Source organism: Lampetra fluviatilis, chromosome 39 (genome assembly GCF_964198595.1).
Source record: "Lampetra fluviatilis chromosome 39, kcLamFluv1.1, whole genome shotgun sequence".
NCBI lineage: Eukaryota > Metazoa > Chordata > Hyperoartia > Petromyzontiformes > Petromyzontidae > Lampetra > Lampetra fluviatilis.
Window position 1 is genome coordinate 6,595,901 of NC_136313.1, and position 106,036 is coordinate 6,701,936.

General features: G+C 50.0%; 1 protein-coding gene and 2 long non-coding RNA genes across 5 annotated transcripts; all 3 read left to right on the top strand.

Annotated features, from left to right (window-relative positions):
* Window positions 1-39,340: 39,340 nt before the first annotated feature.
* On the top strand, window positions 39,341-84,613 carry LOC144945921 (cartilage oligomeric matrix protein-like). 3 transcript variants are annotated; one of them, XM_078874563.1, is made up of 24 exons: window positions 39,341-39,814; window positions 47,797-48,000; window positions 49,571-49,827; window positions 53,671-53,700; window positions 54,428-54,533; window positions 55,312-55,335; window positions 56,427-56,509; window positions 57,824-57,875; window positions 58,600-58,763; window positions 60,062-60,202; window positions 61,051-61,128; window positions 61,678-61,830; window positions 62,727-62,831; window positions 63,235-63,342; window positions 63,915-64,074; window positions 64,975-65,093; window positions 65,953-66,005; window positions 70,405-70,598; window positions 73,511-73,689; window positions 76,593-76,641; window positions 79,191-79,387; window positions 81,024-81,196; window positions 82,055-82,194; window positions 83,017-84,613. In XM_078874563.1, exons 1-24 carry the CDS (start codon window positions 39,736-39,738, stop codon window positions 83,073-83,075), a joined length of 2,907 nt encoding a protein of 968 aa, XP_078730689.1. In that variant the 5' UTR covers window positions 39,341-39,735; the 3' UTR covers window positions 83,076-84,613. The 3 variants fall into 3 exon arrangements, with proteins under 3 accessions (XP_078730689.1, XP_078730690.1, XP_078730691.1); XM_078874564.1 differs by lacking the exon at window positions 53,671-53,700; XM_078874565.1 differs by lacking the exon at window positions 53,671-53,700 and having other exon boundaries at window positions 54,431-54,533.
* Window positions 84,614-90,066: 5,453 nt separating this feature from the next.
* Window positions 90,067-98,690, top strand: LOC144946042 (uncharacterized). Its single transcript, XR_013639745.1, has 3 exons — window positions 90,067-90,101; window positions 93,533-93,719; window positions 98,665-98,690. It is a non-coding gene; the product is annotated as an uncharacterized LOC144946042 (long non-coding RNA).
* Window positions 98,691-98,722: 32 nt separating this feature from the next.
* LOC144946041 (uncharacterized) lies at window positions 98,723-105,597 on the top strand. Its single transcript, XR_013639744.1, has 4 exons — window positions 98,723-98,741; window positions 102,710-102,749; window positions 104,424-104,479; window positions 105,394-105,597. It is a non-coding gene; the product is annotated as an uncharacterized LOC144946041 (long non-coding RNA).
* Window positions 105,598-106,036: the final 439 nt, after the last annotated feature.

A 106,036-nucleotide genomic window follows, 5' to 3' on the forward strand; every position in this document is an offset into this window, starting at 1 on the left:
TCGCGCCTCCCCCTTTAATGCGGCGGCCATGCAATTCTGCCAATGCTGGCCAAATAAGCTTGGAGGCCCATTGGTGTCCGTTCCATCGGGGCATGGGCCCTGAAGCAAGGGAATTGACGCTCCCCCCCCGTGCTCCCCCAGCTCTCCCCCCAGTACCCCCCCCCCCCCCCCCCCCCCCGCTAGTCCAAAGCCTGGCACCTGGGCCTCTCTGGACCGTGGGCCCCTGGTGCAAGCGCACCACCTGCACACCCGATTAGCTCATGCCACTTCGCCCAAGCGACCGGCGTCAAACCCCGTCCGTGCGAGCTGACACACACACGCGATCGGGGGTGGCCTGTTCGTTTTCATGCTCAGGGACAGCCTTGGGAGATAGCCGCGGTCTTTGTGCAGCGGCGGCGAGTTTGGTGTCGTTCCGATCGATGGAGGGTCATTGCTCGCTCCCCGAGTGTCGCGATTGTGAATTGTTTTGGTGGTGTCGGTGTGCGGTAGTGGCGGAGCTGTCGAGTGTTCCAGGTGGTGCTGCTGGTGGTGATGGTGGTGGTGATGTTGGCACAGTAGGGGGCACAGGTGGTGCATCAGCCAGTCATCTCGGTCATCTCAGTCAGTCGACCCGTGGCAGCTGGGTCTGCCCCGTGACCTCCTGCCAGCGGGCGTTCGACACTTCACGTGGCCTCAAGGTGCACATGGCCTGGCACAAGCGTCGTGGTGACGTCACCGCCACTTAGTGGCGAATGGCGGTTGTTGTTGTTGTTGATGGTGGTGATGGTGGTGTCCGTGGGTTGGAGGGTGCCCAGGCTCCGGATTGCGAAGAGAGGGGTGGGAGATTGGAGAGGGAGAGAGCCCCCCCCCCGCTCCATCCACCCCCCTCCTATTTCATTCCTTGCACCACCCAGGGACCCGGCCAAAGTGGACCGCTGCCACCCGTGTGGCCGCTTTGCAGATTTGCGCAGCGGCTCACCGTGCGAAGTTGTCCCGCCAGGCTTGGCACCGAGGGAGTCGCTTGGTTTTTGATTTGCATTCGCCGATGGAAATTTTACGAATTTTTTTTTCCCTCTCGTTTGTTTTGCGTCCATTTAAACCTTTGAGCCTTTACCAATAAAACTGTTTGATGCAGATTAACGGTCCCGTTGTTGCTGCTGCTGTTCTGTTGCATTCAAGTTAAGAGAACGCTCCTTTGCATTTCATCATTTATCGTTTCCTGTTGTTAATAAAAAAAAAACTCAAACGATTGACTCATTCATGATGATGTATTCTTTTTTTATTTCGTGAAATGAAGTCTCAATCCGGAACATTCGCGGAGCAGTAACGGAGCACTGAGCTCACCGAGTGGACAGAAACCAGATGAGCCCACACACACACGCGCACGATACTTGCTTGTAATACGTGGCAGGTTACAAACAATGACCACATGGGGCAAGATTTAGATATGAGCTCATCAGGGACGTGCAGTTGCGCTTGCGTGCGCGTTTAGGTTAAGCTTGTAACGAGTGTGGATCCTGTATGGATGTAGTTACAAAACCATATATATCCGCGATCCGCGATACCAGTGCATCTTGTTCAATATCAAAACTCACACAGCACCTATTCTCTGGATTATACGATGCACTTCGTCTCCCCTCCCCTGTGCTTTAAAGCAAAATGTTGTGGTTCTTAATCTTGATTTGAAGCTTTCGTGACTGCAGGAATCCATACTCTTTGGTTCTTTCGGTAAAATCACATGGGAAGAAAGAAAAAAAAAACTACGTGACTTTACCGAAAGAACCAAAGAGTTGTGGGTCTTATAATCAGGCAAGATGCGTGCGTGCGCGCGTGTCTCCTGATGTGCAATAACTCCTATTGGCACCGGGCACGAGTTCATGGGTGCCGTCCTGCTTTCCCCGAGTGTCTCGTGATGACGGAGAGTTGCGGTAACCGCGCACGCCGAGAACGAGCAATTGTAAGCAATTTGTCGCGACGGTCATTGGCGACGCAGAAGGCAAAGCACGCAGAGCGCATCACGCATGGAATAGGTCCCTCTCATCCTCACGTGCTCTTCTCAGCGGATACATCCCCCCCCCCCCGTGTAATTAGCATTCCTTTGCAACATCATCAACAGCAGCAGCCGTGATCGATCCACTGCTGGATGAAGGCCTCCCCAAGCCGACGCAGTTTTCTCCGCGAATCTCTGCGATGGATGAGAAGAGGTTATTCCACTTTTTTTCTGGCAACAAAACAGTTATGTTAAGATGTTAAAACACCAAACTGAAACCTTTTACAAGGAATCATGTCTGCATTGACCACAATGCTTGTGGTTAAAATGCAAACAAAAAACATCCTCTGATAATATATAATGGCATTGTCCTTGAAACTGATTGGTCCACACCAGAGACAGCTTTCTTTTGAGCCTCGTCTCAAACGGTGTTAGACCAGAGGACGCCAAAAGGCGAACAGCACAAAGACAATGCCACTATCAGAGTAATGAGTTTCAAAGACAATGCATATATTATCAGGGTATGTTTATTATTTGCATTCTGACCACAAGTATTGTAGTTAATGCAGACATGATTCCTTGCAAAAGGTTTCAGTTTGCTGTTTTAACATCTTAACACAGCTGTTTTGTTGCCAGAAAAAAGGGGAAAACCTATTCCCATATTTTGGCACTGGCAAAGGAGGTCCCATGACCTCTACAATGTCATCGCGCCGCCTCCGTCACCACACTCTTGACCATGGGCCCAAATCTCCCCCCATTGTGGATTACAAAGCCAAAACCACGTCGTCAGCAGCATCGGTAACGGCAGCCGTGTTCTCTCCACTGCTGGATGAAGGCCACCTTCCTCCCGCTAAGTGTGTCGTTGCCCGCCGAACCACGAAGCCATCGCCTTCAGGGGTCGAACAACAAACAACAACAACGTACCACCATTGGTGAGAGTAGTGGCGGGGCAGCGTGGCGAGATACAATCCAACCGTTGGGACATTTGCTATTGGCACCGTTCCTGTCTGGCTAGGCGAGGGGGTCGGCAACGTTCTGGCTCTGGAGCCGCACACGGTGGCTCTCTCACGCTCACGGACCGCTTGGCGATGTGTCGCTGTGCGTATTTGGCGCGTGGTTGTGGCTCTTGAAATATCGAGTTTTGTGCCGAATTCGAACGTCAACAACAACATCAACAAATGTCTCCCTCCTGTTAATGTGGCCTTCACGATGCCGCCACTTGTCGCGCTGAAGGACACGTGTTTCGAAAGCGAGTCTGCTGGTGAGATCCTGAATGTTAAAACCGGTCCACAGATTGAGCTTCTATTACACCAAAGCTACTAAAAAAAAAAGCACTCCCGTATGGATCACGGGATGTGTCAAGAATAACTTTAATTTTGGTTTTATGTGGTGACAGAATATGGGAAGGAGTCAAATTGTCTGCTTATTTATTTTGTTATTGAAAACGGCTAACGCGAGTGGTTTGGCTCTTTTCGTCTTGTGAGCGGACCCCAATTTCAAAAATAATTAATGGAAAAAATGCACTTCATATGAAGGGAAGAAGGTTCTGAGATCGTTCTGAATTAAACCCTTCCAAAAATAATAATCATCACGGGTTTGGAGGAGTACAACAGCGCATTTATTATATAATCATTTTGTATATTGCAGTCTGTGACCTGATCATTTGGGACTGCCTTCGGATCTTGTCAAAAGCCAAGCAGAATTTCCCATGGTGAATGCTCGGATGGGTGACCGCCATGCACAGCAGCAGGGCTATTATATGCGGCTGTGGGCCTACGTGGCCTGGCAGCAGCGGGCGATGGGAAAGCGTTGCCCTTTACAGTTCTGTGTGGACCAGAGGGTCACTTGAAGGCATCTCGGAGGTAGCTCTGTGGTGTCCGCTTCCACGGGCGGCCTGAGTGCACGCGGTGTACTTCCAACCTGCCAATGGAAACGCTGTTGGCAGACACAGCCTAGCTGGCTCAGCGGCATAGCGAGCGGCTCGCAATGGGAAGGTTGAGAGTTCAGCTCCTCCTGAGGGGGGGGGGGGGGGGTGACTCTGCCCATCTTCCCTCTGGGGCCGATAAAAAAATAAAGACCACATCGTGGCGAAGTCAGCAGTGGTTGTCTTATGCATAGGCTCTTGCCCATGCCATGGAGATGTGGAATTCCCACTGCTGTCTCAGGGATGCAAACGGGAGATGAGCACCGCCTCAATGCTCAGCTGAGCATAAAATCACTTTGACTTTTGACTTTGAGCAGAGCGATGTGGGGCGGGGGGTGCGTGTGGCTCAACTCTCCTACTCTCTGGAAAACATTACACGCGCTGCGCCGACCGGCACGCTATGGAAATGGGCACCCGCTTACTGCCAGCTTGACTTAGAGGTCAGCGTATTGACGCTCGTCGATTGCTGTGGCCGCACCCTAAAAAACGTCCTGGCAAGTTTCAGTTCCATTTGTTAGGTGTAGCCCTGTGAGCCATGCGGCTCCTGACTCGGGTGCAACCGCAACAAATAAAAACATGAACAGGGAACATCTTAAAGTGACTACGCGCAACAGAAAAATTCAGGAAAAAACAGCAACGTCTTCCAGAAAAAAAACACCGTATATCAATGCTGTGTGCAAAAATCCCAGTGGGATGCAAGTCAAACAATAACAACCATAAGATAATTTATATTTAAGTTATCAGTCCAACTCTGTACTTCAACAACCAAAAATGGCTAAACCAAAACTTTTCTAAATCACCAAAATCTAACCTATATAATTCATTTTTTGTCTGTCTGTCTGTCTGTCTATCTGTCTGTCTGTCTGTCCGTCCGTCTGCGTACGCTCCCTTGCGGGGGATGTAGCTCTCGGACCGTGGGGTTCGCCGAGATTAAATTTTGCAGGTGGGCACGCCCCCGGCCCCGCGGTAAACTTAGGCATTTCCGATTTTTCGTCTCTAAACTTTAAATCGGACCGATTATCGATTTAGTGGGATTTCTCTTTAGTTATTTATTGAATTCTTTATTTATTTATTTACTATTGCCGACCGGCGCGGACCACGGCGGTTGCCCCTGGCAACGGGTAGCAACGCCTTCGCTGCGGGGTGGACGCCATTTTTAATTCCCGTTAAAAATATACGCACGCATTAATACGCGACTCTGAGGTAAATTCATCAAAGTTTCACGTCCTCTTCACTCCCCCCCCACCCCAATGTGTGCAATTACTATTATAGGGTCGGTAGATAATAAAATTATAGCGATTAGACAGTATTATTGTAGCGCGGGGGGGGGGGGGGGTAACGGCCCCAGTACCCAGCCTCAGCCGAGGGGCAATCTAGGCGAGGCCGGAGGCTCTGCACGGTACTAGGCCTCGACACCCCACACGTCTGAGGCGACGACTTTGTGGTATAAACTCGATATACCCAGCGTTGCCCGGGGGGAAAATACATTTAAAATCTTCTGAAAACTTTAAAACATTACATACCAATGAAAATACAACTGTGTAATTAATTTTAAACCCGACGCGCCAAGAATCGATTCTCTGAATCGCGCAAAGGAATCGAAGGTTGTAGATTCCTTTAGAATCGGACGATTCCCGTTTACTATAAGTTGGTTATAGTCGATATAAACTGCTACGAACGGGAAATATCCGGCGTTGACCGAGGCAAAAATGTAATTAAAAACTCCTGAAAACATTAAAACATAACATACCAATGAAAATTAAACTCTGTCATTCAAAATGTAAACCCCCAACATGCCAGGAATTGATTCTTTGAATCGCGCAAAGGACTAATCGAAGGTTGTAGATTACTTTAGGATCGCCCTTAACATTTCCGACACACACGTTCACACATTTAGCTTTTACATTTAACATACAAAACGTCAGCATGTACTGCTGTCATCAGTGGTAAGAGTGAGTGGTGAGGGTGAATGACGGTTGTGAGGTGATTAGTGAGTGGTGAGGGTGAGTGGTGAGGGTTAGTGGTGAGCATGAGTGGTGAGGGTGAGTGTTGAGCGTGAGTGGTGAGGGTGAGTGGTGATTGTTGAGGGTGTGATTGGTGAGGATGAGTGGTGAGTGGTCAGGGTGAGTGGTGAGGGTGAGTGGTGAGCGGTGAGGGTGAGTGTTGAGGGTGAGTGGTGAGTAGTGAGGGTGAGTGGTGAGCGTGACTGGTGAGTGGTGAGGGTGAGTGGTGAGGGAGAGTGGGGAGGGTGAGTGGCAGTTGTGAGTGGTGATTAGTGAGGGGTGAGTGGTGAGGGTGAGCGTGAGTGGTGAGGGTGAGGTTGAGTGGTGAGCGGTGAGGGTGAGCAGTGAGGGTGAGTGGTGATTGGTGAGGGTGTGATTGGTGAGGATGAGTGGTGAGGGTGAGTAGTGAGGGTCAGTGGTTGTTGTGAGGGTGAGTGGTGAGGGTGAGTGGTGAGTAGTGAGGGTGAGTGGTGAGCGTGACTGGTGAGTGGTGAGGGTGAGTGGTGAGGGTGAGTGGTGATTGGTGAGGGTGAGTGGCGAGGGTGAGTGGGGAGGGTGAGCAGTGAGGGTGAGCAGTGAGGGTGAGTGGTTGTTGTGAGGGTGAGTGGTTGTTGTGAGGGTGAGTGGTGAGGGTGAGTGGTAAGAGTGAGTGGTGAGGGTGAGTGACGGTTGTGAGAGGTGATTAGTGAGTGGTGAGGGTGAGTGACGGTTGTGAGAGGTGATTAGTGAGTGGTGAGGGTGAGTGTTGAGCGTGAGTGGTGATTGTTGAGGGTGTGATTGGTGAGGATGAGTGGTGAGTGGTCAGGGTGAGTGGTGAGGGTGAGTGGTGAGCGGTGAGGGTGAGTGTTGAGGGTGAGTGGTGAGTAGTGAGGGTGAGTGGTGAGCGTGACTGGTGAGAGGTGAGGGTGAGTGGTGAGGGAGAGTGGTGAGGGAAAGTGGTGAGGGAGAGTGGTGAGGGAGAGTGGTGAGGGTGAATGGTGAGGGTGAGTGGTAAGGGTGAGTAGTGAGGGTGAGGGTGAGTGGTGATTGGTGAGCGTGAGTGGTGAGGGTGAGTGGGGAGGGTGAGTGGCAGTTGTGAGTGGTGATTAGTGACGGGTGAGTGGTGAGGGTGAGCGTGAGTGGTGAGGGTGAGGTTGAGTGGTGAGGGTGAGCAGTGAGGGTGAGTGGTGATTGGTGAGGGTGTGATTGGTGAGGATGAGTGGTGAGGGTGAGTAGTGAGGGTCAGTGGTTGTTGTGAGGGTGAGTGGTGAGGGTGAGTGATGAGGGTGAGTGGTAAGAGTGAGTGGTGAGGGTGAGTGACGGTTGTGAGAGGTGATTAGTGAGTGGTGAGGGTGAGTGGTGAGGGTTATTGGTGAGCATGAGTGGTGAGGGTGAGTGTTGAGCGTGAGTGGTGAGGGTGAGTGGTGATTGTTGAGGGTGTGATGGGTGAGGATGAGTGGTGAGGGTGAGTGGTGAGTGGTGAGGGTGAGTGGCGGTTGTGAGTGGTGATTAGTGAGGGGTGAGGGGTGAGTGGTGAGGGTGAGCGTGAGTGGTGATGGTGAGTGGTGAGGGTGAGCAGTGAGGGTGAACTTTGAGGGTGAGTGGTTGTTGTGAGGGTGAGTGGTTGTTGTGAGGGTGAGTGGTGAGGGTGAGTGGTAAGAGTGAGTGGTGAGGGTGAGTGACGGTTGTGAGAGGTGATTAGTGAGTGGTGAGGGTGAGTGTTGAGCGTGAGTGGTGATTGTTGAGGGTGTGATTGGTGAGGATGAGTGGTGAGTGGTCAGGGTGAGTGGTGAGCGTGACTGGTGAGAGGTGAGGTTGAGTGGTGAGGGAGAGTGGTGAGGGAGAGTGGTGAGGGAGAGTGGTGAGGGTGAATGGTGAGGGTGAGTGGTAAGGGTGAGTAGTGAGGGTGAGTGGTGAGGGTGAGTGGTGATTGGTGAGCGTGAGTGGTGAGGGTGAGTGGGGAGGGTGAGTGGCAGTTGTGAGTGGTGATTAGTGAGGGGTGAGTGGTGAGGGTGAGCGTGAGTGGTGAGGGTGAGGTTGAGTGGTGAGCGGTGAGGGTGAGCAGTGAGGGTGAGTGGTGATTGGTGAGGGTGTGATTGGTGAGGATGAGTGGTGAGGGTGAGTAATGAGGGTCAGTGGTTGTTGTGAGGGTGAGTGGTGAGGGTGAGTGATGAGGGTGAGTGGTAAGAGTGAGTGGTGAGGGTGAGTGACGGTTGTGAGAGGTGATTAGTGAGTGGTGAGGGTGAGTGGTGAGGGTTAGTGGTGAGCGTGAGTGGTGAGGGTGAGTGGTGATTGTTGAGGGTGTGATTCTGTGAGGATGAGTGGTGAGGGTGAGTGGTGAGTGGTGAGGGTGAGTGGCGGTTGTGAGTGGTGATTAGTGAGGGGTGAGTGGTGAGGGTGAGCGTGAGTGGTGAGGGTGAGTGGTGAGGGTGAGCAGTGAGGGTGAACTTTGAGGGTGAGTGGTTGTTGTGAGGGTGAGTGGTTGTTGTGAGGGTGAGTGGTGAGGGTGAGTGGTAAGAGTGAGTGGTGAGGGTGAGTGACGGTTGTGAGAGGTGATTAGTGAGTGGTGAGGGTGAGTGGTGAGGGTTAGTGGTGAGCATGAGTGGTGAGGGTGAGTGTTGAGCGTGAGTGGTGAGGGTGAGTGGTGATTGTTGAGGGTGTGATTGGTGAGGATGAGTGGTGAGTGGTCAGGGTGAGTGGTGAGTGGTGAGCGGTGAGGGTGAGTGTTGAGGGCGAGTGGTGAGTAGTGAGGGTGAGTGGTGAGCGTGACTGGTGAGGGTGAGTGGTGAGGGAGAGTGGTGAGGGAGAATGGTGAGGGAGAGTGGTGAGGGAGAGTGGTGAGGGTGAATGGTGAGGGTGAGTGGTGAGGGTGAATGGTGAGGGTGAGTGGTTAGGGTGAGTAGTGAGTGGTGAGGGTGAGTGGTGAGTGGTGATTGGTGAGGGTGCGTGGTGAGGGTGAGTGGGGAGGGTGAGTGGCAGTTGTGAGTGGTGATTAGTGAGGGGTGAGTGGTGAGGGTGAGCGTGAGTGGTGAGGGTAAGGTTGAGTGGTGAGCGGTGAGGGTGAGCAGTGAGGGTGAGTGGTGATTGGTGAGGGTGTGATTGGTGAGGATGAGTGGTGAGGGTGAGTAGTGAGGGTCAGTGGTTGTTGTGAGGGTGAGTAGTGAGGGTGAGTGATGAGGGTGAGTGGTAAGAGTGAGTGGTGAGGGTGAGTGACGGTTGTGAGAGGTGATTAGTGAGTGGTGAGGGTGAGTGGTGAGGGTTAGTGGTGAGCATGAGTGGTGAGGGTGAGTGTTGAGCGTGAGTGGTAAGGGTGAGTGGTGATTGTTGAGGGTGTGATTGGTGAGGATGAGTAGTGAGGGTGAGTGGTGAGGGTGAGTGGTGAGGGTGAGTGGCGGTTGTGAGTGGTGATTAGTGAGGGGTGAGTGGTGAGGGTGAGCGTGAGTGGTGAGGTTGAGGGTGAGTGGTGAGGGTGAGCAGTGAGGGTGAGCATTGAGGGTGAGTGGTGATTGGTGAGGGTGTGATTGGTGAGGATGAGTGGTGAGTGGTGAGTAGTGAGGGTGAGTGGTTGTTGTGAGGGTGAGTGGTTGTTGTGAGGGTGAGTGGTGAGTGGTGAGAGTGAGTGGTGAGGGTGAGTGGTGAGGGTGAGTGGTGAGTGGTGAGGGTGAGCAGTGCGGGTGAGTGGTGATTGGTGATTGGTGAGGGTGTGATTGGTGAGGATGAGTGGTGAGTGGTCAGGGTGAGTGGTGAGGGTGAGTGGTGAGCGGTGAGGGTGAGTGGTTGTTGTGAGGGTGAGTGGTGAGGATGAGTGGTGAGGGTGAGTGGCGGTTGTGAGTGGTGATGGGTGAGTGGTGAGCGGTGAGGGGTGAGTGGTGAGCGTGAGTGGTGAGGGTGAGTGGTGAGGGTGAGTGGTGAGGGTGAGTGCTGAGTGGTGAGGGTGAGTGGTGAGAGAGTGGTTAGTTTTGAGGGTGAGTGGTGAGGTTGAGTGGTGAGGGTTAGTGGAGAGTGGTGAGTGGTGATTGGTCAGTGGTGATTGGTGAGGATGAATGGTGAGTAGTGAGGGTGAGGTTGAGTGGTGAGGGTGAGTGGTGGTTGTGACGGTGAGTGGTGAGGGTGAGTGGTGAGGGTGAGTGGTGAGGCTGAATGGTGAGGGTGAATGGTGAGAGTGAGTGGTGAGGGAGAGTGGTGAGGGAGAGTGGTGAGGGAGAGTGGTGAGGGAGTTAGTGGTGAGAGTTAGTGGTGAGGGTGAGTGGTGAGGGTTAGTGGTGATTGGTGAGTGGTGAGGGTTAGTGGTGAGGGTGAGTGGTGAGGGTGAGTGGTGAGGGAGATTGGTGAGGGAGATTGGTGAGTGGTGAGTTGTGAGGGTGAATGGTGAATAGTGAGTGGTGAGTGGTGAGGATGAGTGGTAAGGGTGAATTGTGAGTGGTGAATGGTGAGGGTGAATGATGAGTACAGTCAATATGCACTGTTGTAATCATAGCAGGTACCACCACCACAGTATGTACTGCTCTCATCAGAGCAGGTACCACCACCACCACAGTATGTACTGCTGTCATCATAGCAGGTACCACCACAGTATGTACTGCTGTCGTCATAGCAGGTGCCACCACACTCGGTATGTACTGCTGTTATACCAGGTACCACCACCACAATATGTACTCCTCTCATCATAGCAGATACCACCACAGCAGTATGCACTGCTGTAATCATAGCAGGTTCCACCACAATATGCACTGCTGTCATCATAACAGGTACCAACACAGCAGTATGCACTGCTGTAATCATAGCAGGTACCACCAGTCACTATGCACTGCTGTAGTGATAGCAGGTACGACCTCAGTCGGTATACACTGCTGTAGTGATAGTAGATACTGCTATCGAGTTGGTAGATACCGCTATAGTAAATACTAAAACAGTCAGTATATACCACTACAGTCAGTCAATACTGCTACAGTCAGTATATACTACTATACAGTCAGTACATACTACCACGGTGAGTAGCTACTAGAGTCAGTAGATACTATTATAGAGTGAGTAGATACTGCTATAGATTTTATAGTTACTACTATAGTCAGTGGATACAACTATAGAGTCAGCAGATACTATACAGTTAGTCGTTACGAGTATATAGTCGGTAGATACTACTGTAGGCCCAGTAAATACTACTATGGTCAGTAGTTATTACAGTCACTAAATACTACTACACCGTCAGTAGCTACTACTGGCTCAGTAGATACTACGGTACAGTCAGTAGATACTACTACAGAGTCAATAGATACCACTTCCTGTGTTGTATGCAAGGTGTTGTTAGTATATATACCTACGAGGGGTAAAGATATGTTTTGAGGGGGGGGGGGAGACCACAATTTTCGGAAACCTTTTGACATCAACTTTTTACCCCACACTTTCTACAACTTTTTGTACTTGTGAAAGCCTCTTATATATTTGTTGGTGGAGAAATGTACAAACAGCCAACCGGGCTTTGACAATACCTTAGTATCTGTGTATATATATGTAAGGTTTTTAATATATTTTTCACCCGGGCAAAGCCGGGTACTTCCGCTAGTAAAGCTTTAAAACAATATAACAGTGATCATAGGAACTGTGATTCAAATTTAACAATAAACGATATACATAACATGTACGACCAAACCTTGCAGCCATAGCTGGCAGCATGAGTCACTCCATAACAGCAGGAGTATCAGTAGGAGTATCAACATTTTTCAATGCACCTTTAAAGATCAGCACACTATAATCAAAACTCAAGATCATACTTTGCCGCGGTCATCCGGAGCGATACATTTGATTTCAGACCACTGAATAGCAGTGGCAGCTAGGGGTGTACAACTCCTCTAGAGCAGTTTTCAGTGAAGATCTCACAAGTTGCAGTTTATTGAGGGACACAAATTAAAAGTCCTTGCAGACTTCCAGGAGTCCGTGGGTTCGATTCCGACCCTGACGCCTGCTGTATATTTGGAGTTTGCATGGTGGCGAGATGTTAGCTACCTCGCCTGATATACGGGAGGTCGTGGGATCAATCCTGACCCTGACGCCTGCTGTATATTTGGAGTTTGCATGGTGGCGAGATGTTAACTACCTCGCCTGATATACGGGAGGTCGTGGGATCAATCCTGACCCTGACGCCTGCTGTATATTTGGAGTTTGCATGGTGGCGAGATGTTAGCTACCTCGCCTGATATACGGGAGGTCGTAGGATCAATCCAGACCCTGACGCCTGCTGTATATTTGGAGTTTGCATGGTGGCGAGATGTTAGCTACCTCGCCTGATATACGGGAGGTCGTGGGATCAATCCTGACCCTGACGCCTGCTGTATATTTGGAGTTTGCATGGTGGCGAGATGTTAACTACCTCGCCAGATATACGGGAGGTCGTGGGATCAATCCTGACCCTGACGCCTGCTGTATATTTGCAGTTTTCATGTCTCTCTCTCCCCATGGTTGCGTGGATTTTTCTCCGGGCCCTCCGGGTTTCCCCTCCTCATTGAAAATCAACGTGCCTTTGGAGTATATGGCTGCTGCTATACATTTCCAAGTTGTTTGAGCTTTCATTTGTGGCCAGGTCGCCTCTGAAAATTAGCTATATAGCTGAATGGGCCTTACTTTGTAAAATAAAAAAAATAGTTTGAGAGTTTATAGACTTGTGAAATGTTCAGTGGAACGGCCATCCGTTCGAAACTTGCCGGCAGTCTGCATTGATGTGGATGGTGATGAGGGTGGCAATGGTGAGGATAATGGTAAATATAGTGAGTTGTGCATGTGATTGCATGTATATGTGTAATAAGTGTGAATGTGTGTATAAATTAGCGTGGTCTATATGTCTAATAGGTGTGTGTGTGTATATGGTTGTGTGTGTGTGTAAGAGTGTTGGCATTGTGAGGAGCACAGATAGTGCATCTGCCAATCATCTCAGTCAACCCCATAACACCTGGATCTGCCTCGTGACTTCCCGCCAGCGTGCCTTTGACATTTCCTTTGGCCTCAAAGTGCACCTAGCCTGGCACAAGCTTCGTGGTGAAGTCACCACCACTTGGTGGTGTATGACTACTATTTTGTGTGGGTGGGTGTGTATGTCTGTAGGCACTCCCTACAGACATACACACACACCGACACGAAACAGTTGTCTGTAGTGAGCGGTGGTGTAGGGGTTAGCGCGCTGCACTACGAACCTGGGGTTCGATTCCCGCTCATGCCCAACACCAGTGACGATTATCTGAACCGGTCCTGGGCCTCCCTTAGGTCGAGTCAGCCTCAAATGAGTACCTGGTGCAATGTGTAAACATTGCCACTAGGGAGACAAAGGCGGCCGGGCGTGGTGTTGGCTACCCACCCCCTCGTGTGCCGTGCCGGCCTTAATAGGTGCTCGCTAACAGCACTTACCCCTACAGTCTTTTACAAGCTATACGGGGGATCTTTGTCTCTGTATGTGTAGTGTCAACGATTCAGAGACAGAACTTATAGGAGGCACCTTCTTTATTAACAACTTCCACGGTCTCGTCCACACACTCTCCACAGTAGCTCAGCCCAGCCTGTACACAACACGAACCGTCGAACACTGACGGCGCTGACTGAGATAACCAACTACTCTCCTTCGTAGCGCGATATCTAGCAGCGACGGCGACGAGACGACAGCGACGACGGGACGAGTCCACTCCCTGAACCGGCAGCCTCGAGCCCCTCGCTCTCGGCTCCTTTTATGCTCCCAGCGCGGCCTGGCTCCGCCCTGGCCGCACCTCCCTTCTCGAACCCACCGGCAGGTTCCATGGGCCTCCAGATGGAGTCCTCCGTGACCCTTGCGCCAGTTCCTCTGCCTTGCCAACACACACCGTGCACACCCTCACCGGCGTGTGTGCTGCTGTCTGTCCATCACAGTTGCTGCTGCTGTCCACCAGCCGGCGCTATTACACTACACTTGTGTGTTCATCTTCTTGGTTATTTCGGTAAAGTCACGTAGAAGGGAAATAATAAAATAAAAATAAAACGTAATATAATAATTATTTAAACAATTAAATACTTATTTTATTATGTTTTTTTTATTATTTCCCTTCTATGTGACTTTACCGAAAGAACCAAGAAGATGAATCCCTGCAGTCACGAAAGCTTTAAATCGAAATTTACACTTGTGTGCTCGCTTACAGGACTTGCCCCAAGAGCCTTTTTCAGACCATACGGGCAATCTTTGTTTTTGTGCACACATTGCTGAGCCACTGGTGATCCGAGTGAGCTCCAGGTGTTCATGCTTCCCCAGTTCAGGACACACATTTACATCTTCTCATGTAAGCGGCAGTGACTTTGGAAACAACAACAAACAAACAAATGGCTTCAGAGACACATTTTTCCGAACAAATCAGCTGTGCGATTTATTTATTTGTGTCCGGTCACCAGCTTTGGCACGATCAACGCGAACGGTATTTATCGATAGCCGCTCACTTATCCAACCACCGCTGCGGCGGGGCCTATTTAGAAAACTTCATCCATCCCATTGACCCGGTGACCTCTGGATTGCCAAGTCCAGTGTGTGATCGACCATCAACACCCTCGGCTATCTCCCCAACGCTCCCTCGCCATTGACGTTATCTATATCCCCACCCGCTTTTGTGGTCGCTCGCCTCCCTTCATCTCGCCGGACAAATCGAGTTTCCTCGCCAAACCTCTGCCACACGAAGCACCTCGCCCTCATTCTCCCATCAGCGCAGTTGGCGTTCGCAAGGGGCGAATATGGCCAATACCGTCCGGGTCGCCTTTGTCTCCCTCATGCTGCTGTTTACACGCTGCACCAGGTGCCAATTTAAGGCTGAGTGTGGCACGTGACAAATGCGTACATTCGCAATTCCGTCCCACTGGCTCTCTGGAACTCATTACACGCCATCTGACTGCAATTTGTCGTTGTATTTAAGATCATGTCAGCGAGCCCTATTGCTCTCGGATATCCGCCACCGCTGCTCGCTGTCGGTTCGCCTCGCGGCACGTCTAGACGATTTGTCAACAACTCTGGAGAAATCATGAAATTACTGCCGGTGGGATGGAAAATTAAAACAAGCAGCCCACGTGTGTATGGCTCGGGCATCTATGTGGGAGGTGGGTGGTAGTGGTGATGGTGATGGAGGTGGGTGGTGGTGGGTGGGTGGGTGGTCGTAGTGGTGGTGGTGGTAGAGGTGGTGGGTTGTGGTGGGCGGAGGTGGTGGGTGGTTGGTGGTGGTAAAGGTGATGAGTGGATGGTGGTGGAGGTGGTGGGTGGTGGTGGTTGGTGGGGGTGGAGGTGGTGGTGGAGGTGGTAGTTGGTGGTGGTAGAGGTGGTGGGTGGATGGTGGTTGTGGGGTGGTGGTGGGGGCGGTGGGGGGTGGTGGTGGTGGTGGCAGGTGGTGGAGGTGGTGGAAGTGGTGGGTGGGGGGTGAAGGTTGTGGGAGTTGGGTGGGGGGTGATGCTGGTTAGGTGGGGGGGTGGTAGTGGTGGAGGTGGGCGGTGGTGGATGTGGTGGGTGGTGGTGGGGGGGTGGTGCAGGTGGTGGTGGAAGTGGTGGTGCCTTCCCCAGCAGCCCCCACCCGCAGCCCCCGCCCGCAGCCCCTGCGCACAGGGGATCAATTGCTGTGACGATAGGAAATTGGCCGCACTCCCAAGGCCCCGTTGGTTGTGCACCGTGGCATCTGTACAGGACACACACAAACAGCTTCGGGTTGCACCGAGCAATCATCAACCCCCTGCCAGCAGACTGAATGCTCCCCCCCCTTGCAGGACCAGGGTAGCCGAGTCGTGTCCTTGTGCCACACGGGGACAGCTGCCACTCGTGGTGCGCCCGTGACAATGGGTTGAGGCAAGGCCGTAGCCATGGAGTCAACATTGGGGGGGACCATATCTTCCAGGGGGTCTGCGGGTCCGAAGCCAGAAAAAAATTCTAAATTAGAAAACTAATTTTCTGCCATTTCCTGCATAAAATATAAAAAAAATGAATTAACACAGGATGGAATTTTTATGTATTTTTTACAATAATGTCTAATAGTGTATTGTATTACATTACTCTGTTTTTTACCTTTAATTGTTTCTTTGTATGTAATGGCAGAGATTAGGGATTGATAAAATACAACCATAACTAGAATCATATAAACATAAATATATTTCATAGCAATATATTGGGGGAGACATTTTGAGCATATTTGAATATTGGGGGGGATGTGTCCCCCCCCACACTGCCCATAGGCTCAACACTGCCCATAGACTCAACAATGCCCATAGATTCAGCACTGCACATAGACTCAGCACTGCCCATAGACTCAGCACTGCCCATAAACTCAACACTGCTCATAGACTCAGCACTGCCCATAGACTCAACACTGCCCATAGACTCAACACTGCCCATAGACTCAGCACTGCCCATAGACTCAACACTGCCCATAGATTCAACACTGCACCATAGACTCAGCACTGCCGAGTCCCATACCTGGACTCGGCTTAGCACCCACTTTAGGATTGCGAGTGGCCGCGAAAGCCCACGTGCAAAGTTGACAACGCTTCGCGTTCATTCAAGTCCACGGTGGCTGGAGTCTGACGGCTCTGATTCGCGAGCTGCAGCTTCGGTTTTCGCGGGGGGTAATCTCAGGACACGCGGCGTGAATTGCAGGCCTGCGTCATGACCCCTGAGAGGCCATTGAATGGCTCATGGCAATTCGACGATGATATTTTAGTATTTAGAACCTTGCCTTGTTTGTCTTCTCCACGTGCAATTCCTATGTGTGTACATATACGTGCCAGTCATCTCAGTCACCCCATGGGTCAATTAATCAATCTTTATTTTACGTCCCAATACCGGCCCGCAATAAAGTAGGCATCAGTGCACGTCAGAACGGGAACGGTGCCGCGGACATTGAGCGACAGGAATGAATACAGAAACCCGTCACACTCTCAGCGGCTGTGACCCGAGACCTCCTGCCAGCGAGCCTTCGACACTTCCCGTGGCCTCGACGTGCACCTAGCCTGGCACAAGCGTCGTGTTGACGTCACCGCCACTTAGTGGTGAATGGCTTTTTTGTTGTTGTTGTTGTTGTTACGTATTTATATACTGTATATTCGTGCGCTACCATTTCAATGCCACTCGAGTGCCGTCGGTGCATACGAGACACTTTCACGGGGCCTCGTTGCTTCTCGCTGGGAACGTTTAGCCCGTGCGGGAGAGGCCCCCGGCGTTACGCAGGAGGCTTGACGCATTTGCAATTCATTCACTGGCTGCCAGCGAGCGATCGACCCACGTGAAGTCAACAGCTCGTACGGAATGCGCTGGCGGCGATGAGTGAGTGGTGAGTGAGTGAGTGGTGAGTAAGTGAGAGGGTGGTGAGTGAGTGGTGAGTGAGTGAGATGGCGAGCGAGTGAGTGAGTGGTGAGTGAGTGAGAGGGTGGTGAGTGAGTGGTGAGTGAGTGATATGGCGAGCGAGTGAGTGGTGAGTGAGTGAGTGGTGAGTGAGTGAGAGGGTGGTGAGTGAGTGGTGAGTGAGTGATATGGCGAGCGAGTGAGTGGTGAGTGAGTGAGTAGTGAGTGAGTGAGAGGGTGGTGAGTGAGTGAGTGAGATGGCGAGCGAGTGAGTGGTGAGTGAGTGAGAGGGTGGTGAGTGAGTAGTGAGTGAGTGAGTGATATGGCGAGTGAGTGAGTGGTGAGTAAGTGGTGAGTGAGTGAGAGGGTGGTGAGTGAGTGGTGAGTGAGTGAGTGAGATGGCGAGCGAGTGAGTGGTGAGTGAGTGAGTGATATGGCGAGTGAGTGAGTGGTGAGTGGCGAGTGAGTGAGCGGTGAGTGAGTGAGAGGGTGGCGAAGTGAGTGAGGCTTCGTGACAAAGAAGCTGTCCCACGTGTTTAAAGTGTGCCTTAGCCGTGCTTGGCTCGCATGGTGTTTGTTGCTTGTGGTTACTAATGCCCAAGTCATGTACCACACAGACATGCCAGCTCCTGGTTTGTGTGCACGCAGCCCTCCCAGGGCTGGGGTTTTTAATTTGTTTCATTTTCTTCCTCCGTGGGAGCAGCTCAAGAGAACGAAAACGCCGCGACGTTTTCTGGGCAGTTTCCGTCGAAGTCCTGCGCCGAGCCAACTCCGCGCTGGCTCTGCGCCGTTCCGTGGCTCTCGCTCCAGATGAAGTTGGCCCCGACGAGCGAATTGAAGCGACGTCTGCCGTCAAAAATGACTAAATTCTAGATGCGGAAGAAAGAGGATCGATTCCCTCCTGGTAAAACACAAAACGGCTTTTTAATTGTTATGACTAACTCGTAAAGACATATTTTCGGCAACCTGTCTCTCTCGTTCTCCCTGTGCCCAATCCTATTTTCGATATTTCTCCCTCCTTGCACCCCACCACTGGAATAAACTCCCCCTGTCCATTGAGCAGCACTGCCCATAGACTCAGCACTACCCATAGTCTCAGCACTGCCCATAGACTCAGCACTGCCCATATACTCAGAACTACCCATAGACTCAACACTGCCCATCGACTCATCACTGCCCATAGACTCAACACTGCCCATAGACTCAACACTGCCCATAGACTCAGCACTGCCCATAGACTCAACACTGCCCATAGACTCAACACTGCCCATAAACTCAACACTGCCCATAAGACCCAGCACTGCCCATAGACTCAGCACTGCCCATAGACTCAACACTGCACCATAGACTCAACACTGCCCATAGACTCGACACTGCACCATATACTCAACACTGCCCATAGATTCAACACTGCCCATAGACTCAGCACTGCTCATAGACTCAACACTGCCCATAGACTCAACACTGCCCATAGACTCAGCACTGCCCATAGACTCAACACTGCCCATAGACTCAACACTGCCCATAAACTCAACACTGCCGATAGACCCAGCACTGCCCATAGACTCAGCACTGCCCATAGACTCAACACTGCACCATAGACTCAACACTGCCCATAGACTCGACACTGCACCATATACTCAACACTGCCCATAGATTCAACACTGCCAAGGTGAGATGGGCCCATAAACAAATATAAAAAAATTAAAATGCCTCGCCGAAAGCCACTGAAAGCCAGCAGTGGCTGAGAACCTGGGTTCGAATCGGGGCAGCTGCCACTGGTTGAAATACGATGCTCGAGTATTGCCAGTTTGATGGTCATAGCTCGGTAACCGATGACAGCTAATGTAAGTTGTTGTAGCGTTGGCCAAGGTGGTTTTTGAGAAATCTATCCCCACTTACTATTGTGTGCATGGAGAAGCAAAGTAGCGTGGAGTGCTCAGATTGTAAATGTTGCGGATTTGCTGTCCAACACACCGGTGTGCTGTGCAAGTAACGACTTGGCACATTCTGTTTACGAGACAAACCTTACTAATTGGCTGTGTCGGGTGGTGGCAGATTTAACGAGACATTTATATTTATGTTTGTCTGGGTGTGTGTCTCGCTCGGTGTGTCTTTGTGTGTGTCTTTCTTTGCATGTATCTGCCTATGTTGTTTCCATGTCTGTGTTTTATTATTCATTCTTATCTGTTGATGGTTGCTTTTGTTGCAACCAAAACGTCGTATTCTATTATTATTTGATTTTCTACGTGACTTTGCCGAAATAACCAAAGAACAAAAAGAAAGCTTTCAGATGTGCTTCTGCGTCCGTCTGGAACGCTCTTCCTTCCCATATTAAGGAGCCACTGGAGCTACGCACTTTGAAATCATCATCATCTAGGTTGAAAAATAATTTATTTAGAACTTATTTTGTGTGGAGTTTATTATCCGTACCCCGCACCTCCCAAGAGAAGTTCAACACACACACACGTACATCGAGACCAATGTTGCCATCGTGAACTACTTCGATACGTCTCCAGTAAAACATAGATAGTACGCATTAAACACTTTGATGTCTACGAGGAAAAGAGAATGTGTGCCTAACCTCTCCAGCTCCCATAATTAGAGACATTCCTGCGACGCACCATCATAACCGGGCAGCCGTTCCCCCAGTTATTTGTATAATAAACGTTTAACCAGATGCTGTCATCGAGAACAAATGTAGTTCTATTACGTAGCTTCTGCCATTGAACTCTCGAGGCGGATTTAACAGAACTGACGACTTCGTCCAAAATAACATTTCTTCCCCGGATTTACTAAATGTAACAGGTAAAGGTGCAGCCCTGCAATCGCTCGCTCACGCCACTGCTTGCGGAAATGGGCCTTTTGTTGACGGGAGGGCTTCCCTCCAGGGCGGTGCTCTTCACTCGTTTTCAGAGCGGGGGACCACTAACGCCAGCCGATAAGACACCGGCAGTTTAACACGTGGCAGGCTTTCGCGACCAATATCATCAATATTGCAGGTTTTTGGGGTGAGATCGCGTAAATATATAAACGAAACAGGAGAATTTCTCCACAAATCTGTCTGTCGCCTGATGAAGCTAGTTGTTGTTAATGTTGTGGTTTTGCTCTCCAACACACCGGTGTGCTGTACTAGTGTAGTGAGTCACTTCGGAGACACTAGTTAAGAGCCAAAAACGTTTATTCTACACTATATAACACCAATCTTGATTTGATGCTTTCTTGACGCCAGGAATTCATACTCTTTGGTTCTTTCGGTAAAGTCACGTAGTTAGAAATAAAATAAAACAAAACAAATCACGACGTTTCGGTGATGACGACCACTTGTGTTGCGATCGAAACATCGCGATTTGTTTTTGTTTTATTTTATTTATAACTACGTGACTTTACCGAAAGAACCAAAGAGTACTATATAACACCGTTACACACGGGATAACTATAACGGGTCAGAGCAGCCAACATGCTGTTTGACCCACGACGTCTGAGACGGAGATGAAGACATAGCACCTCGGGTTCACGTCACCTGCAGACAGCCCCGATCTTTGATCGTGGCTTCCCTTTTATCTCTCTCGGCGCTGCCTAGCTCCGCCCTCGGCCGCACCCCCTTCTGGAATGTTCCCGAAGGTTCCAGGCTACCTTGCACGTGCTACCTGCCCGGCTCCGCCCTTAACCACGCCCCCTTCGGGAACTCTCTAGACCAGGGGTCCTCAAACTACGGCCCGCGGGCCACATGCGGCCCACCGAGGGCATTTATCCGGCCCATGGTCACTAATTGGGCTGCGCTTGTGAGCACTAATTGGGCTGCGCTGGTGAGCACTAATTGGGCTGCGCTGGTGAGCACTCATTGGGCTGCGATCTGTGAACAAAACTGCAGGTGTAATTAACTTTTTAATGGCACCCGCACCAGTGTGAGCCTGGGGTAAAAGCGGAGTTCCCCCAATCAGACTGCATTGATGGGCAGTGCAGTCTGTATGTCTCTGTGTGGGCAAAGTTATTGCTGGTATATTGTTTTTGTAGCGCTGTATATATATTGGTATTTTACTAATATCAATTTTGACTCCCTAGGAAACAATAATGTCAAGAAAGAGAAAAATTTACTCGGAGTGTAGGATATTCAAAAAACAGTGGACTTATGATTACTTTTTCATGCAGTACAAGGAAAGAGCTGTGTGTCTGATATGCCAGAATATAGTGTCTGTGTTCAAAGAATACAATTTACGTCGACACTATGAAACTCAACATAAAGATAAATGATTGTTTGGTCGGAGAAGTGAGAAAAGATAAAATATAAAAACTGAAAAATACATTAACAACTCAGCAAAATACTTTTGTGAAGCAGAAGCAGCTAAATATTTCATCACTGCGAGCAAGTTTTCAAGTTGCCAAGCTAATAGTGTGCACTGGCAGACCATTCGTTGAGGGAGAATTTGTTAAAGAATGCCTTTTTTCTGTTGTCAAAGAGATGTGTCCAGAGAAGGCCGATTTATTTAGTACAGTGAGTCTTTCAGGACCTACAATTACACGGAGGATTGAAGAAATGGGAGACAATTTCCATCAGCATTTGCAAAACTCCACAAAAAAACTTTCCTATTTTTCCTTGGCACTCGACGAAAGCAATGATGTTCGTGATTCTGCACAACTTCTAATTTTTATTCGTGGGACGAATGACTATTTCAAAGTCACAGAAGAGCTTGCTGCACTGCAAAGCATCAAAGGAACAACTACAGGAGAGGATATCTATGAAAAGGTTTGCCAATCTGTGAATGGTTTGGAGCTGAACTGGGCTCAACTAGCCAGTGTGACAACTGATGGTGCTCCTAGCATTGTGGGGTCTAAGAAAGGAGTAATTGCTCGCATTAACCAAGAGATGGACAAACATAACCATTCTCATCCAATAGCCATACACTGCCTCATCCACCAACAAGCGCTGTGTAGTAAATCACTGAAGTGGGACTCTGTTAACTTCATTAGAGCTCATGCACTAAACCACAGACAATTTCAGGAATTTCTGTCTGACCTAAATGTTGACTATGGAGATGTTCTGTACCACACAGAAGTCCGTTGGCTGAGTCGAGGGAGAGTTTTGAAACGTTTCTATGACTTACTTCCACAGATTACAGCTTTTCTGTTTTCAAAAAACAAAGAAGTACCAGAGCTCAATGATGCAGAATGGAAATGGCACCTTGCCTTTCTGACAAATGTAACAGAGCTACTCAACAGTTTCAATGTGCAACTTCAAGGAAAGGGGAAGCTCATCTGTGATATGCAATCACATGTCAAAGCATTTGAAGTAAAATTAAGCCTCCTCATCAAACAAGTGAAGGAGGAAAACTTATGCCATCTCCCCACAACTCAAAATCTGTTAGCGGAAAAACCATTGGTTGCATTCCCAAACAAAAGATGTGTGGATTCACTGGAAAAATTGCAAAAGGAGTTCCAATTTAGATTTAAAGAGCTTCATCTCCATAAACAGGACATACAGCTTTTCCGTAACCCATTTTCTATTGACATTGAAAATGTGGATACAATTTACCAAATGGAACTGGCTGAACTGCAGAATTGTGACTCTCTGAAAGACGCATTCAAGTCAAGCAGCCTTCATAATTTCTATGCATTTCTCTCCTCTAAGACATATCCTCATCTCAGGAACCATGCACTCAAAATGACAACCATCTTTGGCAGCGCTTATGTCTGTGAACAAACTTTTTCCAGAATGAAACATTTGAAATCTCCAACCAGATCTAGACTAACGGATGCGCACTTGCATCACTTGTTACGACTAGCAGTGACAAATATGGAACCGGACATTGACCATCTCATTAGCCAAAAGCAGGCCCATAGTTCCCATTGAAATACTGGCAAGTTTGATGATTTAACTTTACTTGTTCTTCATTTTAAATATTATATTTGTTCCCGTTTTGTTTCTTCACTTCAAAATAAGATATATGCAGTGTGCATAGGAATTTGTTCATAGTTTTTTTTAACTATAATCCGGCCCTCCAACGGTCTGAGGGACAGTGAACTGGCCCCCTGTTTAAAAAGTTTGAGGACCCCTGCTCTAGACGATTCCCGGCTACACTTCGCGTGTCCCCTCGGTGACCTTTGCCCCTCATTCCTCACCCCGGCCCATCACGTGCTTCACCCGAGGCCGGGGTGACTCGTCCTCATAGGCCCCCTTCTGCCAGCGGCCCGCACCACGCTCCCCAGTGGCCAATCACGTGGCGTTCACTCGCTGTGCTGGCGGAGTGGCTGCTATCCCCTACTCTGACGGTAGAACTCATCAGCCTCTCTCTGCGAGCACCGAGTACCACGCACCCTAGCGACGCACTGCATGGTGTGCTCGCCTCTACACCCATATTTCCTCATTCTACTGGACTGAGCGCTATGCTCCGTAGTAATCCATTCTATCACTACACTAGTATGTTCTGTTTACGTGACAAACCTTACTAACTAGCCTTTTGCCCGTCCAAGGACGGGTGTTTTGCAGTGAATCTGAAACTTGCAAGCGAAAAGCAGACCATGACGTGATATTCATTGCATCAATTCGTGTGCATTTTGTAAGGGCGCGGTGACACAGACCTATTTCATTTTAATGTTATAATCCCTTGTTCGTCGTGACGTCCTTTTTACTTTGATGTCTAAATAGCGGAGATCGCGTGACGTGAGGGTTCTGCCTGTGTAGTGAGGGTTGTAAGTTGACGCCGAGGAGGGGGGAGGAGGCGCCTCGACCCCCCATGTGGAGTGACGTCAGCCGCTAATTATTATGAATGGGGGGGGGTGTCCATTTGGAGGACGTCACCTGTTCATGATTATTAATGAGGGGGGGGGGGGTCCATGTGGAGGATGTCACCTGTTCATGATTATTAATGAGGGGGGCTGGTCGATGTGGAGTGACGTCACGAGCGTTAATGACAGACATTCCTGGGGTGATAATTAATTATAGTAGTTATTTGGCTGTGTCGGATGGTGGCGGGTTTAACGACACATTTATACATTTAGTGATCTAACCCAAAAAAAAAACTCTTATGGAAGACATGGTCAGTGTGGGGACCGCCACGCGTTTGAAACCATTGCTGGGTTTGACAGCAGCACGATGACGATGATGACGACGATGGGGGGACGACTTCACTCTGTGTGGACTGTCGGGGGCCAAACTGAAGGTCACCAGGGCCCACCCGTGACCCGCGGGGCCCGGCGATGAAGAACGCTGCCCTAGAGGGCACTTGGCCTTCTCTTCAACGCTGGCCAGGTCTTCTTGGTTCTTTCGGTTAAAGTCACGTAGAATGGAAATAATAAAAATAAAACATAATAAAATCATTCTCACGACGTTTCGGCCACAACGCAAGCAGCCGTCCTCAGGTGAAGAACAGGTCTGTCGAGAAGACAAGAGTCGACAGACCTGTTCTTCACCTGAGGACGGTTGCTTGCGTTGTGGCCGAAACGTCGTGAGAATTATTTTATTATGTTTTATTTTTATTATTTTATTATTTCCATTCTACGTGACTTTACCGAAAGAAGCAAGAAGATGAATCCCTGTAGTCACGAAAGCTTTAAATCGAAAAACGCTGGCCAGGTCGTCGTGGGCGACGTGGCAGTAACCACACTTTGCCCCGCCAAACGCGACCGGCCGAAACCGACTAACTGCGGGCGAACACGTTGACAATGCTTGGGCCCCACAGAGGTGGAGGGAATTCATTTATTTCGTATTTCGTTGCGCCTCCCAACTTGCGGTCGTACGTTCTCTTAACCCAATGCCTTCTTCTCTCCGTCACGCGGTGTATTTTCCGAGAATGGATCTACTCCCCCCCCCCACTTCCTACTCCTACGCACCCTTCATTTTTAGATCAAAATTTTTCTCATTCTCTCTCTCTCCTTGCGGTTGACGACGTCACGACGGTGAGCGTTCATTTGCAACAACAACAAAGAACAGCGTCGCGGCCGCGCTTGGCACGGCTCCCCGCGTTGTTTTTGAGACGTTTGGTGACTAAGGATGATGGTGGAGGCTCAAAAGTGGGGAGCCGTGGTGCAGCGGTTAACGCGCTGTGCTGCGAACCTGGCGACCCGGGATCCATTCCGGCTCACGACCAACACCGGTGACGATTATCTGAACCGGTCCTGGGCCTTCCCTAGGTCGACTCAGCCTGAAACGAGTACCTGGTGCGGTGTGTAAACATCGCCACTGGGGAGACAAAGGCGGCCGGGCGTGGTGTCGGCCACCCACCCCCTCGTGTGCCGTGCCGGACTTCATAGGTGCTCGCTAACAGCACTTGCCCCGACAGTCTGTTACAGGCTATACAGGGAATCTTTGTCTTTGTGAAGGCTCAGGAGCCAGATGGACGTCACCTCCCAGTGAGCAGCAGAAGCATTTAGCTGTGAAAGTTGCGGTAGCAGCGATATTCGGTTTATGGCCGTGCCCCGTGTGGTTAATGGGAGCCAGGCGGCGGATTTAGTTTTTTTTTGCGCCAGTCCCAGACCATGAAGTCAACAGTGGAAGCGAAGCAATTGGGCTGTCTGCGAACAACACCGAAAGCACACCTCGAACCTTTGGAATGGGAATTTTAAATGACGTATGTCAGCCCTCGTATTATTTTAGTCGTGCTTTAGGGGCATTTACGAGGAGCATTTGGTTCGTATTTGGGCATTTTTTTTGTTGTAAATTACATATTTTTCTCTCATCGGGGTTGTTTGACCATACTTCACCGCGTTGGTCAGTCGTGGATTTGTGAAGGTGGCGTGGGTTGGGTTGGCCACCTTTTTCCACTGCTGAACACATCCGGGACACATTTCCTTAGTCAGCACTCAGTCCATCGACACTGTGCTGTCAACACGGCAATTAGTGCTGCCAGAGTTCGGTAAGAAATCAATTCCTGCCGCCCAAACACAGATGCCAAAAACGTGGACAGGTGGCAAAAACCCCCAAGTTGTTGTTCAGCGGTTCATATATCACTCACCAATGGTCAGATGTTTCACCAATTAATTTACAACCATTTGTCAGTTACCGGATGAATGCCTCCAAATGTCACGTCAGCAATAGGGGGTTGTTTGACCATACTTCAACCAGCAGTTGGATGGATCATGGCCAAGAACGATGAAAGCGGATGGCTGGCTAGCAGTGTAATGCAGTGTCGCAGAGGTTGGGGTAGGTGGATCGAACAGCAGTCTTCACGTGCTGCGAGGCTTTCTGTGTGTGCTCCCGGCCTGCCTCTCCAGATCTTTAAACGTCATCACCTCGTGCGTTGTGTGTGTGTGCTTTCTCCGGGTACTCAAGCTTCCTCCTGCAACACGTGCAACGAGTTACACGCGTGTTTAACACGTGGTAGTAGTAGTAGTCGAGCTTTCGCGGCCAATTAATATCCAGAATAGAGGTTTTTTGGGTTAGATCGCGTAAATGTAAATGTGTCGTTAAACCCGCCACCACCCGACACAGTAAGGTTTGTTACGAAAACAGAATTTGCAGTTGGCTACTATTTCAGCACACTGCTGGGTTGGAGAGTGTAATTACTGGCCAAACGCCGTACTCGAATTGTAAATGTTGTTGTGAGTTTATTCTCCAACATACCGGCGTGCTGAACCAGTGCAGTGTTCTTCACGGAGACACACACTTGACTTGGAAGCAACACGTTTATTTAAACACCCCAACCGGGTAACTACATAAACGTACTAAATAACAACATAGGTGATAGCCACTTTGAGTGTTAACTAAGCCACCACGGGGCAACTACATAACCGGGTCAGTCAGTAACATTCTGACTGACCCACGATGCCGAGCAAAGACCGACGATCGGAGAGACATGGCACCGAGGGTTGATTCCAGAGAACAGCCCCGATCGGGTCTCGGGACTCCGCCTTTACCGGCCGCGGCGTTGCCGGGCTCTGCCCTTGGCCACGCCCCCCTTCCAGATCCTTCCCGAAGGCTCCGGCCCCTACATCACGTGTCCCTCTCTCGCCATTTTGGGCCCCCCCCCCCCTTGCCACCTCGTCCGGTCACGTGCCCTCTCGGGGTCACCCAGACTGTCATGTCCTCACTCGACCTCTCTCTCACCGTCACCATGACTATGTCCCCTAGGGCTCGCTTCCATGGCATACCCACTCTGGTGCCCGAGAGAGGCTCAAGACACACAGATCCACTCTTGTGACGGTAGCTGGCGCTAACCGCCATAGTGACCCCATTGATGTCACTATACTGATAACGAATTGGCATGTTTTATCTGGCACAACCTTACTAATTCGCTGTGTCGGGTGGTGGCGGGTTTAAAGACGTATTTATATTTACAACATCTCACCCCCCTCTCCCCCCAAAAAAAACGTCAGTTTAACGTTTAACACGTATTAAGTTACATGCCTGTTCGTGTGGATGTGCGTGTGTTTTTAGAAAAGTAAAAAAAAGGATTTTATACTCGGCAAGGTGTTTTTGGATTGTCAATTTGCGTTTGAACGGGGCACAGATTCACGCTTGGATAATCGCCGCTCATGCTCAACTCGTTCGCTCCAAATTGCGCTCCTTGCGAGGTTTCCATTCTTGAAGATCGACGCAAAGATGGGATGGGTGCACTTAAAACAAACAGAAACATTACATTGACTACTCAAACCCCCCCACACCCCCCGCTGTCCACCGTTATCCCATCTGCGGGATTAATGAATGCAATATCGTCACAAAGTATGTTTTTATTGAAGGGAGATTAAAGGGTTCAGTGGCAGCGTGTCCTGCCCTAGCCCGTTCTAAACCAAACTATAAATTCGTTTATACTCTTTGGTTCTTTCGGTAAAGTCACGTAGGTATAAAATAAAATAAATTAAATCACGACGTTTCGATTGCAACACAAGCAATCATCACCAGGTGGGAAAACCACAGCAAAAACAAATTATTGCCGTGGTTTTCCCACCTGATGATGAATGCTTGTGTTGCAATCGAAACGTCGTGATTTAATTTATTTTATTTTATACCTACGTGACTTTACCGAAAGAACCAAAGAGTATGGATCCCTGCAGTCACGAAAACTTCAAATCTAGATTATTAATTATTTTACCAAACAAGGCCCACTGAGTTGCGTAGCTCTTTTTAAGAAGCGACCTGACCTATCACGAGTGACGGCTCAACGAAGTGGGACTTGTCACGTGGCATTTTATAGCAGCCAAATCATCTAAGCACGGGGGGAGAGAGAGACACGCAACACCAAATATACAGCAGCAGCAGCAGGCGTCAGGGTCGGGATCGGGATCGAACCCACGACCTCCCGCATACCAAGCGAGGTAGTTAACATCTCGCCACCGTGCCAGCCTAAATGTATGCACGTAACAGCCTTGAAGATATCCCGAACTCCTCTTTCTATCCCTCGGCGTAAATTCCCAGCCACGTGCACCTGTCTAGCTCATGGGAACTGCGCTGCCATATGTTATAACAACGATTCACATTTTGCAAGGCGCATTTCATCCGTAGATTTCAATGGAGAAGAGAAACACGAAGAGCGAGAGACACAGAGGAAATCTGTCTGGGCTTTCCTAACATCTATTTCGCGAGAAAGTGTCATTTAATTGTTTTGGTGGTATGTTGTTTTTTATTATTATCGTAAACCTATTTTATGTATATTTCGAAGAGCAAGAGGTTCAAGATAACAGCGAACCGGAGTGCACGACACCCTGTCGGCTGACGTAAGCGTGTACAACAATAGGAGCCCCCATGGAGACAACAGGAGAGCATGAGAGAGAGTAAAGAGGAAGAGAGAGGAAGGATATCGGAAAAACAGACAAGATGAACAAAGGGCAAAATAAAAGTGACGGGTGGAATATACAGGATGTTTTTTTTTTTATAAACCCGTCTGGAACGCTCTTCTGTCCGATGGTAGGAAGCCATTGGAGCTATGCACCTTTAAATAACCTATATTGAAAACTCTTTTCTTTAAAACTGCTTTTTTGTGTTTAGTTTGTTGTCCTTCCGCGGCACCTCCAATTAGCACGGTTGGCTACGTACGGTGTGAAAGAAGTCCAACATACATTTAGAGAGTATATATAACATAGGATCACGACGCATAAGCGTAGCGTGCGCTCTTGTGCCCATACTACTGGTAGGTACCTCCTGGTTACGCCAGCCCACAGGGGATTATTGTTTCCGTCCGTCGTACAGGGAGGGGCTGGGTGGGGAGGGAGGGGCTGGGTGGGGAGGCGCTGGGTGGGGAGGGTGGGGCTGGGTGCGGACGAGAGGGTGGGGAGGGGCTTGGTGGGGAGGGGTTGGATGGGGAAGGTGGGGAGAGGCTGGGTGGGGAGGGGCTGGTCACCCCGTGGTGCCCTTATAAAACTCAACGTTTAACCTACTCACGCCGGCTTGTGCCCGCCCTCACAGTCGGGCATATTTGCGGAATACACCACGCCGCCGTTGACCCTGGCCATTGACCGAGCAACCCGAGCAACCCAACGTTGCTACCAGCTCCCTCCGCAGGAATGTGTTTCCTGCTCCAGACACATCCCACCGTCGACTCGGAAAGTAATGCAGTCGGAGAGGTGAGGCGCGCTCGGAGCTCAATCCAGCCACTCAATCCAGCCACGAGGCACAACGACGCCGGCTCGGTTTGGGGGGAGGGGGGACGCGTCAACAAACCTGTGCGAGGTCCGCCGTCTGGATGACTCGGAACGCGGGCAAAAGGGTCGCCCCCACCTTGGGATTGGCGTGAGTAGGCTTTGCGTTTGCGTGAAAGCGCGGGTTGATTGTTTAAAAAAAAAAATTGCACGTGCGATTTTCTCCTGGCAGTCCCGGGATGTTGAGTCTAAATCCTTGGGTTTTTTGTGGCCACGAGACCAAAAACAGCCCCTTGCCATTCTTTCAAACGTGTTGCTTTTTCCACGCTTCACACATTTCACGCTGAACACAATGTTCTATTTTGCTCCGCTGGCAATCTCGCCGGCTCCCGGGACTCTATTGCACAGGTGCTGCTGCTGCAGCCGCCTCCTCCTCCTCCACCTCTTCGTAGTCTTCTTTTAGTCCATTCATTGAAAAAGTTCCCGGACAGCTACGACACCAGGTAACCCGGTCGGAATTTCGTTTTCTTTACTGATCACGCCCTGCTGATGAGCCTTGTCAAAACGAACGCTGTGGGGAAAATGCTGATCCCCCAAAGGTACATTGGTCGAGGGATTCGGGTATTTAAATTGTGGTAACGACACGGAACTTGTTTTATTGTTCAACGTATGTGTTGACATTTGTAATTGGAAACGACACGTGCAATCTTTGCAGAGTAGTGCAAGTGGAAAATCACAGAAGCGTCCGGGAAAGGCGATCGTCAGAACACCAATCGGACCATCGGCTACACTGCAGCGGACCGCTGTGAACACGTGAGCGAGGCATTGACGCAATGCTCCAGTTCGTCGGTCTTTACGCTCTGTGTCGCACAGCCCTCCCATGCGGGTTTCGAGTTGTGGTTTTCGAGTTGTGCTTTTCGAGTTGTGGGTTTCGAGTTGTGGTTTTCGAGTTGTGGTTTTCGAGTTGTGGTTTTCGAGTTGTACCGTGCGCAGTGTTTTCTGAGAAGAGAAACAAATAAACTGGACTTTGACAAGATTGAAAAAGCGACAGACGTACCAGTGAGCCGAAAGAAGAAATATTTCCTCGACGCACGTGGCTGAAAAGTGCGCAAGGAAGCGTGGAGAGAGACGCAACGCTTGCGATTACAACCGAGAGACAAAAACGAAGAGCGCATGGACGAGAGACCACGCGCAAGTTGTGTTTATCGTGCTCGTGTCACCCCTGGCCAATGCAGCAGCATCACCAAATATAGTTTATTCCGTTTGACACATAGTAGGATTTCGCGACCAATTTTATTCATAATAAAGGGGGTTTTTGCTGGGTTAGATCTGGTAAAATTCTGGCAAAATCGCCCAATGATGCTGGATGTAATTACCGACGAAACGTCACGGTAATGAAATTATAAATGTTGTGGATTTACTCTCCAACACACCGGTGGGCTGAAGTAGTAACTAATTGGCACGTGTTGTTTCCGTGACAAACCTTACAATTTGGCTGTGTCGGGTGGTGGCGGGTTAACGACACATTTATACTCACGTGATCTAACCCAACAACAAAAAACCTTAATTATGAACATTTTATTTCTTAGGCAGAATCTCATCAGAGCATGAACTAGGTTCAAGCTCTGCTCCATTCAGGATGACCGTGTCACAGGTACAGCTAGCCCTTGTGCAACCAGTCATTGTTGATTGTTTCAAGTTGGTCTTGAAAAAGTAATTCACCATAGTGTAGGCAACGCATTCATGACTGATGACCACTTCACCAGCGATGTAACGTACTCGTTGGTTTTTATTCCCGTGTTACGCATTACCCAGGTAAGCCTCACTGAGTCTCAAGACTCTTTTTCAGGAGGGTCCTGCCAAGCGCTAATGCCCCTGCTCCCCTCCCCAGGCCCTTTTCCACACCCGAGGCTCGCAGAGGCAGATGGCAACAGTGACAATTGATGGCTGTGCTGTATTGATGAGGCCGAATAAGAATGAAACCGGTCAACAGTTGTGCCTTTGTCTCACTTCTGCCTGCTGTTTGGCCACATTTTCTCAATGTATCGATGGTGGCTCAAGACAAAAATGTTCTTCACGATGCAGTTCTTCTGAACTGGTGGTTTTGTATGTACATACGTTGGTTGGTCTTCTTTCGCATCGTACGTAGCCAACCGTGCTAATCCGAAGTGCGGCAAATCGTAGGTGCATAATGGTGCGAGGCTCAGAGATTTTGTGCACGCGATGCCCATCTCTGTGTGGCGTTAAATGCACCGCAGGTCACCTCACTTCGCATTCTGCTTCTTCGCTCGCACCGCCCCACTTTGGAACTCCCCCCCCCCCCATCGTGGCCCCGAGCTCTTACACAGCAAGTCACCTTGTTCGATCGATTCGAAAGGCGTAATTTATTTTATCAATCAGGACTTCGACTGGCGCCGTTAATTGCAAGCCGTTTGGCGTTTGGGCCTTTGGACCCGTGCTCACCAAACCGTGATTTGAAACAATATTAACTCCTCACTAAAACCGGGTCCTCCGCCTGTTATACACCTCCACATTTAGAAACATCCATTGAGATTATTGAGATCATTTTGCTGCTGTAAATGTCCACTCGAAAAGCCACTTGATTGAACTTTCATTTGTGGCCAGGTCGCTACTGAAAAAAAGTTAGTACTTCATTGGGCTTTACCTGGTAAGATAAAAAGTGTAGTTTAATTTGTATATTTTTAAGTGATTTGTTTACCTTTGCTATACTTTGCACTCCCATTGTGTTATTTGTTTTTGGCATCGTTTGTTGTTGTAACGTTCTGACCACCGTGCCCTTACTTACCGGACATCTGTGAGAGAGACAAAAAAGCGCTTTATAGCTCATCGGATTCCTCCTCCAGTTATAAATTTAAATATTCTGATTCTCAAGTCAACGCTCGAGATGGCTCCGCTGAGTCACGCGGCTCGCGGTTCCATCTCGCGACACGGCACATCTGCTCGTCTCATCTCACCCCAGAGGGCCTCGGACGCCGGAGATTGATGAGTTGCTTTCAGCCGCTGCCTGAACCTGTGACCAAACTCCAAGCGGGGACCCATCTGAGCCCTGGCACGCCTTGAAGCCTTTCACAGATGTCAGTGGAAGCCCCTGTCAACGACCTTTCCAGCTGTCCCGACAGTTCTCCGTTGTTAACTTAGGGCATTTCCTTTTAGGCGTTCTCATCCGCGGTATTTGAGACGCCGTTTTCGCATCCACGGTGGTGAATGTTGCTCGTAGTGGACATCGCTGTGAAGCGAAAGCACGTTTGGCCAAATGGTGGTTTTTGAATTGTCGAGTTTTTTGTTGTTGAAAAATGTCGCGAACAACTGTTTTAATTCCACGGTTGTAATCTTGTATGAATTGCTTTGTCGTCATTGTTGCAGCTACAGCTGCTGCAACAATCACCTTAAATAAGTTATCACCCGCGATCGATCCACTGCTGGATGATGGCCCCCGCCGAGTCGGCGGGCATTCCCTCGGGTTCCACGATGCCACAAATCCCATCCAACACTTTGCACACGGCACCGATTTCCTCGCTCCATCTCCATTGTTGGACGTTCCTTACTCCCCCTGTTAGTCTCAACTTGGGTTAAAACAATAAAATATATATATACATTACCGCTATCCATTATGATTAACAAAAAAACACGTTTAAGAAAAAATACCGTTTTTATCGGTTTGCAGCACATATAGAGCTGTCTCTAGCGATAAACATAAGGTTTTTTTAGCTTTAAACCGATCAACGAAGGGGGTCTGCAAGCAGAAAATGCGACGTTTGCTGGCACACTGGACCTGTAATCCACAGGACGCCGGTTTTGATTCCATCTCCCGGCTGCACCCCATGCCTCTTCGAGCGAATGGCGCTGAGTGGTGACCTCTTGTGCCACCGTGCTGTTTGTGCGACCACGTGACGCTCCAGTCGGCGCGTTCGGCACTGACACTTCACTCAGAACAACGACCGCTTTCCGGACTCTCGGGAAACCACTACATCGATTATGAAAACGGTTACCGGTTCAAGGGGGTTCGCCGTTGTCATTCAACGACCCTTTTCTCAACCACCGGACCTTAAATCTAGAACTGCTTGTTGTGGTGTTTAGTTTGTTGTCCTTCCCCGCACCTCCGATAAGCACGGTTTTCTACGTACGGTGCGAAAGAAGTTCAACATACATTTTCGAGACGTTCTCCAGTCCGCCGCGGCTTCGTCTCTCTGTCTCTCAGCGTAATTGCAATCTCACAATCATCTCCCACGCACTTTTCACTTTTACTCGTCACAGATTGTTTTTTTTCTGTCATCCGAACTTCTTACGCGTGAGGCCGTACCAGCGGAGCCGTTCCCCCTAAGGGGGTGGAACGGCAAATTTGGGGAGACCGGCCCCGGGCCCCGCACTTAGGGGGTCCCCCCCCCACGCTTCGACGTCACAGCGTCAGATGTAAAATTTCCGCTTCAGTTTGAAGGCGTTAGCGGAGCTGACGGGTTAGGGCTCACACCGTGGGGTTTGGCCCGAGACCCGCACCTTTCCCTATGAAGGGCCCTGGCTGTATGAATAGCGACGCTATAAGCCAATTTCCAGATTCGTTGAGCAGGAAATGGCTTCACTTTAATTTGGAGTGAATTACTTCGGTAGCTCTCTGTTGGTTTGCCCAAGTTCACAGTGGTTCGTGGAGAGGAGGCAGGGCGGTGACGCAGAGGTAAAGCTTGCGCCTCACAATATGAAGGAGCCTGGGTTCGATGCCCGACGCGGGTAACGCTCCTGTGTGGGGTTTGTATAATCTCTCCCCCTGTTCTGCACGGGTGTCCTCCAGGCTTTTCCCGTTTCCTCCCCTAGGTGACAATAAAAGACAACGTAACTGGTGTTGACCAAACATCCCAGTTCTGAACAATCACTTGAAAATTACTGAATTGGTGTGACTGCGTGTGGCAATACCACGTCTACTCCGAAAACTTTACAGGATCCTCATGAAAAAGAGTCTTGAGATTCGGTGAGGCTTTCCTGGGTAAACAAGTTTAATAAAAAAAAAATAATGATGCACGTTATAAGACGTGGTTTTCCCATGGCATTTTAAAGCAAAACTTGGGGGTGCATCTTATAATCCAGAAGGGGTGTGTGTGTGGTGGGTGTATGTATGCATGGGTGTGTGTGTGGTTGTATGTGTGTTTGGGTTGGAGTGGTAGGGGTTAACGCTCTGCACTACGAATCCGGCCACCCAAGTTCGATTCCCGCTCACGGACAACACCAGTGGCGATTATCTGAACCGATCTTGGGCCTCCCCTAGGTCGACTCAGCGTCAAATGAGTACCTGGTGCGTTGTGTAAACATCGTCACTAGGAAGACAAAGGCGACCGGGCGTGGTGCTGGTCATCCACCGCCTTGTGTGCCGTGCCGGCCTTCATAGGTACTCGTTGACAGCACTTGCCCGAACAGTCTGTTCGGGCTATACGGGGGATCTTTGTCTTTGTGGATGTAAGACCAGATTTAAATGGAGACTCATGGACTCTGAAACGGCGACAATGGACCCCAGTATGACCATTATACAACTCCTGAGCCTCACAACCTCCTCGACTTTCTATTTTATTTTTGCCCAGGTTTTGAACTCGGTGCTTAAAACTACACGGGGCAATGCCGCATATCCGACGTTGCATATCCGCCCCCCGATGACCAATTAACCGCCCTGTGAATGATGGTGCACATATCCGACCTTTGCACATATTCCCCGATACCTCAATACCTCCCCCCCTGCCCTTTAGCAAGTTGTACCGTAATTTGTATAACCTTTTCAAAGAAAAAAATTAAACAACCCAAAAACGCCGTGATTCGTTTTATTTTATTTCTAACTACGTGACTTTACCGAAAGAACCAAAGAGTATGGAACCCAAAAATGCTTTGTTCCACGTGCCGTATTTATTGATTCAAAGGTTGCTTCCACTTTGCGTGGGTGGTGCGTGGGTGGGCCCCCTTCTCCTCCGCAGTCAGGGTCGGTTGAGCGGCGGTCAGGAAGACGCGCGCTGTGGTGCCGGTGGTGGTGCCCACGTTTGACAATTATCGATAATTGAGGAATGCCTCGCCGCTTCGGTCATGGATCGCGCTCCAGAAATTGCACACACCTGCCCCGGCCACGCAGAGTGGGCACGTGGTTTAATGGGCGGCTGTAAAAGGGGGCCTCGGGGGAAAGTTTCAGGTTTATTTTTAGTTTAACCAGACGAGAACTCAAGAGGCCACGATATCGTCTCATTGGCAAAAGCGAACGAGGTCCCCAAACTGACGAAGGTAAAACAAATAAAATACAGCAATTAAAATAGAAAACAGCAAAAAACAAACGATATCACGTGAGTTATCGAAAATATTGCACAAACTAAAATCAGTGTTAAATAGTACATTACTTTTGGATTTACCATTGTACAATTACAGTTAATTTAACAAGAAAACGTAAGTTTAACACGTAGGCTTTCGCGACCAATATCATCCATAATAAAGGTTTTTTTGGGTTAGATCGCGTAAATATATAAATGTGTCGTTAAAACCCGCCACCACCCGACACAGCCAACTAGTAAGGGTTGTGACGTAAACAGAACGTGGCCAATTCGTCACTGGTACAGCAACACCGGTGTGTTGGAAAGCCAAGCCACAACACTTACAATCTGAGCACGACGTTTCGCCAGTAATTACAACTAGCTTCATCAGGCGACAGCCAGCAAATGTAAACAGATCGAGGGTGGCTACAGCGATGAGATGGCAATGCAAGAGGCAACGACCTCCTGGTGAGACTCGGACACATTCAGTGCAGGTCCTGTGGAGCCAGCATCTTTGAAGGCTGTAACGGCATACAAATGGGGTGAGCGATGTGTATTTTTAAATCCTTTATATTAAGTTCGCTTGCTTGCTTGCGTGCTTGCTTGCTTGCGTGCTTGCGTGTTTGCTTGCTTGCTTACGACCGTGCAAATCTTTCGGTCGTTTTTTAACCCACTTCCCGTGATCCAATCGAGCTGACATTTTCCACACAGACTCGTTGTGCGTGACAATTCATTTTCGTGAAAAAACTTTTTCAAAATTTTACACTGTTTAGGGAAAAAAATTTCAATATTTAATTACCAATTGATTAATGCTGGCAGACAATCATCTGACCCATAGGTTAATTTTTTACGAATTTAAAGACCATCTCGATGTCTGAAAAATGCAATCTCACAAATTGTGTCTTTGAGCGTTGCCGATTTTTTTTAAAGAGCGTTTATAGCCCTTGGCTCATGCTTCGTTCTCACATTTTTGACGAGTGCGATCACAGCATGCTCACACCCGGGTCGAGTGGGAAGTGAATGGGATTGGACCTCTGCTTCTCGCCCCTCTTGGCGTTCGACGCAGACGCCCTTTCAGCAGGCGTCTCTTCGTCAGTCTTTCATCGCCTGTCCTTTTTCCACCAGTCAACGTGGGATAATTGCTTACTTAGTATTTGTTTTTACTAGTGGGCAGGTTGGCGGGATGTGGAGTTTGCGGTAGTCAGACAGGAGCGCTTGACTCATCGTTCTGAAGTTGCGAATTCAAACGCCCGGTCAGGGAGTGTAATGCGTCTGTTTATGATTTTTTTTTATTGCGGCTGCATACCTCTATGATTTATGCTCCTGATTAAGCTCCTGCCGCGTAGGGCGAAACGTCGGACATCGTGCCGCAATATTTGCACGGCACAACCCGAAAGAAAACGTCAGAGAGCTCAAATAAAATGGGAATTCGATGGTGGCTGTCCTGTGGGGAGACTGGCCCCCGCCACAAGAACGTGGAATTTCCACCACTAAGAGCATCCAAGCGTAGGATGACAGCCGTCCAAGTGCTTATTCGATATTCATTATTTTATTTTTATTAATTTTAATTTCATTTTTTACCTACGTGACTTTACCGAAAAAACTAAGAGTATGAATCCTTGCAGTCACGAAAGCTTCAAATCTAGAATGCTTATTCGTTCTCAGCGATTCCGCGTGTACGAAAAGGTAAAGGTGGAGCCCTGCAAATGCTGCTCACAACACTCCTGGCTGAGGGGGGCTCCACTCGTGGGAGCTCTGGATAGCCCCTGGCGAGGGAATGCTTTTTGGCCTGCGCTTCCACGCTGACGACGTCGTGGACGAGGTGGGAGCATACACGCTTTACCCCACCAAGCGCGACCTGCCGGTTCGGTTAACACTGCTGTGCCCGTCGATATTGTACCTATGTATGTTAAACTTCTTTCGCACCGTACGTAGCCAACCGTGCTAATCGGAGGTGCGGTTGAAGGTCAACAAACTAAACACAAAAATATCAGTTCTCAACAAATGACTTTGTCAATGTAGATGATTAAAAAGTGCAGAGATCCCAGCGGCTTCCTAACATCGGACGGAAGAACGTTCCAGACGGCCGCCGAAGCGCATCTAAAAGCGCCACGGCGACGATGCGGTGACCGCCGCCTTTGTTCGATGGCTGAGCCAGGAGCCGCTGCTTACGAGGATGACCACCGAAGTTCGCGTGATGACGGCCCATATTACTGGGTGGACAGAGACGCGGCGGGGGACGTTTTGAAGACCCGTGCATTGTTTTTTACTGCCGTGCAAGAAGATTCAATGGGCGGCCCCCAGTGTACTACCCACGACACTACGGTAGCTGTCCTTGCGCGTGTTTGCGTTGTTTTATATCCCCGTACGGTCCACGTTCACAGTGAACACGCCTGCGACCCAGCAATTCCAGAAGCAGGCTTGGCATTTCTTGCCACCACTACCCAACATAGGCGGGGGTGCCGATCATCTTGACTGCTCACCACCAGCGGTGCTGCCACGGTGGTGAAAATAGTCACCACGCTGGACTTGCAACCCAGAGGTCGCCGGTTCGATCTCCCCGCCTCGTGGCAGAAGCGATGAAATCACCGCAAAAGAAGTTGCTCGATGGATTGCAGCACCGTGAGAGATGGACAGATGGATTAGGTAGATCTATCTGTGGTAGATTAGTAGCTATATTTGTGGTTAGCGCGCCACACTATGAACCTGGCAAGCTGAGTTCGATTCCTGGCCTACGGCGAACATCAGTCGTGGGTGATATCCGAACCATGCATTGACCAACGCTGTGCAGTATGCTGAGAAGAAAATCCCCGTAATCGACACGCCTTGGAAGTGTCTTCGTCGAGCAGTGGATAGATCGTGGCGGGTGATGTCGGCGGCGATGGGCGTCTAACTCCGACAGGCATGCACCACTGCTCGTAATACCAACAACAGAGAGGGCCTTTTTGTGGCTGCCTGCACCTATAAAAGTCTGGCTCAAGCTCCCTTCGTCTTTCCCACCCCCCGCCCTCCTCTGTCTCGCAGTGTACCGCACGTATTTTCCTACAGCTTCTCCAGCAGCTGAAACCGAAGATTACTTAAACAGACGCCGCCGTTCCCCCTGGGGGGAATCGGTGAAATTAATTCGTGCCCTGTGCACATACTTTATCCCCCCCCCACCAACGTACCCCGTCCACTTGCGTTCATTTCAACCAAGCATGGAAACGCTCTTTGAACCGCAACCCCACTGCTATTGGGTGAGCAAAATTTGCAGTGGTGGGAGTGGGGGGGGGAATCTGAAAAGAGGTGGCGGTGGATGGGGGGAGGGGGCCTTTAGCGGACACCATAAAAGCATCTGTCCCAGCGCCGGACCGCTCCGTTACTCCGCCAGTCGTCGTTGTCGGTGATGGTCGCGCCACTTTTCAGCTCTTTGACTGCGCACAGGACGATCTTTCAGTCGCCGTGGGGCTTCTACCCCCCCACCCCCCCCAGGTTACTTTATTTTTGTGTAACGACCAGGCAACCCCCCCCCCTCCTATCCATAGTACCAATCTTAAAGTGAATTCCATCAAGTGTTTTTTTTTCAGCCCCCTTTCCTTAACACAAAAAGGATTATAGCCTTCAAATCGTTTACGCACACACATACATATAGTATCTATCTATTTATCGATCATTGAACCGATCACAGCAACGATCCATCGGACCAGATCCGTCGCACTCCATCTGAAAAGAAAAGAGGAGAGAAGAAGGAGACCCCCCCGAGCAGAATGGGGCCACCGGCGTGGCCAGCGGTGGCGGCACTTTCGCTGCTCTGCGTGCTGGCTGGGGCCACGTCCAAGCAGTCAGGTACGGAGGGGCGGTGACGGAGGTGGCGGTGGTGGTGGCGGTGGTGGTGGCGGTGGTGTTGGTGGCGGTGGTGGTGGCGGTGGTGTTGGTGGCGGTGGTGGTGGCGGTGGTGTTGGTGGCGGTGGTGGTGGCGGCGGTGGTGGCGGTGGTGGCGGTGGTGGTGTTGGTGGTGGTGGCGGTGGTGGTAGCGGCGGTGGTGGTGGCGGCGGTGGTGGAGGTGGCGGCGGTGGCGGCGATGGTGGTGGCGGTGGTGGTGGCGGCGGTGGTGGTAGTGGCGGTAGTGGTGGCGATGATGGCGGTGGCGGCGGCGGTGGTGGCGGTGGTGGTGGTGGCGGTGGTGGCGGTGGTGGTGGTGGCGGTGGTGGTGGTGGTGGCGGTGGTGGTGGCGGTGGTGGCGGTGGTGGTGGTGGCGGTGGTGGCGGCGGTGGCGGCGGTGGCGGTGGTGGTGGTGGCGGTGGCGGTGGTGGCGGTGGTGGTGGTGGTGGCGGTTGCGAGCACGGCTCACGAGGCCGCGGTGCCCAGCGGCCCTTGCACGCAAAGCCTCTCGATTAGCACGGTTGGGCTACGCACGACGCGAAATAAATTCGACACACGTACACGTGCACGCGCGCGTACACGCACACGCGCGCGCACCTACACACGTGCAGCCTCCGGTTTAACGCGGGGAAGTTACCCGAACCCGAGGAAGCGAACTTTACCGGCACGGGCGAGCGTTTTGGCCATTCGCGTCGGGTGCTTACAAAATCCACAAAGACCACCCCCCCCCTCCTCGATGCGCTCCTATCCATTTTTATTTTCCGCGTACTAAGTTCCGTTGTGTTCACCTGGGGTCGGGGCCCATTTTGAGCTAATGATGAGCTCCGTTTGTAACGGTGACCCCCGGGGAGAGGTGCGGGGAGGAGGGGTAACAGGAGGGAGGATGCAGGAAAGTGGAACGTTGAGAGTCCAGAAAATACAACGGCGGCGAGGAGAATTGTGAAAAGGAAAATCCACCACGACCACCACCACCACCGCAGCAACAGCACCTGGGGACTGACGAATGTTGGTGCTGTACTCGGCGATGCGCGCTTCGTTGCATTTTAATACGTTGGCTTTCGCGACCAATATTCGCCCGTTAATGCTGGTTGATGTAATTACCAGCGAAACGTCGTACTACTCACATTGTAAACGTTGTGGAGTTACTCTCCAACACACCGGTGGGCTGAAGTAGTAAACTAATTGGCGATTTTTTTTCTTGTTTGCGTGACAAATCCCTTGCTAATTGGCTGTGTCGGGTGGTGGAGGGTTACGACACATTTATACGTGCGCTTTGTTGCACACACATGCACACACACACGCACACAAAGATAAAGATCCCCCGTATAGCCTTAACAGACTGTAGGGGCAAGTGCTGTTAGCGAGCACCTATGAAGGCCAGAACGGTACACGAGGGGGTGAGTGGCCAGCACCACGCCAGACCGCCTTTGTCTTCCCAGTGGCGATGTTTACACACCGCACTAGGTACTCATTTCAGGCTGAGTCGACCTAGGGAATGCCCAGGACCGGTTCAGATAATCGTCACTGGTGTTGGCCGTGAGCGGGAATCGAACCCGGGTCACCAGGTTCATAGCGCAGCGCGCTAACCGCTACACTACCGCTCCCCACATGCACACGCACACACACGCACACACACACACACATGCGCGCACACACACGCTCACGCACACACACGCACACACACGCGCGCACACGCACACAACAACAACAACAACCGCCATTCGCCACTAAGTGGCGGTGACGTCACCACGACGCTTGTGCCAGGCCATGTGCACCTTGAGGCCACGTGAAGTGTCGAACGCCCGCTGGCAGGAGGTCACGGGGCAGACCCAGGTGCCACGGGTCGACTGACCGAGATGACCGAGATGACTGGCTGATGCACCACCTGTGCCCCCTACTGTGCCAACTTGCTGTGCTTTAGCCACCCGGCGCTCCGCTCGTTGTTGTGAGCGTCGCTCCTCCGCCCTCCGTTGTTGTTGGAGGGCGACTGCCTCCAACTGCCCAGTAGCGTCCTTCACGAGCCTCCTCCACTGAGGCCGATCTTGACACCGCTGGTACCAGTCATCGGCAAGTCCACTCAGCTCCACGTCCTCCTGTACCACATCACTCCATCTCTTCTCTAGCCCGTGCCGCGCCCGTTTAGCCCCCTCGATCCGGCCGAACAAAAGCTGTTTAGGCATGCGGTGGCTGGGCATGCGGGCTACATGACCCAGCCAACGCAGCCTTGCCTGCCGGAGGAGCTCACTGATGGGACTTTGCCCAGATCTTTCAAGGACTTGTGAGCTCCTCACACAATCCAGCCTGGTCAAACCCAGGATGGATCGTAGGCAGGCCAGCCTAAATGTTTCCAACCGGCGAAGATGCTCCACTAGGGGGGTCCACGTTTCGCAAGCGTAGAGAAGGGAGGGAATGACCGTGGCCGAGAAGACCTGAAGCTTCGTGCGGAGCGACAGACCAGGTAGCTTCCACACAGCGTTACGCAACCGATGAAAAGATATTGCCGCTCGACTGATTCGGAGTGAGACCTCTGCTGATAAACTGGAGCTGGTCATGAGCACACTGCCCAGGTATGGGAAACTCTCTACTCTCTCCACAACTGCCCCATCACCGATTGGGAGTTGTGGGGGCGGAGTGCCCGATGGTACAAAATACCCAGGCAGGTGCTTAGTTTTGGTGGGGCTGATGGTAAGGCCCCACCTCTTAGTGGCACACTCCAGCCTCAGCAGCAGCGTCTCCAACTCCTCTTCTGAATGAGCAGCTATTACCAAATCATCGGCATACATAACGTGGTTGACCAATAGGGAGCCATCCCTTGATCGCACCCGGGCGTCGATCAGCCTCCCATTATATCTGTACCAAATGGTAATTCCCCCGGTACAGCTATTGAAGGCTTCACGAACTACGCAGTCGAAATAGATGTTAAATAATGTGGGAGCCAGAGGACATCCCTGTCGCACCCCAAGGTGTACAGGGAAAGGCTCCGACTCCCGGCCACGTAGTTTTACCCGGGCCCGCTCACCATCATGAAGGTCCTTAATGATCGTGAGCAGAGGGTCAGGGACTCCGAAAGCACGAAGAACAACCCAGAGCCCAGTCCTACTGATGGTATCATAGGCCTTGACCAGGTCAATAAAGCAGAGATGTAGGTCTTTTTGGAATTCCCTACACCTCTGCTGTAGCAGACGGACAGAAAATATGGCATCTGTGCAGGACCGCCCTTTCCTGAAACCACATTGGGGCTCCGCAAGCCTCTCCTCAGCATGCCTAGCAAGGCGATGTTGAATAATCCTTGCCAGGACCTTACCCGGCACACTGAGGAGTGAGATGCCCCTGTAGTTGTTACAGTCTGTGCGGTCCCCCTTCTTAAAGAGGGGGACCACCAGGGCATCCTTCCAGTCCTGCGGAACCCGTCCAGTGGTCCAGACTGTTGTTATGATGTCATATAGGGCAGTCTGTGCACAAACGCCACCCTCCCTCAGCATTTCGCCTGGGAGATCATCTCTGCCCGGTGCCTTCCCTGGTCTCAGACTCCGGATCGCCCTCAGTACTTCCTCAACAGCCGGTACCTCAGCCAGCCACTCACAGGGGGTGACCTCTTCCAATATTTGAGGCACCGCAGCCTCAGCAGGGTTATCCCCACTTTGTGCCATGATGTTTTCCTGGCTGAGAGATTTTCCCTCCCCCAGGACCTCACAGAAATGCTCAGCAAATCTGCAAACCTGTTCCTGGGGGTCGGAGATTGGATCACCGTTTTTTCCTCTAATGATGGTAATAGGTGTGGCGCTGCAGGTTACTTTTTTGATGGAGTTAAATAGTGATTTGTGATCGCGGGCCACTGAGGCAGACTCCATCTCCTCAGCAACCCGCGACCACCACCCATCCTTACAGCGCCTTACGGCTCTCCGAACCTCCGAGCGAAGGCTGCGGTAAACCTCCTCATTCTCTGACGTGGGATGCTGTAGGCGATGAGAGTGGGCCTGTCGCTTTTTCTCAATTAACCTGAACACCTCCTCCGTCAGCCAGGGTTCCCGGGGAGGTCTGGACCGCGTACCCAAAGCAGCCATTGCAGCTGCATGAGTCACAGTCTTAAACCTCGCCCATTTACCCTCGACATCAGGTGGAGTGGGGGACGATGCCAACCCCAGCTGCAAGCGATGATGAAATTCTCGCTTGCAACTTTCATCAGCTAACTTAGACCAGGCCACTTTTGGTTGGAATGGGATCCTGGGTGTACACCCACCACCGGAGTGGAAGAATGGCAGGCGCATCTTACAGATGACTAGTCGATGGTCAGAGGGCAGATCAGCTCCACGGTAGGTCCTGGTGTCAAGGACACGCACACACGCACGCACGCACACACACGCCCACATACGCACGCACGCATACACGCACACACACACGCACACACACACACGCGCACACACACGCACACACACGCGCACACACGCACACACGCACGCACACACACACGCACACACACGCACATACACACACACGCGCACACACGCACGCACACACACGCACACACATGCACACACACACGCGCATGTGCACACACACACGCACACACACACACACGCGCACACACGCACACACACGCACACACACACGCGCACACACACACGCGCACACACACACGCACACACATGCGCACACACACACGCACACACACACACGCGCGCACACACGCACACACACACGCACACACGCACACACGCACACACACACGCGCGCGCACACACAGACACGCACACACGCACACACGCGCACACGCACGCACACACACGCAAGTGCACACGCACCCACACGCGCGCGCGTGCCAAATCCGCTCCTGCGCGCCGCTCTTCCCCCGCGCAAGTGAAGGTAGTGGGTTTGTTGTTTTGTCTTACCATTCTCGTCAGCGTAGAGGCTATATCGCCTACTCTTAAACACTAAGCCAGATGTCTTCGAAGAGGTAGGAGTATACCCACGCTTGACCCCACTCTACACGACCTTGCGATCAACGAACTCCATAATTTTTCGATTTAAAGCTTTCATGACTGCAGGGATTCATCTTCTTGGTTCTTTCGGTAAAGTCACGTAGAAGGGAACCCATTTATCTTGGTGGGTGGACTGAGACCGAAGGATTGAAGAAGCTTGTCTCTCGTTTCAACTGGTGCGACGGGAGATGGAGCCGGCAACCTCTGGTCCAGTGTGGTAACCATTCAGAAGTTCCCAAGGGTATTTCCCTCCGAGTAAAGCCCGTTCAGCTAAGGAGCTCTATTTACACGCTTTCATTTAACTCACTCTGTTGTTGTCGTTGTATCCTCAAATCTTGTAACTCAATTTGAACCCACTTCCCAATGTGGTATCGACTGCAAACGTGGTATACTTATGTCATACTGATGACAATACTACATTCTATCATTAAAAATAAAATAAAAATATTTTAAACATAATTTTGTATATGTTATGTTTCGGTTTGGGTCTAATTGTCCATGGTCCCTTACGTTATGGCAAGCTTCGGGGCCACTTCCTGGAGTTGTGGAGTTCTGCCATGACTATAGTACATTTCATAAAGTCATAAAAACGTGTTAAAAAAGTTTTTTTTTTTTAAATAATACTTATTCAAAGGCAACTCGACCCGGCAGACATCAAAGCATTCCACATTCACAAATTACACCAACAAAAATTGCTTAATCATAGCAATTGCTGTAAAATTACATTCTCGCTTAAGCTTTTGTGACTTTAATAGCGTCAGTTTAAACGAGGACAGAGATGATTCCAGTACAGCACTGCTGCCATAGTAATGTGGAATTTGCACAGTTGGTTCGGGGCCACCAGTAGATGTGATCGCCACCACGGAAAAATCAACAGAGACGCGTCGCCGAGGCGATCGGACACTGAATATTGGCAATGTAGACGGCGGATTCGTTTTGCCAAAGCAATATTCACCGTTGCCTGAATTGGGCCCTTTTGAGTTTGTTGTGTTGATTTTCTCATGCAGACATCTGTTGCCATAGTTACATTAGAAAATAGTATTTTTTATGCGTATGTTTAATTAAGTTTATATTTGGACGGTGCTGTGGTGACGTGGATGGCACACTGAGGCTTGCAATCCAGAGGTCACCGATTCAATCTCCCGGCGCGGGGCATTTTAAACGACGATGCAAATTTCTTTCAACTCCTCCTGCCTCGGTCCACAAAGCAGTTAATATAAAACTATCTTTACTACCCGGCTTCGCATGGGACTTGGATTCACCACGCCCGGCCGCCTTTGTCTCCCCAGTGCCGATGTTCACACACCACACCAATTACTCGTTTGAGGCTGAGTCGACCTAGGGGAGGCCCAGGAGCGGTTAAAATAATCGTCTCGGGTAGTGGCCGTGAGCGGGAATCGAATTCGGGTCGCCGGGTTCGTAGCGCAGCGCCCTAACCACTACACTACAATGCGTTACACTTCCACATGCGCGGGTCACGTGACAGATTTGAACCCCCCCCCCCCCCCCCAATAAAAAAACACAACATTTTATTTTAATAATTTTTGCATGGTGTACAGTCTGGAAAGTACCCACATGGCAAATTTCAAGTTTGTTGCATGTCGGGAAGTACGCTAAACATTTTGAACAGACACACATAATCACAACTTTGCCTTTTATATATATGGAGATGGGACGACGAGTGTGGCGGTGTAAAGCTGTGGGTACTCCGACCTCCTCCACGACGTCTGGTAAGCGAGCGAGTCGGCCAAATCACCCGCTGGAGGGGGCCTCTCCAGAGCTCCCTCGAGTGGAGGCCTCTTCAAGGAGCGGTACTGTCATAGAGAAATGTCAGGGCTGCAACATTTCCTGCAACTCCCTTCCCGTGCGTGTGGAGGCGGTGCCATACCCTGGTTCGCCGGGAGATGGCAGTACAGCGAGCGTATGGACTCCACCTGTTCCATCCGTGTGGGATAGAGTGTTTCCTCCTCGCACACGCTCCGGTTTCCTGCCACACGTAATTGGCTGATAGCACCTTAATATGTAGAGTACCGCAGATCTTGGACAATTGCTCACCGTGTAGCTGCTGCTTTGTCTGCGATTCCTCCTCTTGCTTCTGAGTCGTTCTCTGTCTTTGTTGATGTTTTGCCGCCTTGCCCAAGCTTGCATTTTAGTGTTGCAAAATCGACAGGAATTTACGTACTTATGATATTTGTATTCATATACTTTATTTATATTTATTTTTCGTCAACCTGCTTACCTTTTCTCCATTTAGCACTCCTATCGATGTTGTTGTTATTGTTGTATCATTTGTAGTTGCAACTTGCTGACCCGTCCCGATTGGACATCTTTGAGAAGGACAAAATAGCTTCATAGCTCATCGGACTCCTTCGTTCGAAAGAAATCATTGCGATGAAGACTCTCACACTTGTCCATGAGAGCGAGCGAGCGAAAGGCGCCGACTCGCTCGCACCTCCGATTAGCGCGGTTTAGCTTATGTACAGTGCGAAAGAAGTTCAGCTTACTTACGTACGTACACACACACAACGGCGTGCGGCGACGACGCCGACAGCTGATGCCTGCACGAGTAACGATATTGTCGAGCGTCACGCGTGTGCGCATGGGTGTCGCACGTGGCCATTGCAGTCTCCTTATGTCGTATGGTATTTGTTTCTTAATGATCGTCATAAATGAATGCAAAGGCTCCTCATCCAGTCCAACGATGCGGTTGACGCGGTGTGGAGTTCAGCAATACCGCCAGGATGTGCATGGATGGAGCATTCGTCGGCAATGTGCTCGACGGTTTGGACTTCTCCACAGCCGCAGTTGGGCGATTCTTTGATCTTCCATCTATGGAACGTGCACGCGCATCCGCCGTGCCGCGTTCGAGCGCGGTTCAGCGCGGCCCACAGTCATCGCGGAAGAGAGAATCCCAAAACTTCCGTCGTCGGATCGCGAGTGACGTTTTTTGTTTTTGCCACGTCGCAGTGCTGGACGTGTTCTCCCTGGCCGACGGCAAGGCGGGCGAGGTGGCGGCCGACACGTTCCTGCGGGAGATGCGAGCGAAGGACGACGTCTACCTCCTCACCAACCTCAAGCTGTGGACGGCTACCAACGGCATGCTGGTGAGCGTCACGGGCAAGGACAACGCCAAGCTGCTCGAGGTCGTCCTCCTGGGCAAGGGCAACAAGGGTGAGGTCGTCGCACAGTTCGCGGTCACGGACGCGGTAGAAAGAACCTCCTACCCCCCCCCCCCCCTGCCGCCAACCCACCCACGTAATTGTCTTTGGGGGCCGTCCATAAATGACGTCACGCACCTGGGGGGGGGGGGTCAGACATTTGTGACGATGTGTGACGAAGGGGGGGGGGGGTGGTTTGAGAAATGTGACGTCACATCAAAATGCGCAACTTTAAATAAATATAGGCAACACGTTCTACTTAATTATATAGACTTTTAATACATGTTTCCTCCTACAACATCATAGTGCAGCGCCACATTAAATACGCACTACAATGACACTAGTTCAAAGCGATTTGAAGCATGTTTTATATATTTTTGGGGGGGGGGCAGAGTTTTGTGACGTCATATTTGAGGGGGCGGTCTGACTTTTTGTGACGTCGTGTGATTAGGGGGGGGGGTCAAAAATCGTCCAAAATCGCGTGACGTCATTTATGGATGGCCCCTTGCCCCACACCTCCAATTAATCGATTAATTGGAGGTGCGGGGGGAGGGGGACAACAAACTGAACACAAGAAAGCAGATCTGGAGTAATGAGCGCTCAATCTAGATGATTTAAAACGTTGCATTTCTCCCAATGGCTTCCCAATATCAAATAGAAGAGCGTTCCAGACGGCCGCAGAAGTGCACCTGAAAGATTTATTCTGTGTTTAGTTTGTTATCCTTCCCCACACCTACATACATACATACGTACATGCCCACCCGTCTTATCCGCGGTGATTTGGGGGGGGTGGAGGGGGGACTCAATATCGCGGATCCTGTTATTCGCGAATTGTCCATCTTGCCCACTGGAAAAATGTCAGAGTTATGCATTGTTGGTAAAATATCAGATAGCTGGAAGCAATAAGGCCCGTGGATAAGAGTTTTTGCAGAGCCCACAGTCATCGCGGATAATAGGAGTCGCTGCTAATAGGGCCACGGATAAGGGTTTTCCTGCAATCTCTATCTGTTCCATCTTAATGGGATGTAGTATTGCCCCCCCCCCCCCCACACACGCATCTGCTTTCTGTGGGTGCTCCGCTTTTGCCCGACACGTATAAACACTCATTAACCAGATGAAAACCTCCTCTTGGCGCTGGCTCGCCGCCCGGCTGCCTTCCCCGCTTGCCTGTGGTGCCTCTGGGCATTACACATTGCAAAGCCTTGAGTGAGATGCAATCTGCATGAATCATGCTATACGGCAGTGTTCTTCTGGGGCCAATGGCGACCCTGGTGGCATTTAGTGCGGCCCTTGACGTGCAGCCCCCCGACAATACACAAAGAGTGAAGAGAACACACATCATCATCGTCGTCATCGTGCTGCTGTCAAACCCATTGTGTGGCGGTCCGCACACTGACGATGTCTTATCGGCGAAAGTAACATTCCTCCCACCTCTGAACATCGAAGACCACAGCGCTATGCTGTATACGACTACAACATTCGTATCATATGGCCCACGCTTTGGGGTTCGTATCGAATCTTAACGCTCCCATCCCTCTGTCGGTCTGTCCGTCCGCGTGTCCATGGGGGCCCCACCCTGGCAGTCCTCATGCGCTACATCAAGGCGGACCGGAGGCAGCACCTGGTGACTCTGAACAACGCGGCGCTGAGCGACGGCAAGACGCACTCGGTGATGCTGCGGATGAGCGGCCTGCAGGGCGCCGCTGCCAACGTGCAGCTCTACGTGGACTGCGCCCTCGTCGACTCGGCCAAGGAGGTGCCGCCGCCCCTGGCCGGCCTGACCTTCGAGACGGGCAGCGCCGAGATGCGCACGGGCCAGCGGACCCTCTTCCGCACCCAGGTGAGTTAGGCGGCGTCGGTGTTTTGGGGCGGGAAGGGAGGTGGCGCGGGTTGTTCGTGGCGTGAGGTGGAGCCGGGTGGGCCAGAGGCCGGTGGCCGAAGCCCCCTTTTTTGGGGTGATGTTCACGTTGAATTTTGGTTGACCTTTGGTGCTCAGATGACTCCCACTCCAGGGGCCGCACCCCTTCGCATCGCAGCAGCGGTCGGCGTCGGCATCGGCCATTGTCGGGAACGTTCTGTAAAGCTCACGAAGCATCAACGTTAGTGGCTGCGTGATGGCCTTTTGGGTTGCTATAGGGGTGGCGCGGAAACCAAAACGTGCAGCACTTTATCCGAGGCCCACCGTGAAGACCGCGCCTGTGCCTTGCCCAATGTGCCTGCCACCCCCCCCCCCTCCCGAGCTGGCTGAAGGTACGTGGGCCTCGTGCGTCGGAGATTGTACGATTGTATTTTCGTAAACACGACATATAACAACGATAACAACAACAGCGACATCCTTCGCGATCATTCAGCTCTTTGTGCACGACCTGGACGTGGTCGTCGTACGGTCGCTTATGTCGCCTCAGCATTTTAGAGGCGGAGGTGGGACGGCGATGAATGAGTTGACGGTCAAAGACCCGAAGCTGTGTCCATCTTGTTGTTGTCGTACGGCTGCTGATGTAGACGCAGAGCAACGACTACAATTTCACATTGAGGTCGGTCACGCCAGCATGACAACCGAGTCAGGAGCAGTAGCGGAGTAGCGCATCATCGACATCATCATCATCATCATTGTCGTCACTTTGATGTCGCCTTCGTAATTTGTGGATCTGGGCATTGCGTCGTTTCACGTCGTCACGGTCTGTTCTTGATGACCGCAGTCGCACTACTACCACTGGAAAGTTTTTTAATTTTCCATTTGTGCATCATCAGGTATCCGCATCTACTTCCATGGTCCGTGTAGTGGATGATGCGGCTTGGGGTGGACTGTGAGCTTCGTGGAAGATCAAACCCAGGGGGGATCTCCTGCGTTGGGTCTTTCACAACGAGGCGGTGTTTGCGAGTTTTTTTTAACTCCATTCAGCTTTCCAAGCTTCGTCGGGGATTGATCTCGAAATTGTTTTAAGGTTTTGGGCAAGGGTCCAAAAGGGTCCTGGCGTGACTTCCAGCGACCACGAGGTCCTGATGAATGGGAAAGGCGACTGTTGTCACCTCGAGGGGTTGCAGCGTCGCAGTAAATGGGTGGGTGGGTGGGGCTTAGAGAGATTTGAGTGACGACGGCACGGGCAGCCAGAGTGTTGGGGTCGACTCGAGCGTTGTGTCCGTACTTAAACGCCAGGGCACAGCGTCCGCTCCTGCTTAGCCACCCGACCTGGCCACACCGCTTCCACAGCCACCATGGGTGGCCCTCGCGAGGAGGGAGGGTTCGACGTCCAGGCCGATGCACACCTGTCCATTTGTGAATGGAAAATTAAAGACAAGCCACGGTATAGTGCTATTGTGGACGTGCAAGCCAGAGATGCAAAGAGACTCGTATAGATACGTGGAGGCCCACAGAGATACATAGAGACAAGCTACAATGAAAACCACGGACCATATAGTCAACCAAAGCAGTGTGCGCTCCTGCAATGGAGGAGGCATGGCAAAAGGACACGAACTCTCTCCCTAAGCCCTGTTGTGGCAAACAGACCTCTACATGGGCATTTAGGTCCTGCCATATGCCAGAATAGAATATCCGGGCTGGCGAGGTCTGTGATGTGGCGCTATCATGCCCGGCAGGCTGAATGAGTGGTATTTAAGCAGCTCCTGTCATAGCTGTCAACCCCTTACCTTATTGCAGGCTAATTGAGACCTTATTAGTCACCCCGTGTCCCTTATAAGTCTCAACGTTCATCCTACAAAGTCCCATCTCAAGGGAGAAACACAAAGCAAAAAATCTATTATTTGCCCGTATTGAAACGGCTGTACGCCGTATGGACCTGAAAACTCAATTTCCCTGCACAGGAATACGGAGTAAACCGTGTGGGTTGACACGGTATGTGTCCTATGGTTAAGGAAGACGAAGAACAAAATTGTGGCTGTAGAGAAAGGCCTCTGGGCTTGTTCTGCTGCTGTTGTTGTTCTTGGTAACAGCAGTGCAGGAGTCATCCAACGCATCATAAAGTAAACGAATTCGACAACGCGAAGCTAACACAACGGTAAAATCTGTAGTGAAATAAGTAATATGATTTAACAAAAAAATTGCGAAGTCTAACCAAGTCAATAAAACTTGATTGTATACAGCACCATTCACACAAGGCCTCACACAGAAGTTTTCATAAAATAACCCCAACCCTCAACACACCCTTAAAAAATAAAACTGAATAAAACTACACGTAATGGGTGAAGGAAATGTAAGAGGCACATTAAATTGCTCTATTGTATTATTAGTACACTGACGTCATGCCTTGAAAGCTGTACACGGGCCCATTTTTTGTTATGTAAACTTGTTCCAGATATTGGTCCCACTTCTTTGATGTCAAACGTTTATACTCTCTGGTCCAGGAACTTTCCCGTTAAAAAGAAAATAGAACATCTCCACTGAGATTGCTCTCAGTAACAAAGTACGCGTTACACAAGGGGAGCTATTCACAGCGACATGAGAAGATCCTTTGCTAAATATTGGTTCATCTTCTTGGTTCTTTCGGTAAAGTCAGCCTCCCACTGCTGCTGACAAAACGCAGCCACTTATCTCTGAATGGCAGCAATACAACATTATTCATTGCCAGGAACTAAAAACATGTTTAGTTATTTTTTTTACGCAGCTATGTTATTTTATCAGGGGCATTTAGATCTTAGGGTTAGGGTAGTCCAATCGGGCAAGTTTACGAAACTTTTTTATGAAGTACCATGAGTAAAATATGAATGAATGTTAGACACAAAATCTGTAAACATTGTCATTATTTCTGAATCAACCTGCATTTGTATCACAGCCCCACGGATCGCCCGGAGGAACATCGTAGACCACACTCTAAGAACTACAGTGTGCCGCGAATTGTCAACCAGGAGCAGTTTTAGAAAGTGATCTGGGATCTAAACGATGAGATAGGGATGCGGTCGAGAACACTTTGTAAAACTGAACTTGATCATGAAAAGCAACATAGCAATGTGCCTGAAGGAGAACAAACAATCAGTGTGGTATTATTGCCTGCTGTGATATCACACACGCGGACACCGATAATGGAAATACAGTATAATACAATTAGAAAAAGGTTAAAGGAAGTGTGCAGAGGTGCATGCTTTAAATTACACTGAGATGTAGGTTGAGAAACACGTGGAATGATGTCCGTGTACACGTAGGTACATGTACGAACGTGTACACTTATCTTTGAACGTGTACAGTTCGTACATGTACGTCATCGGAACGGAATTGAAAGAAAAAAAATAACTTTATCGGGTCAGAAGACGTACCGAGGCTCCTACAAGGAAATGTGGGAGGGCGTGTGGCACCGGTTTGGTGCCAGCTATCATAGAGTGTGGTCGTGCCCCTACAGTTATCTACGCTGAGTACAATGTCTTTAAAAAAAACGGTGCGATATCTCTCTAAATTAAATTAACGCTAACCGCTTGCACGTTCCGAGATTCAGAGGTGAACAAGACAACCCAGCCTGCAACTTGCAGACCTCTTGGAACGAGAAGGGTTAAAAGGGTTGATGACTGGCTGTCACCGCTTAACCACCACCAGTCACCATCCCTTTAGGAGGGAGCATGTCTGGAAGATGGACCGTGGTAGATGGTGATGGCTTGGTGAGGCCTTCATCCAACAGTGCATAGGTCATGATTATTGATGATGTCGAGAACCCTCTAAGTCAAGTCTCTTTTGCAGGGAAAACGTGGAGCGCAGATGCAAAAAAAAGTATGTTACAAAAAATATATTTAATTCCAGAAAATGACCGCAACAAAATTGCAAATGTAATCAAAAGCAACACAGGAATTTGTCAGAACAAATGCCATTACCAAAATAATGCGTAATATTCGTAACATAATTTCGCTTACATGTATATGAGCGTTGTATTTTGAACATATATCTCAATAATAACTTGGAATTAAGTTGCGTACCTTTTTAAAATGCAATGTGTATGGAGCATCTGTTGTGTTTGTGAGCATGTTTGGTTTCGCAAAAATATTCACGTTTTTCTTAGCCAATGAAGGGAAAAATTTGTAAATGCATTTTCCACAATTTTTTTTATCACAATAGTACCGTTCGTATAATATCACGAGACGCAGTCTGCATTCGCATCTCTCAAAGAGCAGCGCCACCCTTCGTTTTAGAGAAGGGCCCACGGAAGCGGGTATCACAGAGCTACCACTGAGATCGCTTCGAGTGACCACACTAGGGCCGTGGCACTCTTCCACCAACCCGACCGTGCACAGCAGCGGTCGTCGCATAATGGTCAAATTGCCAGCTCAGCGAGGCTGTGATGCCCGAGCCAACTTGGCCACCGGATAAAAAAAACCGTGAAATCTCCATACAGTCGTTAAATTTGAGCAAGGCCGCCATCCGTACAAAAATTTTCTGTCTCTTGTTGGGCGATCCGTTGGCGCCTCTCTGCGTCTCAAGGCTGTGGCTGCTCATCTATTAGCAGGGCTCGCTGAACGACCTGCGCTGGATTATGGGAGGATCCCTCGCCAAAGTGGGGCTCATGCAGGAGTGCGAGTTCCAGGACGATGACTCGGCACGCAACATCGGTAAGGAGCCCGCGATGACCCCACGTTGGCACGCGTGTACACGGGCGTATGACGACGACGACGATGATGATGTCGTCTCAAACGAACGACCACACCAATGTGTTGCCCGGTTGTACCGCGTGCTGTTAAAGAAACCAAACGTTCAGGAACGTGCCAAACAACACGCGGTACCGACTGAATGCACATCGGAGCGACGAGGGCGAAACGGCGAAAGCCTACGCAGTGAACGATTTCACAGCCAATACTCTTGCTGATTATATTGATCAATTATGGCATAGCTATCGGGTGTCCAGGCTGTGGCAATTTCACCAGGGCCGCAGCGGCCAGAAGGGTCCCCAGTCACTGGGCTATGATGAGAGGGGGAACATTGCATAGGGGGCCCTAATTTCGTTCCTTGCACCAGGGCCCATACCAAACCACACTACGCCACCGCATATACAGACCAGGCTATGCACGCATGAAGCACACACACTCAGGTGTACCACGTGTAAAACAATGAGACGCTCCTTAAAGTAAGACGCACACATCTGGTCATACACGCACGCGCAAAGACAAAGATCCCCCGTATAACCTTAACAGACTTTTGGAGGCAAGTGCTGTTAACGGGCACCCTATGAAGGCTGGCACGGCACACGACGTGGTGGCTAGGACTACATCGATACACACCGCGTGACAATAAATGACACAGTTCGCAACCAGGTGAAAAGCACTAACAATCGAGCACGTGCTGTGAAATGACAGAGCCTGAGTTAACCGTTTTCTGTTTGATCTTTTACAGTGAATGGAGACACTGGAGCCATGGGTAAGGGGTACTCTTTTTGCAACGTGTTCTTTATTTACTACAGCCTCATCATCACCAACCACCACGATCTGGCTTCAGGGCACTCCCTTGGTCGATCATCTCTCTTGAGTGCCCGTGGTAGTGCCGTCCGTCACAACGCAGCCACACACAACACCGATGAAAGCTGGAGGTGAACAAGCAGGGCCGGATTTACGGTTCTTGTAGGCCCTAGGCACTTCTGTTTCGTAGGCCTTCAACGGTAACTTTCTACAGTTGCTGCTGCTGCCCCACGTTAGCACCGCCGCGGTCATTCCACTTGTTTCACGCGGCACTTTGTCCAACCGCTGGACAGATGACCTTACTGATACGTTCATTATTTAGTCTGTGACCTCATTGATGGAAGCGTGCCCTCTGCCGCAGATTTAATGATCAACCCTGTGCCTACCGTTGCTATATAAATATATTTATTCAAGAAGATATCTTGGTTACATTTTTTAAATCATACGTCCACGCTCAACTAACGTTGGCTGTAATTGGCCACGGTCCCTTACGTTATGGCAAGCTTCGGGGCCACTTCCTGGAGATAAGGAGTTCTGCCATTACTAGTACATTTAATAAAAGCGTGTTTAAAAAAAAGTTTTTTTTATATTACTTATTAAATGGAGGCCACGGATTGTGCCACGGAGCTTTTAGCGGTAAACAAGGTACCGTATTTACCGGGTAATACTTTGCGCTACCTTTACCCTACCGGGTAATTCTTCCGAGCGACCTTTACCCTACCCTTTACCTTACCCCTTGGCATGTCGACACCTTTACCCTTTACCTTTACCCTTTTACCCGGTAAAAACGGTAAATTATCTTCCCTTAAATTTTGATTTAAAGCTTTCGTGACTGCAGGGATTCATATTCTTGGTTCTTTCGGTAAAGTCACGTAGAAGGGAACTAATAAAATAATATAAATATAAAACAATAAAAATTCTCACGACGTTTCGACTGCAACACAAGCAATCATCATCAGGTGTGAAATCCACAGCAAGAAAATGACCTTGCCGAGGCCTAGTCGAGTGCCAGCCAGGTGACTTTTCGCCAACCTGCCCCCTCCCACCTTGCAGGAGACGTGTCCCGGCTGATGTTGCAGCAGATGACGCTGTTCACCGACGTCTTGAGAGAGCTCAGGGATGACATCCGGCAGCAGGTAAGCACCACGCGCGCGCATCATTTATCCACTTGTTTATCCATAGCCTCTCTTTAGTTATGAACGCACCACCGCCGAGGAAAGGCCTCATCCCCCCCCCCTCCCCAATCTCTTCCACTCTTCATGGTCTCTTGCCACCTCCATCCAATGCGCTCCTCCAAAATCGTGTACCGCATGTACGCGCGTCTGTTGAATTTCTTTCGCACAGCACGTAGCCGACCGTGCTCTTCGGAGGTGCGGGGAAGGACGCCAACACCAAACAACCTCGTTTCGCCGGCTCATTTTCTTCCTCTCTTTCTCTTCCCTCCATCGACCTCCATTCTGCTTGTTAATCTCGCCCGAATGTCATCTGACGTTCGAGCGAGATGCCCTGCCCAGCTCCGTCAAGAATTCTTATTACACTTTGTGAAATCGCATCTGTTGTCCCTGGCTTTCATTCTGAAAGTATTACTTTGTATCGGTGCCCCTGCTCATATGTTCAAAATCCTCCTTTCTAATGCTCTTTGACGAACTTCTGACTTTATTACTTCTTCTTTATTTAGGGGCCAGGTTGTATGGCACCGTAGGCCATTACTGGTCAGACACAATATTCTATCCGTGTCCTTTTCTAACACTGGGAGTTATAAAGGCACTGCTGAATGCTCGAGCGATGTCCCAGTCAAACAGCCTGGGGTACATATCCACATGATTTGAGCTGTTCGTTTCTTGCATACAAATGATTTTTTGTGTTATTTTACCTGTTACTGTCACGTGACAAACATCAGTACTAGAGAAACTCGAGTACTTTCCATACACACACACACACGTGTCTGTCTTTTATGTGTGTGTATATGGACAGCAGTTATGGGGGGGCGGCAATATAGTTAGTGTGCTGCGCAACGAACCCGGCGATCCGGGTTCGATTCCCGCTCACGACCAATAACAAGGGCGAATGTTCGAACCGGTCCTAAACCTCCCCCAATGTCGACTCATCCTCAAATGAGACGCTGGTGCAGTTTATAAACATCAACATTGTGGAGACAAAAGCTGCTGGGCATGGCGTTGGCCACTCACCCCCTCGTGTGCTGAGCCCTGCCTTCTTAGGTGTTCGCTAACCACACCTGACCCAACAATCTGTTAAAGGCTATCCAAGGGATCTTTGTATTTGTTTGTGGAATAATGGCGCAGCGGTTAGCCCAGTGCACTATGAACCGTTGTGTTATAGAACTGGGAGAGATGATGACAGCTTGGAATGATAATGGCTGACGATGATGATGATGATGATGTTGACCCAGGCATATTTTATATTCGTGATTTTGTACGCTCTCTTTTCAGGTGAAAGAAACATCGATGCTCCGAAACGCGGTTCTGGAGTGCCAAGCCTGTGGTACGAGCGTGTCTGTATAAACATCCCCCCTTGCGCCGTGGCGAGATTAGCTAAAGACAAAGCCACAGAGGCTCCCCCCCGCTCAACCGAGCTCCAAGGCGGCGTTCATCACCGTTGGTGGCCCTTGAGCCAGCGGTGGAAATTTCCACATCACTAGGGCAGGAACCAGCCTCCTCCCGCTTGTGGGGCAGGTGGACAGAGCCGATGCATCAATGTGTTCAGCCCCCAATTGGAGAGCGTCAATAACAAAACACACGCGAAAAGGGGTGAACTAAACTTGGGGCACGCGTGGCATCACTGCCGTTGCTGGATCGTCTCGATCGAGAGTTGTCGTGCCACAATCGGGAGATCCGAATGGATACTACGTCTCGTGATACGATACTAACAAATACGATTGCGATAACATTTGGGAAAAATACATTGCAAAGTATTTCTTCCTTGATCGGCTGATAAAAACGTGCACATTTAAAAAACCAAACATGCTCACAAACACGGCAGGTGTTCCATAGACATTGCATTTGAAAAGGGATGCAACTCAATGCCAACTTATCAGACGGACAGGGCAGACAGGGCTATGGCACAATAGCCCTGTAACACAACAGCTCACGTTGCATTATAGCCCCTCTCTTGGAAAGCGTTAAAAGGGCGGCCTGCGTTTGGGCCACGCGGCGTCACACCGCTCCGGACGACTCCCCCCCCACCACCCCCCCCCCCCCCCCCCCAGGCTTTGACGACGGCCCCCGCGTGCTGCCCCCCAAGAAGCCGGGCTGCGACCCCAACCCGTGCTCCGTGGGCGTCGAGTGCAAGGAGACGGCCGAGGGGTTCGAGTGCGGCCAGTGCCCCGACGGCTTCATCGGCAACGGGACGCACTGCGACGACATCGACGAGGTGAGGCGGGGCTCGTGCCTGGGGGCCCACCGCAGTAGGAGGGCCCGGTGGGTCTGCACTCGCCGGATGAAGCGGACCTCCGCGGAGGTGGTCGCATCGAGCCTGGGTTCCGGGCCGCGATTACGCACACCGCCGTCGGGGAGTGTTCGCGCTCGCACGGCCGGCTACACGTGGCGCGAGAAGAGGAATAGAGGAACGAGGCAATCGCGCGGAGAGGGCGGCCGGAGACGATGGGAGAGAGGAGGGAGACGACATCGGCGATGGGGTGGAGACCGAGAGAAGGGAAGAGAAGCGTGGCAACAGATTGTTCACACTGGAGGAATTCGATAAGCTTTGAAGCTATTTTTCAGTAAGCGCACGTCAGAAAGTTATAAACGATGCAAAGTGTAGGAGGGGTAAGCAAATCGCTACAAACATTTATGGAATAGCATCGCGTATCCACATTCCTTATTCACTTGCATCGCAGTGACCCTGTGCGCTGCAGAGGCTCCACCTTTTAGGGCCCACAGGTGATGGTCTTTTCCACCGTCCCTAAAAGTCATCGGGGAAAGCGTTGGAAGCCTTGGAGACCCACAGGTTAAAAGCGTAGGTCCCGTGGCCCCACGCAAAATGGAAGGATTTGTCACGCACGAAAATTGCGTGACACGATATCCTGCGTCTTCCGAACGATGGCAGCAGCGGGATGAGATCACAGAGTTCAGAGGCCGCTACTTGGACACGAGTAACTGTGGAACGGAAAGAATGCAAGATAATGTGTGAGGCCTATGGGATTGCACATAGCAACATAGCCCCCGACTGCGAAACTACTGCAGATGGTGTGCAACGTAGGGCCTTCCTCCGTGATAGAATTGCGCTTCAAGAATAGCGCGAATACGAAATGTACCGTGTCATTTATTTTTATCGTGAGAGGTGGTGGTTGCTTGGGGGGGGCGCATGATCCAGAGGTTTATTGACCGTGGCTGATAATGATCCATGTATGTATGTTGAACTTATTTCGCACTGTACGTAATCAACTGTGCTAATCGGAGGTGGCTTCCTAATATCGGAAGAGCATTCCAGACGGCCGCAGAAGCGCATCTGAAAGCGCGCAATGCGGTGACCGTCTTTGTTCAATGGCCAGTCAAAAGCTGCTGCTGCGTGGATGACCGGGAGTTGGCGTAATGATAGTTTGTGGTTCTTGACGAGATCAGAAAATAAATTGCGATTCGTTTGTGGCGAGCACTTTGTGTGTACTGAGCGATGACGACGTTCGCGATAACATCCGTCGTCCGTGTCGACCCGCTGTGTGCGATGACCAGTGCAAGGTGTCGAACCCGTGCTTCCGAGGCTCCCGATGCCTCAACTCGGCGCCCGGCTTCATGTGCGAGCCGTGCCCGCCCGGCTTCACGGGCGAACTCGTGCAGGGCATCGGCCTGCAGCAGGCCACCGCCAGGAAGCAGGTGAGCGGGGCGGCATCACCGCGGTTGTCGACCCCGGCCCGGGGTGGGGCCTGCGAGCTTTTTGGGGTCCCCAGTGCGCAGGCTGCGGCGTAGACACCGTGCAGGAGAAGCGTGGAATGCGAGCGGGGAACGTCAGCGCCACGTCACGGCGAGGAAACACACTCATAAGCAACGTGAAACACGTGCCTTACTATCATGAAACACGCCGGTACACAACATGAAACGAATGCCTTTTATGAGCTTTTAATTTAATTATGTATATATATATACGCAAAGCCACATGTACACCTGTTGGTGAGGCGTAATGGTTTAGCACACCGGACTTGCAATCCAGAAGTCGCCAGTCTGGTCTCCCAGGCGTTGCAGATGAAACAATGGAAGAGCAGGTTTCCCAAATCCCCCCAACCCTATCCTTGCCCATCCAGCAACAAAAACAGGTACAGCAGTCAACAACCAGATCACGTGTGGTGGGGTAAAGTGTGGGTACCGTACTCCCACCTCTTTTCGTTTTGCGTGTTTAGTTTGTTGTCCTGCCCCCCGCACCTCCGATTCGCACGGTTGGCTACGCACGGTACAGACAGACATACATGAAGACGTCTTGCTAGCGTGGAAGAGTAGGCCAATGTACCCTCTAGTTGGGCCCTCGAGTCCCCCCCCCCACTTGGTGGAAGCCCTTACAGGCTGCCCCTTTTGACCTAATATCTGTGGACGTAATAGGGCAGCTTTGATTATAATGAATTAGAGACCACATGGGCGCGCAGCTTGAGAAACGCGCTTCCAGATGCAAACGGCGCCCAATTTTTCCGAGGTCTCAATGTTGGACAATGCTTTGTTACCCGCTGCTGCAGGTGTGCAGCGACATTAACGAGTGTGAAGACGGGAAGGACGGCGGCTGCACGGCTCACTCCGTCTGCATCAACTCCGTGGTAAGTGGTCACCCCTCTCCAGCGCCGCGGTGGCTAGGAGATGTTAACGACCTCGCCTGGTCTACAGGAGGTCGTGGGTTCAATCACGACCCTGACGCCTGCTGCTGCTGCGGTGTCTCTCTCTCCCCGTGGCGGTTTTTCCCTCCACGTTTATAATTATCAACATCACGTGTTTAAGTTTCCACATGATAAGCCACTCTGTTGAGCTATCATTTGCGATCAGGTCACGTCTGAAAAAGAGCTCTGTGGCTCAGTGGGCCTTACCTGGTAAAATAAAAAATAGTTTAGTTAGTTGATCGCACGGTCGTGTAATGTGGGGTAAAGCGTGGGTGCTTCCACCTCTTCGAAGACTTCTGGCCACTGTGGAAGACTAGGAAATATTACCCTCTACACTGACGAGAATGGTGGTAAAATAAAAAAACACAGTCGAGTAGTTTTAGTTTATAGTTTACGTGTGCGGTCCGGCGACGCGCGGCCGCACCGCGTGCCTCTCGGCACTGTGAGCCGTGAAACCCTTTCGATGGCGATCTGCGCGCCTCCATCGCCCAGGGCTCGTTCCGGTGTGGACCGTGCAAGGACGGCTACGTGGGGAACCAGACGGTGGGATGCAAGCCCACGCGGGCCTGCCCCAACGGCATCAAGAACCCCTGCAACATCAACGCCCACTGCATCGTGGAGCGCGACGGGGAGATCACCTGCGTGGTACCACCTGCTGCCCGACCAGTGCCGGATTAAGCTAGTGCGGGGCCTGTAGCAAATGTTATAAAGGGGCCCTAAATAAAAAAAAAACCGTAAATATTAAAACACACATTTTTAACTTGCATAGTAAAGTAATTGTATTTTTTCATTGGCTACACAGCCAGATAATACGACAAATCGCTAACCTTAAACACCCAGTCGTTCATAAAAGCTGAAGGCGGTATAGTACTATAGTAATAAAGCACGTGCAGAATCACAGAACCGGAATTGATAGCTTGAAAGCATTTAGCGCGGGGCCCTTGAAAGTGCGGGGCCCGTAGCATCTGTAGCTACTTTTGCTACCAGGATCATCCGCCACTGTGCCTGACCCACAGCGTCCACCGCAGCGCCACGAACCCTTGGGCCGTTTTATCCAATAGGCCACAGGAGGCACCGTGCCTCGGGCTTGCGAAAACTGAAGGGCCTACGGGAAAAAAAACATTTGACCATGTTTTTTTTTTGCATGATTATAAATGTAAGCAAGATGTCATCTTGCATAAACATATTTTCTATAGCAATGATAGGCACAGTGCATATATACAAAGAGGCAGAGTCATGCCAATGACAATCGGTTGTTGTTTTGATAATGTGAGAGAAATTAACTTTTCGCTATTTGTTTTCATTGAAAAATTAGCAAGATCTTCTTCAAATGGTGTTTTTCGCACAATCTCATTCGCAATAGAGAGTAGTAACATAGGGAATCAGTGCCAACTGTAGGAAGTTATCACTGAAGGCCTACGAAACAGAAGTGCCTATGGCCTACAAGAACCTTCATCTGGCCCTGCCACGACCGCCCTCATCTATGACCTCGGGATTCCGAGTCTCGTGCGTTTCGTTTAACGCTCCCCCGTCTCCCGCAGTGCAACGTGGGCTGGGCGGGCGACGGCTTCATGTGCGGCCCGGACACGGACATCGACGGAGTTCCTGATGAAAGACTCCAGTGCAGGGACGTCAACTGCAGGAAGGTGAGGTTCAGCCGACGACCCCTTTCACTCCCGCCCCCTCCGTGTTCCTTCACCGTCCCCTCTCACCTCGCGTCTCTGCGTGCCGACGGTGTGTCCCAAGCATTCCGCTGAGGCTGGCGGCACTTTGTTGGTGGCATGAGCGCTCCGTGCGGGACGAGGTGCCCACGCGCCGTCCTGTATGTCACAGCGCGCTCTGTCCGCTCGGCCTCAAACGAGTACCTGGCATGGTGTGTAAACATCGCCGCTGTGGTTTTTGGCCAACCACCCCCTCGTGCACCGTGCAGGCCTTCATAGGCGCTGCTCGCTAACAGCAACAGTCTGTTCAGGCTATACGGGGGCGGGGGGGATCTTTGTCTTTGTGATGTGTTTGTACGTAGCAGCTTCTCCCCGTCTGCTCTTGCAGGACAACTGCAAATTCACTCCCAACTCTGGGCAAGAGGATGTGGACAATGACGGGATTGGGGATCAGTGCGACGAAGACGCCGATGGAGATGGCATTTTCAACTTGGAGGTTCGGGTCCTTCTCTTTGTAACAAATCGCCGTGAGGTTGGCGGAGAAGGTCGCCAAGGATGTTATGAATGAGACGTGGGGGTCCAGGTTTGCAACAAACAAAATGCAGCTAATGTACACAGAGCTCTTGTCTGCTGTGGCAGAAGATGTTCCATCATGGTTGGCCAACAACCACCACCTCTAACATTTCCATACACCACCATCATTACCACCATCACAATCACACTACCAACACGCCATCATTACCACCATCACCAACGCCACTACCACCAACACAACCAAGACCACCTCCCCAACACCACCATCGCGACCAGTCACCACAACCATCCTACCGTCACCAACGTCAACTATAACCACACTATCACATCGCCGACGCGTCGGCTTAACAAGCGTCCCGTCCGTTGCTCTACGTGGGCCCCCTAAGAGTTTGGGGCAATGCAGGGAGTACCTAGCGCAATGGGCAAAACCAAAACCAAACCGACCGTGAAGAGTTTCCACTTGCGGCGTGAGACTCACGTCGTCGCCGGGGACTCCTGTCTTGTCGTCCCGCCCGCGCGCGTGCAAAAAATTAGGACAACTGCCGGCTGGTGCCGAACAAGCAGCAGAAGAACTCGGACGAGGACGTGTACGGGGACGCCTGCGACAACTGCATGACGTTGGCCAACAACGACCAGAGGGACACGGACAGCGACGGGGAGGGCGACTTCTGCGACAACGACATGGACGGAGACGGTGATGGCCTCGCTTGACGCGCCGTCGCGCTCGCGCAGACATACGGAGGGAGCTCCGGCTCCCATCGTGCGCCGAACGATTATTCGATCCTGCAAGATCTGACACCGTGTCCGTCCGGTGCTCGCCGAGCTGCCATTGGCTTCCGGTTGCCGAGCGAATACGTTATAAGGGCGCACTCATTACGCACAAAGTGCTTGCTACAAATGAACCACAATACCTTGCTGATCTCGTCAAGCAGCATAAACTATCATCACGCGAACTTCGGTCATCCTCGCGGCAGTGACTTGTGGCTTACCATGGAGCAAAGACGGCCACCGCATTGGCACGTTCTGTTTACGTGACAACCCTTACTAGTTGGCTGTGTCGGGTGATGGTGGGTTTTAACGACACATTTATATATTTTCGCGATCTAACCCAAAAAACTTCTATTATGGACGGAGATTATTTACGTACCGCCCTCTCCTGGCAAGCAAGGGTGTTGCACACAAAAGTAATGAAAGCAACAAATGAGAGATCGGTAAAAACCATAACGGTCGCAAAAGACAATTTTGGCAATTGATTATGGCTGCAAGAGGAGAGGAGCGGATGGGTGGGTGGTGGGAGCAGGTGGGGACATTTACCGTGGACCTAACATCCAGCGGGGGGGGGCTCATAAAAGGCCGAGAGGGCCTCAAAAGAGGGCCTCACCTGCCATTTTGGCCCAGGCCTCCTAAAAAAAGTTTCGGTGGCCGTGCAATCTATAGAGTCGCTGGAGGGGGGGGTGGGGGGGGGGCGACTCATTACGCGTGCGCTCTAGGACCGAGCCGCCCCCCGGCCACCCCAGAGGAAGTCTGCTGTTCCTCCAGCGGCATGAGCGTTGGGCCCCTCAGAGCGGCGTTTGACGATGGGTGTCTCATGCAGGGATCGCCAACATCCTGGACAACTGCCCGCGGGTGCCGAACCCGAGGCAGGCGGACAGAGACTCGGACGGCGTGGGCGACGCGTGCGACAGCTGCCCCGAGATCAGCAACCCCTCCCAGGTGCGAGCCTCCGGATGCCCGAGTGAGCGAGTCTTCTTTCTTCCTCTCGTGTGGCTGGTGTAGCAGATGCAGAGCGACGGCTACAATTTGACATCCAGGTTGGTCAAGCGCAGATAACCGCATCGGGAGCAGTGGAGCGCATCGCTCTAACGTCTGTGCAGCGAGTGGCGGGTGGCCTAACTGTAGCGGTGAGCGGTGGTGGACCAACTACGTGTGCACGTTGGACTTCATACTCTTTGTTTTTTTCGGTAAAGTCACGTAGGTAAAAAATGTATGAAATAAATGAAAACAACTAAATCATTAATTTCATTTATTTTTTACCTACGTGACTTTACCGAAAAAACCAAAGAGTATGAATCCTTGCAGTCACGAAAACTTCTAATCTAGATTTACGTTGGACTTCTTTCGCACCGTACGTAGCCAACCGTGCTCACTGGAGGTGCGGAGGAAGGACAACAAACTAGACACAAACTACGGGGCTGAGTTCATGGGGGTGGACTGACTACAGAGAGGAGTGAGCGATGGACTAAATGAGCGAGTGAGTCGCGGACTAACTGAACGTGTGGCGGTGGAAAAAGTACCGGGACGAGCCGTGGTGGGCTGAGCGAATGAGTGCTGGACTGAATATGTGCGAGGCGGACTGCCCGAGTGAGTGGTGTCGTGGAGGTGGACGCACGTTGGGAACGACTCAGTGGTGATGGACTAACTGCAGGTCAACTGTGCACAGTCCAACAAGCCACAGCGACTGAGAAGCCCATAGGGAGGCGCTAGCAAGCATGGTAAATGATTACCGTTACGCAATCACGCGGTGTCTGGTTGTTGTAGTCTAACATTGTTGTGTTGACTCTTTTTGTTTCAGTCTGACATTGACAACGATCTGGTCGGTGACACATGTGACACCAACGTGGACAGGTAAAGATTTGTCTGAATTGTTCATTGTTAACCCTCTCCCGTTCCGAAACGTCTGAAAATTGCAGGGTGAGCGACCCGTTCATCGGTGATTCTCGGCTCAGCGTTAACTTTATTTAGAGAGGTGTAGCGCCATTGTTTTTAAAGACATTGCACTCACCGCAGATAATTGTAGAGAACCGACCGCACTTTGCAATAGCTGGTGGAAAACTGTGCCACAGGCCCACCCGTATGCCCTTGTGGGAGCCTCAGTACCGATAAAGTTATTTTATTTATTTTTCCAGTTCCATTTCTATGACGTACACGTACGTCATCGGAACGGGAAGAGGTTAACGTTTTTACGTGAACCACTCTACCGTCAAATCCCTTTTTTCCCCGACGAGGAAAGAGGAGGCAATGGAGACAACGACTTTGAGTTGTGATTGACACCTCGGGCAGGATGCAAAAAATCCAACGCTCCACAAGGAGTAAAGTACAAAAGTGCACAGTACCAGAACACTCTAATCTCACGTGAATATATAAAATTCAAGCTGGTACAGAAAAAAACTGAATACACTTCAACCGTTTAAAATAATTAAAACAAAATAGTAACAACGGATTGAAATAATTTTCACTATGATTGTCTGGCACTGAGATGGAGTGATGTAAATTTTTGAGGAAATCATCTCGTGTGCAGCAGGTGCCATGTGGGATTGTAAGGTAACATGTTGAGGGTTTTGGAAGGCTTTATTCCAGCAGTGGATAGATCATGGCTGCTGATGATTATAGCTGATTCTGTGGCTGCTGCTGATGATAATATTGATGGCTGACAACGCCGTGATTAGAGTCCTCGACTCACAATAAGAAAGTTACAATTTCACAATCCCAGTCGAGGGTCGAACCAGCTCATCATCGTTCAATCAGGGTCGATACAATCAATACCACAATGTGAGAAGTCGAGCACGGTCACCCCTTGGTTCAGGGCTGCCATTTGAGCAGGGAGACGATTTGGCTGAAGCTTTAATCTGGTGTCTCGATGAGACTTTCTCTTGGCACGGGGTGTGAGAGCGGCATTTAATCATCACATCAGTTAGGTCTCCCGTGTGTTATCCAGTTGAACCGCTACAACTGGGAAAAAAAGAAATACATCATAGAGCTAATTATTTGCATGACGTCTGACGTTTCGCTCCACGTTGCTGGGAGCTTCTTCAGGATTTGTTGTTTTGTTGCACAAAGCTCCCAGCCCGCTGAGCGAAACGTCGGACGTCGTGCCAAACCGACACGTAGCGGCGCGACCCGAAATCACACCGGGGAGCCACGCACGGCGGCACAACCGCGAAAACCTACGCAATAGTAATTGCCATCAGTTATTACCGCCCCTTAAACGCAACCAACGCTTATGGATCAATAAGAAATAAATTATACTATTGTAAAAAAAAACAAGATGTTTTATGACGACACCCCCTATTTTGTTAAACGCATTCATTTATAAATCTTGAAACTGCAGACGTTAAATTGTTTTTTTATTGTTATCTACCAGCAGGTGACGTTAGCTGTCCATCTTTACCAATAAAATGCACTTCAAGCCCGGGTTGCTACCTCTCCTGAGTTTGGTCTGGACAACCCAGGAATTGACATCTGTCTTCGGGGGGGCAGGGATTGATTTGTACCGAACTCTGGTGGCGGCAATGTGTTGGAACGTTATTGCAGCACACTGAACGGCATTGATCGTCCTTAGGCTAACTTTGCTGACCCCTTGCACCAGGCTGGGCAGCATCACGTTGCGGTAGCTGTGCTGATATTTCAAACTATGGTGATCACGGGGGCTAAGTGATCCGTAGGTAACAAAAAAGTGTAAAGTGCGCAAAGAAACGTTGAGAAGCTCAAGCTCGGAATCGCATCGTGAGACAGAAAGAGGAACACGCGGATTCAATAGCCTACACAACCTAAAACGCCATAACTCAAACTATTAATAAAAGTAGAAGGGATATCACGGCTGATGGAGTCACAAATAGTGGCAGCTGAGGAATGGAATGCAGATGAGAGCGCGTCCACCAGGGAGATGGAACGATTAAAGCAACTCGTTTGCAGGTGCTAGGCGGATTGCTTTGAGAGATGGCGGCGACTTGGGAAGGCCTTTGTCCAGCAGTGGATAGATCATCGCTGGCGATGATGTGGTGCCAATAAAAAAAATATCATTAAAATGCACACACATACACTCACTTGCACTCTTGGCTTCTTGCAAGCTCGTAAAAATTCCTGGGAGACTTTACACAATACCGTTTTGGGCTGGAAACATTTCAATATGTGTCCCAGGGGGCCAAGTGGAAAAACACATACATTTGTTTTTCTTACACCAGCGGGGAGAACATCACGAGGTTAATGAGGTTAAAACAATAATTGGCTACATCCTGACAAAATGGCAATGAATGAGAGGGAACCATTTGCCACATCCGAGGGGTGAAATCCAGGACCAGGAGTTTTCAAAACTCGATCACCCCCCATGAAGAAGTGGCACATTCCATTCCTAATTACTAACATGCGCGCGCTGTCATAGTGTATTGCTGCAGGGCATGCGAGTGTGGGCAGGGATTGTGGAATGCTTCGGTTTACAAAGGGGGTCTTCTTCACTCTCCTCTGCTTACTACACCACTGCTGGATAAGGGCCTTCCTGTACCGTTCGGATCATGTTTTTTTACCATACTTTGCCACGCTGGTTTGGTGAAGACATGCGGCATAGATGCAGGAGCGTAGAAGAACAGCACAGCAATTATTTTTTCCCGCGCTTTCTACCATGTCGTACCCGCTGTGCATGTTGGTCACCCATCCAATCACTATCCAGGCTTAACCTTGCTTAGCTTCCGAGATCTGATAAGATTTCATCGATCAATTGCCATCCCTTTATAGAATTGAAAATGTTTTATTTCACACTGGTTCAGATGTCTTGAGAGGACCCACACTTTGCCCCACTACACGTGACCTGTCGATCGACTAACCGTGGTGTTCCCACTTATACTCGCTTGTACCGCTGGGTGGACAGAGACGGGGAGGTTTTCTGGATCTTGCCCCATGGTTTCCACGGACGTGCAGCTAAGAAAAAAGCAGCTTTGCAAGTCCAACGTGTTTGTACGTTGAACTTCTTTCGCACCGTACGTAGCCAACCGTGCTAATTGGCGTTGTCGGGGGGGAGGGGGTGGGAAGGATAACAAACTAAACATAAAAAATCAGTTCTGAAGAAATGAGTTTTCAATCTAAATTTGAAAGTGCATCGGAAGAGTGTTCCAGATGGCCGCAGGTGCGCATTTGAAAGTGCCACGCGATGCAGCAACCGCCTTCGTTCGACAGCGAGCCAAACGCCGCTGCTGCGGGGATGACCGGAGTTCACGTGATGATGGTTTATTCTCCTTGATGACTTTGCTCCTCGATCATTAAATGATGGTAGCGTCCCTCGGGACTGACGTTCTACCGCGATTGGACCATACAGAAAAGCCACAGAGAAGCCACAATGCCATTATGAAAGCGTACCCATTTATGACCGTTTGGGTTCGTAAAAGTTGTTTTTAATATTTGGAAAAACATTTAATTTTTTTAGTTCCCCCAATGCATTGCATAAAAATTGTGCTTTGGCCGTCACGTCACGTGATCATTAATCCATGAGGAAATTCTCACGGAGCGGTCGTAACCCCCACGCGTCCGAACGAACGACTTTGTCACGGCACTTTCTCCGGCAAAAACATGTTTTCAAGTGTCGTTTTCGTCGTTGGCACGCTAGGGGCCGCACGTTCCCACGTTGCTCTCTCCGCTGCGAGTTTGTCGCGTAACAGAAGAGACCTTTACCGCATTTGTAATTCTCAAGAGCTGGATTTTAGCCAAATTAAATGCAGAACCGAATTGTGGTGAGCAGGCTGAGACCGTCAACCCACTACACGTGAGAACAGGCGGCCAGGTGGCTCAGTGACAGCGAGCGGTTCACGAATCGGAAGGTTGCGAGTTCAAATACTGGTTGGAAGTTGACTGCCAGACTCAGTAAAATAGGTACCAATTTGTGGGTAAGCCAACAGTAGTTATCATATGGATAGACTCGCCCCCCGCTATAGGCATGTGGAATTGACATCACTGGATCTGCAGGGCTGTAAACAGGCAGGACATGAGCACCAATGCCTCGGTGCTCACGTGAGCATGAAATCACGTTGACTTTGACCCTAACCATGGCCTGTAGTTGAACCACGGTTGATAGAAGTCCGGAGAGGGAGGAAAGGGGCAGCAAAGACAGACGGGGGAAGATGCTGCTTGGCACGGCTCGCGCAAACCACCCAACTCGACGTTGCCCGGGCACGGCTCGCCTCTTGACCCGAACGCGTCCGCTGGGTCGCCGTCCGCCCTGCTGAACGTGCGCGTCGCGTGTCTCTTCCCCCCCCACCAGCGACGGCGATGGAACCCAGGACACGCGGGACAACTGCCCGACGACTCCCAACAGCTCGCAGCTCGACACGGACCACGACGGCATGGGCGACGAGTGCGACGACGACGACGACAACGACGGCATCCCCGACTACCTCGCGCCCGGCCCCGACAACTGCCGCCTCGTCGCCAACCCCAAGCAGGTCGACTCGGACGGTGAGGCCGTACAGCCCGTGAAGCCAAACTGAGGATCTCTTGTTTGGTCGCACTTTACGCGATAAATCATTTGAGGGTGGCCACGCCTGACATCGGCACTCCGCGCAGCCCGGTTCTCGCGTGCCGGCCGACTCTCGAGATTGCAGCACGTTGCCTCGCCGCTGAGACGGGAGACAAAGGCGATGTTTGTGTTTGATGGTTTCCTTCGCTCGCAGAATGCGGTCGGCGTCACTGCGCTCGGTGGAAGTGGCAAAAATCGGATTCCTGCAGGCAGCCCCAGGCTCGTGGCATTTAGCGCGTTGCCAACCGCGTTGCCAATAAACCGCAGCCAATCGGACTACGGATCGGGCTACCAATTGGCTCCGGGGTTGTGTTTTTTTGTTGTTGTTTTTTTTTATCGAACTATACACTCATTCCACGCGGCGAATTGTGCCAGACACTGAACGAATCTTGCAGAATGGATCTTACATAATTTCCCCGTCGAAAAACGTTATATTATTTTGCATGCCAAAGCCTTCTTTGACTCGAAACTAGTATTACTGCTACTACTATGCAAAGAACGAACACTGTTGTCACATATTCTTTGGGTCTTTCCGTAAAGTCACGTAGATAGGTTCAAAGAAAATAACAAAAAACTATGACGTTTCGATCACAACACAAGCGATCGTTGTTATTTTTTTGTTATTTTCTTTGAACCTATCTACGTGACTTTACCGAAAGACCCAAAGAATATGAATTCCTGCAGTCACGAAAGCTTTAAGTCAACTGTTGTCACATCTGAGGGTAGAGCACCCAGTTCCTACCCCACAATTTTGATCGTGCTGTTTGTTACCGGACACATGGCTTTTCGGACTGGAGATTAGTGGCCTGTGCTCGGAGACTGTGATAAAAAAATGTATTTTTTTAAATGCTATAATTCCACAAAAGTGCCAAATCAATCTTTACGCAAGCCAGCCCCAGAGTTTTTAATATCCAGGATTGGACTGCTGCCGTTTGGCAGCGTCTCGTGTCGACCACTACAATCTGCAGTGGTGTGCAATGTCACGGACTCGCTGACCGTATGGCAGTGATTACCTTGTACAATGAACAAGCCTGAACGTGACACTTTTAGTAGTTCGGTAACAAAAAAGACTCACAATCATCAGGCAGCTGGAAAGGCTCGCTGAAGATGTTTCTCCTGTCGCTCTTAGCATATTATATTCCCTTCGTTTGGCTTTTGGTCTTGGCATTTCCACGAAATAATAAGAATTACACATTTGCCTAAAACAATTATTCCGGGTAAATAGATTTTTTTATATTCACCAATATAATTACAGGCATTTTATTTGAATCCGTGGAATAGGGATACAGAAGAATATTTCCCTTAGAAGTTTATATTACTAATCACTAGGTTTTCAGAAGTATAAGATATAATTTCACTGATATGAACCCGTGATAATGTTTCTTAAAAGATTTGCTGCAAACTAAATGCATTTATGGGAGAGAAGAAATAAGTCAGGATGAGCAAATAAAACGTTTGGTCTTGGGGGAGATATTTTTAAAGTCTTTTTATTGGTCTAATTTAATTTCTAAAGAACCTACAATTGAATATAAAACCACTGCGAAATAAACTTTTTTGAAACTTGCCCAACAATCAATGAATTTGGCATTAGCCAAACGAATGGGCCCTATCACGTGGAAACTGACTTCTCTGTGGCAGCATCACGGTCCACATTTGCCAAACTTGAAATGGTAACAACAACAAAAAATGCACTTGCAAATTGCTGAATTGGGAGACACAGAGCATCCGTGGTTTCGAATTGTGAACAACAACAAATACCTATCAGGACCCTTTAGAAAAAAAGTATTGAGACTCCTCAGTGAGGCCTTCCTGGGTGAGCATGCAGCAGAGGTCGCAACCGGGTACCCGATACCCGTACCTTACCCGATACCCGGCTACCCGTACCCGGCCGGGTACGGGTACGGGTAGCCGTTTACGACCCTGGTGCGGCCGGGTACGGGTAGGCCGTGAGTCACTGGTGAGTAGCTGTTTGTCACTCATTTCGGGTAGGGTACGGGTACGGGTAGAGAACGGCTACCCGTACCCGGCTTGGTACGGGTACGGGTACCCATTTGCGACCCTGGTGCGGCCGGGTACGGGTACGGGTAAGGAATCAAAACACGTTTGCGACCTCTGGCATACAGTAGTAATAGTGAAGACAATGTGTCTCATGTATTTGTTTTGGTGCCATTTCTTAATTTGTTTATTCATTTGTGATTTTGCTTTGTAGTAGTAGGGTTTTCATTTGATTGGTAGTGGCTGTATATGGAATTAATTGATGTATCGTAGTCCCTCGGTTAACGGTGACATCGGCTAACAGTTTTTTCGGTTAACGTTTCGCCTCCCAAAGGACCCCGTGGCCTTCGGCAAACGTTCACATTGTGACTAACGGCAACGTGATTACGTTATGCACTCAGACGCAAATTTTGGGCCGATCCGAGCGCTCGTAAGTCATGCCCTCAGCCAATCAGCGACGCCCATTTATGAGCGTTGAGACCTCGACTGCCTTTGTTGTGAATGCGTTTAACCACTAATGCCTGTATTCAATTAACAGTTATTTCGGTTAACAATAGTTTTCGTGGAACGGATTAAAAATGTTAACCGAGGGACTACTGGACAAGCGTTTTGGCATGCTATTAGCATGAATGACCCTTTATAAAATGGAAGTGTTATTATTATTATTGTTATGTGGCTTTTGGCCCTATGAAATGAAGCAGTTTGTCAGACGTGGCCCACAGGGGCAATCGGTTCACCACTCTTGGTCTCGAGATCCCTTGCGTGTACTGAAGGCTCGGCCTCGTCGTCTAGAGGGGTACTGATGGTACGGGATGGCCAACGCGTGTTGGGCCCCCCTTCCCCCTTTCCTGTGCAGGCGACGGAGTGGGCGACATATGCGAGGGCGACTTCGACAACGACCGCGTGATCGACCGCATCGACGTGTGCCCGGAGAACGCCGAGGTCACCATGACCGACTTCCGCGCCTACCAGACGGTGGTGCTCGACCCCGAGGGCGACGCGCAGATCGACCCACACTGGGTGGTGCTAAACCAGGTGGGTGACTCTCTGTTCGCGCGCGGAGCGAAAAAACGACGCTCCGGCCGCGGCCACGCGCGATTCTTCCGCTCGTGCCAGCGGTGGGCAAAACATCGATCAAGAGATTCTTGTTATTTTCGGTGGATCTCAAGATGAATCGGAACAGATAGGTTTTTTTTCTTTCTCGCGACGGCTGATGGTAAATCAGCTCGGTGGCAACTTCGCCAGCCACGACTGGATGAAGGGCTCACTGGCCATGCTTCTGTGCGGATTGGTCAAGAGGAGGCCCAGGACCGGTTCAGATATCGCACGCAGCTGAAATTAGCCATGGCTGGGAATCGAACACGGGTGGCCAAATTTGTCAAAATCAGAATATTCGTTCATACTGGAGGAATCCGATAAGCCACAAAGTTATTTTTCACAGATGTCCAGTTGTAAACATAAAAATCTCCAAAGAGTTTTTAGTACGTAAAAAAAACATAATAACTTTTACCAATAGATGACGCTCGTACTTTAGCTGTACACTATATAGGGGTAATTGTTGGTCACAGTTTTTCTGGTGGCTTGCAGAACCCGGAGAGTTCCACCAGAATGGGTCACGGTGCTCGGTGTATTGGCCATCGCCGGGTTATGCTGGCTTGGAATTATTCTTCACACGTTACCTTATGTTGGTGTCGCCGAGTAGTGGATACTTTGCACTGAAAACCCCGAGCATTATAAAAATGCCCGTGTGTGGCTCGTACGGCCGAATAAAGAGGAGGAAGTAAAAATGCACCACCTCCATCGTTACCACCACACCGAGTCTTTGCTCGCATTTAGGGGCACGGGCCCTTATTTTGGAACGTCGCCTGAAACGTTTACACTTTTTTGGATAGCGCAGCGTCACTGATGAAGGCGGTAGGTTTTTTGTTGATGTTGCATTTGCGGTTTGTACGCCACTGCCAATAATTCCCTGTGGTCGTAAACGGTCAGCAAAAAGCTGGACTTGGTGAGCACCGCCTCGTGAGCGCGCAGCTCAGAGGTCGCCCGCTCCATCTGGGTGCACACCAAAGTGCACGGGGTACGACCGCAGCTCGTCGGTCGGCAGCTCGCGTCTGGTGCAGAGTGCGGCCACTCGCACCTCTGCCAAGCCGTCCCGGTCGGCGTGGTGGGGTCGGTCAAATACGTGCTCGCGGAGGCCCTTGTGCGAGTCAGCAATTGCGGGGGGCTGCACGCAGACACGTGTTCATTATTGGCGGTGTCAGAATCGTTTGGCAACATAAACTAAAATGTTTTTATTTTATTTTACTAGGTAAAGCCCCACACAGAAGCGACCTGGCTTTAACAAGTAACAGCCCAACAACAAAGTGGCTTATCATCACTTGGAAATGTATTGCGGCCGAATACTCTTAAACGCGTGATTCTAAATGTGGAGGGGAAAACCGTAAGACCCGGAGAAAAATCCACGTGACCACGGGGAGAGAGTCACCGCAAACTCTAAACAGGCGTCAAGGTCTGGATTTCATCCATGACCTCCTGTGAGCAGGAGAGGAGTGAGTGAGTGCAGTAGCATCTTTGCCGCTGGAGGTTATCGGAGCACGTGGCAGGTTTCCACGGCATAGGGGGGGGAGGCAAGTGTCAATGTCCCACAGCTTGATGAGTCATGTGACAATGTGTCACGCAAGAGCAATGGCGAGCAGCAGCTCGCCTCGGGTTACCGCCGTGACCGTGTCGCAAGTAAAGACACGAACGCTTCCCCTCCGAACTATTTCGCCGCTCGTCGTGAGCTGGGGCTTCTGTACGTTTACCCCTGTAGGCTTTGTTGTGTAAAGGTAGAGGCGCAGCCCTGCAATTTGCTCGCTCGCGCCACTGCCGGCGGAAGGGCCTACGCTAGATGGAGCTCTCCAGAGACTCTGTTCACCCCCATGACTCGACCAGACTGGCTGCGAGCGTAAGGCCAGCGTTGGTTATACGTGAAACGACCCCACATATTCACGCGACACGTGAATACAGACCGTTCGACGTTCCCATGGCAGGGCCCAAGTGCCCTTGCTGTTTTGCTGCTGCTCTGCTCTCGTTACGTATTTGAATCCAGTGTCTCCCTTATAAGAGGATGCTCTTGTTCTCAGTTGGCCTTACATCATCATCATCAGCCGTGTTCGATCCACCTGAACAGGAATCAAGCTCCCTCAATCTATTTGCTTGACATCCTTTCGGGCGTCAATTGGCTCTTATCTGGTTGCAAAGGTTATCTGAGATGCACGCTCAAAATCACACTGAGAGACGGACGGTGAAACATATTGATCGGAGAATGTACACATATTCATTATATCGCACAGGCTGAAGGAAAGTAAGTGGGCTAGGGCATGACGGATCGCTACACGGGGCGATGGCCGATGGGTGAGACTGGTGATGGAATGGCAGCCAAAGTGGTGAACATCAGACTAAAACTAAACTCTTTTTTTATCCCACTGAGCTATACAGCTCTTTTTCCAAAGCGACCTGGTCATCACAAATGAAAGCTCATAAAAGTGGCTTATCATGTGAAAATGTATAACAGCCAAACATTCTAAACGCACGTTGATTCTAAATGTGGAGGAGAACACCGGAGGACCCGGAGAAAAATCCACATGACCACGGGGAGGGAGACACCACAAACTCCAAATAAACAGCAGGGGTCAGGCTTTAGGATCGAACCCACGACCTCCTGTATACCAGGCGAGGTAGTTAACATCTCACCACCGTGGTACCCTTAACATGCCTCTCGAGTAGGACGACCGCAGAGAGGGAGCGATGGGTATCAACTCGCCCGTGCACGCCGAATATGCATTGTGGCATCGTGGTACCATGAGGGATGGCAAGGGTTTTCATCCAGCAGTGGCTAGAACATGCCTAGCAATGATAATCGTCTGCTCACACTTGTCCTTCTGTCACCTGCGCAGGGCATGGAGATCGTGCAGACCATGAACAGCGACCCGGGTCTTGCTGTCGGTAAGTGATGCACGAGAGTCGAAGCGAGTTCCTGCGTAAAGACGGGTGGTGGAAACTTCCACATTCCTATGGCGGGAGTGAGTCTATCCATGAGGACAATCGCTTTTGACTTCCACCGGAAAGTCGTACTCATTTTATTGACCTTGAAGGGATGATGAATTAAATTATCGTGCCAACCGGGATTTGACGTACGAGGCATATCATTTTACGCTGAATGGACTGTGGTGTTGTGTAATCGTGGCAAGGAGTCGAACCCAGGTTGCTTGCGATCGTAGCGCAGTCAAAGCTAATACAAAAAAGATAAAGATCCCCCATGTAGCCTCCGTAGACTGTTGGGGCAGGTACTGCACCTACGAAGCGAACGGTACTGAGCACCAAAGCTGATTTCTAGACAGCAAAAGGTACTGTTGTGACAACCACAGCATCGGTCCTCCCATCCTGCCGTCGATGTCGTGTGCCATTACCATGGAGATAAACATCCCCCGTATAGCCTTAACGGATTGTTGGGGCAAGTATTGTTAGTGAGCACCTATGAAGGGCGTCACGGCACACGAGGGGGTGGGTGGCAGGCACCACGCATGGCCGCCTTTGTCTCCCCAGTTGCGGTGTTTACACACCTCACCGGGAATTAACTTCAGGCTGAGTTGACCTAGGGGAGGCCCAAAACCGCTTCCGATAATCTGTCGCCAGTGTTGGCGCTGAGCGGCAACCGATCTCGGGTCGCTGGGTTCACGCTAACCGCTGCGCCACCACTCCCACGAGTGCATGCATGACGCACACAAACTCAGCGGAGTGGAGACAATCGCATGGGTTCTTCACCGTTGCGCTGTGTTGCTCTCTTGACGTGTTGTCGGGTCATACCGTGGTGGTGGTCGTGGTGGTGTTTGTTGTTGTTGTTGAGCACGATATCCAGTCGAGTTCCTGAAGAAGCTCCCGGCACGTGAAGTGAAACGTCGGACATCGTGCCGAGAGACACACGGTGCAATCCGAAAACACGTTGGAGAGATTGAGCCTTCTATATTGAAAACGAATTTTCATAAATTGGAAACTTCATTTCTTTAGAATTGCTTTTTGTGTTTAGTTTTGATGTCCTTCCCCCACACCTCTGATTGGCAAGGTCGGTTATGTGCTGTGCGAAAGAAGTTCAACATCCATACGAGTCAACATTGACTCGTTGGAGTACAACAATTCGTTTAATCCTTCTGAGTTAATTTTCAGAGTTTTGCCAAGTGGTTGAGTCGAGTCTGCTTTGATAATCACAGAGGCATGGCCTGAGCAGGTGAATTCATGAATTAATGGAGAGCACCTTCCGCATGTAATTCACAAAAGTGTGCGCAACTACATTTACCAGCTGTGACCACGCTCAAAACACAATTGACACACTGGAAATTGGATCAGTGAATCCCTGCCTCTCGTCAACAGCGACATCTGTGACCACGGCGGGTGCGGCAGATCCTTGAGTAAAATATTCACGGTTGAGATAAATTGTCGCAGCTTTACAAAAACACAAAGGGGGTCCCCATTTGCCCGCTTGGTGCTTGGCGTCTTCAACTGGCGGGCGCGCAGGCCAGACGTGGCCTGCGAACACTCCTGGAGTGACCCGCCCAGAGATAATAAGGTAGTGATTGGTGAGATGAAAGAAAGAGAGAGATAAATACATAAGCGATGGAGATGAGAGAGGGAGAGAGAGCTGTGGAAAACAGATAGAGATGAGTGCAATGAAAGTGAGATTAGTGTGAGAGAGATGAAAGGGCGACCCGGGTTGATGGTGGCTCTGCACGTGGCCTGGTATCCAGCACTCTGCAGGCGAGGGTGCCATGGTGGCAGGATGTTAACTACCGCGCCTGGTATACAGGAGGTCGTGGGTTCGAGCCCGACCTTGACGCCTGTATATTTGGAGTGTGCATGTTTTTCTCACCGTGGTCGCGTTAGTTTTTCTCAGGGTCCTCCGGTTCCTCCCTCCACATTTAGATTCAACATGTGTTAGCCCAGTGGCGCTGTGGTGGCTAGTCCAGTGGTTTGTCGAGTCGTGCCCCCCCAAAACCTTCCTGGACCCGCGGATTGTCGTCAACCTCCGATTAGCACGGTTGGCTACGTACGGTGCGAAAGAAGTTCAACGTACACACACGCAACCCTCAAAACATTTTCGGAGACAACCGTACAATGGAGTACTCTGCAAGCGTTTGGCGGACAGCATCCACGCGGTCTTGCGACCATCGGTGGTCCTCAGACTACCGGTTGGGTAGAGAACTACTCGAGGAACGTGTATACCATGTCATGATTAAATGAAGTCACCCACGCCTGTTCTGTGATGATGATGATTGCGTGATATGGCATGTTGTTGGGCGTAGTTGAGATGTGAATGGAGAACCACTGTGAATCGGATGTATGTTGTATACATGTTGAACTTCGTTCACACTGTACGTAGCCAACCGTGCTCATCGGAGATGCAAATGTACGTTGGATTTCGTTTGCGCCGTATTTAGCCAATCGGGCTAATCGGAGGTGCAACTACTGCCCCCCCTCAACCCCCCCCCCCTGCTGTCCAGGTTACATCTCATTTAACGGCGTGGACTTCGAGGGCACGTTCCACGTGAACACCATCACGGACGACGACTACGCGGGCTTCATCTTCGGCTACCAGGACAGCGCCAGCTTCTACGTGGTGATGTGGAAGCAGACGGAGCAGACCTACTGGCAGGCCACGCCGTTCCGCGCTGTCGCCGAGCCGGGCCTGCAGCTCAAGGTGAGCGGCGGTGAGCGGTGAGGCGAGAGACCCCCCTCGCCGATGACGGTTCCCCGCGGGACATTTCAACGCTTGGCGATGTTGCCGCATTGTATCATCGGACCTCCCTTGCCGGTATCAAAATATAGGAATAGGTTTTACCCCTTTCTGGCAATGAAACAGTTGTGTTAAGATGTTAAAGCACCAAACTGAAACCTTTTGCAAGGAATCATGTCGGCATTAACCACAATATACTTGTGTCTTCTTGGTTCTTTCGGTAAAGTCACGTGACTTTACCGAAAGAACCAAGAAGATGAATCCCTGCAGTCACGAAAGCTTTAAATCGAAAAATATACTTGTGGTGAACGTGCAAAGAAAAAAGAAGCTCTGATAGTATATAATGCATTGTCTTTGAAACTGTTTGGTCCACACTAGAGACAGCTTTATTTAGAGCCGAGTCTAAACATCGTTAGACCAGAGGACGCCAACATTCGAACAGCACAAAGACAATGCCACTATCAGGGCATTGAGAGCTCGGGGTGAGCAGCTACATCATGGGACCTCCCTTGCCAGTGTCAAAATATAGGAATAGGTTTTACCCTTTCCGGCAATAAAACAGTTGTGTTAAGATGGTAAACACCAAACTGAAACCTTTTGCAAGGAATTGTGTCTGCGTTGTAGCTGCTCACCCTGAGCAATCAATGTCCTGATAGTGGCTGTTAGCCTGTTGGCGTCCTCTGGTCTAACGCTGCTTGAGACTCGGCTCTAAAGAAAGCTGTCTCAAGTATATGTGGTTAATGCAGACATGATTCCTTGCAAAAGGTTTTAGTTTGGTGTTTTAACATCTAAACACAACTGTTTTATTGCCAGAAAGGGTAAAAGCTGTTCTTATATTGCTGTAATGTATTTGCCCGAGCCAATTTTTCGTTGCAGGAAATGTTTTTTTTTATTTAGTATCGAGTTATATTTGCGCAGCGTTTTTTTTAAATCTCTCCTGTAGCACGGTTGTCTTTGATTTAGATTTGCCGTGCATAATTTGCTTTCTCATTTTGATAACACTGGTCGCTCTTTCAAATGAGGCTATCATCGCCTCTTGAGTTCTCACCTGGTTAAACACAAGAAACTATTAACTAAACTGTAAACTTCCCGATGTTGTCTCAGCCTAATGTGAGTACCTGCTGCGGTATGCAAACATCAGCAGTGGGGAGACAAAGGCGTCATGGTGGTGAGATGTTAACTTCCACGCCTGATATACAGGAGGTCCTGGGTTCGAGCCCGAACCTAAGGCCTGTATATTTGGAGTTTGCAAGTTCTCCATGTGGTTGCATGGATTCTTCTCCAGGTCCTCCAGTTTTTCCCTCCACATTTAGAAACGTGCGTTTAGAGTATTTAGCTGCTATACTTTTCCACGTGATGATAAGTCACTTTGTTGAGCTATCATTTGTGGCCAGGTGGCTTCTGAAAAAGCGCTATATAGCTCTGTGGGCCTTACCTGGTAAAATAAAATACAAATTTCGCATCAAAGGTGGCCCAGCATGGTGCTGACCCACCTCACCCCAAGGGTATCGCCATTCCGGTCTTCATAGCTTCTCGCTGACCACACCCGCATCGACAGCCTGCGTAAGGCCGCACGCTCACTCTCTCGCTCGCCGCACAGGCCGTGAAGTCGAGCTCGGGCCCCGGCGAGCGGCTGCGGAACGCGCTGTGGAACACGGGCGACACGGACGACCAGGTGAAGCTGCTGTGGAAGGACCCGCGCAACGTCGGCTGGAAGGACAAGACCTCCTACCGCTGGCACCTCACGCACCGCCCGCAAGTCGGCTACATCAGGTGCGCGAGGACCGCTTCCGCTTTCCGAGGATGACGACTACCTCCGTTTGTTTATTCGAGCGCTCAAGCGACGCGCCGTCTCGGGGCTCTCACCCGCTGGATGCGGGGCCTCCCACCCCCCCCCCCTCCCACAGCTGTACGGAACACGGGGAGTGGTTGCTTGCTTAAGGTGGAGAGCATAGACGATTGCAGTCCGACAATGGATTTTTCTTCCCCACTGCCCTCTGCTGCCCACCACGTGACCCCGGCGGCAGCCTATACCAACGTGTTGTGGAGGCCGCGACAACCCATTGCATTAGAAGGAGTAACGGCACCCCCCCCCCCCCCCCCATTTCACCGGGCATGAAGAGGGTGTTTTTGCTGATATGGTGGCTCTGCTGTGCGTGTTACTGGACATCTGTGAGAAAGAGCTTCATAGCTCATCGGATTCGTCCATTCTAAATAAAGATCCTGATTCTGTATTCCAGCGCTGTGGAGGTGAGGGTGGTGGAAATTACAAATTGCTGTACCGCCCTCTCCTCCCCGTGGGTGTCAAGGTTGCCATTTCCCAGCTTGCCCGGTTATGGCAGTACGGCTAGTGGATTAATTCCCATTCGTACGAGATTTTCTCCGGGTACTCTCCGTTTTCTTCCCAAGTGTGCGAACACTCATTAATGGAGTTGGCCAAACATCCCAATACAGGAACGCAGAGCTTGGGCAATTGTTAGCGCCAAGTTCGGGCTGCCTTCCCCGCTTCTCTGCGGTCAAATTAAATCGGTGTTCGTACGAGATGCAATTCCACGAATGAGGCTGTGTACAATGTGAACGACCAGTGGATAAAATGCGTTGACAGCGCCACGTCTGACGGTTCGCGTGCAGGGTGAAGCTCTTTGAGGGGGTGAGGCAGGTGGCCGACTCGGGGGTCATCATCGACACAACGATGCGGGGCGGCCGCCTCGGAGTCTTCTGCTTCTCGCAGGAGAACATCATCTGGTCTAACCTGCGCTACCGCTGCAATGGTGAGGCTTTTGCGCGGGCCCACGCGTGGCACAGCGAGCTCGCGATGGCTAGATGTTAACTACCTCGCTCGGTATACAGGAGGTCGTGGGTTCGATCCCGAACCTAAGGCCTGTATATTTGGAGTTTGCAAGTTCTCCCTGTGGTTGCATGGATTCTTCTCTGGGTCCTCCAGTTTCCCCTCCACACTTAGAAACATGCATTTAGAGTATCTGGCTGCTATTCAAGGCCACAGTGCTTTCACGAATGTGTTGATATTTGCGTTGTGTTATTTGTTCTTGCACGCCGCTGCCAACGCAGTGGCAGCATCAGCACCGAATATTTTTTTAATTACGGGCGTAGATGGGAAAAGAATAGGGCACAGGGATATTACAACAGCAAGACGCACATTTATCACCAGAGTACATGGGAATGGAACATGGTACAAGGAACTGGATTTTTTATTGATTTTTTTATGTATTACTTAGCATGCACTCATTTGCTCTGCCGTGACACATCTCACTCGATATTTTCGACAGTGAGTATTTTGCGGTGAAAACAATCTCTCCGACACTTTCATTCATGTCACATCTTCCAGGAAACCTTTTTCACAAAAGCCATTATCAAAACCAAAAGGGCACACGCACACAGACACACCCTTCTTGTTCTGAAAGATTTTAATTAAAACATTTTATATTCTCCCATTGTAGTTCACAACGCCGCGCGTCGAGTTAAACGTCTAATGTTTGCCATTCATGCCGACGCCAGCAGTTATCTCCAGATGACAGCGGTGCTCTTCATTCTTTTGAAATGTTCCCTTTTCTTTTTTACTTTTGTTTGAACAGATACAATCCCATCGGACTTCGTGTCTTATCGAGCCCAGCAGGGAAGGGCTCAGGTTTAGAGAACGCCGCCTCCGGCGTTCAACCCTCCCGCGGCCGTCCACTCGACCGGGCATCATCGGAGCGCAGCGTCTGGGGGTGGAAACGCACGCCGCTCACCGCTCTCTCGTGCCACTTTCGCCTCACCGGGAGCTGCCTATGGGAGGGAGACCTCTCGTCGATAGTCTTGGAAGTGACCCAATCTTTGCGAATGTATACAGACGTCTATGCAGTCTTTGACAATTCAAGGGGTCTCCCCCTGCTCGATTGGCCGTGCAGTGACGCTCATCTCAATTGGTCCACCACTCGTGGAATTTCCACATTCTTGTGGCAGACGACATTGTGTCAAAAGGACAGCTAACTATGGCAACCTTAGGGCCTGAATTCTGAAAATTTCATTCTAATGCATCCCATCTTCTGCATATATCTCATAACTGAAAAGCTGAGCAGGATTGTTGAGCCTGGATAGTTAGCACTTGGATAGATGATCACCATGCACAAAAATGTGGTTCTGGAATCCCTCCATAGGAATGTGGAATTTCCATGAATGGTTCAGGCTTGCCATTGGAACTGAGTTCTGCCCAATGCTCATTTGAAGAGGGAGACAACTGTGACTTTGTGTGGCAAATTTAATTTCGTGTAACGTTTTGTCAATCCGAGTCGACACACACACAAACACACAAAACGCCGCGCCTCAGTGTTACGTCTTATCGAAAGGCAGAAATGCATTCGTCCACTCTGAGATCAGTACAGGAAAGGGCAGGACAGACCAGCGCACGTACGGGGAACAACACGGTTTTCTTTCTATGTTCCACCCCATCCGAGGGTCTCCGGGGGAAAACAAAGTTCCCCGAGCGCAGGTTTTCTCAAGATAGCGGCGGCGTTATCGGAGCTCGCCCGGAAAGCTGCTCCACAGCGACCGATGGACTTGTAAAACCTCTGTGGCTAAAAATGTTAGCGCTGCGTGCTCCGTGTTTGCACGTGAAGCAGTCGCATCAGTGGGGTGCCGTAGTTTGTTTCACGGCGTAGGGTTTATCGCGCCCGTGCTTCGTTGACCCCCACTGAGTTTTCGGGGGGGCGGGGGGGGGGGGTTTGTGCCGCGCGCTTTGGTTGGGCGTGATCTGTCCGACGTTCCGCTCCACGCGCCTGCGGCTTCTCCGCTTCGGAGTCGCGCGAAGAGGCCCCCCGCGGCGCGAGGAGCGGAAAGCGCCGGAACGCCGTGGCGCACGGCGCACGCGGTCCAACCCGAAAGCGCGTCGGGAGAGCTGTAAGCGCTGTGGTTATTCATTTGCACAGGCTTTGACCCGTTTATGTAATGTGTGTGTAGCGTCGTAGGTGGTTATTTCTAGCATCATTGGTTTGTTTACTGTAGTTCGCTTATTGTTAGATGTTATACTAAAATCACGTTTAGCGCGCAGAGAGAGGGAAATATTGTTTATTTTTGCTCGTAGGGGCGCTATGCCATGCTGTGTTTTTTGTGACGACAAGTGTCTAGATCACCTACGATATATGTATACTTTGCTGTTGGTAAAACGAGGCTGGATTGCTGTTGTGTTTTCAATGTGACTCTTGCGTCTTTAATTGGCATGCGGAGGAAGATTTCACCAACGTAGCCAACCGACATATGGAACATTTTAGCCAGAATACAAAATGATGAAAAAAATATAATCATAGATAGGCTTTACCTTCTGCCAATAAAACAGGAGGTGTTAATATGTTGAGACACCAAATAGATATACCGACTTGCAAGGCATCAAGTGTGCATTGACCACACGTACTTGTGGCAAAACATGCACACAAACACGCTCTGATAATCTTTGTATTGTTGTTGAAACTGATTGGCCTACACCAAAGACAGCCTTCTTTATGGCCTAGTCTCACAAGTATTAGACCAGAGAACTCCAAAAGATATGGTAAAACCTATTCTTATTTTGTCATCACAGCCGACCCACATCGAAAGGTACAAGGATCGAAAGGCATTGCGAGATTCCAAACATTGCTCGTAATTTTGCAGTCATAATTTTCTTTTTATGAAGCGCTTTTTCATATTGAAATATCTCAAAGCGCTGGGCGTAAAACAATACATTGCACTCTCATGCTCACATGCCCTTTGGATTGCACCCGTTGGGTTGCACTCCCTCATCGAGGAGGCCGCTCTCCTTCTATCTTACAGTTACATTCAAATTTCTGACATTAACATCATGCGCCCCGGCCACTTCTTTTTGACCCTTGGGCTACACCCATTTCAAACCTTTTAAAACAGTGTGCCTAAGCAGCAGACAATGCTTTCCCACCTGATGACGGACGCTTGTGTTGCGCCCGAAACGTCGTGATTTATTTTATTTTATACCTACGTGACTTTACCGAAAGAATCAAAGAGTTTGGATTCCTGCAGTCACGAAAGCTTCAAATCAAGATCAAATCAAGATTTAATACGTATAAGTTGCAGGTCACATCCAATGGAAATGAAGTAAAAACTAGTAATGAAGATAACTATACACGCTAGATAAATACAATTAAGAACTATGGTAAAAGCCATAAAAATACAGTGTAGGTAACATCCAGTCAAGACCGCAGGAAAAGCCAGTGAATAAAAATCGGTGTTTCAAGCTGGATTTTAAAGTGCCGCTAACAAGAGCCCACGATTCCTGACGTCGGCCAGGATAGTGACGTCCCTCCGCCTCCGTGCAGAGCAGCAGATTAGCCGTGCTGCGTCCTGCTGTAGTCCCCACAGAACTCTTTCATGTGGGTCCTGCTAAGTATTTATATGTCGTGCCATGTGGCCGATGCGTTGCTGAGAGCATTTTTTACACGAGGTAAATAGCTGGAGTTGCCAGGTTAGAACCCCCCCCCCAAACATGTACACAAGGGTCGAGCCGGTCACAGATCAACCAGCAACCTGCTTTCCCGTACGCTGCCTTCTAACTGACGCCTTACTTGCCCCCCCCCCCCCCCCCCGTATGTTGGCGACTCGAAATACATGCACACATCTCACTTGGAATCCGTTACAAAAGCTCAACGCATTCGTCAGTAACGCTGCCTTCAAAGGAAATAATGCCGAAAAAAAAGAAGAATGGATGTTCCCTGAGCACCCCACTCCTGAATGAGCCCAGCACAGCATTTTAAGGACACGTGTCAAAGTACAGTAAAAGGGGAGAGGTCGGAGGAGTAGGAGGAGATGCCAGTCCCGCAATTGCTCTGCTCACGTCAATGCTTCTAGAAGGGTCTCCACTAGAGGGAGCTCTAGAGAGGCCCTCTTAGAGAGTTCTTTGGCCTACTCTTCCACTCTCACCAGACGTCTTGATAAGAGGTGAGAGCCTACCGATGGTTGCCACTGGGAATTGGCATCTGTGTTCGGGAATTGGCATCTGTATCTGGGAATTGGCATCTGAGTCCGGGAATTGGCATCTGTGTCCGGGAATTGGCATCTGTGTCCGTGAATTGGCATCTGTGTCTGGGAATTGGCATCTGACGTTTATCATGCCACATATTTCAAGTAAGTCGTGGCACAATGCCCCAACAATTCCCAGAGACTTTTGTTAAAGGTGTCCATCCATGTCTTGTTCAGGATTGATTGGTATCGCGGAATTAACACCCCCACCACCACGCCTGCATTGTCCCCGTTCGGGGGGGGGGCTGGTGGATGGGGGTTACTTGACCGTACTTCAGGAGCATCGCTGTGGAGCCATAGTACAGGACAACACACATAGCCATCGCTAAATGTCGGTGACAGGAGGAGAAATATTCCAGAGGTTTATGTTGCTCAAACCACAAACACGCTGGTCACTGCATGTTGATGGTGACGGTGGGGAGGAACATCGCTGTGGGAGCATAGTACAATGCAACAATCGATTTTTCTGCACTGCCCCTTTTCTTTCCCCAGTGTAAACCTATAGCACCTGTTGTATGCAGAGAGGTCACCAATCGGAGCACTATCCAGGCTGAAAGCTGCTTAGCCTCCCAGCGTTGTTGGCGAGACCGGGCGCAGTCTGTGGGATTCTCTCATCGGCGAATTGATGTACAATGAGCCATACTTCATTCGTATCGAAAATCAAAACACAGAGAAATGTCTTGCTGCTCTAAAGTTGAGCTGGGGTCATGCTTCAAAGCGAGGAGAGCTGTGCAATGCAGAGATGCAAATATATGAACACGGAACTCAAGGTCGAGTGGTGGCTCAGTGGTTAGCATATTGAGCTATCAACCCGATGACCCTAGTTCGACTCCTATCTGGTCCTGCCCTCTCTTTCTCGCCCCTACCAACCCGTAATAACCAACGTGGTGAGGTATAATAATAATAACAAAAAACATTCATGGAGGGGGACCTTAATTAATTGGTGGATTTAAAATGGATTTAATGTTTTGTATTGGTTGGGTGTCTCAAGCGAAGGGTGTACCACCTGCGTTCAAGTAGCACACTACGCGCTAGTACTGGTAGGAACCTCCTGGTTACAGCAGCCCACAGGGGATTGTGTCCGTCCGTCCGTCGTGCAGGGAGGGGCTGGGTGGGGAGGGAGGGGCTGGGTGGGGAGGGTGGGCAGGGGCTGGGTGGGGAGGGTGGGGCTGGGTGGGGAGGGGCTGGTCACCCCGTGGTGCCCTTATAAAACTCAACGTTTAACCTACTCACGCCGGCTTGTGCCCGCCCTCACAGTCAGGCATATTTGCGGAATACACCACGCCGCCGTTGACCCTGGCCATTGACCGAGCAACCCAACGTTCCTACCAGCTCCCTCCGCAGGAATGTGTTTTTGATAAGCCTAGTAATGAATTAGAAACACATCCGGGGTTCGATCTGCGTACAAAGTGGCGGACCCAACTCGCCGCGGAGAAAACCCCACCATGAGCCCACGGTGAGCGTTGAGCTGCCAACAGCCACCCGAGGAGGCCCCTAGGCCGAATCCAGTTCTTCGGCCGGGCCTCGCATGAACCCAAACGTGGCTCTCGAGTGCGGCGGAAGCGACGTGGTCGCGCTCAGCTCGGTGGCGACGAAACGGGTTCCAGTTTGGCTGGCGGCTAAGGTCGCACTGCCGGTGTGTGCGGCTAACCGCCCCGGTGCTTCGACACGCTCCTCTACGCCCACTTTGCGTAGGGCCCCAGGGCCCGCATACTTGCAGGGTTTAATATTTTCGGTGGTGGGGAGGAGAGGTTGTTATTTTATTATATAAATGTAACTCGTCAAAGATGAAAGCTCCGTGCAGTCGGTGGGAAGAGTCGGTTTTTGGAAAGGTGTTTTGAGTCATCATCATGATCATCGATCGGCCTTGGTCAATCTACTGCTGGATTGAACCCCCCCCCATCCCCCCCCCCCCCAAGGTCACGGCCATCTCTCACGATCCTGCGATGCAATGATCCATTGAGCACCAGCGCACAAGGCAGTTTCATTGCTCCACATCTCCGGTTGAACTCCATCCGTTCCCTGACTGGATATCTGTCCGTTAAGTCTCGAACACCGCCCATCGTTCCCTTCCAGCCACGACGCGTCCTGCCCAAGACCCACTTTAACTTACTAAGAGTCGACGCGACGTATCTCTAAGACGCGTTCCGTTCTTTGGCTGCCACTCCGTCGTTATGCTTGACCGTCATCCTGAGTTTGAGTGCTCTCCTCAGATATTACGTGGGCTTTTCTCTGGGTGCTCTGATTTCGACCGCAATCGTCTGGCATCACCACAGCTCAAGCTTGCAACAGCTGATATGCTTATGCATGTTCCTACCCGAACCTGAACTGGCTTCAACTTTGCTTTGATTTCCAGATCAAGCACATTAATGGTGATTGGGTCAGACTCCAATGCCATTGCTGGATGGTTTTACAAATCGAATTACAAATAAAATGTCAAATCATGCCCTTTTATACCAAGTGCAATGATTCAATGGATTTGAGACCAAGGGACTGATATTTGTATTGACAATTTATCGATAAGATGTGGCTACTATGGGACTATTTCACGAATCCATCCCTGTACCCTTGATTCTGACCTGAAAGGCATTCAAAGCCAACGTTTATCTCCTTTAATGAGCCTAGAATTTAAATGCCACATTCCTCTGCCAGAAGCCTCCAACCCCAAAGGAGGGACGAGTCAGTTACCGGAGTTCGATTACCGACCACTGCTAACATCAGTCGCGAGTGATATTTGAAATGGTTCAGGGCCCCCTCCTTCTTCAACATACACTGACCAGCTTAAAATATCATCAAACAAGTCCCGTGACTGACACATCCTGGGGAAACCTTCCTCCAGTATCGTTATCACGATATTAGTAATATCATTATTATTACCACTGCAGAAATCAGTGAATCTATGAACAGGACAATCTCTTGACCCCTATGTCCTCAAAGTATCTCCGACAAATAAGACCCGAGTTAGCCGTATAAGTTCCACATTCCCATGGCAGGGGCTAGTCTATGTTCTGGGTAGATAGAGGCAGGAGGATTTAAGACACGTGTCCGTTGCTGCCGCGCCGGCAGATTGAATCGAACTGGCGTCCTCTGGATTGCAAGTCCAGTGTGCTACCCATTGCACCGCGGTAACACCCATGGGTTGGTATAAATCGGAGAGAGAGAGAGAACAAACCCCCATTGCATAGCCAAGGTTAGCAAAGCAGTGCCACGCGGAAGGGCGTTCCCTGGACATATCAACAGTGGAACAATGCTGCCTGCTATGATTAAGGTCGTGGGGGTTATTGTTTTCTCTACGTCTCTGTGTCCCTCTCTCTCTCTCTCCCTATCCCCCCCCCCTTCTCGCTGGCGAACGCTTTCACCGTTAGCCATGCCGCATGTCCCGACTCGCACGCTACCGATGAAAGCATTTGGCCATCGAGTGACAGAGGCAGAACAAACTGTCACCACTGATCCCCTCCACCTCCTCCTCACCCTCCTCCTCCTCCACTACCCCCCTCCGCTCCACGCGCACGGAGCGTTACGCTTCATTAATGACTCATCGGATTTAAGAAACTCTCTCTCTCTCTCTTTCCCTGTGGATAGAAAGGTGATTCAAGGCTGCACCTGTCTCGCGAGCTTGAGTTATTTGGAGCTGCTAGATCGGTGATCAAGTGGGCAGGTAAGGAGCATTCGTTTTGGGTGCGATTTAACACGGGGCGATCCACTTATAGACACCCCACTGATATTTTTTTCTTTCATTACTTTTTTCTGATTGCATTACTTGTTTTTGATTGCCTTAATTTTTTCTAATCGCCTTACTTTCTGGCGGACGTTTCTTTGCCCCGTGCCTCGATTCCGATGGCAACATCGGGATACAGTCGGTGGCGACATTTCTCGAAATGCAACTGCAATAATGCGTCCACTGCTGTCAAGATGACTTTGACGACATACACAGGGTGATCCATGTGTGGAGACCCGAACTGGTTTGTACAGCGAACATTTTTTCCCCCCTCAACAGGCGATTGAATGTTGGGGAAAGCGATGGCACCCCGTATCGTACTGGGAGGACGCTGATTTAAAATTGAATGCGGTGTATCGAGATTGGGGTGGGGGGAGACGTTGTAGAGGCATTGAAACAGAAGGGTTAATTTTCTCTCGCGACTTCTCCCTGTTATTTTAGCAGAGGTGTCTAGAAACGGATCGCTCTGTGTAATCGCACGCGTGATAATAATACGGGGCATGAACTTGGAATGATTGGGAGGTTCGTATGTAATGCGAACACAACACGTGGACTTGCGAACACAACGCGTGGACTTGCTAACACAATACGTGGACATGCTTGTGGCGAATGTGCAACACACTCCGCTCTTTGCTTTTAAATACTTTCTGAACCCGCGCAAGATAGTAAACCCGCGTTGCTCCAGATACACAGGCGACCGGCATCGTTGCGTTCGCTTTATGACGAGCGATTTGTGAAGCAATTCTAATTTAGGCACGTGCGTTGCATTAAACATTTTTTTAGTAGATTAATTATTGCAAATAAAACCACGCCCGTGCCTTTGCAGAGCGTTGCGGCAAGCCACTAGGCGCGTCGGTCGGTAAGATGCGTGACCTCCAAACCGTTAACTCACTGGCACAACGAGCGATAACAACTGAACATGACTGCAGTTTTATTAAAATGGGGTGAATGTAATGTTACAAATAATGTAGTTTTTTTGTTATATATTCGCTATCAAGGACAATGATTTAAAATAACAACTCAAAGCATTTGTCAATAATACTGTCCTAAAAATCGTAAAAAATAAATGTATAAACGTTTCGAGAAACATCCCTTCTTTTATTGCAGACAGATCGGTGGGATGTTTTCATCTTACAACTTAGCAGCAGCCTCCTGAAAAAGAGTCTTGAGCCTCAGTGAAGGTGTTGGAGGATTACCAGGCGTAATAATGCATAAAATATAATGTGTCTGATTATGAAGAAGGGTTATTGCCGAACACATCACCTGTTACGTGTGTGTGCTCCGTTTAGGGCAGCACTATGCACACATGTTTTGAGTTATCATTAACTTGTTATTAACTTTACGAGTTATCATAAACATCCTACCACTTACTCCTGGCCATATAACTTTCTTAATAATTGCGGTAATCACGTTTAAATCTGACCGTTCATTACAAAGGGATATATTTTGACGATGGATTTTTTTTTTCAGAATACTTGTCTTTTTTATTATTTTAAACTCTCACTTATTATTAAGCACACCCATAAAAATATATATTTGTAAAATTTACTTAGCTTCTATAACTACCACTGCTCTTAGTATTCGATAAATAAAAAATAACGTGTATAAATCAAAAGAATAAACATCCTGACATATAGAGGACCCGTAGAGCTTGGACAATTATTTGTAGTGTTGGCTCACCACCTACAGTAGCTGCTGCTGCTGCCTTTCCCGCATGTCTGTGATTCCCCGCGTAAGCCGTTTCTCTCTCTCTCTCTCATCCAAGAATGAGTGAAATAGGCACAGTACATTACAATTACGTCTCATTATTTCAACGTGAACATTTCCCTGGGCAATTGTGCCCCGTGATTATATCTTGTTTTTGTCGTTGTTGTGTGACCACAATATACCAGTGTCAACGTCGGTTCCAATGCTTCAACTTGCACCCAGGGGTGGTTCTCTCCGCGGTTGTAATACCTAGCTCAACATTTTTTGGAACGCTAATCGCTGGCTGAAAGTAGCGATCATCAGCCTGAGGCACTGCCACTCGAATACAAGATGCGCAAATGCATAATAATCCTTTATTATCGTGCCCTCTGAGGGGCTAGGTCCTCATCAAGCAGTGGATTGACAAAAGGGCTGTACATGTGTTGTGTACATTAGCTGGGTCGACAGTGGTTATCATATAGAGGCAATGGATTCTGCCAGAGGAATGTGGAATTTCAGAATTATTTCAGGACCGGTAATAGGGGTGAGTGCCACATGATGCTAATTTCAACAGGGAGATGATTTGATTCCTGCGAATGAGTAACCAGCAATGGGCTTTGGCCACTCACACCTCCGATTAGCACGGGTGCGAAATAGAAGTTCAACTTACAGACTTTTCAGTGGTATCAGTATCACTCTCTACAAGTAAAAATTAAGTAATAAGAACGTAAAGGCGTTTCTCTGGCCATTGCTGGCAGGAAGGGCCTCTAATGCCAAAGGGCGTCTCTAGTCCCTCGAGAGAGAGCATTTGGCCTACTCTTCCACGCTGGCCAGACGTCTTGGAAGAGGTGTGAGTACCCACACTTCACCCCACTACACATGACCTGCTGCCGATTGACTATGGTGGACCCATTTATACTGCTGGGTGGGGGAAATTTTAAAATCGAACCGGCAACTTCTTTGGATTGCAAGTCCAGGGTGCTGCCAACCGTTCTCGTCATTTTTCGGCCATCCCTCGCGCTCGAGGATGATCGTCTTCCACCAATTCCCTCGTCCGTGGGGTGCGAATACACCCGACGAGGCCCATCTTGGGGGGCCACAGACTCGCGTGTTTCTAGATTTGAAGCTTTCGTGACTGCAAGGATTCATATTCTTAGGTTTTTTCGGTAAAGTCACGTAGGTAAAAAATTAAAATTAATAAAAGTAAAAGAAAAAGAAAAAAAGAAAAATCACGACGTTTCGGAGGCAACACAAGGTTCCGTCTTCAGGTGGAACCGTCACAGCACGATAGCTGTATCAAGTACTGTACTTGATACAGCAATCGTGCTGTGACTCGCGTGTTTCCGAGCGGGGCGCGTGGCCCTGGGGTCGCTGAGTCGTTCCACCGCGGCGCTGCTGTTCCTGCCTCTCCCGCTTTTGCCCTCCTCCTGCTCCTCCTGTTGTCATCGTCGTTGTCGTGGGGTTTTGCAAGAGCTGAGCTACTTGCAGCAGCGGTGGATTTTTCCTTCATTGACACGACGGCGGCGTCGCATCGAAATATATAAACGACACTTGTCGTAACCAAACATGTTTTTGTTTACAAAGTTAACGAGGCACCCAGTAAATTGGACAAATCCACCACGTTGTCACCCACCCCCCCCGCCGATGAGACCCACAGCTGCCCACACTGCGCAACCACCACGCAGGTTGCGGTGGGAGACGAGAGGGAGATGTGAGCGGCGTTGGCCACGATGACACCGCAACCCGGCCGATGCTCTCCCCTGCACCGGAGCGACCGCAGAGCCATCGTCAGGCTGCTGGCGACCCTCGCCGTCATCGTCACCATCGTCAGCTGCTGCTGCCCTCTTACTTCCCTCGCTGAACATCCCGAGGGTAAGGCGACAATGTTGTCAGGGGGGCTCAACGCACGCGTCAATAACGCTGCCCTCTATTTGAAAGCAAAAGTTGCGCACGTGTTTGTGTGCGTTTAATGTGCCGGTGTTGCGGTTAGCGCGCTCCGTCCACAAACCCGGTGACCCGAGTTCGATTCCCGCTCGCGGCTACCGCCAGTGATGATTATCTGAACCGGTCTTGCACCTCCCCATAGGTCGACTCAGCCTCAAATGAATACCTGGTGTGGTGTGTGAACATCGCCAATAGGGAAACAAAGGCGGCCGTGCGTGGTTTTGACCACCCAAACCCCTTGTGTGCCGTGGCGGCCTTCATAGGTGCTCGCTAACAGCACTTACCCCAACAGTCTGTTGAGGCTTTACAGGGGATCTTTGTTTTGCGTGCCACACACACGCAGACTTCTGCATCTCTCTCTGAAAATGAGCGAATACTGTAATGTGCGGCAAGTTACAATTAGCTATTATTATTAATATTATAATGCAAGGCCGTAGCCATGGAGTCAACATTGGGGGGGACCAAATCTTCCAGGGGGTCTAGGGGTACCCCCCCCCCCCTACAAAAAAATCAAAATTTGAAAACGAATTTCCTGCCTAAAATAGTAAAAATTCACTAACACATGGCATGGACTTTTTATTTATTTTTTACAATAATGTCGAATAGTGTATTGTATTACATTGCTCTGTTTTTACTTTTTTACCTTTTCTTGTTTCATTGTATGTAATGGCAGAGATTAGGGATTAATAAAGTACAACCATAACCACAATCATATAAACAGAAATCTATGCATTGTTATATGAAGACAAGTCCAGATATTGTGGCCAAGGTTTAGCAAATTGTTATTTTTATTTACATAGCATAGCAATTTATTATTTTTTATATTGTTTATAGCAATATATGGGGGGGGGACATTTTGAACATATTTGATATTTGGGGGGATGTGTCACCCCCCAAATATATTATAATTACGGCCTTGTTATAATGGAACAAATGAACAATAATGAAGGTCTTCTTTTAATTCTATCAGTCTATGGCAAAATCAACTGGAATGTATCAGATCTCATCAGACTTCGGAAGCTAAGCAGCTTTGAGCCTGCCTCGTACTTGGGACAGGTGGCCTCCTCACAAGCCAAGGCCTTTGTTGGCAAAGAGAAGGCAGTGCAATTATGTTCCAATTGCGTTATCAATATCATACAGTGTGATTTATAACTTCATTAAAGTGTTAAACATGCTCATTGTTATTCGTGTCATTAATACAAAATACTGCAACTAATTGAATTACTAAATAGTAATCTTGACAGGAATCTCACGCAATGTATTTGAACTTGTCATGAAATAATGCATCGGGATCTACGGGTGAAATGCGCCTGACAAATGCAAATTGTTATGATTATTAATTTGGATTCCCTTGCAACATTGGTCCTGGGGCCTGATTGGCAAGTCGGTGAAAACCACTTTTCTGGCACTTCACCATCAAAAGCAATGACTAAATAATTAATTTATCATTTTGTTTGTTTTGCTGCCAAATTCCGTAATTAACATCGCGCCATGGTCGTGAGATGTTTACCACCTCGCCTCGTGTGCAGGAGATCGTGGGTTAGATCCCGACCCTGATGCCTGAATATTTGTCTCTCTCCCTGTAGTCGCATTGATTTTTCTCCGGGTCCTCCGGTTTCTCTCTCCACATTAAAAAACGCGAGTTTCGATTATTTGGCTGCTATAAAATTCCACGTGATGGTAAGCCACTTCGTTGAACTATCAATTGTGGCCAGGTCGCTTTTGAAAAGAGCTTCATAGCTCAGTGGGCCTTACCTGGTAAAGTAAAAAGAGTTTAGTTTTAGTTCAAGACTTTAATTAGGGTGAAGTGTTATATCAAATGGGGTGGGATAAGCGGTGGCGTCGTGCTTAGCGCACGGCGCGATGAACCCAGCGGCCCGAGTTCAATTCCCAGCCGTGGCTAACGTAACTGGTGGGTGATGTTTAAATCAGTCCTGGCCGCCCCCTCTTCACCAAACCATTCTGACCAGCGTGGTGACGAGTGGACAAACACATCCCCATGAGGCCATGACCAACATGCTGTGTGGAGGATTTCATTCCACAAGAGGTTAACAAAGGGCCAACCAAATATTTGAATTAATGAAAATATAATGAATCAACGAGCCGCCCCCTGAAACGGAGGACACGTTATTGTTAAGTTCAAAGCTCAGTCGGCAATCAAACCAAACCCATCATCATAATCTCTGAGGGACCAATAAAATGAGCACCACTTTCAAATCAAGCCGTTAATACATTTGGAATCCACGCCGTTGCTTTCGGCGAGTAGGCTACGGATTAGTTTCACAGTCGAAGGCAATGTTGCTATGTTTTTTTTTTATCCAGTTAGGTTATTTGCGAGTTCAGTCAATTTCATATTTGGCAGATGTAGACCGTGGCGCTGGCATACATGGCCAACCATTTTTCGATAATGACACGGGCTCTTTAACGTTCGCTGTGAAGCAGACAATGTATGGTTACTTTCAACTATAAACTATCGCGATGGGGAAAAAAACGCGTGGGGGCTTGGAAACACCGAGAGCGGCCACGCGGTTCAGCTTCAGAGTCGGTGGCCCTGTGAGAGCAGTGTGCGTTCAATTGGGGTGGTCAAATCGGTCCTGAATCAGAATCTTCACCTATCCTGGAGACATCGGATGAGCTATGAAGCTCTTTTTCACAGATGTCCAGCAGGTGCAAGGCGCGATGGGAGTTGTGTCTTGCATTTGCTGTTTGCGATCGCATCTTGCGTGTGTTATTAAATCTGTCTCCAGCCTGCATGCTTTATCTGGTCGTGAACCTCAATTATCGTTGCCTTTACGTATTTCTGTTGAACTTTTTTCGCAACGTACGTAGCCAACCGTGTTAAATCGGAGGCAAGTGCTCATGAGGATTCCCATAGTGTGGAGGAGGTAAGCCTTCTCTTTACATGGCCTCCCAAGGATGCCGCAATGGATACGTTTTTTTAAAATACCACCACTGCCTACCTCCCTTACCCAATTTCTATCCACGCAGCAGTGTCGGCTGGCGGGCAGATCGTGCGTGTTGGGGTAAAGTGTGGGTACTGCCACCTCCTCCAATCTGCCTGGCCAACGTTGAAGAGAGGGCCATGAAAGCCCTCTGGAACCACTTCCGCCAAAGCGGCAACAACAACAAACAATGCAGGGCGGCACCTCTGTGCTGACCACATTTGTTGTGTTTCGGGCAGTACGCGTCATACGGTGGGGGAGGCAGCGGTGAACAAATTGGCACACCGAGTCGTTCTCAGCCCGGCCACTGCATCGGTGGCGAGTTGCAATCTGCATTTTGTACCTCGGCCGGCCTCCTCTCGGTCAACTCGGCCTTAAATGAGTAAGCCGGTGGTGCGTTGTGTTAACATCGGTACTCGGGAGGCAAAGTCAGTCTGTCGAGCATCACGCTGGCAACGCCACCACCCCATGCGTGCCATGACGACCTTAATAGGTGCTCCCTAAACTGCACCTTCACCCACAATCTGTTCGTCTAAATAGGAGGTTTGCGCATGTGACAAACACTCCGCGTAGCCCAGCCAATGGCTTAGATTAAGGGAGTCTAAAATAACAGTTAAAGTTATATTTTATTGCCAAATTATCCCATCGACTGCGCTTGACGAAACCTTCTGTCTGTCCCCTTTGGCAGCGGGGAAATGACTTATTTTACATTGCCGCTGAAACAATGACGGTGCCATTCAATTCCCTCCCTACCCCCTCCCCCCTCCCTCAAGAGGAGCCAAGTACGAAGCCAGGCGCTCTCAAATGGAGACCCAGGAAAGTGGAGTTATCACAATCAAAACATTGTGCCGAGCACTTACACGCGCATAATAGCAACCCCCCCACCACCACCGCCTCCCTGCGCCCATAACTTCAGCGCAGGCAAAGGGGCTTCAGAGTTCACATCCGTCGATATCGTTGAGTGGTTGACTGCCGGGTGACACCCACGACCGCCGCGGTCACCGTGCGCTCCGCGTGCCGCTTTTCAAACCGGTGACCTCCACGTTAGTTTGGGGGCCGCGCGTCTGTCCGCAAGCGCCGCGCGGGGAGAACGGAGCTGGCGTGACGGACGCCCTCGCCACGCACGTGACCGATTGCTGCTGTCAACGCGACCTCGGCTCATGAAATCAACAATCTCTCGGTTGGCCTCTCTCTTTCTTTTGTCGCGTTTGTTTTCACCTTTTTTGCTTCTTCTTCCAACTTGATGTCAACAGGTAAAGCCCCAGCTGAGCTAGCTACGTGGATTTTTTTTTTTTACAGAAGCGACCTGGGCACAAATGATGGCTTCAATGAAGTGGCTTTGTCGCGTGGAAATTTATAGCAGCCAAAAATCGAAACGCGTGATGTTGATTCTAAATGTGGAGGGGGAACAGCCGGAGGACCCGGAGAAAAATCCACGCCATCACGGGGAAAGAGACACCACGAACTCCAAATATACAGACCTCACGGTCGGGATCAAACGCACGACCACGTGCATACCAGGCGAGGGAGATAACATCTCGCACAACGTGGCACCCCATTCCCGTGGTCCGTTCCCCAGTTTGAATACGTGGTGCAATTTAGCGCGTCGCGAAATCTCACAAGAGGGTTTTGACAACTGTGCCTTTGAGAACGGGTGCCCAATTAGATGTCTTGTTGCCCAGCTTGTTCTGACAAACCCGTTCAAGCCGATTTCGTTCCAACTCTGAACATATTGGTTTGACATTGAAATTAAACGGGGTGGAGTGATGGCACAGTGGTCGGGGCACTCCGCTATGAACCCAGCCACCCAAGTGAGATTCCTGCCCGCGGCAAACGTAAGTGCCAAGTGAGAATCAGAAGCGGTCCTGATCCAGCGCATATATCACAGCAGCACAAGCCACTGAGCAGTTTGGGTATTTGTCGTCCCACAGGCGAATCGAAGAACCTCCAACGTCCGGGCAAGCCTTCCAGGTTCAACTGGTTTAACTGGGCAAGGCAATCGGAGAAGGTAAGCACAAAGACATTACTGCAGGCGACCATGGTCGTGGCTGAAAGGTTTGCAGAGACCAACTCTGAGACTTCATCCCAGCGCTGTGCAGACAGCGTGAAGCACGGGAGATGAGCCGCCACGGGTGAGATCTTGGGTCGGGGTTCAGCCACTAGTGATTAAAGCAGACACTCGTCACTAAAGTAGCCATTCATCATTAAACCAGCCACTCGTGATTAAACCAACTTCTCAAGTGCAGCGAGTTGATGACCTCAGCCCCGTGACCAATCGCTCACAAGTAGATCTACAGACTTACACAGAGACCAACAGACTTGCATAGAGACCCATCGCTCGGCACAGACGCGGGTGTGATTGAACCTGTTCAGTCATTGGTGTTTGCGCTGAGGTCATCCACTCGCTCCGCCTGATAACCCGGTTTCATCAAGAGGCCAGGGTGTGAAAACCCAAATGAATTCGAACCCAGGATCTCAGCAGGGCGCTATGACCTCCGAGTTACCCGGTCACCTCCCTCCCACCCCACAGTTTCGTGTGTCCCTTGGCTCTTCAGATGTTTATTTCAAACCTCGTCAAAGCATCGTCACGTCTAACGCTGCGGGGAACACCGCCTGCTTGTGTTAGCGCCCGGGCGGTGTTTTGATTGGGAAGAGGCTGATATCGCTGTAATAGCACGCGGTGATAATGTGCTACTTGCATGCAACGTGGATTCCTGTTTTCCCCGTACAGCACTCCATCAGTGTCGCGTGGTAACAAGGAGGGGACTGGGGTGGGGGTAGTTGGTGTACAGGCAGTATTCCTGCCAAACGTTTGTTGTTCTTTACCCCACCCCGCACCTCCGATTAGCACGGTTGGCTACGTACGGTGCGAAAGAAGTTCTGGAGTGATTGGTCTGGAGTGATTGGAAGACATGGGCCAGATCAGCTCAATAACAACGGTAGGAGGCTGCTAGATTTTTGTGCAGCCCATGGGCTTGTGATTACCAACACGCTGTTCCGGCATCGGCGCATCCACACAACATCATGGATACATGCCTTGTCCAAGCAAGAACATCTTTTGGACTACATACTGACGGAACAGCGGATGCAGGCCCATGTCCTTGACACCAGGACCTACCGTGGAGCTGATCTGCCTACTGACCATCAACTTCTAATCTGTAAGATTCGCCTGCGATTCTTCCACTCCGGTGGTGGGTGGAGACCCAGGACCCCATTCAAACCCTGTGTGGCCTGGTCTCATCTAGCTGATGAAAGTTGCAAGTGAAAATTTGATCATCGCTTGCGGCTGGGGTTGGCATCGTCCCCCACTCCTCCAGATGTCGAGGGCAAATGGGCGAGGTTTATGACTGTGGCTCATGCAGCTGCAATGGCTGCCTTGGGTACACATGTTCAGGATGGCTGAGAAAAATCGACAGGCCCACTCTCATCGTCTACAGCATTCCATTTCCACATCAGAGAATGAGGAGGCTTACCGCAGCCTTCGCTCAGAGGTTCGGAGAGCCGTGAGGCGCTGCAAAGATGGATGGTGGTCGCGGGTTGCTGAGGAGATGGAGTCTCCCTCAATGGCCCACGATCACAAATCACTCTTTAACTCCATCAAAAAATTACCTGCAGCACCACACCTATTACCATTATTAGGGGAAAGAATGGTCATCCAATCTCTGACCCCCAGGAACAGGTTTGCAGATTTTCTAAGCATTTATGTGAAGTCCTGGGGGAGGGGAAATCCCTCAGCCTGGAACACATCGAGGGACAAAGTGGGGATGATCCTGCTGAGGCTGCGGTGTCTTAAATATTGGAAGAAGTCACCCCCTGTGAGTGACTGGCTGAGGTGCCATCTGTTGAGGAAGTACAGAGGGCGATCCGGAGTCTGAGACCAGGAAAGGTACCGGGTAGAGATGATCTCCCAAGCGAAATGCTGAGAGAGGGTGGCGTTTGTGCACAGACTGCCCTACATGACATCATAACAAGTCTGGACCACTGACCGGGTTCTGCAGGATTTGAAGGATGCCCTGGTGGTCCCCCTCTTTAAGAAGGGGGACCACACAGACTGTAACAACTACAGGGGCATCTCACTCCTTAGTGTGCCAGGAAAGGTCCTGGCAAGAATAATTCAACATCGCCTTGCCAGGCACGCTAAGGAGAGGCTTGCGGAGCCCCAATGTGGTTTCAGGAAAGGGCAGTCCTGCACAGATGCCATATTTTCTATCCGTCTGCTACAGCAGATGTGTATGGAATTCCAACAAAACCTATATCTCTGCTTTATTGACCTGGTCAAGGCCTATGATACCATCAGTAGGCCTGGACTCTGGGTTATTCTTCGTGCTTTCAGAGTCCCTGACCCTCTGCTCACGATCATTAAGGACCTTCATGATGGTGAGCGGGCCCAGATAAAACTATGTGGCTGGGAGTCGGAGCCATTCCCTGTTCACCTTGGGGTGCGACAGGGATGCCCTCTGGCTCCCACATTATTTACCATCTTTTTCGACCACGTAGTTCGTGAAGCCTTCGATGGCTGTACCGGAGGAATTCCATCTGGTACAGATACAATGGGAGGCTGATCGATGCCCGGGTGCGGTCAAGGGATGGCTCCTTATGGGTCAACCACGTTATGTATGCCGATGATCTGGTAATTTCTGCTCACTCAGAGGAGTTCTAGGCGCTACTGCTGAACCTGGAGCTTGCCACTAAGAGGTGGGGCCTTACCATCAGCCCCACCAAAACTAAGCACCTGCCTGGGTATTTTGTACCATCGGACGCTCCACCCCTACAACTCCCAATTGGTGATGGGGCTGTTGTGGAGAGAGTGGAGAGTTTCCCATACCTGGGCAGTGTCCTCATGACCGGCTCCGGTTTGACAGCAGGGGTCTCACTCCGAATCAGTCGAGCGGCATTATCTTTTCATCGGCTGCGTAACACTGTGTGAAAGCTACCTGGTCTGTCGCTCCGCACGAAGCTTCAGATCTTCTCGGCCATGGTCATTCTCTCCCTTCTCTACGCTTGCTAAACGTGGACCCCCCTAATGGCACATCTTCGCCGGTTAGAAACATGTAGGCTGGCCTGCCTACTATCCATCCTGGGTTTAACCAGGCTGGATTGTGTGAGGAGCTCACAAATCCTTGAAAGATCTGGACAAAGTCCCATCGGTGAGCTCCTCCGGCATGCAAGGTGGCGTTGGCTGGGTCATGTAGCCCGCATGCCCAGCCACCGCATGCCTAAACAGCTTTTGTTCAGCCGGATAGAGGGGGAAAACGGGCACGGCACGGGCTGGAGAAGAGATGGAGTGATGTGGTACAGGAGGACGTGGAGCCGAGTGGACTTGCCGATGACTGGTACCAGCGGTGTCAAGATCGGCCTCTGTGGAAGAGGCTTATGAAGGATGGTACTGGGCAGTTGGAGGCAGTCGCCCTCCAACAACAACGGAGGGCGGAGGAGTGACGCTCACAACAACGAGATAAATTGGCGACATGCTCAGAATACGAGGTCTTCATTATCTGATTAAATTATAGAGTTGCATTGATTAGGAAGACTTGTGGCAGGGTTATGATGAGTGAATTGCAGTTGAGGAACTATTGAAGTGACCCTTTATAAACATTCGTGAGTCGTCTCTTTATTGGCACTGGAAGTACGGTGCACGCGAAATACTTAAAACACAAACGCGAAATACTTAAAACACAAATGCGAAATACTTAAAACACAAACGCGAAATACATAAAACACAAACACGAAATACTTAAAACACAAATGCGAAATACTTAAAACACAAACGCAAAATACTTAAAACACAAATGCGAAATACTTAAAACACAAACGCGATACTGCTCCGCTCAGATTTATCCTGGGCCAAACTTTGCAGCCTACTCTCAGATCTTCGGCCGTTTACCGTGGTTATAATTAACGGGGATTTTTGTTTTTACGTCATTAACAAATAGTATACGAGTGTATTTTTAATGCTGTATTTTATTTTTCATACAGGGAAGTAAGGAAAATCGGGAAGGTGTCGAGACATGGACAGGTGAGCAGCTGCATCTGAAGGTCTTCATATCTATTACACTATCCCCCACGCCTTCGATTATCAAGCTTGGCGACGTACGGCGTGAAAGAAGTTCAACACACACGCACACGATATTTCACTTGGACAGGAGGTAGCTGTTAAATACACTGCAGGTACGGTCTGTTTGTCGGTCCACTGCTGGATGAGGGCCTTCCCACGCCGTGGGGGTTATTTGACCGCACGTCATCACCACGCCCGTCGAAGCAGGTTGGCGAAGGATGGGGGAGCGTAGACGTTTGAGTGTAGTAGAGTACAACAATGCGATTTTGCTCCATTGCCCTCTGCTGCTCACAATGGAGCACAGCCCCACGGCTGCGTCCAGCAGCAGAACCTGTGACGTGCATGGTGGCAGCCCATCCAAACACCATCCAGGCTCAAGGTCTGCTTAGCTTGCAAGATCTGATGAGTTGGGGCGCGTCTTTTGTGTAATTAATACAACAATGCAATAATAATAATAATATCTGTCATAAAACGTCTACATTAAGAATGAGTGGCACAGCGGTTAATATGTAGCCCTATGACCCTGCGAACCTGAGTTTAACCCCCAGCCACGGCTAACATCCATGGCGAGTGATATGTGGAGCAGTCCTGGGCACTGACCAGCGTGGTGAAGTATGGTCAAACAACGCTTACGACCAACACGGCATGACAAGACCTTCATCCAGCAATGAATTGACAAATTAACTGTGCGTAATTTTCGATTTAAAGCTTTCGTGACTGCAGGGATTCATCTTCTTGGTTCTTTCGGTAAAGTCACGTAGAAGGGAAGTAATAAAATAATAATGTCTTATTTTTATTATTTTATTACTTCCCTTCTACGTGACTTTACCGAAAGAACCAAGAAGATAACTGCGCGTAATTTTAATTGTCAGTGCTACACTGCATATTATTTGACTTCCCCACCTGCCAACATTTATCGTGCGAATATTCAGTTATGTGTTTGTTTTTTAAACACTCAAATCATGTTTTTGCAATCGTGCTATCGCTGTCGTGCATTTCGATTTTTCGCAGCTAGGCAGTGCACTACCCTGAGTCGGAGAGCGGTGTCCGAACATGTTACCCTACCTGCCTGTCCTGTCAGCCCCTTGTCAGTGCCCCATCTTATTACAAACCAACTCAGAGCTTATTGTTCACCCCGTGCCCTTAAACGTCTCAACGTTCATCCGGCAAAGTCCCATTACAAGGAGAGAAACACAAACAAATAGACAAACACACGTGTTTTTTTTGCCGGTATTGAAACGGCTGTACGCCGTATGGACCTGAAAACTCAATTCCCCTGCACATGAATGCGGGGTAAGCTGCATGGGTTGACAGCTGTTTGTTACGGACTTGTGAAGTCATTGAAATCACGTTGAAAATGTTTGGAGGGGGGGGGGCGATGCTGCTGCTAGCAGTGATGAACAAACACCAGCATCATCAACAACAACAAAATCCCCCAAAACATTTCCGCCAATAACTTTGAAGGCCTCCCGTTTAACCCACGCATGGCACAATCGCTGCCGAGGCTCTCTGCAAGGGCAGAGTGAGTGGGGATTACTGCCGTGGTGTAGCAAAGCAAGCATGACCGAGGTGGTTGGGGCTGCTGGTGAATCTCCCCCCCTCCTGCTGCTCGCCCTTTCTGCTGTCGCTCGGCAGGTTCTGCCAAAGAGCGCCACGAGGCGGTGCAAGGCGGCAGGCAGAGGACGCATCAGGTACGAGCAGCAGTACCATCCCCCCACAACCACCATCCACCACCCCCTCCACCACCACCACCCCCCACCACCACCCCCCACCACCTCCTCCCACCACCATCCCCCGCGCCCTTACAAATTGCACACGAATTGATGCAATGAATATCACGTCGTGGTCTGCTTTTCGCTTGCAAGTTTCAGATTTACTGAAATACTGAAGTCCTTGGATGAACAAAAGTCTAGTTACTAATTATTAATCACCCAAATTGGTCGCCAAAATAACGATGCGGTAGAAGTTGGAAATGACCACACCCTTCTGAGCAAAGCCAAGTGTCCTTGTGTCGCAAATCGCCCTCTTGCCTTTCCGCCACAAATTGGACGCCACGGTGGCTAGGATATATTAACTACCTCGCCGGGAATTCAGGAGGTCGTGGGCTAGATCCCGAACCTAACGCCTAGCTGTATATTTGGAGTTTGCGGTTTCACTCTCCACGTGATCGCGTGGATTTTTCCCTGGGTCCTCCAGTTTTTCCCTCCACATTTAGAAACAACATCACGGCGTTTCGAGTATTTGGCTGCTGAACAATTCCACATGATGATAAACCAATTCGCGTTGAGTTATCATTTGTGATAGGCAGGTCGCTTCCGAATTAGAGCTATACAGCTCAGTGTGGGGGCCTTACCTGGTAAAATTTTAAATAAACAGTTTAGTTTAAATAGTTTAATAGACCTGCCGATCCAGTACCCACAATTAACACGCTGGCTGCCCACAATTAACACCACGCTGCCCACAATTATCACGCTGCCGACAATTAACACGCTACCTACAATTAACACGCTGCCCACAACTAACACCACTGTGGCCACAATTAACACGCTGCCCACAATTAACACCACGCTGCCCACAATTAACACGGTTGCATGACTGACGGCAGGTGACGAGCGGATTCCAGAGGAGCAGCAGGAGCACGCGGTCGCTCGACTCCGACCGGGGCCCAGTTAGCCACTCGCGGTGAGCGCGCGTTGCGATCCCTCGCCCCCTGCGCGATGCGTCAGGGGCCAAACAGCGGTGCGTGTGAACCCAAATGGTCACGATTCGTTGTTACAAAAACAAGGACAACATCACCTGGAATAATGACCTCGTGCGCAAGAGGTGGGAGGGGGGGGTCAAGCGACGCATACGCGGCAAAGGCATCGTGGACTCGTAGTGGGCTCGCAAAGAAAACATATGAACATCCACAGCCTATACAATAACACAGTATACATTGATACAGTATATATTGATACATTATATATTATTACGGTATACATTATTGCAGAATCCATTAATACATCGAGCAACGTTGTACCATGGCTGCACCATCGGATGGGGAGTGAGAGTCAAGTATGCCGATACATGGGAGCCGGGGAATCAAATCATGAAAGGGGAAAATAAAAACAGAAATATTGGGAAATTAGAGCAAACGGATGGTCTGGAAACGGGGAAATAGAAGCAAAGCGATGAGAATTGCAGGAAGAGGGTGCATTAGGGTCACGCCGCTGATGCGGGTAGAGGCGTCTGTTTTCAGAGGGGGCGGT

Coding starts and splice junctions, on each gene's coding strand:
- LOC144945921 (XM_078874563.1), top strand. CDS start 39,736: ATGGGGCCACCGGCGTGGCCAGCGGTGGCGGCACTTTCGCTGCTCTGC. Junction 58,764..60,061: donor ACTGCGACGACATCGACGAG/GTGAGGCGGGGC, acceptor TGCGATGACCAG/TGCAAGGTGTCGAACCCGTG. Junction 82,195..83,016: donor CCTGCGCTACCGCTGCAATG/GTGAGGCTTTTG, acceptor TTGTTTGAACAG/ATACAATCCCATCGGACTTC.